This window comes from Equus przewalskii, chromosome 21, assembly GCF_037783145.1.
Source record: "Equus przewalskii isolate Varuska chromosome 21, EquPr2, whole genome shotgun sequence".
Taxonomy (NCBI): Eukaryota; Metazoa; Chordata; class Mammalia; order Perissodactyla; family Equidae; genus Equus; species Equus przewalskii.
In genome coordinates this window covers 3751228-3873123 of record NC_091851.1, presented here as the reverse complement: position 1 = coordinate 3873123, position 121896 = coordinate 3751228, and the positions used below count along the sequence as shown (strand labels likewise).

Below are 121896 nucleotides of genomic sequence, written 5' to 3'. Positions count from 1 at the left end.
TGCATGTTAAAAAAAAGAGGTTTTGTGGTTAGAAAAAATTAGAGATGGGGCATAAAGTCTCTAAGATGGCTACAAAATGTAGTCTGCTTAGCTCAACTTAACCCAGAGCTCCCAGTTATTTGACCGCAGATGCCCTTTCTCACACCGTTTGGGGTACTCTACTCATTGTTATATGGCTTTGGTTAACTTAAGGTGTGAGCACGGACTGACAAAGTTGAGTTAAATAACCCTTCTGAACACATTTAGCAACAGGTACATATTGAGGCCTTAAAAATGCATCTTTCCGTTATCTGCATTTCTGTATTACCTTTCAGTACCTACATTTCTGAGCTACACTCTAAAGCTCAATGAGGATAAGACTGCATATGAACAGACATGCTTTGTACATTTGCTCACCAACATCATGTCCATTTGCCTGTGAATCATACTTGGCGATAAGGATTGCAGATTGTTTTAGGTTGCAAGGAGTATTTGAGAGAAGATCTGAATACACAAAATCCTAGAAATTTGAAAAAGTAGCTTTGGATGGGTTCTAAGAGCAGACACTTGTAGATTCCATTTCCATTTTTACTTTCTAAGCCAGAGGTTCTCAAAGTGTTTGGCCTCAGGCTTCCTTTATACTCTTAAAAATTATTGAGCACCCCAAGGAGTTTTGTTTAGGTAACTGTATCTGTAAATATTTACCAGTGAGAAATCAAACCTGAAAAACTTTTAAAATACTAATTTACTAATTCACTTAAAATAAGAAACTCATAACATGTTAACATAAGTAACATATTTTTATGAAGTAACTATATTTTTCCAAACAGAAAAAAATTAGTGAGAAGACTGGCATTGTTTTACATTTTTTGAAACTCTTCAATGTCTGGCTTAATAGAAGACAGCTGGATTGCCACGTCTGCTTCTGATATTCAATCTGTTGAGATATTACATCACAAAGCCTCTGCAAAATTCCACTTACACTTGGAGACTGAGAGTGAAGAGGGCAAGTCACATCTTAATATTATTATTAAAATAGTTTTAACCTCATGGACCCCCAGAAAGGGTCTCTGGGACCCTAGGGGTCCCTGGACCACATTTTGAGAACTACCGCTCTAAGAATTCAATTTAATAATAAAAATATGCATTGAGAGTCTACTGGATGCCCACCACAAGACAAATAAAGACATGTCCCTGTCTCCAGGGAACTTACAGTGCCTCCTTCCACATCTCCTTATTTCCAACTAAATCTTCTTGATGTTTCAAGACTCCGTATCATTCTACTTTCTCCCTATTATCTCTGACGACCCCATTAGATGACTAGATCTCTCTTGTTTTTATGTCTGTAGCAATTATTGTGTGTGCAATTCACTTGGGATTTTAATCAAACACTGTGGTGTGAGATTTGTTTATTGTTGGTCAAACTGTGACTTACATTATTATTTCACATTTTGTGCTTGTATCTTGTCCTTGCTACTGATGATGGGCTCCCTGAGGGGAACAACTTATTTTGCTTATAGTACCCAACATACGTAGCAAAGACTGTGGACCTTAAATATATATTTAATAATTTGATTTTGCAACTTAATTAAGGAATGTGGCAGAGATAAGGCTATGTGTTCACCAATCATGTTTCCTCCTATTCTTGGGCACTCAGGAAGACAGTATTTCCAAATCTCCTCTGCAGGTTGGTTGGGATCATGTAACTGGGTTTTGTCAAAAGGATGTGAGTAGAAATAATGTAAGCCAACACCAAGCCTGGCCCTTCAAAACATCCAGGACAGCTCTCTCGCCCTGTCTTCCCTTTTGGTAGCAACTGTGGTTGTCATGTGTTGAGCTGGCAGAATTATAGGATGAAGGCAGCAGGAGCCCCAAGTCACCACATGGAGGACATCCCTGGGGAGTAGTCCAACTCCAAATATGGTAAGCTAATGAGATTTCAGGTATTACTTATTAGTGTAGCAAAGTCTAGCTTATTCTGACATAGTAAAGAGAAAGTTCACAAATGAAACAGAACATAATGTAAGAAGAGATATGTTAGTCAGGGAGTGCTATGGAGGAGGAGAGTGGCAAGAGACAGTTTAGGCTGATGTGCTGGAAGAGATTCATGGAGAAGAGAAGAGAGAACAAGTAGAATCTGAATTGGCAGAAAGGTGGTGGGAAGACTAGCAGTATACCAAGGTGGGAAAGAACAGGAAATATAAGGGAGAGAGAATGAAGACAGTCTTGATGATAGAAACTCAACAGTAGGTGGGAGCTGGAAAAACGAGGCTCTGCTAGATTACTCAGTTATCCAAACCTTTTAAGCAGAACATGCTAATAAAATTGTAAGGCTTTCTCAAGGCAAACAGCATGGAACCCAACAGATAATCATCCAATGGCTAAGACTTGCTGGGTACTTAACATGTTTGGGGCTATGCTCTGAATGTAACATCACTGAATCTTCACAGAAACACTGTGAAGTCTATAATCCTCATTTTACAGTTGAAGAAACTAAGGTTTAGAAAGGTTAAGCATCTGGCCCAATATATTAGTTAGGGTTCTTCAGACAAACAGAATCAACAGGGTGTGTGTGTATATATAAATACATATACAAGTATACATGTGTGGCAAGAGAGAGAGAGAGAGAGGGAGGGAGGGAGGGAGATTAACTTTAAGGAGTTTGCTCACACAGTTGTGGAAGCTTGGTAAATCCAAAGTCTGATGGGTTGGGCTGACAGGCTGAAGTAACCGTCTTGACACATCATTTCACTGTTCTATCAAGCCAGCTGCTTCAGGATGGTAGGGAAAATGGAAAGATTAGTGAATTTCATGAGCATGGGCCCACTGCTGTACTTCATTACCATGAAGTGAGTTCTTTGATCAGAAGCAATGCTGTTTGGAATACCATAATGGTAGATAAAGCATCCCCTAAGTCCATGGGTGGTAGTTATGGCAGAAGCATTGCGGGAAGGGAAGGTAAATTCATATCTAGCACTTGTCTGTTTCAGTAAGAGCAAAGTGCTGCCCCTTCCATTGTGGAAGTGGTCCAAGACTAATCAGAATTAAGGGTCTCAATGCCCCCAGCTCTGACAGTATTCCCACATGTCCTCATTTCAACTTTTAGGATTCATCTTTTTCTTCCTAATCAATGCCCTCACTTTAACAGTAGACATCCTATGAGGCTGTGAATTCAATTTGTTTTGTAACTCAACCACTCACAGGATGAGGTTCTGAGTCTGCTTTTCAGCACTCTCAGCCCTGTGGCTACAGGAGATAAGGGTTTCTTTCAGGGCAGACAGATTCTTTTAAGTCATTTATGCAGTGCTTGAGCTGGGAAATTGAGTCTGAGCTCATCCTTTTCTTTGCCCACTTTCTCCAGCAATCTTAGGAGCAACTAGCCAATCTCATTATATTTGTTAGTTTCACAAAAAAATGTTTGAAGTATCATATACATGATTACCCAGATCCTTGCTTTTTATAAGTGGTTGATTAGGAGTATCCAATGGTGATATTTTGCGTATCTTTATTGCTAGATCACACCACCTGTTGTCAGTGCCCTCTTTATCACTGGAAATAGTCACTAGTGTCTTTAAATCTAATCAGATTAGAGAGCCAATTCAAGAAGCCCCAGAAACAAATCAGAAAATGCATTCTTAAGATTCTGTTCCTCTCGAATCATTCTTGGTACCAAAATTTATATTAGTTAGGGTTCTCCAGAGAAATAGAAGCAATACGGGGTGTGTGTGTATTATTATATATATATATTTATTACAAGGAATTGGCTCACACAATTAGGGAGACTCTCAGGTCCAAATCAGCAGTTTGAGGTAGCTAACCCAGGAGAGCCAATGGTGTAGTTCCAGCGCACAGGCTGGCAAGGCAGATGGTGCAGATGAAGTCTGAAGGCAGTCTGCAGGAGAACTCCCTTTTGCTTAGGGAGGCTGGGCGTTTTGTTCTGTTCAGGCCCTCAACTGATTGGATAAGGCCCATGCACCTTATGGAGGACAATCTGCTTTACTCTACCCATTAGAATGTTAATCTCACAGGAACACATCCTTGCAAAAACACCCAGAATAAAATTTGACTAACTATTTGGGCATTCTGTGACCCTGTCAGGTTGACACATAAAATTAACTATTACAACTCTTATTTTAAATACACCAGGTTATCACAAGGAATTTTGTAAAGATAATGAGGGAAAGGAAGCACTTGATCATCCAGACAGCAATAATTTTTTCAAAGATTCATTTCTGTAATTATAAGGCTAATGGGGCTTTAAAATGAATGTACCAATGTTTACATTCTGATTTCTATATAGTCTACATATTTCACATTATTACATAATCTAGATGTCAGCTGAGGGGCTTCCCCTGCTCCCTTGAGGTCTGGACAAAAATGATTCAAAACCTCCTGGTTCCCAGCCTATATAAGTTCAAAGCCTGGTTCAACGTTCCTGCTAATTTCCAACGCATATAAATTCTCCTCCCCTCTTCTGTTTCTTGAGCTCTGCTATGTTGCCCAGCCCTGTCATTCTGGACCACAGTGACCCCAACATGAGGCGCATACTCTTTTTCAAATTCTACAACAAAAAACCCCACATGGAGCCAGAGTCTGGTAGACATTACTGGAAACACTGGGCTGGGGAAGTTATCTTGCAACACTTGGCTCACATCCTCCTGCCATCTTTGAGGTTCCCTCTCCTCTCTACCTTTCACCCTTCCCTTTTCTGAGTGCCAGAAATGCCAATTTTTGTGCCTCCTTTATGCAAAGCAATTTTAGCACCCAGGTGGCTTACCTGTTTACTCCTCAATTTCGTTACTGGTTTGTTTGGATTCTTTCCTTTGTAAGGGACGGGAACTTAGCCCAAACCAGCTTAGGACAAAAGGAGAATTTACTGGCTCATGGAATTAAAGCACAGGTTTACCAACCAAACTGCAGTAACACGGATTTAGCTGTACTCAAAGCCACTGGAACCAGAGACTTAAATCTGCTTCTCTCATTGCAGACTGGCAACAAGTCCCATTTTCTTTCAGCTTTCAACCATCTGGGAGGACCTACCCTACCTTCCTCATGATTCTAAGTTCAAAAATGTAGGGCAAGGACTCTCAAAGCTCAATTTGCCCAACTGTTCAATCACCTACCACATGTGTATTCCTATAAGAACATAGCACCTCTAGGGGAAACAAATACCTGCTGAGGGGCTATTTCCAAAAGAAATGAGAGACTTCACAATAGACATAATACTCTGGAATAGTTTTGGCTGTCTTTAAGTAAAACATGGGATAACCATTTCCTTAATTTCCACACCAGCAGTTTAAACAGTTTAAAGCAGTTTAAAGTGACATCCGACCACAGAAGAGGAAGCAATAAATGTTTGCAGGTAGCATGAAGAAATACTTTCATAGAGGCCTCCTGAGGTGAGCTTTTAGGATTGACTGTGATTTGCCAAGCCAAGAGGGGATTCCAGGGAGACACACTTTCAGGCTTGAGCAAATGGACATAAATATCTCTTCTTCCAGATCTGTCTTTTTATATGCTGGAAAAAAGTATTTGAAGCCATCAGAAAATAAAGGATAAAAGCATCCCGTTAGTACAAGGACAGAAAGACCATCACGTCTTCTTTACTGGGGCTGAAGCTGTATGAATAAGCAAGTGACTTAACCCCTCGACAACTTGGCTTTCTCATGTTACATGAGGATAATAATATATAAACTCTCAGAAGGCTCAAGTGATGATCAAATTGTTACTGCACAAAGCACTCATCTGCTTCCTGCAAGACACAAGGCCAATTGTCTAAGAGGCAAGATGGCGGCAGAAAAAGGGCATTTTATTACAGCTTGTTAGCAAGAGGCAAGATGGCCCACTAATGTCCAAAAGAACCATCTCAAAGGGGGCATGGAATCTTGAAGCAGTTATATAGGCCAGTGGGTTATAGAGGAGGGGTTAGGAAAGTTGAGCTAGGAGTTACAGCATATCTTTCAGTTTTCATTGATGATGGCTATCAGCAGACTCTCTGTTCTGTGGTCATCACATTTCTGGATGTAAACTCAAAGGAACGGAGCTATCATCTTAGAGCAGCTGGGAGGTATATGCACAAGCAGGGGTCATAAAATCTACAAAGCAGGTGGATCTCCTGGGGGGTGCAAATACAGCTAGCTTAGTCAGTCAGAGATCATTCAAAATCACAATATGGTCTCTTTTCTACAATATGGCTTCCCTTATGTTGTGTTGAGCCGGTTTCAAAATGAGATAATCCCTCAGCCAACGTTTTAGCACATTCTAAGCACTCAAATAAATGCTGGAGAGTGAGAGCAGCAATTATTTTATACTCATAAGTGTAGCTGGCAGGTTGACTTTATGCTAAATGCCGGCTAGACCCCATTTTATAACTATTTAAAGTGAGTTACTTATGGAAACCAGGCATCATTACTGTAAAATACCTGAAAATATTCCTTTGATAGTCCAAGTATGTACCGTGGCACAAAACCTGAAGAAACCAGGAAGTAGAAATGACTAGCCAGTTTATATGCTTTGATTCTACTCAGAATTGAGATGGCGGAGAAAGAGGTGATCCAACCGGCAAAAAAGACCTCCCCTGGAGCGGGCCGAACGCGGGCACCTCGCCCCCGGGTACCCCGAAGGCTGGGAAAGCGAGCTGCTGCGGAAGCCGCGGCCACGGCGCCGCCCGGGGTTCCCCGCGACTCACACGCGGTCCACCTCGGGCTCCAGGACTGGAACCACTGAAAGCGAGCGCGCCAAGCAAGGCCGGCCACAGGCCTCACCACCTAGTGGGCCAACGAACACGGAGTCCAACAACTACTCGGAGCACAACCCGGCTTCGCCCACCCGAGCCTCCTTCCCGGCTTCCCCGGCGGCGGCGCCGTGACGTCACTTCCTGTCGACGGCGCGCACGTGGGAGGAAGTGCCGGTGCCCTCGGCCGCCGCTCCTGCCTGTCTCTCTGGTTACGTTCCTTCGGGCCGCGCCGCCGCTATGGGAGTCCCGGCTTTCTTTCGCTGGCTCAGTCGCAAGTACCCGTCCATCATTGTCAACTGCGTGGAAGAGAAGGTGAGGAGGGGCCTGGAGGCCGCTACGCTAAACCCCGGAGCCCCGGCGCGTCGGGGCCACGGCCCTCGGGGACCGCCGCCTGACCCTGGGGCGCCGGGCCGGGCCCGCGCCGCTCTGTCGCCCTCGCGGGCAGCCGGGGCCCGACACGCGGTTGGGTGCCGGCAATCGGATTCGCGGCCCTGGAGAGGGGCCTGGGCAGGGCGAGGGCCGTGCGGGGTCTGAACTCCCTGGAGGGCTGCTCCTCCCCTGCCCGCTTTTTCCGGACGGGAAGGCCCCGCCCACGGCTTTGTTTCCCCCTGGCTCCGCGCACTTTGGGTTTCAGAGGAGGCTGAAAGCTGTTGGGCTGCGCACGGCTTCTCCGCACAGTTACCTGGTTAGCGATGCGCGCGTGCTGATGCCAGCCTCGGAAAGTAATCCCCGCGGCGAGCTTTTCGTTGTTTACTGTCCATGCCTGAAAGGTTGTCTCCTAGGGTGAAAGGCCTTTTGTTGCTGTTTTAGATCCTACGGTGAAAGCAGCACCTTAGAAACGTCTCAGACGGGATAGAAGTCTGATAAGTGCCCCCCTTCTCTAGGTGCCCCGACTGCTGGACATCATACTTGTTGAAATTGTCAGAATTCCTGGATGCGCTTAAACACTTTCTGTTGTTTGTTACTGTATACGTCGACTTCTGGCAGTTCTTGAGTTTTATGTTTATCGTTTCTGTGATTCCGTCCGAGTTCGGTTTTGTATACTCTTAATTAGAATTTCTGGATTGGGAAGGTTTAGCGGCACTTCGTGGTCCGCTCCCTCCCGTCCCCTTCATTTTTGAAGGAAGTGCCAGTGCGTCACTGTGAACGGATTTTTTTGGCTTAGGTTGGTGAGATCTTGAGTTTTGCTTAGTTCCTAAGGAGGAACTGAAAACCTGGTTTTGATGACAGTCTCAGTATTCCTTGTGTTTTTCCCAAAGAGAAACTGGTAAACTGAATGCTCATTTCCTTTCTTTTTAAAACTTTCATCAAACTTTACTTGGATCTCATCTCATTTCTACTCTCCAGAGATAACCACTTTTAACTGTTTTGGTTCTGTCTCTAATATCATGCTTATGCCTGATTTATTGGGTTTGGATGTATTGATTTGGATGTATTGAATTCTAGCTATGATAGAAGAGGATTTAGTCACTTATGTAGCGCTCCCCACCCCATTCCTGAGAGTAAATCATTGTATTTCTTCTCTTGGTAAGCTTTGTGAGTTTAAGTAACATGCCTTTTTTTTTTCCTTTTTTTTTTTTAAGATTGGCCGTGAGCTAACACCTGTTGCCAGTCTTCCCCCCCTTTTTTTTCTTCTCCCCAAATCCCCCCAGTACGTAGTTGTATATTTTAGTTGCAGGTCCTTCTAGTTGGGCTATGTGGGACGCCGCCTCGGCATGGCCTGATAAGCGGTGCTAGGTCGGTGCCCAGGATCCGAACTTGCGAAACCCTGGGCCACCGAAGTGGAGCGCGCAAACCCAACCACTGGGCCGCGCGCGGGTCGACTGACACCCCTTTTTGAGGTCTATATTTTCTGTTCCTGTCACACCTGGTTATTTAGACTTACTGGAAAGCTGCTTCCTTGGATTTTAAAAAATTCCTTTCTTCAATTGAGGGTACTATTTTCTGATGATCATCTTTCTTGGCTTAAATCCTTCCTTGATTTTTATACTCAATTGAATTCTTAAGAAATGCTGTGTGGGATATGAGTTTTCTGAGTCCGTTCTACCCTTGTATATATGAGTGATCATTAGCTAGGCATAGAGTTTGAGTTTTTTAAAGGATTAAAAAAAATCTTCTTTTCTGCTTTTTCTCCCCAAATCCCCCCATTACATAGTTGTAGATTTTAGTTGTGGGTCCTTCTAGTTGTGGCATGTGGGATGCCGCCTCAGCATGGTCTGATGAGCGGTGCCATGTCCTCGCCCAGGATCCAAACCAGCGAAGCCGTGGGCTGCCTGAGCGGCGCTTGGGAGCTCAACCACTCGGCGGTGAGGTTGGCCTTTAGAGTTTGAGTTTGAAAATTACTTTCCCTCAAAACTTTGAAAGGGTTGTTCTTTTGACTTACGTCATCCAGTATTGTTGATGAGAAGTTGAATCTTAACGTGATTTTTTTATTTAACCAACGCTTATGTAGTATTTAACCTGTACCAGGCACTGTTCTAGGCACTTTACAAATTAATTTATTAAATCCTCATAACCGCATGACTACTACTACTTACTGTTGTTATTATTACAGATGAGAAAACTGAAGCACAGAAGCGTTAAGTAATGTACTCAAGGTCACTTGGCTAATACGTCTCAGAGCCAGTGCCCAAACCGAGAAGGCCATGCTCTTAATTTCTGTGGTCTGCTTTCATTTTTTTGCAATCTGTTTTTCTTTCTGAATTTTTAAAAGATCTTTATCCTTGGTAGTGTAAGTGTTCAAGATTATGTACTTAATTATAGGTTTTTTAAAAATTTAAGTTTATTTTCATCAATACTTGGCTGACTCTTGATTCTGGAGACTGTGTTCTTCAATTCTTGGTAATGCTCTTTGATGTTTTTCTTGACCTCCTTTTTCACTGCCCTCTCTGAACTCTGCATACTGGTCCTCCTAGATGGATTTATTTTTCTTTTGTCTCTCCATTCTCCCCCTCCTCTTCTCCCCCTTTGCAGCTTTATTGGAGTGTAATTGTCCTACAACAAACTGCTCATGTTTAAAGTGTACAATTTAATACATTTGACATACTTGTACATCCATGAAACCATCACCAAGATGATGAACATCACCTCTAAAACATTCTTTCTGGCCCTTTGTTATTCCTCCTTACAGCCCCTCCCCGCTGCCCATCTTTAGTCAACCACTGATTTATTTCCAACTCTGTAGATAAGTTTTCATTTCCTACGATTTTATATGAATGGAACTATATAATATGTACTCTTTTTTTACTTTGGTCACTTTGATTCAAAATAGTTATTTTGAAATTCATCCATGTTCTTACATGTAGCAATAGTTCATTTCTTGTTATTTTTGAATAGTATTCTATGTTGTGCATATATCACATTTTGTTTATTCATTCACCTGATTAAGGAACATTTGGATTGTTTCCAGTTTTTGGTTATTAAACAAAAAAACTTCTGTGAACATTAGTGTACAAGTCTTTGTGTGGACATATGCTTTCATTTCTTTACAGAAAATATCCAGGAGTGAAATTGTTCACTTGTACGGTGGGTATGTGATTATTTAAAAAGGAAAACTCAGGTCAGCCCTGGTGGCCTAGTGGTTAAATTTGGCGCTCTCCACTCGAGCAACTCGGGTTTGGTTCCTGGGTGTGGACCTACACTACTTATCTGTCAGTGGCCACACTGTCATGGTGGCTCACATATAAAAAGAGGAAGATTGGCAAGATGTTAGCTCAGGGTGAATCTTCCTCAGCAAAGGAAAAAAAATAAAAAAGAAAAAGAAAAACTTGCTAGATTGTTTTCTAAAGTGGTTGTATGATTTACATTGCCACCAGCAGTGTATGAAAGTTCTAGTTGCTCCGTTTCCTTACCCAACACTTAGTGTGGTTAGGCTTTTTAGTTTTAGCCATTCTAGTGTGCTCATTGTCATTTTAATTTTCATTTCCCTAATGACAAATGACATTGAACATCTTTTCAGGTGTTTATTTGCCTTCTATATATCTTCTTGAGCAAGATGTCTCTTCATCTTTAGCTCATTTTTAAGTTGTTTATTTTATTGAATTGTAGAGTTTTCATACATATTGATATGTCTTTTGCAAATATTTTCTTTTACTTTGTAGCTTGCCTTTTTACTTGTTAGCAGTGCAAAGAACAAAAGTTTTTAATTTGAATGAAGTCTTTTTTTAATATGTTCTCATATTTATTCTCTTTTATTGCATTTAACAATATTTGTATTAACAGTCTTTGCCAAAGCCAAGATGGCTAAGAACTTCTCTTGTGTTTTCTTAGAGATGTTTTATAGTTTTCCTTCATCCTATGGTTTCTGTTTTTCGTTTTTTAATATGATCAATTACATTGATTTCAAAATGTTAAACTCACCTTGCATTCCTTGGATAAATCCCACTTGGTCATAGTATATTATTTTTGTATACTGTTGGATTCAATTTGCTAAAGTTTTCTTGAGAATTTTTACATTAATATTCAAAAAGGATATTTGTCTGTAGTATTCTTGAAATGTCTGTCTAGTTTTGGTATTAGAGAAACCGTGGCCTTAGATTGAGTTGCGAGGTGTATACCCTCTTCAGTTTTCTGGAAGTGTGTGTGTAGAATTGGTATTCTTTCTTTCTTAAATATTTGGTAGAATTCACCAGTGATGCTGTCTGGACCTGAAGTTTTGGGGTAAGGTTTTTGCCTACAAATTTAATTTTGTTAGTAGGCATAGAACTATGCAGATTATCTATTTCTTTTTGAATGAGCTTTTGTAGTTTGTATTTTTCACAGACTTTGTCCATTTCATCTAAGTAGTCAAATGTGTTGACATTAAGTTGTTCATAGTATTCCTTATTATCCTTTTACTATTGATAGAAAATGTAGTAATGTCACCTCTCTCATTCCTGATGCTGATTTTATTTTTTTGCTTTTGTTGTGTTAACAGGCTGGCTGGATTGATCCAAAAGAACTAGCTTTTGGTTTCATTGACTTTTCTCTATTGTTTTTCTGTTTTCTATTTCATCAGCTTCTGCCCTTAGTCTTAATTGTTTATTTCTTATGGTCACTTCGGGTTTAGCTTGAGATGCTTGTCCTTGTTTCTTAAGACGGAAGCTGAGGCCATTGCTTTGGTACATTGCATCTTCTCTGATATAGGTGTTGTGTACCATAAACTGCCTTCTAGGTACTGTTTCGGCTACATGTCACAAATAGTGGCGTGTTGTGTTTTCATTTTCATTCAGTAACAAATACTGTCTAATATCCTCTTTGACTTCTTCTTTGGCCCATTGGTTATTTAGGAGAATATTACTTAATGTTCACATATTTGGGGTACTTTCCAGACATTTCTTCTGTTATTGATTTCTAATTTAGTTCCCTTGTCAGAGAACATGCTTTGCTTATATAATTGGAATCTTTTGAAAGCTTATCTGGTTTGTTTTATGGCCCAGAATATGGTCTTGGTAACTGTTTCATTTTGACTTGAGAAAGATATAAGTTCTGCTGTTGCTGGGTGGAGCATTCTATAAATGTTATCATGTTTGTTGATAGGATACGGAAGACTTGAACAACACTTACTGGTTTTCTGTCTCCTTGTTGTATCAATTATTGGTAGGGGTGTGGAACTTTCCTACTATAATTTTTTGGATTTGTCTGTTTCTTCTTTTAGTTCTGTTATTTTTTGCTGCTTGCATTTTGAAGCTCTTTTATTGGGTGCGTGAAAGCTTAGGATTATTATGTCTTCTTGATGAATGTACTCCTTTATCGTTATAACATGATCTCCTTTTATCCTTGGTAATATTTTTTGCTCTGAAATCTACTTTGTCCAATATTAATATAGCCACATCTTTTGACTAGTATTAGCATAATCTTTTTCCATCCTTTTACTTATAGCCTGTTTGTGTCTTTATATTTAAAGTATTTTTTTTTTGTTTTTGTGGGTAACATACACTTGGATCTTGCTTTTTTATAGTTTGATCTCTGTCCTGTTTTTTATTGTGACAAAATATACATAACGTAAAAATTGCCATTTTAACCGTTTTAAGGTCTAGAATTTGGTGGCATTAAGTACATTCACAATATTGTGAAACCATCGTGACTCTTCATTTCTAGAACTTTTTCATCATCCCAAACAGAAACCGTACCCATTAAACAATAGTTCCTTGTTCTCCCTTCTCCCCTACTTTTTGTCTTATGAATTTGCCTCTTCTAGGTACCTAAGATGAGTGGAATCATGCAATATTTGTTATTTTGTCTCTGGCTTATTTCACTTAGCATGTTTTCTAGATTCATCCATGTTTACCATGTGTCAGGGTTTCATTTCTTTTTAAGGCTGAATGATATTCCATTGTATGTGTATATCACACTTTCTTTGGGCACTTGGGTTATTTTTCTCTTTTGGCTGTTGTGAATAGTGCTGCTATGAATGTTAGTGGACAAGTATTGTATGCCTGATCAATGTTTTGAGTGTATACCTGTGAGTGATCCCTGCTTTCATTTCTTTGGGTGTGTACCTGTGAGTCGAATTGCTAGATCATATGGTAAGTTCTGTGTTTGCCTTTTTGAGGAACTGCCAAACTGTTTTCCCAATCTCTGCCTTGTAATTGGGGCATTTAGAACATTTACATTTAATGTGGTTATTGAAATGATTAGATTTAAATCTGTTGTCTTACTATTTGTTTTCTGTCACATCTGTCTATTTCCTTTTTCCAATTCTTCTGCTTCTTTTGGTTTAAGTATTTTTTATGATTTCATTTTATCTATTTTTTTGGCTTTTTAACTACTCATTTCATTCAACCATCAGTTTCTTCACTTTTTGTCCTTGGCTCATACGGTCCTCCATTCATTAGCTTTCTGATTTGGGGAAAGTGACTTATACTCTCTTAAATTCTAAAGAACTGGTGCTTCTTGCATTACACCATACTGCTCCCTACCATCCCTATCCTCTGGTCATCTCTGTACGAGAGCTTCAGGAAGGCAGAATGTCACCTTGTCTCACCTCAACTGGAATGTGTGTGTTGCTCAGATTTTTCAGTGCTCTGCTCATGTTTGCAGATGACCATGAGAAAGCTGCAAATACTGATTTGGGGTTCCAAAAAAATTTTAGTGAGTAGGTAAATTCACAAATATGGAAGTCATGAATAATGAAGATCAGCTATGTATGTACCACATGGGGTGGTTTTGTGGATTAAATCAATTAGTACAAGTTAAGTGCTTCAAACAGGGCCTTGCACAGAAGCACTTGATGTTCAGAAATTTATTTGGTAAGTTAGTCTTCAGTAGTTTGTAAGTGGGGATATTTTTGTGCCTAACTCTTGGTAACATTGCACAGTGTAGGATTGTGCTGTTTTCATGTGGTGAAATCCAGCTTTCCTGCCCCACTTTTTTCCTCTCAGTCTTCTCTTTCATTGAGTCCTTTTTTTGGGGCAAACATACGGACATGGCTTTAAGGGCAGGGAAGATAGTAGTGAGCAAAAGTGATGTTGCTTCCTGAACCTACATTCTGTTTTCTTCACGGTGATACTTTTTTTGGAGTTGGCTACTACATTTTTTAGGCAGCTTTACTGAGCTATGATTCATGTACCGTACAATTCACCCACTTAAAGTCTTTAATTCAATGGTATTTTTGTATATTGACAGATATGTGCAACCATTGCCACAGTAAATTTTAGAACATTCTCATCACCTCAAAGAGAGACCTGTACCCTTCAGCTACCATCCCTCTATCTCCTGACCCCACTTGCCCCATCCCTAAGCAACCACTAAGCTCCTTTCTGTCTCTATAGATTTTCCTATTTTGACCTTCATATGAATGGAATCATATAGTATGTTGGGTTTTTTTTGCCTTGTTTCTTTCACTTAGCATTGTATTTTCAAGGTACATTTATGTTGTATCGTGTATTAATATCTCATTCTTTTTTATGACCAAATAATGTTTCATTGTATGGATGTTTGTATGAATATGGCACATTTTGTTTATCCATTTTTGTGTCAATGGACATTTGGGTTGTTTCCACATTTTAACTGTTATGAATAATGCTGCTACATTCATGTACAAGTTTCTGTGTAGGCTTTTTTTTTTTTTTTTTTTTTTTGCTGAGGAAGAGTTGCCCCAAGCTAACATCTGTTACCAATCTTCCTGTTTTTGCTTGAGGAAGATTTGGCCTGAGCTAACATCTGTGCCCATCTTCCTCTATTTTGTATGTGGGTCACTGCCACAGCATGGCTGCCAATGAGTGATATAGGTCCATGTGTGGGAACAGAACCCAGGCTGCTGAAGTGGAGTGTGCTGAACTTAACCACTAGACCACAGGGCCCGCCGCTTGAACATGTTGTCATTTTATTGGATATATACCTACGAGTGGAATTGCTGGGTTACATGGTAGCTCTGTGTTTAATTATTTGATGAACTGTCAGACTGTTTTCCAAAGTGGCTGCAACATTTTACATTCCCATCAGCAGTGTTTGAGGGTTCCAGTTTCTCCACATTCTCACTAACACTTAGTTATCTGACTTTAATTTTAGCCATCCTTGTGGGTATGAAGTGGTATCTCATTGTGGTTTTGATTTGCATTTCCCTTACGGCTAATGATATTGAGCATCTTTTCATGTGCTTATTGGCCATTTGTATATCTTCTTTGGAGAAATGTCTGTTTAGGTTCTTTGCCTATTTTTAAATTGATTGTCTTTTTATTACTGAATTGTAAGAATTTTTTTAATATATATGTTCTGAACGCAAGTTCCTTATTAGTATATGATTTAGTTCTGTATGATATATAGTATAAGTTCTTGATCTGTATATGATTTGCAGATATTTTTCCCCATTCTGGATTGTCTTTCCACTTTCTTGATAGTGTCCTTTGAAACATAAAAGTTCTTAATTCTGATGATGAAATCTAACTTTATTTAGTTGCTTGTGCTTTTGGTGTCATATCTGAAAGTCCATTGTCCAATACAAGGTCGTGAAGATTTATGCCTGTGTTTTCTTCTAAGTGTTTTACAGTTTTAGCTCTTAAATTTAAGTGTATGATCCATTTTGAGTAAACTTTTGAATATGGGGTAAGGTGAGGGTCTAACTCCATTATTTTGCTTGTGGCTATCCAATCGTCACAGCACCGTTTGTTGAAAACTGTTCTTTTCTCATTGAATGGTCTTGGCACCATTGTCAAAAATCAGTTGACCATAGTTGTGTAGGTTTATTTCAGGTCTTTCAGTTCTATTTCATTGATCCATGTGTTATCCTTGTACCAGTACCACACTATCTTGATTACTGTTGCATTGTAGTAAGTTTTGAAATTTGGAAGTATTAATCTTCTATTTATTCTTTTTTAGAATTATTTCCTCAGTTCTGGCTCCCTTACAATTCTGTGTGAACTTGGAATTAGCTTCAGAGTATAAGTTTTGCATTTCTTTGGTTAAATTTATTCCTGTTTTTAGATACTATTGTGAATAAAAGTGTTTTCTTAGTTTTACTTTTTGGTTTTTCAATGCAGATGTATAGAAATTAAATTGGTTTTTGTGTATTGATCTTGTATCCTGCAACCTTGCTGAACTCATATTACTTCTAATAATTTTTTAGTAGATTCCTAGGATTTTCTGTATACAGGATCACATCATGCAAATAGAGATAATTTTACCTTGTCCTTTCCAATATAGATGCCTTTTATTTCTTCTTCTTGCCGTATTGCCCTCCCTAGAACCTTCACTACAATTTAAAATAGAAATGGCAAGAGTAGAAATCTTTGTCTTGTTCCTGATCTTAAAGGGAAACCATCCAGTTAACATTAAATGTGATGTTAACTGGAGATTTCTTGCAGGTGCCCTTTATATTGATGAACTTCCTTTCTATTCCTAGTTTGTTGAGTTTTTCTTTTTTTTAGTCATGAAAGCTTGTTGGATTTTGTCAAATGCTTTTTTCTGCATCTGTTGAAGTGGTCCTGTTATTTTTGTTTTTCATTCTATTTGTATGGTGTATTACATTAATTGATATTTGGATGTTAAACCAACTTTGCATCCTTAGGATAAATCACACTTGGTCAGTTGTGTAATTCTTTTTATATATTGCTGGATTCAGTTTGCTAGTATTTTGTTGAGGACTTTTACATCCACGTTCATAAGAGATATTAGCGTGTAGTTTTGTTTTCTTGTGACATCTTTGTCTGATTTTGGTATCAGGGTAATATTGGCCCCATAAAATGTGTTGGAAAGTGTTTCTTCCTCTTCTGTTTTTTTTTTTTTCCCCCAAGAATTGATATTAATTCTTCCGTCACTGTTTGGTGGATTTCAGTGGTGAAACTGTTTAGGCCTGAGCTTATCTTTGTGGGTAGTTTTGTGATTATTGATTCAATCCGTTCACTTATAGCTTTAGGCACATTATCTTGAGTCATTTTTGTAGTTTGTGTATTTCTAGTAATTTGTCCATTTCATCCAAGTTATTTAATTTGTGTACTATTATTCATAGTATGTCTTTATAATCCCTTTTGTTTCTGTTATGTTGGCAGTATTGTCTTCTCTTATGTTTCTGATTCAAGTAGTTTGAATCTTCTCTCTTTTTTTGGTCAAACTGGCCAGAAGTTTGTCAATTTTGTTGATCTTTTTGAGGAACCAACTTTTGGTTTCATAGATTGTTTCTTTATTTTTTCTCTACTCCATGAATTTCTGCTCTATTACCTTCTTTCTGCTTGCTTTGGATTTAGTTTTCTCTTACTTTTCTAGTGTCTTATGGTGGAAGGTTAGGTTATTGATTTGAGATGTTTCTTAATATAGGCATTTACAGCTATAAATTTCCCTCTGAACACTGCTTTGGCTGTACACCATAAGTTTTGGTATGTTGTGTCTTCATTTTCATTTATCTCAAAGTATTTTCTGATTTCCATTTTGATTTCTTCTTCAACTCATTGGTTATTCATGAATGTGTTGTTTAATTTTCACGTTTTATGAATTTGCTGTTTCACATTTTATGAATTTATTTCCTGTTAGTGATTTGTAATTTTATTAAATGTGGTTGGAGAACATACTTTGTGTTATTTGTATGCTTTTAAGTTTATTGAGGTTTGTTTTACGGCCTCACGTTTGGTCTGTCCTGGACAATGTTCCATATGCACATGAGAATGTATGTTCTCTTGTTGGATGGCATGTTCTGTAGAAGTCTCTTAGATCTGGTTGGTTTATATGTTGTTCAAGTCATCTCTTTCCTTGTTGATCTTCTGTCTAATCGTTCTATCCGTTATTGAAAGTGGAGTATTGAACTCTCCAACTATTATTGTTGATTTATCTATTTATTTCATTTGTTACTTACTAAAATTTTCGTGTATTTTGATGCTCTGTTAGTAGTTGCATATGTTTTTAGTTGTTAAATCTTCTTGAAGGATTGACCTTTTTATCATTATAAAATGTTACTCTTTTATTTCTAGTAAAATTTTATGTTTTAAAGTCTATTTTTGTCTGTTATTAGTATAGCCACTCCAGCTTTCTTGTGGTTGTTGTTTGCATGATATCCTTCCCCATCCATTTGCTTTCACTGTGTTTGTATTTGTGAATCTCAAGTGTGTCTCCTGTAGACAACATATAGTTGGATCATGTTTTTTAAAATCCAGTCTAACAGTCTCTGCCTTTTGATTAAATTGTTTAATGTATTCACATTTAATGTTGTTGATATAGTTGGATTTATAGCTACCATTTTACTTTTTGTTTTCTATATATGTTTTCTAGTATAGCGTTTTAATTTTTAGTGATCTTTTTTTTTTGCTATATATTTTTAAGTTTTTTTTAAGTGGTTGCTCTAGGGTTTAGCATATACACATCTTAGCAGCTTTAGATTTATACTAGCTTAATATCAATAATATAGAACCTTTACTGCTATATAGCTTGATTCCCATTTTCCCCTTTTTATGGTAGTGGTGTTATATATATTATATCTGTTAGTTACAAACCCAGCATTGCATTGTTACAATTCTTACTTGAGCCTCTGTAGTCATTTCTTTAGCCCATTGCAATTTTGCTTCCATCTACCTCCTTTTGGGCTGTTACTAGGAAATATCTTACACTTATATTACATTGTGTGTTTTAAGCTGCAATACATTTTGTGATATTATTTTATACAATTGCTTTTTAAGTCAGTTAAGAAAAGAAAGGACAAAAAATATGTAAAATTATCTTTACTAGGGTCACTGGTTTTCAGCCTGAAGAACTTTCCTTAGTATTTCTTGTAAATCAGGTCTGCTAGCAACAGATTCTCTCAATTTTTGTCTGGCAGAGTCTTTATTTCATCTTCGTTTTTGAACAGTTGCTTTCCTGAATATAGAATTCTTGGTTAATAGTTCTTTCTTTCAGCACTTCATGTATATTATCCCACTGCCTTCTAGCCTCCATTATTTCTGTTGGATGCCAGCTGTCAATCTTATTGGGTTACCTTGTAAGTGACTCATCATTTTTCCTCTTGATTCTTTTAAAGATTTTTTCCTCGTCGTTTACTTTCAGCATTTTTACTTTGATGTGTCTGTTTGTGGGTCTCTCTCTGTTTATTTTACTTGGAGTTCTTAGAGCTTCCTGCATGTGTAAGTTACTGTTTTTGAATAAATTTAGAAAGTTTTAGGTTATTGCTTCCTTGAATATTTTTTCTCCCCTCTCCTTTCAGTACTCCAGTTATGTGTGCATTCATGCACTTAATTGTGTCCCATATTTCTCTCAGGCTCTGTTCATTTTTGTTCATTCTTTTTTCTCTCTGCTCTTCAGCTTGCATAAATTCTATTAATCTATCTAAATTTGCCAATTCAAATCTACTGTTAAGCCCCTCTAGTGAATTTTTGATTTCGCTTATTGTGCTTTTCAGCTCTAGAATTTCCATTTGGTTCTTCTTTATAATTTCTATCTTTGTTGATGTTCTCTGTTGGATACAAGTTGTCGTCATGACTTCTTTACTTCTTTAACATACTTCTATTTAGTTCTGTGAACATACTTATAGTAGCTACTTTAAACTCTCTTCTGGACACTCTCACAGGCAGTTTCTGTTGCCTGCTTTTTTCCCAGTGTATGGGTCATACTTTTCTGTTTTTCTACAGGCCTGATAGTTTTTTGCTGCAAACAGGACATTTTAGATAGTCTGTTGTATCAACTCTGGGTATTGGCTCCCCACCCCCAAACTTTTGCAGGACTTGTTACTGTTATTTGTTTATTTAGCAGCTGAATTATTTTAATGATGTGTATTTCTTCCTCACTGTGTTATACCTCTGATATTGCTCCTCAGGGAGCTGCAATTTGGGGCATGCCCAGAGCCACCCTAGGATGACAGTGGTACAGGTAGGGCTCTTGTGCACTCTTTCCCTCATCACACGTAGCAGTTAACCTCTGCTAAATCTGGCCCATTCTCTGTTGTTTTCAGCAGTGCCCTGGGTCATGAATTCCTATATAGACTAATCTAGTCAAATTGTGGCTCCTCCCAGGGATTCGTTTCTGAGGTTAGTGTTTGGTATTTGTTCCCACCCCAGGGAGGCTCTTCCTAGCTGTCCTATTCTCTGGTTCTCCTGAAGACTAGCTGGCCTATAGTCTAGGCTGTATCTTCATTAGATCCAAGATTCTCTTCCCAATTGCTTTTCACCACAACTTGCACTGTTCTTGAGAGTCTTTAGGTTTAAAATTTCCATGCTGTGTTGCATTGTCAGTGCTGAATTTTCATAGGTTTTTGTGACTAGAGTGCTGTTTGCTCCTAGGATTGTTTCCAAAGGCTTTATTTATTTATTTATTTTGAGGAAGATTAGCCCTGAGCTAACATCTGCTGCCAGTCTTCCTCGTTTTGCTGAGGAAGACTGGCCCTAAGCTAACATCTGTGCCCATCTTCCTCCACTTTATATGTGGGACGCCTACCACCGCGTGGCTTGCTATGCAGTGCCGTGTCCACACCCAGGATCTGAACCGGCGAACCCTGGGCCACCGAAGTGGAATGTGTGCACTTAACTGCTGCGCCACCAGGCTGGCCCCTCCAAAGGCTTTAAATGATGTTATTTTAAAAAATTTTGACTGGTTTCCCTGAGAAGCAGGTAAGCAGAGCTCCTCACGCTGTCGTGCTGGAAGTTGATCTCTCCAGAATGCTCTTATGTCTTAGAGAGTGAGGATCAATTTCATACATCTTACGTATTTTGTGTCCTCTATAGTACTGGGTGTAGTCCTTGGCTCACGTTATAGATGTTCAGCAAATTCGTGTGGAATCTAGTGAAATTATAATTAATCAGTCTAACATGCTGGTTAAGATACAAGCTCTGATTCAGACTGCTGGGTCCTTTGGCAGTACAGTGACTTTGGAAAAGCCACTTAACCCCTCTAAACATTTGTGTTCTCATTTATAAGTGGAATGCTCTGTGCCTCACAGGCTTGTTGTGAGGAGAGAGTGGAATAATCCATGAGCAGAATCCCTTAGAACAGTGCCTGTCACGTTTTAAGCGCTCCATAAGTGTTAGTGATAATTAGTAATGCTTGTTGACTAACGTGTAAAAATGAAGGCCTAATAGACATACAACTTGAAAAAGTACTAACCACTAAAAATATTAAAATTTTCTGTTTGGTAACTACGTTAGAACTTATAGCCTGAATTTTTCACCAAAATATTGCAATTTGAAACTTTCATTAGCCTTTTGATCATTTCTTCCCAAAATATCATCCACATTTTGCAGTTTTTCTCTTGAGTTCCAAGCTGCTTAAAGGGAAATGTAAAACCAAGTTCTCTAATTTGGTATCTGACTTCCAATAGTAAGAACTGGTGTTACAGTGGAACTTCAGGCATGATTCATGGTTTTTCTAATGCTGCTGTTAAATGCTGTGCAGGCTTAAACAAAAATGCATCTACTTAGCTGTTATTGTCGGTAGTGGTTTCTGCTTCACATTTGAGGAGCTAGAAAGCCTTATTAGATCGACTGGAACAGTAAGTTTGTGTGAAATTCATTTGGGGGGTTTATTTCAAAACCTGTGAAGTTGTATTTTTATACAGACTCACCATTTGTATATTTGTGCCATCTGTATTTCTTTAAATACCTTCTTTATTTTGATTCCGTAGCATCTTTGTGTACAAATAGGATAATTTCCCAACTGCCTATTTGGGATAAATATATCCCTTCCTTTTTCCATGAAGTAGAAGAGGAGTAGGATTCCTGCTAGGCAGAACTGCCTTGACTGCCAGCCTTCTGGGTAGGCGTGCTCCTTATTCGTCTGGGGAACTGCTAGTCAGCCAGAGCACTACACTGCTTTTCCTACTCAAGCGCCTATGTTCTCTGGGAATGCCTATCTCAAGTTGCCTGGTCCATGTGGGGCCTGAGGGGGTGAGAGGAGAGTGCAGGGGTTGACCCACCTAGCTGTTGCTGCTGCTGGTAGTGAAGGATCATCCGGAGGCTGTCCCTTGAGCCCCCTTTCTGGGCCTGGAGCCTCCTTGTGTTCTCCCACTTCTTGGCAGCCGAGCTCCTCTCTGCGTGTTTTAGGCTGTGCACTCCATCTTATCAGATCTACTAGTTTTCCACGTTTCAGGCATCCCTCGTGATTTCTCAGCCACAGAGGGTTCTTCTGGTTTTCCAGTACACTTATGCAGTTGTGGTTATTTGTTTGTTTTTAGTCTTTCTGTGGTCTTGGAATAAAAAGGGAAGGCTACAGTGTGCCCTCAGTTTATCCTCTGGAAAAACCAAGAGATACTGAAAAGTTATTTGAAATGAATTGGTTTTAGGGTTCAGAGTGGCTCTCCTTTTAGCTGCCCTTTGGTTGATTAAGGATCTCTAACCCAGCAGGAGACATGTTGGCATTGTATTCGGCAAGGCTCTTGAGGAGTGAGTTCATTTGCTGAGCTTCAAAATCTTTCTCTTGAAGAAAGAAACTCTGAGTTTACATAATTAATGTGTTGAATATATCTACAGTACTCCTGAGGGGAAAGTATATTCAGTTTCCTTATTGGGAATGCCTGGAGCTCTTTTCTCAAAATTAGGACCCACCCATGCCCCCTTTCTCATGCTATACTTTCTAGGTAGTAGAAGTAAAAATTCTCATGTAGCTATACTCAATATCCGTTGAAGAGCTACGATAAGCCTAGTGGTGTGCTCGGCAGTAGGGCAGAGGTTAGCAAGCCAGTGACCTCCTGTTCTTGTAAATAAACTGTTATTGGAACACAGCTGTACCTGTTCATGTCCATGCTGTTTATGGCTGCTTTCGTTCTCCAAAGGCAGATATGAGTCATTGCAACTGAGATCATATGGCCGACAAGTCTAAAATACTTACTATCTGGCTTCCGGGGGAGCATAAAGAGAGTGGGTCTGGATTCTCCTAAGTGTGGTGTCTACTTGACAGGAGAACGGCAAATGTGGACTTTGAAATGTAGAGGTTTGATGGAGAGGCAGAGAGCCTCCTGCCTTTATAGAGTTTGTTTTTGGTATGTTTGAGGGTCATCAGGTTATCTTCTTCAATAGACCCCCTCAAATTGACCTCCTGCTTTCCTTACCACTTATCCCGTTTACTGCCTCTGGTCAAGCCCCTCTTTCCTGATTCACAGCATGTATGTAGAGAACACTGTCTGATAGCTTCTTTCCTTAAATCCCTTTTGATATCCTTTTCTCCAAGTTATAAATACGAATTGAAGCTCAATCTCATTCCTTTCCCTGTGTCTCAAAGATAACCACTGTCCTGAAATTGGTGTTTATCATTCCTTTGCTTTTCTAACTCTGCTTTCACTGCATATGTCTTCATCCCTGAACGGTACCTAATACTGTTTTCTCTGTTTGATAACTTTCTGTAAGTGGTATACTGTATGTATTCTTCTGCAGCTTGCTTGTTTGGCTTAGCAGTATATTTGTGACTATCTAGCTCTATTCGTTTGCATCTCACTTTTGTTTGGTATTCTAGAATATGGACATACCGCAGCTTATTAATCCATTCTTTGAGCTCTTTTTTTCCTAATTAAGTTGAGCTTCTTTTACACCTTCATTGAGATAGAAATTGTATACCATAAAGTTCACCCACTTAAAGTGTGCAGTTCAGTGGGTTTTAGTACGTATACAGAGTTGTACAACAATCACCGTTATCTAAGTTTAGGACGTTTTCATCACTTCCCAAAGAAATGTACTCACTTGCAGTCACTTCCTGTCTCCCTCACCCTTTCCTCACGCTCGGATTGAAGCTAGTCTATTTCTGTCTCTATAGGTGTGTCTATTCTGGATCATATAAATGGGATCTTTTGTGGTCTTTTGTGACTGGCTTTCACTTAGAATGTTTCTGAAGTTCAGCCATGATGTCGCATGGATGTGATGGACTTTTAAATTGTTCACAAGTTTTTACTATTACAAATGATGCTTTGCATGTGTTGGGGAACCGTGATTTTTTAAGTGACTTTTACTATTAGTAAAAAACCTCTCTCATATTCTTATCATCTGCTGAAGCTCTGGAAGAAAAAGACAAAGGTAATGTTTCTCACAAAAGTATAATTGAGTGCCTCCAGGAGTGAGTAAGGCATAGTCCTTACCTTTTGAAGAACACACAGTGTATGTAGTTGGGTTAGAATGACAAGTTAATTATAAATCTATGCAAGTACTGCAAGTAAATAAACAAAATTCTGAGGAAATGCAGAAGGAAGAGCAGTTAATTTCTTAGGGGATGTGTACAAAGTGTTATAAAGTGAGTGACATTTGATCTGAGTCCAGACCCTGGAAAATTACTAAGATTTCAGGAAGTGAGTGTTGATCGGGGGAAGCAGTGTGCAAAGATAGTGAGAGATGAGAGTGTTTTCCAGGAACTTAGAAGAGATAGGGTGGGCCTGGACAGACAATATTTTGGCAGTACGGGAGACTAGTAAGGGTTCAGGCTCATTGGTCTGCACCTGTTATGGGAATCATTGGAAGAATCAGGCAAGATTAAGATGCAGCCACATTTTTATTTTAGAAAGAAAATTTTGGCAGCATGGCTGGTAGGCTGGAGACAGGAGAGTCTAGAGGTGGGGGCAGTCCATATGAAGGCTGTTCCAGTCTTTTAAGTGACTGATGATGCCCTGATGTTCTTGGCATTTTTCATGTTAAATTGACAGGACTTATTGGAATGGGTGGTAAGGGAAAAGAATTCTGAGATGACTGCCATGGTCTCTCACTTGGACAGCTGAATGATTTGGGAGTTTGATAACTATCCCTCACATAGAGAAGATTAACTTGTATTGGAAGCTGTCCACTGTCAACAGATGAAATGTCTGCTTCAGTTTGCTTTAAGGAGTAAAATAACTTACGTTGTTATTTAAAGATTACTTAAAGTGTTTTATTTCCAATTCAAAAATGAAATACAGGTTCATGCTGAGCCTCGGTTGCATCAATTTCAGACTTGAACAATCAAACTATTATTAATTATCACTTCCTCATAGCCAAAAGAATGCAATGGTGTAAAGATTCCTGTTGATGCCAGTAAACCTAATCCAAATGATGTGGAGTTTGATAATCTGTATTTGGATATGAATGGAATCATCCATCCCTGTACTCATCCTGAAGACAAGTACGTAACCCGTTTTTGTCACTGATATCACAAATTACAGAGGAATACTATATTATATTACATTGTTTGCTTGTCATTATAGACCAGCACCAAAAAATGAGGATGAAATGATGGTTGCAATTTTTGAATACATTGACAGACTTTTCAATATAGTGAGACCAAGACGACTTCTCTACATGGCAATAGATGGAGTGGTAAGTGCAAAAATAATTAAACTTAGAATCCTCCATTTTTGTTTTTCTGTGTTCCCAATGTCTAGAATGAAAGTCAGCTAAATAAAGAAAAATGTTGACTGGTGAATTTGAGAATGAAAACCTCATCCTTCAGTCATTCATTCAAACATTTTTTTTATGCCTGTTTTGTGCCAGATACTGTAAAATGCTGGATATGTTGGTGACTGCCTTTGCTTTTGAAGGGCTTACCAGTAAAGGGACAGAGACTTAGATAAACGAGTGAGCTTAGTTACTTATGGGCTTTGTGGGCACTAGATATCACATGCTGGGTGTGAAGGGAAGAAGTCAGTGCTACTGAGGGACTTAGGAGATAGACAGGAGGTGACTTTTGTCCTACTTCTTGAAGGATAAAGAATAGTTGGAGATTGGGGGGCAGTGGAGGGGGATGGATGGGACAGATATGGGGAGGGAGGACCTTCTGGATTTCTCAAATGTGGCAGGTAAACACACTCTCCATGCCTCTGATCACACTGACACATTTGGGCACCTGCAGGAGTTTTAGACTGGGAAGAGAAGTAGAGCGATGACATGAATAAGGCACTACCCACCACACTCGGGAGTTTGGATTTTATCCTACAGGCAGGCAGTGATTAGTCACCACAGTAATTTAAGAGGAGAATAACTTACTGACCTATGATGATAATATCAAGCAGCTTAGGTTATAAGTGACTAGCAAATTATCTATCAGGGTTCAAGGAACATTAAGGTAAATCATAACCCTAAGTTTATTTAGCCATATGCAAATAGATTCTCTTTCTTTTAGACTTAGTAATCCTAGTAGCTAATGGAAAGACTTTGAAAATCCAGAAAACTTGGGGTTCAAGAAGATTAACTTTTCTGTGAGGTTCTGTTTACTCAAAGAAAACTCTTGGTTATCTGATAACTTGTTAAGTTGTAGTTAAAGTGGAGTAAAGAATAAAGGGAACAGGAATAGTCTTATTTGGAGCATATTCCAGTTCACATTAGCTAAATTTCTTGAACAAAATTTTTAACTTTACCACAGCGTGCCCTTACAGCTGGATCAAGTATAAAATATGTGCATATTTGTGTGCGTATGCAAATGCTCGTCTCTATAACACTGTTTTTGTTAAAATATAAATGTAGATCATAGAACTTGGTACTTGGAAAAGATTAGGTGGTCTCATTTTACAGGAAAGGGGACTGTTTAAAAGAGAATATAAAATAACTTATTTTATGTAGACAGGATACTTTAGAGTCCTGTCCAACCCCAAAACTCAGTTCAGTAGTTTAAAACCTTATCTGTAGTCCAGTTCACTTCATTCACGCTTCTCCAGTGCTTTAAATTACATTTGGTTAGAGTGATTTAAAAGTGCTTTTGGTAAAAACCTTGTCCCCTTTCTACCTGCTGTGTAGAGACAGAGTGGTAATTATGAACCTTATTGTGGGAGGTACAAAATAGAAGTGCCTTAAGCTCCTGCAGATCAGGTCATTTTCTCTTGGTTTTGTAGGGCACTGTGGATCTCATTTGGAGACTGTCTTCCTCTTAGGCATGGACAAAAGGAAGCTCTTCCTGATCCGGTTCTGTAGTAATTGTGTGCTGGCAGAATCTTTGAGTAAAATGAGCTTTCTTCTTGGGTGCCTTGAAGCACCATAACCCAGTGGAACTGGCATTTGGTCGTAGGCCCTGAAGTATTAAATGCTGTGGCTTCACAGGATGTTTGTCCATTGACATGTCGCTCACTCATTTGACTGAGCTCAGCTTTTAGGTTCTTGGTCCAAATTTAAGTTCTCAGGATTTCCTGTCTGTCATGAAAGGATTATTAGACATATAACTTACTTTTCTATTTTAGTGTACTATTTTTATAAAAACAATTGATTAAAAATAATGTACAGATTTAGTTGCAGATATTTTGAATTCTATTATGTGAATATGAAATACATGTTTTTCAGGCACCACGTGCTAAAATGAACCAGCAGCGTTCGAGGAGATTCAGAGCATCAAAAGAAGGAATGGAAGCAGCAGTAGAGAAACAGCGAGTCAGAGAAGAAATACTGGCAAAAGGTAAAGAAAATGCATCTTGAAGTTGGACTTTTTACAAGATGTATGCAGAAGGGCGAGGGGCAGCAACTTTTTCCTACAAATAGATAAGTTTAATTTACTTAGGATCCCAGAACATCCGAGGAAAATTTATGTTTACTGTTGAGGAAAAGAAGTTAATGGACTCCTTCGCTCTCATTAAGAAGCTTTATTTCCAAACTCTGTAGTGAAAGGGAAGCTTGGGAATAAAAGGAGGGAATTCTCGTAGGGAGAGCAGGTTGTTAACCCCCCTCGGGGCAAGTGCAGCTCTTCCGCTAACTTTTATATAACTGTAAAATAGAAATATATTAAGAGTGCTTCCTACTTCCTTTTTCTAATGGGGGCTATTAGAAGGCTACCATTCTGTAAACATTTCCCTCAAATTGGTCTTGATAGCTTGCTTATTGCTTCCCCTTAGAACTCAGAGGTCTATATGAGGAGGCCCGGGATGATGTGATCTGTATTTCCAGGCTTTCACCAAGTCACACACACTGTCAGTATAGGTTGATGCAGCAGGCACCAAGGCAGTGAGGTACCCAGGGTTCTCTCAATTTGGGGGATGGGGGGGTGGGATATGGCCATTTTTGCAGTTCTGCAAAGTCTTGAAATTCCTGAGGGGTACGTGGGTAGGAGTTGACTAAGTCTGAGAGAGGAGGAAGGTCCAGGGGTCTTGATGCCCAGTGGGAGTGAGTCTTTCCCAAGACACTTGTGTGTGAGATGGGGTGTGGTTGTAGCAGAGTGAGTTGTTTCGTGTTTTGTTACATAAGACAATATGATAGACCAGGAAAGCCACATTTTATTGGCTCAGTATATTGTACTTGGCTGTTGAAAAAAGAATCATAGCATATCATAGTGTAGTCAGCTCAGGCCTGCAATTATGATACATTTTATGTTATTTTAATTTGCTGGAAGTGTGCAAGTATATGGTTACTTTAGCTACAGCTTGTAATTAATACTCTAAAACCTGTTTATATTTGTAACAGGTTGTCTTTGATTTTAAAGATGTCTTCTTTCTTGAAGATGTTATGAAATATCTTTGTGTCTTGAGAAAAAGCTAATTAGTGAGAGAGGAGAAAATAGGATTTTTGTATTCCTCTGATACAAAAGCTGATAATTTTATTTCTTGTCATATAAACCTGTGATAAACTCAGCATTTTAATTTTGTTTTTCTGAGGCACCTTTATTTTAAAAACTGTTATCAAATTAGAACCCGTAACTCGTGTGTGTATTCTGCTGCAGAGGGCATTAGGAAGAACGTCATAATTTCTATATTTTTATATAACAATATAGTATCTTTTGGGTACCATATATTATTTGACAGTCATGTTAAAGCTTAATTTAAACTTCAGGCGAGGAATCTTGTTTTCTTCCCAAAAAGGGGAACATTGTTCCTCAGGTGACAGCACTTGTCTCTCTGTTGTATTTGAACTTAGTGTTTTTGTTGTTTTGGTTTAATATCGAGTAATTTACCTCACCTTTTATGGGGAGACCAAAACATTGCCTCTTTTTCTCTAGGTGGCTTTCTTCCTCCTGAAGAAATAAAAGAAAGATTTGACAGCAACTGTATTACACCAGTAAGTGGTCTCAGACTTTGCTAGCTATTGCTAACTCTTAAATGATAGGTTAATTTATTTCCTTCTGTCATTTTAGGGAACTGAGTTCATGGACAATCTTGCTAAATGCCTTCGCTATTACATAGCTGATCGTTTAAATAATGACCCTGGGTGGAAAAATTTGACAGTAAGTTTCACATTTTGATACTTCAGAAAGATTAGGGTGATCATCTGAGGCTGTGCTGTGATATGACTGATAATATTTGTCCTTTTTTCCCCCCTATAAAATACTAGTTGACTCTCAGAGGAAAGGAGAAACTTCCAGGGTTATTAGAAATGGGGTGCCTTGCAGGGTCCAGTTTTAGACAGCTGAATTTTCTCTCACTGCCAATTTTTTGTCTTCTCACCATCACTGTGGAGCCATAAAATGGGACTCATGATTTAAAAAACTTATATTTATGTATCAAAGTAATTTTTAAATGAAAATTTCTATTTGAAATCAAAATACAGCAAGATTGAAGTCATAAGGCTACCTTTAAAGAATGGCTGTGTTCTCCTAAGTATTTAAGCAGAATTTGAACAAACTTTTATGTAATTTTAGGTTCATAAGCTCGTTTCCCTATTAGTTATGGTAAATTGTATTTAATGGGTATATTTTATTGATTACTGCCGGGGCTTGTGTGCTTCAGTCCTGTATCCTTGGGTAGCTGTGAGAATAGTAGAGATTCGTGACTGATCAGTTTTTCTAATGACTAAGTTTTACCCAAACATTTGATTTTTTTCTATTCCATGTAGTTAGTAAAGCAATGAAATAGTTTTGGTGTTTAACACACGCACACATCCCTTTTTAAGAAATATTTCCAATTAATAACTATCTTAATAGAATTATCCCAGTTTAAGATATTCAGTTCTGTTGATTTTTGTCCTAGAAAATTGGAGACGAGCTGAAAGCCTAAAAACTGTTTTTTATAGGTTATTTTATCTGATGCTAGTGCTCCTGGTGAAGGAGAACATAAAATTATGGATTACATTAGAAGACAAAGAGGTAAAAATCACTTATAAATATTTGATTATGTGTTTTATTAAAAAAAGATAAGCCATTATATAGAAAATATTTGGTAAAGCATGGTATTCTTGTGATATAAATATAATAAATGTATGTTTCCCCCCCCTTTAGCCCAGCCTAACCATGACCCAAACACTCACCATTGCTTATGTGGAGCAGACGGTAAGCAGCTTCTTTGGAATTTGAGTCTCTTGGATTAAACCATAGCAAGTCGGTGGGTTGGTGTGTGGCAATGGGTTATTCATGATTGCCTGGAAATTCTGAAGGGCCTTGCTGATTTTATGTTTGAGAGGAAACTAGTACTGAGTTGTTTAACCTGTGATTAATGTTCACCTTCTTTAATTATTTTACGTTTTTACCTTTTGATACGGCTGCACATACCTTTAAAATGGACAGGTGTTGACTCCTGAGTGGGAGTCTACATTCTAGGCCCACATATCTGGAGGACATCTTGTTGGCTGAGAACTACCAGGAAGTTTTAGGCGTTTTGGCTTTGCTGCTTCTGTTTGTGTGCTCCTTTGCACTTTTCTTTGTGTTGGTGTCTTGTGTTACAGTAATGTCTTAAGTCTTTGGTTATGGTAAGAATCTTCTGAAAGTGCTCACTGTTCAGTGTTTTGTCATTATTGATTGATAGCTGATCTCATTATGCTCGGCCTTGCTACACATGAACCCAACTTTACCATTATTAGAGAAGAATTCAAACCAAACAAACCCAAACCATGTGGTCTTTGTAATCAGTTTGGACATGAGGTCAAGGACTGTGAAGGTTTGCCAAGAGAAAAGAAGGGAAAGGTAAGAAATTTGAGATGATAGTTGCCTCATTTTTTAAAATTTTATTTTTTATTGTGATAAAATATACCATTTTAACTATTTTTAAGTGTATAATGTAATGGCATTAAATATATTCAGGTTGCCTCATTTTTAAAATGGATAAAGAGAAGACTATGGTTGATTAGATCTTTTCCTACTTGCTCTGTTGCCCCTCAGAAATATCTTTTAAAACTCTTTAAAGACTTTCAAGGGGCTGGCCCCGTGGCCGAGTGGTTAAGTTCGCGTGCTCTGCTGCAGGTTCGAATCCTGGGGGCGGACATGGCACTGCTCATCAAACCACGCTGAGGCAGCGTCCCACATACCACAACTAGAAGGACCCACAACGAAGAATATACAACTGTGTACCGGGGGGGCTTTGGGAGAAAAAGGAAAAAATAAAATCTTAAAAAAAAAAAAGACATTCAAAAGCATGCATGCACTCATTCTTTCTACTCTCTACTTTTTCTAACGTAGCTTATATCTACATGAGGCTTAAGTCTCATAGGTAATAGTGCCCATTGCACATGATTTGTTTGTAGAAGTTGTTTCAAATGGTTATTCTTAAAAGGAACTGCAAATCGAGTATATTAAACTCTTGATACCTTTAAGTTACTCTTAGTTTCTACATGTTTTGGGTTCACTTGATTATATCCAGTCTCTTTTAAAGAGGTTTCCATTTGTTTTAAGAATATGGTACCTCTTTAAAAGACATGTTGAGTGAAAAAAGCAGGTAAGGAATATACTGTATATTCACAGAGAATGGTCTAGAGGCATTCACATCAAACTGTTGGTTGGGTAGTGGTCAGGGGTTGGCAAACTTTGGCCCTCTAGATTTGGCCTATGAGCTAAGAATGGTTTTTACATTTTTAAAGGGTTGTAAAAACAAAATAAAACATGAAAGAATATGAAACTGAGACCATGTGTGTCCCACACAGGCTAAAATATTTACTGTCTGGCTCTTTGAAAAAAACATTTGCTGATCCCTGGTCTAGATGTGATTAGGATTATGGGTAATTTTTATTTTTAAAATGATTTGGTGAATTCTTTTTTTACTTAATACTTGTAATATTAAAATGGATCTTGCCTTAGAAAAAGCTGTAATGTTCATTTGGCTGGAAAAAGATTACAGGGATTGGAGTAGATTTGTGTAATCTTTGCTCCCTGTCTTGCAGCATGATGAACTTGCGGATAGTCTTCCTTGTGCAGAAGGAGAGTTTATCTTCCTTCGTCTCAATGTTCTTCGTGAGGTATGTTGCAGTAGTCATTGGAATTGGCACTGTAAAGCAGGATGCCTTTTCATAACTTTAATGGCAGTATTCCTTTTTGGTTGTAGTATTTGGAGAGAGAGCTCACCATGGCCAGCCTACCGTTCACATTTGATGTCGAGAGGAGCATTGATGACTGGGTCTTCATGTGCTTTTTTGTGGGCAATGACTTCCTTCCTCACCTGCCGTCATTAGAGATTAGGTATGTGTGTTTGTGTGGGTTTTCAAACTACTGTTTTAGCCTTCTTGCCTTTACAGTGCGTTCTGGTCCTAATGGATAATGTTTGTTTCCTGGTGGCAGGGAAGGTGCAATTGACCGTTTGGTTAACATATACAAAAATGTGGTTCACAAAACTGGGGTAAGTTCATTCTTGAATAATTTCAAAACAGAAGTATTTGCTTTTATAAGAAGATCATTTTACATGTATTTTATCACTTACAGGGTTACCTTACAGAAAGTGGTTATGTCAATCTGCAAAGAGTACAGATGATCATGTTAGCAGTTGGTGAAGTTGAGGATAGCATTTTTAAAAAGAGAAAGGATGATGAGGTAAAGTGCTTCTATTGCAGTAGCTAAATTGCTCCTGTCTCTAATAGGCTCTGATGATCCTGTGATTGTACTTTTAACCTCTTTGAGTGCGTTTTTCTATTATTATAGTGTATCAAACACCAATGTAATTGTGAGTGGTCAGTGCTTTGGTTATTTTCTAAAGGCTGCAATGATTGCTGTGTGGAGCTGTGTATTGCACACTGTGTGAGTTGCATTGTAATTTTTTTCTCTCTTCCTAATCTTAAGATATAAATCCAAACACCTGTCTAATCAACAGGATATGAAATGAGGGTCCCAAGACTAGAAGAATGCTGGCAGTGAACTAGTGTCTGCCACCTTGTATAGGAAATAGTTATGCTGTGGAAGTCAGGTGAAGACTAGAAACTCTGTACTCTGGTAGTAGAGAGTGTAGGGGGCTCTGGGTTAGATTGCATCAGCTTAGGCAGGGGGTTGCAGCTCTGAGCAAGAAATTTTAAACATAAAAGAAGGAAATAAAATAACAAAGCACTTGGAAATTGGTGACATATGATAGGGCGAGTGTTTAGGTGAGAGGTCCAGTCTGGCTTGGGCATTCAGTAGTTTGCTGGTAACATTCATGAGATATCAAGTACTGAGAGTAGAGCAGGTTGGGGTGGGGACAAGGTGGAAATTGAGTTTCATTTTGGAGATACTGAGTTTGAGGGGCCACAGGACACCTGAGAGGAGAAAAGTCCATGAAGCAGTTAGATGGATATGTGTAAAGCTCAGCCCGAAGTCTTTGGAAAGGAGATTTGAGAACCATTAGCAGAGGTACTTCAAGTCACGAGTGTGAAGTTGAAATCCCTGGAGCTTGTATGGAGCTCAAGTGCCTGCAGCAGAAACCTTAAGAAGCGTGGACGTTTAAGGAGAAAGAGGAGTCAGTTCTAGAGAGCTGGGAGGAAATCCCTAAAGAGGAGAACCTGGTGGTGCTGCCTGAGGTGTCAAAGCGAGATGGACAGACCTCTAGTCTGTGGCCAGGGATTCAGAGGCCCTGGAGAGGCAGTGGAGGGGAGGGGCAGTAGCCTGGAGGCAGAGTGGGTTGGAGGGTGATTGTGAGGGAGTGGCAAGGGAGGCAAGCAGTGGGTAAATGAGCAGATAGTAGCTCTTAGGAAGAGAGTGAAGGAAATCCTTTTAGAAACTGATTTTATAAAAAGTCATGTGGCTATTTTGAGCAAATAGCACGTAATAATATTGCTACGTTATCTCCTAACAGATTAAAACGTGTCATTGTATTCGACAGGATTTTGTATTTTCTTTAACTTTGTATACTGCAGCTTGCGATCTCTTTTTTTAGAACTTTGGGTACCATTTTATGTAACAGTATGAGTAGACTGTAAGCATTCTTTCCAAAGCCTTTTGTACTTGGTAATCTTCTGTGATGGCAAGAATTTTTCACATGTCAAATTTAAATAACGTAACTAACTTTGGGATATCAAATGTCTACCACGACAGCCATTTTTAAACTAAGCCTTCAATAATTACAGTGGCTCCACCTGACCTGCTGCCATTTATACTTAAGAAAAACTGTACTTATGGTGTACTACTTGGTATAGAAGCCTCACGTTAGAACAGCCCTTTTGTGTGGCTTTAGGTGACTCTGTACTGTTAAGTATTGGTGATATTTGGCATTAGAGTGGGATGTATGGGATTTGATAGATAGCAAAGTGCTTCAGATGTGAGTAATAAGGTTTCCAGCTGGCCTGGCAGAGAGGATATTTTAAAGCTTTTGATCTTTTTTGGTATCCCTGGCATCTTATGATGTTTGTCAGCATGATTGGATGTCAAGGAAATTTCTGAACCCTCAGAAATTCAATACAATAGTGTCTGAGTGTGTGTATTTTCCTGGGAAGTGTGTCTTTGGCTTTTGACAGATTTCCAAAGGAGTTCATAGCACAAAAAGATTAAAGATCAGTAAGGTGCACCCATGTGGACCTATTCTGCTTATGTGTGGCTACCACCCTTAGGAATAGGTATTTAGCTGACGGGCAGAGTATAAAGTAGAAAAGGAATATATCAATGTTTATTATTAAAATGGAGCACTTAGGTCAGAAATATGATGCTTTTTATTTTATGAGCTTTGATGTTTGCCTTTTATCTTGCAAATGTTGTTCATTTATTCAGCAAATGTTTAAGTGTTGCCAGATAGTATTCTGAGTGTTACTGATAAAACAACAAACAAAACAAAAAACCAGACAAAAATTCCTGACCTCATGGAGCTGACATTCTTCCAGGGGAGATGGACAATAAACGTAAAAACTAAGTAAAGTGTGTAACGTGTTGGAGAGTGATAAGTGCCCTGAAGAAAATTAAAGCAGGTGGGGAAATACCTGGGAAGGTGGAGATGAGGACGTTGCAGTTCTAGAAAAGATGACTAGAGAAGGCCTCAGCAACAGATAACTTTGAATAAAGACCTGAAGGATGTGAGGGAGTAACCATGCAGATGTTTTCAGGAAGAGCATTTCAGACAGAGAGAATAGCCAGTGCAAAGGGTCTAGGGCAGGAGCATATCCACGATGTTCACGAAACAGCAAAGAGCCAGTGTGGCAGGAGCAGAGGAAGCAAAGGAAAGGTCGTAGGAGAAGAGGTCAGAAAGAGATGGAGGGCCAGGTTGGGTAGAACCCGATAGGACATTATAAGGACTTTAGCTTTTCTTCTGCATCAGTGGAGGGTTTTGAGTATAAAAGTGATAAGATCTGACATATTATAAAAGGATGATTATAGCTGCCATGTTGAGACTAACTGTGTGGAGGCAAAGATAGAAGCAGTGAGCCCAATTAGGAGGCTGTTGTACAACAATCCGAGGGAGTCCAACATGGTGGCAGTGGAGACTGATAAGAGGTGGTTGGATTCTGAACATGTTTTGAAGGTAGTTCTGATGGGATTGGCTAATGAATTAAATGCTAGGTGTGAGAGAAAGAAAGCTATCAAGAATGACTCCAAAGCATTTCGTCTGAGCAGTTGAAAAATGGTCTGGGCTGCTGTGATGAGGAAGACTGGGAGGTGCAAAGCTAGAGCTGGGGATTCCATTTTGGACGTGTTAAGTTTGAGATACCCAAGTGGAGATGTTGAGTGGGGAGAGGTCCTGAATGGACAGTCATCAGATGTAGATGGTGTTTAAAGCCATGAGACTAGATGATTAGTCCCATGAGAGTAGAAAGTGGAGAGGTCCGAGTATTGATCCAAGAGGAATGCCAACATTAAGAGCTTGGGAAGTTGAGGAGTGAAGGCATTCAGCAAGAGTGAAAGAGGAGAACCAGGTGAGTGTAGTGTCTTGGAAGCCAAGTGAAGAGCATGATTCAAGAAGAAAAAGTCATAGTCAGTTAAAGACTGAAAACTGAGTAATGGATTTCACGGTCTCTGGGTCATTGGTGAGCTACATAAGTTTCATTGAAGATGGGGGCAAAAGCTTGATTAAAAAAATTGGTGGCTTTGATATTTTAAGGTTGTCAGTCACCATGTAGCCAACATTCAGCCCCTCCCCTGGCAGAAAGCACACATTTGAAATCTTGATACAAGGTATTATATTGCAGGTGGCAGTACTGACTTGGAAGGGTTAGAAGTGCAGCTGCTAGTAGAATGACAGTCAGTACAGTACCTGCTGGCCCCTGTTTTAGGCCGTAGCGGCAACCATGGCCACCCTAGCTGTCATTTCACTGCCTTGGTACAGAAACTTGGACATGGGAGGAGTGCTTTCTGGGGTAAAGGAGGCCTCTGAATGGCCCAAAGTAAATGGGGAGTTACTTATTTGTATCTTTGCCATATTGGCAGCCTATTTGCTCCAGGGTAAAACCAATGGTCTTTGTTATGACCCTTGCATTCTTTCCTGAAATGATATCAAAAACTATCTGAAAAAAATTGAGGAACAATTAAATTGTATTTAAACTCAGTTTAGAATGCTCTCTATCTAAAGTTCTGATAAGCAGCACTTTGAACATATAGTCCATTGCCGAGTTTAATTATGTACTTATACTTCTGGGGTCTTCCTTTAAAACTTTAATTGTCTGCCGAATCATTCCTGGTAATGTTTAACTCTTACATTTTTGTGTAATTATTTGACAGAATATGTGGATTTTATACTTTTAGGACAGTTTTAGAAGACGACAGAAAGAAAAAAGAAAGAGAATGAAGGTGAGTTTTAATTAATTTCATCAGGTTGGCAATAAGATAAATTGACAATTTGGGAGGTAGTTTATTCCTTATGCAGTAGGAGTTGGTTAGGTACGTAATGTCCACTCAGCAGCCTTCTTACCTGGAGAAAGAATGCTAGTGTCAATTTTGAAGTCCTTTCTAAGCTCTGGAGTCTGAGGGGAGACACTTGAGAGGCAGGAGGGGGTGGGTGGCACTTAGCTCTTTGAATTTTTTAGAATAATCGGTTATTGTTTTTGTAATAAAAATAGTCAACTCTGTATCCTCTTGAAAGTTACTACACTCTGTATCTTTGTCAGGTTACTCTTCCTGGAACACGACACTGGACCTTTGTTGTTTCTCTGCTAAGAAATCACCAATGATTCCCTAGTTCGCTCAGTCCAGTTCTGTTTTAGTCTGGGATGCAGGGCATGCTATGATCTGATGGAATTCTAGCCACACCTTTGCCCCTGCTGTCCTCTAAATGTACCAAGTGCCTCCTGTGTTGGAACGTTGCCTTCGTTTGGTACCTCTAAATGAGTTTCTGACTTCTCAACTCCCCTCCATCTTAGATTTTCCACAAGGCCTCCCTGTTGCTTCTGCTTGTCATCCATGTTGAGCAGCCTTTTCTTTTAACTCCAGTGCTTCTTGCTTGTGATATTTGTTTTCTTACTTAATTGCATAATAGTTATAGTCACTTAACTTCTTAGTTCTTATTTTCTTGTCTTCCTTACTAGTTTTAAATGAATGAAGTTTGGGGGCTGCCTTTTATTATTATATTTTATTAGAATTGAGCAATTTCAGGAATCCGTAAGGGAGAAAAGTAGAGTTATTTATAGTTGCAGGTAGGTTCAAGACCACTTAGATTGGGAAGGGCATGTTTGGTTTCTACCTTACATATTATTATTTTGTTTTAGTCAATATCTGTGTGAAAAATATCTTTTATCAGTCAACCATGACTGTCACCTACTATAGCTATAATCATAGCTTTAATTAATTGGAAACAAAAAGTTTAATTTTATCGAGGTAAAGGATAAATAGAAGTTATAGTTCCTGAGTATAAATCAAACTGGTGACTTATTTTTTTTACCTTAATAGTTATTTTTATTTGCCTAAAATTGTGTCTTGAATATGTTCCTAAATTTTAAGTGAACATAATGGAATAGCCTAATGAGACTTGAATAGTTTCTCTCTGTGTATCAGAAAAGTGTATCATATGTACTTTTAAAGTGGAGTTATTAAATATTACAGACTATTGTTTACAGGGTAAGTTGCCATCAAATCAAAGTGTAGACAACCCTGTAGTGTTACCAGAAATCCATTTCATCTTTAAAGAGCTTGCAGTGGGGACTCTCTTCCATTGCCTTCTTTTCTTCCTGTCATCTGACTGTGTTGTGATTTAATTTTAATTTCTACATTCGTTTCCATTTATGTTAGAGAGATCAACCAGCTTTCACCCCGGGTGGAATATTAACCCCTCATGCCTTGGGTTCAAGAAATTCACCAGGTTCTCAAGTAGCCAGTAATCCGAGACAAGCAGCCTATGAAATGCGGATGCAGAATAACTCTGTAAGTGACTTATTTTTATGTAGCATTGAAGAGTGGTGACTATTAGATGCCTCTTGAAGTTATGTGTAAATTTTATCACTTAGCCCGGAGTTGTTGTGTTTTATAGTTTTTCTCAATTTCTTTTGCCTTGAGATATTTTTAACTCTTAAGCCCATCTTTATTAATATGAAAATATCTAAATGATGTGAAAGAAAAGAAAATGCATGTAAATATGGATAGCTAAGTGGCTGAGTGTTTCTCTGCTGCAGGCAGGCCACAGTGCTTCCCGCTTCCTCCGAAGGTACTGGGTGTTGATGGTTCTGGAAGCGTGACGGGACATCCAGTGTCTCCGAGCTGGAGTGAGCACGAGGGTGGTTTTGCTGTCTTATTTCCCCTTTCCTTGCAGGGGTCAGTTATGGACATTTTGCTGAATAGTATTCCTCCAGTTTTTCAAACGCAGGTACTCTTCACTGCCTAAACTCTAACTCTGCAACTCAGGCATGGAATATGTCTGAAGATAGATTTTAAGGTAGCTCTCACTATCCAGATTCTGGTTGTTCCCTGTTTATGGACTCAGAAATGGAATGGATTTGCCTTGAGGTATCCCTCCTTGTTTGAATTTTGTAATCAAGACTGCAGAAGCAAATATCTTAGCCAGCAAGGCTGTACTCTGTTCAGTAGCTTCTTGTTGCAGTGGCAACAGACCCTGGGCTCAGAGCACATGGCAGGGCAGCCGCAGGGGTGGGGGAACAGACCATGAACTGATGTACACAGACAGCAGATAATCAAAGCTATTGCTGTTTCAGGCTAGTAGGCATGAGAGAGAGAGAGTTGTAGAGGGAGGAAAGATACTATGTAAGGTACAGTATCTTATATAAACTTTTGCTGTGATATATCCAAGGAAATTGTATCAGTTTGGATATTTAAATTTCCTCATTCTAATAGTTATCCTGTCGATGCTCAAATCCCTTATTACAGGACAACCCTATATGTGGAATTTTTGCCGTATCAGGAGACTGAGAATTAATATTCCTATAAATTCACACATAGAAGTTTTAGGACCTTAGATTTGGAATTTGAAAATCGATTTTGCATCTCCTGAGAGAAGTGGGCTGGGTTTCTGTTGTGTTTTTTGTTCTGTTTAATTTTTGTTGTCTTGTCTTATTCCTTACAACATTAACAGAGTGGGATATGGAGGGTCAGTGAAAAGGATTGCAGTGAGACACGTGTGTAGAACAGAAAAAGCTGATGTCCATCATTTAAGATTGTAGTGACTGTAGTCCCCACAAAGTGGAACTGAGAGTGACTAGTATTTGCAAACACCATGTTGATGATAAAGTGCTTTTTTCTTAATTTCACAGAGTTAGGTAGGTTTAATCTTTGCCAGCTATGATTGCTTTGAGAAGGATTCCAATATTCACACTCCACAGGACTAGACTACTATTGATTAATAATGTCTGCCATGGGAATAGGAGTGGGGAGATTGGTGATTAGGTTGCTTATTTGATCCTGTCTTAATCATAATTCCCCTTGACACACTTCTACTGGAATCTTTGCATAGACGGATTTTCATCTAGAATGTTTTGAATTTAAGGAAGTCATGAAGCCAAATGACCAGTTTATTTAAAGGGAGCCTTTAGAGTTATGGATTTTTGCTGTTTTATTTTTTCTGAGCTGTTTGGGCACGTTGGGCTCCAGTACTTGACTAGTATCTACTGACGGTCATTATTAATGTTTTATTAGATAGCTTCTGTTTCCTCTTAAATATGTTTTTAAATTTTGCATTCTGAAGCATAGTTTCATTATATTTGTGACCATTATCAGTTTAATAAAATTTGATTGCAAAAACAGCTTTTTAAAAAGAAATTTGAATAAATCGGTATCTGTCTGGTATGTTTAGGAAAGAATACTCCTGAGTACTTTTGTTGGTAGAGATGGAGCAGAAAAGAGAGCAGTGGAGATTTAGCATTAAAGAGCAAACAACTTCTTTCTTTTTTTTTTTTTGAAGATATATTATTTTTATCTAAAGATTGTTTATATCTTGTTTGTCAATTTGAGAAAGTTTGCTCTTTACAACTTCTCTGTACTTAGATGATTGATAGGAATATCACTTTCATAATTTAATCCAAATGGATTAGTGTTGGATTTAAAAAATAATAGGGATGACTTAACTTCATGAATAGTTAACCACCATGTGCCAGGCAGGCAGCTTTGATCTTTTACATATATTGTTTCATTTAATCCTTGCAGTAATCTGTAAAGAGTTAGAAAGAGCATTATCGTCCCCATTTGAAGTTGAAGCTGACAGAGGTTAAAAAAATTGCCCAAGACCATACACCCAGTAAAGGTTGGACTTGGTGTTTCAAACTCAGATCTGTCTGACTGAAAATACCCATCTCATTTTCCACGTACAGCAGTGGCCTTCTTGGATTGAGTTTTATTATTGTTTTTTTTTTTTGATAGGATTGGCTATATAGTATTATTAATAAAATTGATATTATACAGTTTTAAAAGGAAACTGTTATAAGCTCTATGTGAAATACAACTTTGCTTTGTTGTCACTTTTCTTGGCCCATGGTGTGAACTAAGGTTTTAGTTATACTATCATTAAATTATGCTACTGAGTTCTCAATTTAAAAATAATTCAATTTACTTGCAATATCAAATATACTGTGAATAACAGAAGAAAAAGTTTACCATGAAAACATTTTCTGCCACTTATCTTTTTGGTCATTTAACATGAAACTAAAGTTGCAAGAGATTTTAATTTTTTAGTTAAATATTAAAATACTTTAGGTTGCTACTGTGTTCCTTGAGTTAGGTACAAAGGGAAGATAATACTGATTTTAAAGTGGTAACCAGGTCTTTGAAATAATAATAAAACCTGCATTTTTCTAAGATGACTAGTAGACTTTATTTGTACAAAGAGATTTAAAACAGTATATATAAAATAATGTAACAGTTATCTGGTGGAGTCTCAAGCTGTTGCTTTCCAGAATGGTTGTACGAGGTTGTAAACTTACCGTTTAACTTCGTTCTTACCAGCATTGACTATTTTATGTATTATTAATCTGTATATATATAAAAATATTTTTTCCCTTACAATTTTGCTAGTTGGTTGGTGGAAAGTGATTACAAACTTATAACATGAGGGAACCACCAGAGGAAAAAATGTTCAAGTCCTATAATTTAAAAAAAAATCTATAAAATTAAATTTTTCTTATTTCTTCTGAAGCAGTTTTTACCTTAATAATGTTCAAATTCTTTTGAGTTGAAGCATAGGAAGCTTGATACTATATTATTCTTTTTTGGGGAGGTGGAGTAGGCCAAGATCAGTCTTTGTACTTTCTATATATATTTACCGTATCTATTTAATAGTTTTTAAAAATGTATTGCCATGAAGCATGGTGGTAATAGCAGTTGGATGTAACTTCTTATGTGAAATGAATAATTAAATCCTTCGTCTGTAATGTCAAAATTTTCTACAGAGTCCTTCAGTATCTCCTAATGCGAGTTTCACTTCTGATGGCTCCCCGTCTCCAATAGGAGGAATTAAGCGAAAAGCAGAAGACAGTGACAGTGAACCTGAGCCAGAGGATAACGTCAGGTGAAGCCATTTTTTGGTAGCACTTTGTTAGCAAATTGCTGAAATAGATGAGGTCTAATTAATGCTATTTAGCTTAGAGCAGCAGTGCCTTCACATGCTTGCCTGTGATCTTTTTATCCACAAGTAATTAATGTGGAGGGTTAGAATAGTCAGTAAATTCCAGTGAGATGTGTAAGCTATAGCTATTAAATCTAAGTATCTAGATTAGTATGCGTGCAGGTTTTCGTCCGCCAAGCCACTTTTCCCTCTGAGACCAGGCACTAGATTGGCTAGACATGAGGTGTTTAGCCCTGACTATGTGATCTGAATGTTACTGTTATGAGATTAAATTTTCAAGCTGCTTAACCCAGAAAGTTCAGTTACATTTGGATACTTAATATAGTTTGTTTTAATCATCTCAATTGAAAAAGTTCTTCCTTAAAATGAAATATGCAAAAGTCATTCACTTAAGAGGTAAATATATTTTTAAAAACCGCGAGTTTGCATATGCACACTTATATTTCATGACATAAGTTTCCTGTTAGCTGTATACTTAAAATTTATAATAGGAAACTTGGATTCTTTAATTTATCCAGAGGTTTAGGATCATTATATAATAAGATTAACAGCCTCTTGTATAATTAAATCCAGATTTGAACCCTGGGCTCCAAGTGCAAATGGCCAACAATCTCAATAATTGTAACTCATTAAGAATTTTGCAAAATGATATATTTCAAAGTTAAACAATAGTGGTTCACAGCTCATGCTTCTTTTATAGGACATGGATGATGCATTTGTATTTATGATTAGAAACTTCTCAAGTGTCATGTCTGATTCTGTTTTTTTCCCAATGTCCTTTGATGTCAGATTCTGAGATCTGTGGTGACTTGTGATTGAACATTTACCTAATCTGAGTTTTTATCCTCTGCTTCTACAACTCTGGATTTTTCTCTTAGAGTATATTTTTTCTTTTATTATGTAGCCATCATACTCAAGACCAGCTTAATAGTTAACTTGATTTTTTTAGTACTTTATTGTTTGATCTTGGTGCTGAGGGTAATAACGTAGAATTGCTTCTATCAGGAAATACTTGGAGTTGTTAGCATTTATTTCAGTAATAGTTTCTGTAAAATAGTGATAATCAACATTATGAGTAGAAGATATTTCTCCTGATTGATGTTCTGTAAATCTTTTGTGTGGGGGGAAAATTAAAATTGGTATGGTGTGTCCTAAAACATGACTGCGGTTACTTTGTAAGATTTGGCACATGGTGGAAAATAGCCTTTAATGGAGAGTCATCCTGATGTTCTTGATCTGTCTTGTTTTGTTTCTTTTTAGTATACTTTGGTATCTTTGTTTTCCTTCAATAAAATGTTTAAATCTTTCAGCGAATGAGAAATGAGTACTTAAAAAAACATATACTTTGAGTGAAAATATGGTTTTTCACGTTGTATTTTCAATGATTAATGAAAATTTAGTGAATTGATTGACCTCCTTCTAAGTTTTACCAGAACAAACGTGTGTGTGTGTGTGTGTGTGTGTCCTTCGCTCGAGCCAGCAATAACTCTCTGCTGAATGAGGGAAAAGGCCTGAGGATAGGGAGAGTAGGTATATACGTAATTTCTGCCTGGCTTCTAGGTTATTCTTTTATAAACCTTTTTTTGCCTTTTAAAAATTTACCTGTACAAGTCTTTTCTTAAAAAGTAATTTAATTGACTTTCTTTGTGTAGTTTACATATATTTTAACAAACGGAGGAACTTGAAACTATATAAAATATCTTCAGTATTTGAATCTTAAAATATAGTTTTAGAATTGTTCCAAAATCAAAAAACCTGTAAAACACTATGAAAATCTGAGCAGACAAGTGTTCTGTATCTACTTTAATAAATTATTATTTTTTCTAAATTTAGTTTTATAATGATCTTACTAGAATCAGTGTTTGTGTTTTTGATGTTTAACTATCTTTAAGTTGATAATAAATCCTGTGAAAGTGGGCTTTTTAGAAATAATTAAATGAAGCTGTGTTAGTATTACTGTTTAACTCATTTACATTTCACGTGGATGTTAAGTGTAAGTCCATTTGGCTGATAAATTGGTAGACATTTACTGAAAGTGTATTAATTCAACATGACCTGGCTTTGCCTGATTTTCAGGCTCTGGGAAGCTGGTTGGAAGCAGCGGTACTACAAGAACAAATTTGACGTTGATGCAGCTGATGAGAAATTCCGTCGTAAAGTTGTACAGTCTTACGTTGAAGGGCTCTGCTGGGTTCTTCGGTATTATTACCAGGTACGAAAAGAGTATTTTCCTCTAAATCTCCAGTTAATCATTTTAAGAAGATAGTTATTTCTATAATAATGTAATAATGTGTATTATTGAGTTATATTCTGAAATTAAACCCAGACTCGTATTTTTAAGCTTCCTATAAAGAAATTCATCACCTTAAATAATATTTGTTTGTAAAGCCTTTGAAGCTCCTTAGGTCTTAATATATAAACAAAGCTAATTTTTCTTGTGCTAAAGAATTTCAGCGTTAAATAGTGTGGTTGAGAGTACTTTGTCTTTAAAATGATTCAAGTTTAGTGTTTTCTTTAATTGGAATAAAAAATAACAGAGTAACTAATAGGCAGTTGTTAAATGACTGAACAAAGGACAAAGCCTGGAAAAGAACTAGTAAGAATTTGAAAGGAATTTGAATAATACTATTTCCTCCATATAATGTAGTGATGTTACATGAAGTGCATGCATTCTAATTGGAGTAATCTGTATCTGACTTAAAGCTTTTGATAATTGAGATGTCAGATTGGTGAGAGATTAGGTGGACATATAGGGGATTGTTGCACTGATAGTTAATATCTGGTTTCGTGCTTGGAGAGCGAAGCAAGTTAAGTTTGATGTGACCTGGGAATAGGTGAAGTTTGTCAGAAAGTAGAAAGTAATTTAATACACTAAGTACCAACTGTAAAATATTCTCATTTCACGTTTTACTCCTACTGTCAAGATTTTAATTCGCTAGGCACGGAGTCAAAACTCATAGCAGGAAGACTTCTCTTTTCTATGAGTATAACTTGCTATTTTCTTTTTGATGAGTTTACTTAAATATTTTTACAGCAAAGAGAAAGTTGTCGTATGAAAATATAATAGGGAATTATGAAAGGGAAGTTTTGGCTGTTTTGCTCTCAGTCACTGTTCAGGGATGTCCCTTACCACTGTGCGTTCAGTGAGTGTCTGCTGCGGTAGCTCTTCATTGTATTTGATGGTAGCAGCTCTAGAGTTGGAAAGAAATGTCACCAAACACATTCTAAGGATAACAGTCTTCACCAACTTGTGTTTGTGAATGTAAAGTTTGGTATTAACTGTTGATTATTAAAGATGCTTTGCAGTATTTTTAAGTCAAAGAGCCACTGATGTGAAGTAGCAGTTTGGATTTAATCAAAACAGCTTTTAGGACTCATGGAAAATAATGTGTGGACTGTATAGCAGAAGTCTCATGTTTGATCAATAAAATATTATAGGTTAATAGTTTAATTTTTTTTCTTTACTGTGTCCATCATTGACATGGATTTGTTTGTTTTTAATGATTCTAGGGCTGTGCTTCCTGGAAGTGGTACTATCCCTTTCATTATGCACCATTTGCTTCAGACTTTGAAGGTATTGCAGACATGCCTTCTGATTTTGAGAAGGGTACTAAACCGGTAAGCTTGATTATTTACAGCCGTAAAATTCATGGAATTTTGGCTTAGATAAAAATTGTGCGTCTTAAACTTTTTTTCTTTCTTGCAGTTTAAACCACTGGAACAGCTTATGGGAGTTTTTCCAGCTGCAAGTGGTAACTTTCTACCTCCATCATGGCGGAAGCTCATGAGTGATCCTGTGAGTGTCTTCGTGTTTTGAGTGTGTTGATAACTGGATTTTTGTCATACGTTTTACTAACACTAGTCACAGTTGCTTTTGCATTTTATAGTTAAAACAGGGAAATCCAGAAACAAAAGTATTTGGATTCTTCTGTATATTTTTCACTACTTTTCTTTTCCTGCTTTTCTTGGACATCAGTACCCTTCACAGTAAATACAATTGATTTGTGTTTGGGAGAAATTCTTATAACGGGTATTTTGTTCTCAGCGTACCTGTAAGTCGTTAGTTTTATTTGTTCCGGCCACGTGTGGTGGCTACCAGAGCTCAAAGACTGGATTACCTGAAATCACTGCTGCATGTGTTTTGTGTGCTAGCTAGAAAGAGTGAGACCCAGCTGTGAAGTAGGAGTTACTAGAGTCAATAAACTCTTCACTGTCTTGGGCCCACAGTTGTCAGTTATAAAATTCTTTTATAATAATGCCTTTTTCATTGTTTAAAATAAAATTGTTAATTTTGTTTTACTAGACCCAGGATCAGTGCCCTGATATCTTAATAACATTTTTTAAAAGGAATGAAACCTCATTTTCTCCTCAGACCTGATAAGTTGAATGAAAGTTCTATCAAATTCTTTATAACAGATATATGTGACTTTTGTCTTGAATCTTTACTTTTCTCCCTGATACAGGATTCTAGTATAATTGACTTCTACCCTGAAGATTTTGCCATTGATTTAAATGGGAAGAAATATGCCTGGCAAGGTAAAATTTAGGCATTATTCCTTTTTGTTAAAAAAGTGTTCTCCTTTTGGTAAACTGTAAGCAGACATGATTTATTGAATGAAAGAATTTCTGTAGAAGATAAAATTTTGAAGAGTGTAGGTGAAAATTTGATATTTTTTCATCCAACCTGGTATTAGCAATGATTAGGGTAATTTTAATAGTAGCATTCTGATAAACAGTAAATTGGGTTGAAATAGATTAATGATTATGTCTTTATCTCCTTCGTGATTAATTACTGGGACTTGGGGCTTGCTCCTTCCATCAGTAGCTCATTGATGTCTGGTGAGGTTGCTGAGAGATGTAGAAACATGATAGTGTCCGTGTGGAGATTCACTTATACTCCATGGAAACTTGAAAAGTATTAGAAATGTAATTTAAATACTTGGCGTTAATTATTACTTAAAGTTTATTTCTTATTTATTTATGTATTTCCTTATTCCTTCTGTTCACGGATTTTCTAAGAATGGCAATATAAAATTAGTACTAAATTTAAGGAACTGTTTGCCACTCAACAGATGTGTGATGATGACTGAATGTAAAACATAGAGAAGAGGTCTCTTGCACAGTGAACCAACAGTTACTTCACACCAGAGCCCATTTTAGCAAATCATTTTAACCTTTTCTTCCACCATATATTTTTCTAGGATAAAAGCACATTTGGTAAAATCATGTTTTCACTCTTTTCTCTTTATTCCCTCTGGTGCAGATGACCAGTAAAGTGACTCAGAATTTTGGAGCGAAGGGGGATAAATAATAATTTATAAATTGAAAATCATTTTATGAGATTTTAGGGTTTACTTTTGGTTTATGTAGTAACAGAAGTTTCATAGTACTTTAATGGAATGATAATAAGAATTGCAACCCATTGATTGGGGTTGTGTAAGTGTTGTGATCTGTAGTCTATTTTGTTATATGTGAATGGATTGGGGCCTTAGGTTGTTTTTGAATGTGTTTTGTGGAGGATGTTTTGATTAAAGTAGAAGGAGAAGAGGCATAGGAGAATGGGAGACAGTAAAGTAAAAATATAAATATATAAATAAATATATTTATGTAAGTGTTTGTTAAATAAATAAGTAAATATATAAGCACGCAGATGACTTGCTGACTATATCATTGTAGTATAAATCATCCAGAGGAAAAGTAAGTGCACAACAGTTAGAATTTCTCCACATCCTTGCCAAGGTTTATTATTTTCTGTTTTTTTGATGATAGCCTTCCTGATGGGTATGCAGTGGTGTCTCACTGTGTTTTTGCTTTCCGTTTCCCTAGTGATGTGATGTTGAGCATTTTTTCGTGTGCTTATTGGCTTTTTCTAGATCTTCTTTGGAGAAATATCCAAGTCCCTTGTCCATTTTTGAATTGGGTTTTTGTTGTATTGTAAGAATACTTTATATATTCTGGACACTATTCTCGTATCAGATATATGATTTGCATATATTTTCTCCCATTCTGTGGGTTGTCTTTTCACTTTGTTGATATTGTCCTTTGATGCACACAAGTTTTAAGTTTTGATGAAGTCCAGTTTTTGTTGGGCTGTTTTGTCGTTGTTGCCTGTGCTTTTGGTGTCATATCCAGGAAATAGTTGCCAAATCCAATGTTGTGAAGCTTTCTCCTTGTTTTCTTCTAAGAGTTTTATAGTTTTAGCTACGTTTAGGTCTTTGGTCCATTTTGAGTTCATTTTTGTTTATGGTGTAAAATAAGGGTCTAATTTCATTCTTTTTTATGTGGATGTCCCTTTTCTGAGCATCGTTTATTGAAAAGACTGCCCATTGAGTGGTCTTGGCACCCTTGTTGAAAATCGTTTGCCCATGTATGTGAGGGTTCGTTTCTGGACTCTGTTCCTTTGGTTGCTATATCTGTTTTTGTGCCAGTCAGTACCAGACTGTTTTAATTACTGTAGCTTTGTAGTAAGTTTTGAGATCAGGAGGTGGGAATCCTCCAACTTTATTTTTCTAAGATTGTTTTGGCTATTTGAGGCCTCTTGAGATTCCAAATTAATTTTGGGATGGGTTTAAACTCAGACCTTTCTTTTAATATTTTTGTATGTTATATAAATGTTTTTATTTATTAGACTCTGTAGCAAGACACCTTTCTTGAGGTAAAGTTTAGTACTATTAGGAGATATAGTTATTTCTCCATATGTCTTTAAAACTTATCAGAAGTAATAATAATACTTAAGTTCTTGCCTAAGTTAAGTACATCTTAAAATGATAGAGGATAAAATATATCTGGGTACTTTTTCAACATTTATTGAACACATGTTCTTGCAATGTTGTGTTTTCATAATGTTTGCTTAGTATATATAAAAGGAATATAGCATAGTCATTTCAAATACTATGTATTTTCTACATGAACAGAGAATTTAAGTAATTTGATCAAAGTCCACACAGTGGCAGAACTAAGATCTGAACCCAGAGAGTATGACTACTGTGTTTCCCTAAGTATTACCACTACTTGGGCTGCCTGTGTGTTGTTGAGAGGATTAAATGAGTTAATGCATGTAATGTAGTAAATCAGTGCTCAGAAGAAAACAGCTGTTATTGTCAGTTTTACTATCAAGCTCATGCTCAGGTCCAACCATTGTCACATCTGGGTGTAAGGCATTCCTTCCTACCCTGCCAATAAGGCTGACTTGTTGCTTAATAACCTTATTGCTGTCATTAGCACTGCAAGATGCTTACTGGTTGTAGTTAGCTTCTGGAGTTGATATTGAAGGAAAGTCTTTCTGATAATTTGTTTAGATTCTAAATCTAGAAGGTAGAAAACAAAAGCTAGATAATGTAGTTTTGCATGATATAGGTTTTGTTAAGTGTTTGACTAAATAAAACTTGAACAGCTCCGTAGGTTTTTTTCCATGTTTGGTGTTTACCGGTAATTGAAATAGCCTTATTCAGATGATGGATGTTAATATCTTTGAAATCACTGTTTGGCCTTTCAAAATTCACACTAGAAGCTAGTTTCTTTTTAACTTTGAAAAGTATATTTTCCCCTACTAGGTAATAAAATTGAACATGTTTCCTAACTTTTGAAAATATGGTAGCTAAATAATTTAATGACAACTTTGGAAACCTTTCATTTCTCATCGTTTTAAAGGGATCAATCACAAGTACAGCAGTTTTTGAGTGGCAATAGTTTCAAAAATTGTTTAGCTGCATTCAGCTTTCTCATTGGTATTTATCTTTAAATTTTTATTTAGCCAAAATGCTATTTATACTGTATACAGCAGAACATATATATGCTTCAATAACTTTGCATATTTTTGTAGTAATAGATAATTGTATTACTATTACCACTGTGCATCTTTGAAAATTATGCGTGTAGGTCCAAATTATGACCTTAATTCCATCACGCTCCAGAGGACAGTTTTCAGCCTAAAAATGAACAGCTGCTATTCTCCACGCCCTCCCCAAAGTTATTTAAACGAGTTTAAAATTTTTTTGTATGTAATTATTAGGTTTTAAAATGTAAACAGAATACTGTGCAATTTTAGAACTAGAAGAGACATTTCACATATTCTAGTTGAACAGACCTTCTGAGTATTTTGGTTGAATGGTCTCTTTTTACAAGAAAAGAAACCAAGTCTTAGAAAGATGAAAGGATGGGCTCAAGCCCTTGGGAGATTAACTGACTTGCCCGAAGGCATCCTACTATAAGGTGAGAACACAGACTAGTGTCCAGGTGGCCACTTGTTCATTTAATGTAAATATTTTATCATCACAGTGTTAAGATTCAGCAAACATGGTTTTCTATATGGATGGAAAATATATAGAATTTTTTCTTCTACCACCACGTGGAAAGTATTTATGTGTGATATTTGGCTAAATAGACTTCAGTTCCAAAATGTTTTCATATCAGCAGGGATATTCTACTAGAAATGTTTATTTGGATCAGTGATAGTTGGCATTTAGGTGATCCTAATAGCTGGACCACTTGTCATGCCTTTGTTTCCCCAGGTGTTGCTCTCCTGCCGTTCGTGGATGAGCGGAGGCTGCGAGCTGCCCTAGAAGAGGTGTACCCAGACCTCACTCCAGAAGAGAGTAAGAATCCTACTTCCACTTGGTCAACGTTGAGTCTGTGTAATAGAGACTTTACATTTCCTTATACAATTAGACCTTTTTTTTCATTTGTCAAATTTCCCATAAAGGGAGGCATAAATCATTGATTTTATTTCTTTATGACAAAAGTTAACTTTGCTTCTTAAAGTTTATTATGCATAAATTGAATAGTACTTAATTAAAATTTTTTAACTTACAAGTGTTTGTTAAATTTATTAAAAAGCAATACTTCAAGAATATCTTCTGACTTTGATTCTTATATAACATGCATACACAAAAGTGTTTTTGCATGTTGGGAGGGTGTTATTAATTTCCCCCATCTCCCTTCTTCCCTTCATACCCCCAAATAACAATAACTTCACCTGAAAGGTTAGGTTGAAACAAAAGCATTTGCCCTCATATTGCTAACTTGAAATGTTATTTTGCACAAAATGTGACATTTTGCCATTAATATTGACAGTTAAAAGTATCAGGAAATTGCAAAGCTGGTCTCTATTGGAAAATTTATTTAATGCCGGTATAATAAACCTATTGAAATAATTTCTCTGTCAGCCACCCATAGAATAATCTTTGTTACCAGATGATACGATTTATTTGTGTTTCCTTGGGGAATGTTTGTATGTTTCTTATAGTAAGAAATTAAGTTCTTTGTAAATAAGAAAACTTTGTCCCTTATCTTGCATTACTATATTCAGATATCTTTTAGTGATAATTTTTTCTGATAGTCATTGATCTTTGAAACTTTATTGTCAAAGCTTCCTTTCTTCCACGGAAACACATCATATATTTAGATCTATCACTTTGAAATTACTTTTTGTAAACTTTATAATGAAATTTTTAAAATTTAGATGCTGCATATTTTACTCTCATAAAAGTTGCTTTTATAGGTATAATTGTTAGATCTTTGTTCTTTTCTTACTTTCCCCCAGCCAGAAGAAACAGTCTTGGAGGTGACGTCTTATTTGTGGGGAAACATCACCCACTCCACGACTTCATTGTAGAGCTGTACCAGACAGGTTCCACAGAGGTATGGTCTCTTTTGCCATCATCAGGTGTTTTCAGATACTATAATTATTTGATTAGTTAATCAGGAGTGCATTTAAAATTTTTGGTAAAGTAGAAAAAAATTTTACCATATTCATCATTTTTAAGTGTATAAAATTCTATGGCATTAAGTCCATTCACAGTGTTATACAACCATCACCACTATCCATTTCCAGAACTTTTTCATCCTCCCAGACAGAAACTGTAGACCCATTAAACAGTATTAAACAATACTTCTCCATTCTTCCCTCCTCCTAGCCTCTAGTAATCTCTCTTCTACTTGGGGTCTCTGTGAATTTGCGTCTTCTTGGTACCTCATATAAGTGGAATGATGCAGTATTCGTCCTCTTGTGTCTGGGTTATTTCACTTAGCACAATGTTTTCAAGGTTCATCCATGTTGTAGCATGTGTCAGAATTTTGTTCCTTTTATGGCTGAATAATACTCCATTTTGTGTGCATACCACATTTTGTTTATCCATTCGTCTGTTGATGAGAACTTGGGTTGTTTCCACTTTCTGGCTATTAAGAATTATGTTACTATGAACATCAGTGTACAAGTGTATGTTTGAGTCCCTGCTTTCAATTCTTTTGGGTATAAAATCAGAAATGTGTTTTTCCACAGCCAGTGGGTGTACCCCCTGAACTATGTCATGGGATTCAAGGAAAGTTTTCTTTGGATGAAGAAGCCATTCTTCCAGATCAGTAAGCATTCATTTGTGTATAATTGGGTCGACTGGGAGGAAGTTTGGTTAGCATTTTTTTCCTTGTTGCCTGAATGTTTTATTTTCTAGTAATAGTGAGAAAACAAAATAACAACAACAGAAAACCTGATGGACTGAAAAAGACTTGGTGTCAAAGCCCACCACTTTAATATAGTAGCTCTGTCAGAGCTGTGACATATCTGACAGAGCCCTAGGGAGATCCACAAGGTCAAAACTACTTTCATAATAATACCAAGATGTTAACGATGTTATTTACTTTTGTTGCTCTCTCTATTTCTCGAGTGTACAGTGGAGTTTTCCAGAGGCTAAATGTAAGGTGGTATCTCAAGAGACTGAATCAGAAACAGATAAGAGAATCCATCTGTTAAGATAGACATTAAGCCAGATATTAAAGAAATTTTCTAAAATTGAAACAATAGCACTTCTCATTTATTTCTTTTGCTTTGTAAAATAGTTTTTCATAAAAAATGTTATGTTGACATGTAATCTATTAAGTTATTTTTAAATTAGTATTTTTTTAAAAGTATTTTTAAAATTTCTTGTTTTTTTGTTTTTTTTTTTAAGTTTTTATTTTTTTTTCTTCCTTTTTCTCCCCAAAGCCCCCCGGTACATAGTTGTATATTCTTCGTTGTGGGTCCTTCTAGTTGTGGCATGTGGGACGCTGCCTCAGCGTGGTTTGATGAGCAGTGCCATGTCCGCGCCCAGGATTCGAACCAATGAACCACTGGGCCGCCTGCAGCGGAGCGCGTGAACTTAACCACTCGGCCACGGGGCCAGCCCCTAAAATTTCTTAATTTTTAATTAAAATTAACCTTAATTTTTAACAGGTAAATATTGATTGACCTAACCAATGTAAACAAAAGCTCTTTGAGGTCCTCAATTTTTAAGAGTGTTAAGGGCGTCTGAGATCAGTTTGAGAACTGCTGCTCAAGGGTATATATCAAGGAATAGAATTGCTAATCAAAGAGTACGTGTATCTTCATCTTTTCTGGATAATATCGGGTGGTTTTCCAAAGTGATTACACTATTTTATAATTTCATTGGCAGTTTGTGAGAGATCTTGTTGCTCTATGTTCTTGCAAACCCTTGAAATTGTCATGACCTTAATTTTTCTCAGTCTAGTGGATACTTATTGGCACCTTGTGGTTTACAGTTGCATTTCTCTGATTCCTAATGAAATTGAATGCTATATGCTATATTTATTAACCATTTTGTTTTCTTCATTTACAAAGTGCCTGTTCTATTTTCGCATTTGGTGATCTGTTCACTCAACCCCCCGTTTTGGTTTGTTGGTATTCTTTACAAATTCTGATAGAAGCCTTTGCCTGTAATAGTTTTCTGTTGATGAGCTTACAAACCAGGAAGACAGGGTCCTTTTTTAAAGATATAAATGGTTGTATTTTGTTGGTGCATTTTAATGATTTCTCTTTCTTAAAGCAACATCTTACTTCCACTTACCAAAAAGGTTGCAATTTACAAATAGATAATTCTTCTTTTCTTTCTCTTTAGAATAGTGTGTTCTCCTGTTCCCATGTTACGGGATCTGGCACAGAACACTGCAATCAGGTAAGTTTTCCAAAATTCATGGCATTTACCCAAAACACAGCTCTGAACTTGCAAATAAGTTTAAGAAGACTTCTGATTCTCAAGGAAATGGCAGCTACTGTTCCACCAGTGCTTTGAGATTGGAGAGTCCCTGTATTGCAGACCTCAGAGCAGAGCCTCTTGACTTTAAATTATGTATATTGTTAAGGTTACGGATTTAACAAGCTTGCTTCTCAGCTTTCTGGTTTCCCCTGACAACCTCTAATTCTTCCCGGATTAGGAAAGTGGGAGGTAAAAAGTAGGCGTTTCTAGGGGTAGTTTGCTATATGGGAGCAAACAGACCTCTATACCTCAGAGGCCCACACAGCTTTTCTGTATTTGTAACAGATTGTTTTAATTATATTTACAGTTGTGGTGCTGCAGAGTTTGAAAAGAAAACTATTATATACTTTATTTTGGTTGAGATAGAATAAATTTGTGGAAATTTTTATGAACAATTATTATAAACTTAAAGGGCTAATTTCTGCTGTCTGGATAACTTAAGAGTTCATTTCTTCAATGTTAACAGCATTTTCTAGTGAGCAAAAATGCAAAATATAATATGACTTTAGAATAAAAATCAACAGACTTACCTACTCATTTGAGTAATTGTTGTATATGATTACTAATCTTGACGGCATTGTCATTTTCTTTAGTCTTTAGGCAAGACTAAGGCAAACACATGCTAGTAATTCAAGGATTCGTGACAGCCTGCTTGGGAAGCTATTCCTGAGCCCTCCTTTCCCACTCATCTCTTTCACTCTCAGGAAATAGTTTGGTTTTACTTAGGTTTCTCTTTGTGAAGTATAGGCATATTTATTTTCCTATCTTTAATGGATTTAGAGAGCAACTGCCATTCTAGAAAGGCTTTTATTTCAAGAAAAGTATCGTAAATTTGGAAAATCTTTCTAGATGAGTTGCTTTTGTTTACACACAATTTTTGTTTATTTTTAAGCATAATTTGTCCTGACTCCTTGTCTTTGGGCTCTTTTGTTAAGGGAGGAGTTCAGAAGTAATTGTAAGCTGCGCTCCTACACCCATCACAAACCGTCTGGCTCTCACAGGTCCAGTGTGGACACTGCGTATTAACCCTTGGGGTCTATGGCTTGCAGTGGTACTTTGGGCCACTTAATCCCGCTGATTCCCTCTTTGGATTATCACATGTTTGCTTGTGCCTCTCAATTTTTCTGCATGTTTTCAAGGGCCTTCCTGCCCAGCCCTCTGGAAATAGTTAGTTCTGCTTAACTTTCTAATTAGTGTAGAGAGACTTGCTCAAGGGAAAAGTTACAAAATTGACAAATCCTGGAGTTTTTGTTTGTATGATGTTGTTCTTGTTGGTTTTTTTCTGAGCCTTTAAGGGGCCTTTTGGTAGAATTTGACATCCACTGTGTTCACAAGATTATTAAATTTATAAAACAAGTCCCAGATGTAGGTACATATTTAGGTATATGTTGAAAATAATTTCATAATAAAATTACTATGAATTAATTTCCTAGAGATTTGTGAAAGACCACAGTTAACTTTTACTTTATGAGGTGTTTTCAGTGTTTTCTCTGAGGGGTAATGTTGAGGCCGAGATCCAGTCTACTGCAGGTTTTGTGTATTTATTTGTTTCAGGACTTGTACATTCCAGTGTTGTGTTTGCCTTATAAACGAAAATTTGAGAATGCAGCCTCCAGTGCCAATTGCCAGTTATTTCTCTCTATTTTGACTCCTGGCATTGTTTTCCCTCCTCTTTTTGCATCTAGTGTTCCGTTCCATATTTGAGAAGTTTCCTCAAGTTAAGTTTAGGTGGGTTCCTCTCATTACATTAGGTCTTATCTGTAGAGGTGAGAAAATATATTGTAGAGATTATTGAAGTGTCTTAAGTTCATAGAGGGACCCTTAGAGAATACTGTGACCTAGGAGATCTTTTTTTTTCTAGTTCTGGTTCCATAAATCATTCAACATATTTGTAGCTCAACTTTGAATTAGAACTGAGCTGTCTCCCTTAATTTTCCTCATCCTGCGCTTCACCATTGTGATTTGCTTAGACACAATATTTTTAGAATAATTTTTTGTTAACTTTAAATATATAAAACCTGCATATGATTTTAATATTACAGAAAAGTTATCTTCCTAGTGCAGGAAGCACAATTTTCTGTTCATCTGGAGTAGAACACACACACGCGCGCACACACGCACACACCCCTTTGTTCTACCCCAGACTCAGTATTCCAGACTGACTTCTTTGTCCTATGCCCTCACCAGTTCTCCTTGCCAACCTGTCCTTTCTGTCCCTGGGGCTCCGCTTTCCCCCATTGCCCAGACTTAGGAGTCCATTATATGCTTTGGCCTCTCACTCTACATTACTCCCTTTATCTACACCACTGTTGTGGAATGTTTTTTTCTTTCCAATTATTTTTCATATCTGGCTCTTCCCAGTGAGGCTGTTTTGTAGTTTCTTCTCCTGAATTACTATAGTGATCTCCCAGCTGATTTATTTGATTTCACCTTCCCACTGAATCTATTGGTTTATCTTTCTTAAACACTACCGCCCCTCACAAATCTTTGGATGCTTTGTAGTGCTGGTGGAATTACACTCCTTTGCTGTTTCAAGGAAGGTCTTTCATAATTTGGTAGAGCCATAGCTTTGAATGCCCACAGTTCCTCAAGCACACTTCCTCCTTGCTACCCAGGCTGGTCCCTTGAGTATCTCAGTGACCTCTGTGCCTTCCTCCCATTGTTTGGAATTTTCTTCCCTTGGTAGCCTGCCCTTCATTGCTTTTCTTTTCTTCTAAAAGGTAATCTATCATCTTTGTGTTTGTTATTTTCATCAATAGCATTGTTTTGTGTTTTTTTTTTTCTCATAGCACCTAGCATAGTTTTAAACCATGCAAAACCTCAGTTGTTCATAGTATTGGGATCAGGGTTTGCAAAAGTCTTCTAAGAGTCCAAATTTGTTTCTTCAGAGGAGTCTTTCTCAAACTTTCTGTATTCACCTTTGGATGAATCAGGCAAAGGATAGAATGTTTTATCTCTTCAAGGAGATTTTTTTGAAACGTGAATATGTATGAAGATAAACTTTTTAATGTAACCATTACTACAGTGTTTGTAAGGCTTATGGTTGGCAAGCAGATAACTCAGAATCAGAAGCGTGGAGGAAGTGGAGTACATGCAATCAGTAACAGACTTGCTGGTTGAAAACACTTGGGAGGGTTTAACTTTCACTGCCTGTAACACTTCACAGGATGCTGAACTGGCTAACCTCTTCTGATAGAATGTCAGAAAAGATATCTTAAGTCCTATAAACTCTTTAAGTGTTTTAAAATGTCAAGTATATGAATTGTGAAATTTTCCCTACAAGAACAGTTTGCATTGGTATGCTGATTGAGCATTAATTGTGGAATATATCTGGGAAAGGTAGAGTAAAAATGAAACTTGGTATTTGGAGTTTTCTTCTTTCTTTATGAAGTGTGCTAGCACTCTCAAACAATAATAGTACTTAAAATAGCATTTCTAAGGATTGTTCTTAAAGTGAATTGAATCAGAAAAAGGTGTCATACGTTTCTATTGAGACTTTGCTACAGTATTTTCTTACTAACAGTGTTTAAAGGGCTACTTGTGCTACAAATAAAAGCTCTGTTCAGTTTCTTTATTTTCAACCATGCTTAGGTTTTAAATTTTTATTTATTTTGTCCTTGGTGTGTTTATGAAGACAATTAGGTGATTAAAATAATAGAGAGGTCACCTACCAAGGAAGGGATCCATTCTGCTGCTCCTGGGTCAGAGCTGGTTTGCTGGGTAGAAGCCTATGCTGGGTGCGTCAGCGCTGTTCCACCTGGAAGAAGTAGTTCAAAATAATTCTCCTATTTGCAGAATTAGATAAAACTATAAGTCTAAACACAGTTCTCTTACCTCAGCTGGGCAGTCTGCTAAGTCCATAGGTGGTTCTAACTCATTTCCTCCCTGAAGGTGCTTCTGTCTTATCGCAGTGCTACTGCCTTTCCTCCCTGAAATACTCTCCACAATTAATCCCTTTTGTTTCTGGTGGTGGAAATTTGTCAGAGCAATCTGTATTTTTCCCCCTGTATTGTTTCCATTATATTTACTAATGTATTTTATTATAATAAAATTATTTCCATTATCTTTAATTCTCTACCTATAAGAATTTGAATTACATAAACCTGAAAGAACTTCCAAAGTTTGGATCCAAATAAAAAGTTACCCTTTGGGTCTTTGCCTAATGGGTTCCTGCCTGATGTGTTTCAGTTTTAGTGGGACTAAGTCGCAGCTGATGTTACCACACTGGAGAAGTACAGTTGAGTTGTGCATTAGCTTCTTTGTTCTTCAATTTCTAAAAACGTAATAGTTCTTAGTATATATTTTGGGAACAAATTAAAATATGAAAAGTCTCTCAACTGGTGAAAGGTTAACTCATTTTAGGAGAGGGTGAGTCTTCAAATTGTTCTCAAAAGATCCAAGGGACAACAATGCTTTAATCTTTGAGATCATCATGTCCCTTGTCCCTTCAACAGGGACTCCAGACTTGTTTTTAGAAACTCCTTTTCTGTCTCCTAATGGCTTGTACCGTGTTAAGTATATAGATAACTTTGTTGTCTGCGGTTCTGAAAGGAAGTAGGGGAGATCTTTGAGGTTGTCTTCCTGTTAGCTTGGAAATTTTTCCCTTTCAGAGCATGAGCATGAATAATGGAATTTTTAGGACACTTTTATTGAGAAATAATTGAATACAATAAACTTCACATATTTGATAAATAAATTGATTTGTTTTCCCAAACATTAGTTTCAGCTGTCTTGTTAAATCTCTTGTTGAAACCATTGTCCTTTAGGAGAGATTATCCCTGTGACCCTGGGATTCTCTCATCTCCCTGGAAGCTTGTTACCTTGGCTGTTCATTTTCTTCGTTTCAGCTCTTTCTGTGCATGACTTGCAGATCTTCATGTCAGAGCCCTTGCCTGAATATGATCTTCTTTCCATTTCTAGCCCTGCCATTACTTTTGCTTGCCCGACATGCCCACCTCAGGCACATGTTGAAGGCCCTTGCCTAGACCGTATTGGTGACCACCTTTTGGTTCTCTCTCCTTCTCTCTTACACACTGCTGCTGGGTGGTTCTTTTTGAATTGCGTCTTTGATTGCTTTTACTCCCTTACTCCCAACCCCCACCTTGAAGTGGCTTCACGTTGTGGTCAGAACAAACCATTGATGACAGTAACCCAGTTCTAGCAGCCTGTCTTACTACCCACTTCTGTTCACAAACTTTTTCACTCCAATCACCCCTTCTCAACTGGAGTCTCAGCTGAAAATTAAGCCTTGAGAACTTAAAGCATTTGTTGCAGCTAATGATCAGTTGTGTTCTGTGCCTTTAGAATGGTACTAGTTATGTATCTTCTTTGGGAGAATTGAGAATGCAGTCACTGAGGTCTATAGGGCTTGCTTCTCTCCACATTGAGAAGGCTGTTCCAGTTAAACTGAGCTACTGCTTGGTCCTGGGACCCTTTTCCATGTCTTTGTTCCATTTATTTTCTCTTCCATCCTGTAACCAGTCCTGTCCCATCTTAAACCAAAGCCTCTTAGATGATGTTTTCCTTGGTCCCAGGTGAAAGAACCCCACATGCACGTGCTTTTATCCCACCCTCTCAAAGACGTGTATGGAGGGCACGTGCTCACACCTGCTTTGACTTAACGTCTTTTCTGTTCCGCCTGTTGCTTTTTCCACTTTCTTCTTTATAAAACTGTTATTAAACATTTCCATTTTCCCTTATTAGACGGGGAGGCAGGCTTGATACCTGCTTGGTGTTTGTACCCCAACACCCACTGTGAGACCCTCTCTGCAGTTGGTACCCTAGGAATTTGGTAAACTGCTGCAGAGCCCTGCTGACGCGAAGATAACTGCTTTGAGACACTTTAGTTGCAAGTCTTACGTTATTAGCAATTTTCTCTCTTTCCTTTGTATTTACAAAGCCCTAATGAACCCAAATACTTAACTACCATTTTCTCTGTCACCCTCTTAAACCTTTATCACTGCCTGTCTGCCTTGCCCTGCCCTAAGCTACCTTGCCCAATACAGAAGATTTGAGATAAAGACAGTTGCCAATGATGAGTGAGTTGTAAGAGGAACAGATTGAGTAAATGAATGTTCAGCTATTCTTGAACTCATAGCATTTTTATTATAAACGAAGCTATTTTTTTGTAGTTAAAATATACTGTTAAATCCTACTACAACAAAAATTTCTCTATACCACATGGGCCCTAATCATTTAAAGTAGCAGTATTTGAAGAGAAAAAAGTCTAAAATGTCAACCAGTTTAATAAAACCTTTTTCAACTGATTGCAACTATAATCTGTAATTTTGGAAAATATAAAAAGCACAAAAAAGGAAAGGAGATGATTATACTGATAACCTTTTGATGAATATATGTCTAGTCTGTTGTATATGTATTTTTCCCATGTCATTAAGCATTCTATTACTAAATTTTTAAAAATATCAACTGAGGATTTCATTTTAGTAGTTTCTCTAACTAGTCCACTATTACTCATACACTTAGGTTTTACAGTTTTTCAGTGTTATGAATACTGATGTGAGCATCCTAAAGTATAAATCTGGTGCATATCCAGAGTACTGGAAGAGGCATTGCTGTGTCAGAAGGAAGACTTAGGTACTTACCAGCCTTTGGGACACAACCCCTTCCCCCCATCCCTCCACCAGAAAGGAAGTTTGATCCAACTTATATTCAAAGTCTGAGTGTCCAGCCTTTGTGTAGTTGTCAAACTGTGACTGTTTCATTACAAAAGAAAAACACATTAGTAGAGCAGGATACAGGGTTCCAACTGGAAAGTTTAGTGTTCTTGCCCCACAGATTATTTGTGTTCATTTTTGATTTTGCATATGTTTCTAATGGTGTTTGCTTCTTTTTTTTATTGCAACAAGAGCTAATCTTCCCTAAACTGCTAGAGGGAAAGTCTCTGCCACGGACTAAACAAAATGAAGGGTGTTTTAAAATTTTTTGTTGTTGTAAACCTCTGACCTGTCTCCAATATCATATTCGGATTTCTTGAGAGTTAGGGCAATGTCTCTTATTTTTCTGTGATCAACCACAGTTAGCTAGAACATGGCTTTCCCCAGAGAGAAATTACACGAGGGCTAAGTACTAGCAATTCATGGCAGTTTGATAAAGAAGATATTTAGCCATTTAGCAAAACTCATTGACTAAAATAATTTTTGGAGAAGACTTGAATTTTATTTATTCTGTTTAAACATGAAAAATACCTCAGTTTACATGATAGTTAATCTAAGGTAATATAATAAAATCATTGAATTGTGTACTTTTCTCTTCTAGTGTTAATTTTAAAGACCCACAGTTTGCGGAAGATTACATTTTTAAAGCTGTAATGCTTCCAGGAGCAAGGTAACAACAGTGCAATTATAAAATATAAACTATCTAGGTTGGTTTTGTATGCATGATGTTTATCTCTATAACTAAGTATTGTATTTTCGAATCAGAAAACCAGCACCAGTGTTGAAACCTAGTGACTGGGAAAAATCCAGCAACGGACGGCAGTGGAAGCCCCAGCTTGGCTTTAATCGGGACAGGCGGCCTGTCCACCTGGATCAGGCGGCGTTCAGGACTTTGGGGTGAGTGGTAGGTTTCTATTCTTTGTCTATTTTGCTTTTGCCAAATCATCCACAAAGCATTAAGTCAGTATTTATGCCACAAATATTTGAGACCATTAAATACAACCATTTTGCAGATATTTTAATGACTTTGATACTTTTCTGCTTTTATTTTTTTAAATTCACTTCTATTTCTTTGATTTATGTATTGCTTTATGTGTTGCTTGACAATTCCGTTGTGTTCTCTTAAAAGGTTTTACTATCTTTCTGACAGTTATTTCAAAAGAATGAAACATTCTCTTTACCCTGCAGAAAGTTTTCCCCAAATTAATGTATGACAGAATGTGTTTAAATTGTTAACCAATACATTGGTACACAAAGCCACCAGTCTTGTAGGTTTTTGCTTAACTAGTACTCAGTGATGTCTCATTGTTGCTTGAATTTGCATTTCTTTGCCTTATTAGTGAGATTGAGTCTCTCTTTATTTTCATTGAGGTCACATTGTTTTATAACATTGTGTAAATTTCAGATGTACATCATTATATTTCAGCTTCCATGTAGACTGCATTGTGTTCACCACCACAAGTCTAGTTTCTCTCCATCACCATACGTGTGTGCTCCTTTACCTCTTCCACCCCCCCACTGCCTTCCCCTCTGGTAACTACCAGTCTGTTTGAGATTGAGTTTCTTTTAATGTATCTACTAGTTGTTTGTGTTTCCTCTTCCTTGAATTTCTGATTTTAATCCTTTGCGCTTATTAGCTATGAATTGTCTTTTTCCTAGCTATAGAGAGAACTATATATAGAGAAAGGGGACTTTGAAACCATAACAGGTAAAGCTGAAATAAAAAGAGCAACAGGTTGGGGGAAATACTAATGAGTTACTGTTTATGAATTACTAATGATAACTCATAAATAGATAATTCCAATTCATAGGAAAACCTTAAGATTCAAAATGGATTTAGCAGTAGGTCACCATCAGCATGTGTTTTGCATGGTGAATAGGAAGGGACAGTGTGGCACAGCGGTCAAGAGCATGGGCTTTGGATCCTAAAGATCTAGATTTAAAATACCTTTTCTGCCACTTGACATTTTTGTGCAAGTTACTGAACCGCTCTATGCCTCCATTTCCTCCGTGTAAAATGGGAATGATGGTTACGTCTGCCTCCTGAAGTTGTGCGGATTAAGTGAGCTAATGTCTACCAAGTGCTGGTATAGTTCCTAAACACTGTGTAAATGTTAGCTGTTACTGTGGTGGTTTGTTTGGGAAGTCTTCATTCTTAATAGTAAAATAAATGCAAATTTAAAACATTCTTAAGATATCTTTTTGCGTTATTTCTGCTATTTTAGAAAGCAACATAGAAGGTCCTCTAAACAGAGTTCTGAATTCTGAAGATACTCTTACCTTTGATGTAAATTTCTATTTCGAATTTATCCTGAGAAGATAGTTTTAGAGGAGCATAAAGTTATATGCCCAAATATCTCTTGTGCATTGTTGTCTATAACACTAGTACTAAATGAGAGGACTGGTTTAGTAAAATATATGAGACATTGTCATGGTAAAGTATTCTGTAGATATACATATTATAATTATGAAGACTATGAAAGATAAAGGGAAATGTTTGATAGAGTCAATTGAAAGTACTAAGATACAGAGTTGCACTGTACACTGATAGCAACAGCATGAGTCATTGAGGATAAAACAAGTATAATACAAAGAAAGAAAAATAGACTCAAATTATTTTTTGCGTAAAATAATATTTAAATGATCGTCAAGTAAGAATCTTGGTTTGACAAATGAACATTTGCTGTCACTGTTACCATCAGGTATTGTTTTGAACTTTGTTAATTACAAATCTTTTAAATTTGCATTTTCTTGATAAGATCTAGTAGTGAGGAGATAACTACTAGTGTGTGTTTAACTTCTGTCAGCTGTGATATAATGGATATGTCTACATCTAATGTTTTTTTTGTTGGTGGGGGTCCTTTTACAGGCATGTTATGCCGAGAGGCTCAGGAACTGGGGTTTACAGCAGTGCCGCACCACCACCTGCGGCTTACCAGGGGAGCTTATACAGGCCGCTGCTGAGAGGCCACGCCCACATTCCAAAACTTATGTCAAGTAAGTTTTTACTAATTGATTATTTTACATGCTAAGTTAAATATTACAACAAAGGCTGGTTTCTAATTTTCATTGCTAAAAATTTATTGTATCAGTGCAGAGATCCTAGACTTAAAAGCATTTAATTTAGAAGAATTACAAGAGAATGCTTCATGCAAAGTCTTTGTTATTTTTATCTTGACTATATATAGCTAATTGAATAATGTGAATTGGATTTCTTATTTTCATTTATAAATTTGCTTCTGAGTGAACGTGGGCAGAAAGAGATATGTGGAATGAATTGCTCTTTATTCCATTAATACAAGTATTGGGACAATTAAGTCAGGTGCAATAGATATTGAATTGCATGACTTCATTATTTGATAAAGCCAGGCATTGCTTTAGGTAGGAATATGCCTTTACCCTTCTGCTTCTGTGAAAACCTTGGCCTTTACCTGACCCATTATACCTTTGTTATATGGACAGAAATGCTTCAGAAATGTCAACCATGAAATTAATCACATAGCATTGGGATTGCAGTGGAAAAGGGAGAAAATAGTTGAATGTTAGACTTCATACATTTTGCGTTAATTTTTTTCTTTTTTTTTTTGAGGAAGATTAGCCCTGAGCTAACTACTGCCAGTCCTCCTCTTTTTTGCTGAGGAAGACTGGCCCTGAGCTAACATCCGTGCCCATCTTCCTCTACTTTATATGTGGGATGCCTGCCACAGCATGGCTTGCCAAGCTGTGCCATATCCGCACCCGGGATCCGAACCAGCGAACCCCGGGCCGCCGAGAAGCGGAACATGCGAACTTAACCGCTGCGCCACCGGGCCAGCCCCTTTGCATTAATTTTAAATGGTATCCCCATTTAATGTTATTTTTCAGTTCCATGGCTGTTCCTGTTTATCAAGAAAGTCTAAGGCACGTGCCAAGTTCTCAAAACCACTTTCTTCATGAAGCCTTTGCTTCTCCATTCCTGGTTGTCTGGTAGCTACCCAACCAAACAATGGCAGCCACCCAACCAAACAATGGCAGCCTGGCAGGGTAGGGGGCAGTGTGGTAAGATGCTAACATTTGTTAATTCAAGTGCCATTCTGCTAGATGGGTAGTGGTATCTCACCAATGTTTTAAACGGCATCTTCTCGATGACTTAGTTGAGCATTTTTTCATGTTTATTGACCACTTGGATATCTTTTTTTTGTCATGTGCCTGTTTGAGTTTTTTGTCCATGTTTCTATTGGATTGTCTATCTTTTTCTTTTTGCTTTGTAGGAGTTCTTTTATATTGTGGTTATGAGATTTTTTTGTATTGGAAATATCTTTTTCCACTTAGTCATAGCCTTTTCACTTTACTTGGTGTCATGTGATGAACAGAGGTTTATGCCAACATTTGGGGAATGTGGTAAAGGGCATGTGGGAATTTATTCTCTTCTTGTAGCTTTTCTGTAACAAAAAATTGAGGACAAAAAGAAATATTCCTAGATATTTGATATGTGTTGACGTTTTTGCAAGTAATATTATCTTTTAAATGTCATTTTCCAATTGTTTGCTTGTATATAGCAATAGAGTTGATTTTTCACTATTGACTTTTTATCCAACAACTTTACTAAATTCATTTATTCTGGAAATTTGGATGTTGTTTTGGATTTTTTGCCTATACAATCGTGTCATCTGCAAGTGACAGTTTTGTTTATTCCTTTTTTAATCTTAATGCCTTTTGGTCTTTTTGTTTTATTAAACTGGCTAGGACCTCTAGTATAATTCATTAAAAGTGGTGATGGTGGACATCCTTGTTTCATTCCCAGTCTTAGGGGAAAACTTGTAATATTTCGCCGTTAAATATGGTGTTTGCTATAGTTTTTTTTTCTTTATAGATAGCCTTTTTTAGATTGAGAAAGTTTCTTTCTATTCCTTGTTTCTGGTGGGTATTGAATTATATCACATGCTTTTCCTTCATCTGTTGAGATGGTAACGTGTTTTTTTTTTTTAATCTGTTATGTGGTGAATTACATGGATTCATTTTCAACTGTTAAACTAACCTGGCGTTACTGAAATAAGCCTAATTGGGTGTGATATACTGTTCTTTTGTATGTATCACTACCTTCCACTTGTCAGTATATCGTGGGGTATGTTTTTCATCTGTGTATAAGAGAGGTTAACTTAGAACTTTCCTTTCTTCACGTATTCTGGCTTCATCAGACAAATTAGAAAGTGTTTCCTACATTTCTGTTCTCTGTAAGGGTTTACTGTAAGATTGTCGTCGTGTCTTAATCCTTAGAAGAATTCGGTGGTGAAGCCATTTGGGCCTAGCAATTTCTTCACGAGGTTTTTAATTATAGATTCAAATTCTTAAGTAGATATCTGTTCCAATTTTTTTTGTTACTTCTTGTGTTGGTTTGAGTAAGCTCTCTTTTTTTGTAGAAATGTGTCCATTTATTCTAAAATTTCAAGTTTATTTCCAGAAGTTGTTCATGATATGCTCTTAATATCTTTTTAATGACTCTAGGGTTTTAAAATTAATTCCTGGTATTGGTAATGTGTATTATCGCTTTTTTTTTTTCCTGTTTTTTTTTTGATTAGTGTTGCTAGGGCTTATTTAATTTTATTGGTTACATTTTTTGTTTTTTTTTCTTTTTTATTGAACTAACTTTTAGCTTTGTTGATTCCCTCCCCCCCATCATGTTTGTTTTCTGTTTAATTGATTTCTGCTTTTGTCTTAATTATTCCCTTGTAGTTTCTTTGGAATTAAATTGCTATTCTTTTTCTAATTTTTTGAGATGGAGACTTAGGTAATATATTTGTAGCCTTTCTTACCTAATATATGCATTTGAGTGCTGTAAAAATTTCCCTCTGTCATTTCAGCTTTATTTCATATAGTCATTTTGTTTTGTGTCATATATTCATTATCCTTCAGTTCATAATATTTTCTGATTTCTATTTTATTATATACTCATGGATTATTTAGAAGTATACTGCTAGATTTCTTTCTTAACTGTAGGCTAAATTTCTACAAATGGTATTGCTGGATGAAAATGTATGCTGAATTTCTAGACTTTTGGTTGCTATCACCACATTAACCTCCAGATAAGAGTATACCAGTACTTATACCAGATCAGAGTATACACTTCCTGTAGCAGCAGATGAGAATTTCTAATATCCCAATTCCCACCAATACCAGGTGCTACCATTTTTTAAAAGTTCTTGCTAATTTGATAAGCAAGGAATAATGTATCTTTGTTTTAAAATAGGACTTTTTAAATTGCTTTGATCATATTTTTACTAATCATTTTTTCTTTCATAAATTGCTTGTTCTTGCCCCTTCCTGATTTCTTAATTTGTGTGTGAGTCTTTCTCTTTATATGTGAGAACGTTTTAAGCTCTTTCAAGCTGTAGAGTGCACAGTTAGATCTCCTTTCTAGATTCACAACTCTGTTGGTTGTAGAAAAGACTTGGTGGTGGTTCTGCTTAGAGATGATGAAGGTCTGAACTGATCTATGACAGTGAATTCAAAGTGGAGGAGGTAGGAGAGGAAGAACTGAAGCGCTGGATAATTGAATATGCTTAGGGAGGGAGAGAACATTCAAGATGAGGTTCATGTGTGCACTGTGGGCACCTGGGTTATAATGAGGCCTTTGACAGAATTTGGAAACCCAGGAGGATGAAGGAATATGGAAGAATATGATGAGTCTGGTTTTTATGGAGGTTGAAGTGCCTGAAGACATTGAAGTCATCTACTGGTAGCTAGTAATATGGGTCTGATACTTGCTCAAGAGAGGGTTGGAGAGAGAAAATTGGGAATCATCTGCATATAAACCAGAAATGTAAAAGTTCAAGAAGGATTAGATAGGTGAATGAATTTTAATTGCCCTGGGTTATGAGAGAATCTAGAAAAGCTTGGGGTTGTGAGGTTGGACTTCCTAGAAGGCAACTATGTCATTTCACAAATGATTCCCTGATAGCTTTGTACAAGATGTGTTGGATAAATAATTGGCCTAATCTAGAATGGTCACTGCGGGATAGTAGATTGGTCACAGTTGTATGATAAGCCCAGACAAATACTGCTAACTATCAAGAAAAAAAATCCCACATTCTCTGGTGTTTTCCCCAATACTCTTTACCCATAGTTCAACATAAGATTTGGTTCTTGTTTTCTTTTAGTTTACTATTGTTAAGACTTTTCTGGGCTATTTATTTTGTGTTCTCTCGTGACCTTTAGATTTCATATTTATGCAGATAGAACTAATCCCTGCCTATCTGTCAATCAGTGTCTCCATCCGTCCATATCTATCTATATCCTGTTCTAATTTTTACCTGATCCTTTATATTTATATTTTCTTTTGAATCCTAAATCCTTTATTTTGAGATTTTATTCATTTGTTTATTTTTATTGAGGTAACATTGCTTTATAACATTATATAAATTTTGGGTGTATCCTTAGTATATTTTGACTTCTGTATAGACTACATAATGCTTACCACCAAAAGTCTAGTTTTCATCCATCACTATACAAATATACTCCTTTACCTTTTTCCCTCCCCTCACTCCTTTTTCCCCCTCTGTTAACTACCAATCTGTTCTCTGCATCTATGTGTTTATTTGTTGTTTTTAAATTTTCCACATATGAGTGAAATCACATGGTGTTCTCCATCTGACTTATTTAGCTTAGCATAATACCCTCAAGGTCCATCTCTGTCTTTGCAAATGGCAAAATTTCATCTTTTTTTATGGCTGAGCAGTATTTCATTGGAATACTAAATCTTGTAGGGTAGTATTACCCTTTTAGAAAGAGCAGTCATTTCAGATGTTTTAACCAAGACCTTGTTTTCCCCATGAATCCGTGTTTGTCAGGATGCTTAATACCAAAGTGCATGTGTTTAAGTATGTTTATTTTACCTTCTGGTCTTAATTAGATCTGTGGAATAATGTTAATTATAAACTTTGGAAATGTTGAAGGTAGTTTTTTTTATCCCTAATGCTGCCTTCTTGAAACGCTAAGCTTCTGAGCTTCCTGACTGAGGAGGTGGTTCTCCTCTGGTCCTCCTGAAATAAAATAGCATGAAGAGTCATCGCAACCAACAGCACAAGTGCACGCGAAACTTGGAGTAGCAGAGCGTAATGGAGGGTAGTTAAGAGAACAGAGCCCCTGGCTTTCACTCTGCCCCTTAATAGCCTGTGACCTCGGGCAGGTTTTTGTCAGTACTCCCATTTCCTCATTTCTAAAATGGTACAGAGTACCCATCTCACAGAATATCCACAATAAGTGAGTTTAAGTTATTAAGCACTTGAAACAGTGCCTAGCACATTAGTAAGTGCCGTGAAAGTATTAAATGATAAAAAGATCAGCTTTCCTTTTTGTAGAATTTTGAACTTAAAAATTTGGTCAGAAATGTTTGTTTTAGTAAAATTGAGATCTAAACTGTTTAATCTTTAAAAAAAATTTTAAGATTATACTTATTTTCTTCATGTGGTACAAAATTACACTCTAGAAGGGCCATTTGGTCAAACTGCCAACTCTCTGTCAATCGTCTCCTAGGTGTTTCTTACTGTTGGTCTTCGATGTGTCAGCTTTTGGCTGATGAGTCATTGTTTGGGTACTGATAACTTGTTGGAGTCAGTGCAGCCCTGAGTACTCAGTGTCAATAAAGCATTTCGTGTCTGCAGCCCTGAGAACCTCATAGGTCACTTCTCTTCATTTTAGTTGGTAAACTTGTCAATCAGCTGCATTTGAAAAGAGATTTTTGATTAGTGCAATCAGTAAACATGGACTCTTTTCTGTGATTGCTATGCTGATTAGGTAAATTGTCACTTGAGGAGCTGTTGGTGAAGCCTTGGTTTATGTGGCCTTAGAGCTCTAGGAAAGGGATGAGTTTTTAAAGACCCAAGGAAAATATTAACTGTCATTTTCCCTCCTCCCCTGTACCTTTCTGAAGTGCAATTCACTATCTCGGGATTTTTTTTCTCCCTCTCAAATGGATCTTCTGTTAGAGCCATACAAATGAATGATAAGTTTGTTTTACCTTCTACTTCATTACTTATCAGTCAGGAAATATTTCTGTTTTATGAATACTTAAGGGCTTATATATATTGTTCAGAGCCACATGAAGAGGTTTGTTTGAAAGTAGCCTTGAGGTTTTTTTTTATTGAGCCTTCTTATTTTTGTTTTTTGTATTGAAAGCAAGAGATGTTTTAATAATTGTGTGACAACTTTTATGTCTTAGAAAATTTGCTTAGGTTTTAACAAAAAACTCTAGATTTTGCATGTGCTGGCATTGATTTATGTGAAAAAAAATTGCTCTGGAGGTAAGAAATAGTAAAAGCAAAATAGAGAAGGAAGCACCTGATGTACTGAAAGTGATGGAATAGAACTTTTTCCTTTTTCTGGGTTCTTAATGGGTGTATTGGCAAGACTATGGAGAAGGGTTCCCCCTCCACAAAAAGCATTTATGCTTAATGAACTTTACGTTAATTCTGCTTAGAAATATTGATGTGCTTAATCTAACATGCAGTATATTTGAATCTAGTGAGTATGTATTCCTGATGGTGATGACTTTTCAAACTCCCCTTGTACTGTTTCTAGGAGAAAATATACAAGGTTTTTTTTCTGCCTTTATTTTTCATAAAATATTAGGATAAGCATTTCTGAAGACTTTTCTTTTTTTTTTTTTAAAGATTTTATTTTTCGTTTTTCTCCCCAAAGCTCCCCGGTACATAGTTGTATATATTTTTTTTAGCTGTGGGTCCTTCTAGTTGTGGTATGTGGGATGCTGCCTCAGCATTGCTTGATGAGCGGTGCCATGTCTGCACCCAGGATTCGAACTGGCAAAACCCAGGACTGCCGAAGTGGAGCGCATGAACTTAACCGCTCAGCCACGGGGCCGGCCCCTTGAAGACTTTTCTTATTGTAGATGTGTCTTTTTATTTTCTTCATTCAATTTTAAATTATTAGGGATCCTATTTGGAAGCCTCTGTAAGTACGATGGAGAGTATGTAGTCTGTGATGATAGCATATATAAAGAGATACTGTGGAACCAGATTCACGGAATTCAGTTTTAATGGTAAAAAGGGACGTGTTTCCAGGATAACCACAGTGATTCTGGGACATGTAAAGTACAGAACTAGACAGGGGTCCAAATGAAATTCACTGTATTTCTTTTGACTTTTGTTATATTAGCTAATTTTGTGTATGTGAGACACTAAAATAAAACACTTTGGGAACATTTTAACCAGTTCTCAGTAAACTAATTTTTATATAATATCTGAATAGACCAGTGGACTTCAAGTTTAACAAAATAATGATCAGAAAACGTGGCCCAAATGTTGATTTTACTTTCAGTAGAGTGCCTTCTCATAAATGTGATCATTGAAAATCTTTTATGTGTTGAGATAAGTATATCTTAAACATTTTTCCATAGAAACTAACCACACAGATGAACTGATTGCTGTTTTTGTAAGAGTTTCTGGGTTTACCTCTTCTGATTATGCTTTTCTGATAGTGAGTAGTGTGTAGTAGTGATTCAGAAGTTAGTCTCGGCCTACACTAGGGATCCTTCTTGCCCTCTTTTCTGTGGATTGTGCGGCACTTAGCTTCCTGAGTTTGCATTTAGGTTTTGAATATCTAATGACCACGGTGAAACCTCCTCAGCATTGTTCCTCAGTTTGACTACTACTAGTTAAGTTTAAGAGAGAAAAAAGGCACTTAGTTCAGATTGTCTAGAGGTGCCACCTTTCTTTAAATGCAAAATGAGATTCTGTGTGAAAGTAGTGGTAGTGAAGGCTTCCTTGTTCCTTTCCGAGAGAAGCATCTTGTGGGTCTGGCTGCTGGAAACCCCTGGTGCTAACCATGGACCCAGGGGCAGTGAGCTATCGCCACTCCTCACAGCTGCTCCCCTAGGGGGTAGCTTGTCCCTTTTGGAAACTTTCTTCAGTCTGCCGTTGTCAGCCGTGTTGAGGTGGGAGGAAGCCTGGAGCAGAAGTAGCCAGTTTGATGCTGGAATCATTGTAAGCAGCCAGATACTTTACTTGTTCCATATTTTCCTGCGTACAGGATTTTTAAAGCACAGTTCTACTTTTCTTTCTTTTAAGTCAAGCTGGATTGCATTTTTTTGGTTCCTAACCAGAGATAAGCTTTCATTTCTTCTTTCCTTTAAGAAAGTAATTTTGAAAAGCATGTTTCTAGTTTGTGTTTCCATTAAAATGTGAGCCTGAATACATTATGGTAAGCCTTGTTGTCCTTGGGTCTCCGGAGTCTGGAGGAGGTTACTGTCCTCACACAGTAAACTCATTAGACAACTCCTGGAACTAGCTGTTTTAATTAGGTCACATGCAGACCCTGCTGAAGGGTGGCCAAGGTGACTGTAAGACTGGAGACCGGAGTGATGGTTAGTTCATAGTGACCTGCTGAGCTACTGAGCGCCCTGGCTGACCTGTGTTGTAGGGTGTTCCTTTCATCCCGTTTATGTGGAGGAGCAGCAGCCTTTTTTTTCTTGTTAGATGTTGCTAGTTCAGCTTTGTATTAGGGGAAGAGTTTTGACTGGTGGAAAACAATAGAAAAGTGGTGGTTCCTTCATTTCCGTGTCTTCCTGGCCTGTGTTGGAGAGATTGTGTACTCTCCACTTTAAAAGGTTATAATAGCTGGGTAAGTCAGGATTCCTTTCCAGTTTGCATGTTTACGGGGGAAATTTCAGAATTTTTATTAAAGTTATTATTAGTTCAGTTTGTGTTCATGGAAAAACCCTAAATCCCTTCCTTTTGTACAGCATTTAAAATACAAATGTGAAAAGAATATATATCTTTACGTACACATGCACACATATATAGTGAGTGAGAGAAATGTGTAAGTTTAATGACCAAGGTTTCTAAAACTGTTTCGTTATCAAAGGAAAAATAATAAAAAACCCAAAAAATTTACTCACCCTGTTGGTTTCGTATCTTTTTACATTTTCAGTGTGTGTAATTATGCTAGTTTATTTGGTTTAAATTCTATCTCAGATTTGTTTTCAAGAATTTTTAATTATAAAATATGTAGGTAGCTTAATATGTGATTACTTTAAAAAATCTTCCGTTTAACCCTTCCCTATTTATTTTCCAGACATGAGGCCCCAGGATTCCTGGCGAGGGCCTCCTCCCCTTTTCCAGCAGCAGAGATTTGACAGGTAACATTAAAGCAAAGATGACTTAAATCTTTTCCACATCAGCATTTTGAGGTTTGGGCTTTCTCCATGGTTTGAAAACTACTTTCTTCCCTCTAAATGGTTTGTTTTGTCCCTGTCCTCTAGGAAAATAGATAGTTAACACATTGAAGTAAAAGACTCATGTTTATATACTTTTCTACTTTTCTTGGTTCTTGGCCTGTATTTTACTGAAGGTTTTGAGCTGAAAAATGCAACACAGAGAGCTTAAAATTGTATTAGGTTTTGGTCAGGCTAAACAAATTTCTTTTTGGAAGGGTTGTGCAGCTTAATGAGGCATAACTAATGGTGTTCCACTTTTATCACTGCTGTGCCGGCAGTGCAGCATTAGTACAGACCAACCATTGATTCTGGCTACAAACCTCTTGAAGTCCTAATCAGCTTCTTTGGTACAACTTTTTCAGGGCTGACAAGCCTATTGTAGGGCAGTGTCACTGTAGGTCAGTAGTTATTAGTTGCCACTGAAAACAGTTTCTTTAACTACTTAAGACTGAACTGAATTAAACGCAGAAGGGACTCAGAAGAGGATTATGGGATCTGCAGTCTAATAAGTACCACGGACTAGGAAGAATGTGACATGGTTTAATAACAAGGGATGTTTGACATGTGTTCTTTCATTGATGAGTTGTGTGCTGCTAAGTCAGGTGGTTTCTACATGACAAGACAGCTAGGCATGTTATGAATAATTATATTAACATCTGTAGAATAATTTTTTAAAGGGCAGCTTTAAAATCTATCATTTCATGCTGGTTTTGTCAGCATCAGTAAATGCTAAAACAAATTAAGCCCCATCATAGTAAGGCTTCCTTCTTTGCCTTCCCAGTTCACTCTGTTTTGTTCCCCTTTCTTCTACTGATTTAGCAGTCTGATCTCTTCACATCTAAAACGCATCGTGTTATTATGAACAGGGTTATAAATGCTGTTCCCCTTTTAAGAAAACTCTTTCTGTAGAGACTCCAAAACTTCATTATTTTCTTCAAGAACAATTGTTTATTAATAGTATCAACTACTTAGTGCAAACTACATTTTAAATTTAAGATGACTACTCATGCTTATGTTTTGTTTTCAGTATAAGTGCTCAGAGCACAGTGTATGTACTACGTCAACATCCTTAGAGTAGCATCATTTTCAGACAAATGAGTAAGGGGTAAATTTTTTCTAAATTACATATTATCATGAGAACTATCTCATTTTAAATAATTGTCTTTCTGCATTAGATTTGTTGAGTTTAAGACTTGGTTTCCCAACTTTGTTACTTTCTTCTTCCCCATATTATTAATAATCACTAATATTTATCATCTGCTTATGAAGTGTTAGCACTGTGCTAACGTGCTTTTAGAAATAGACTTCGTTTATTTCTCCTAGCAACCCTTTGAAGTTGATGATGATGTTTTTACAGATGAGGAAACTGAGGCATACAGATCCACTAGCTTACCTAAGGTCTCTCTTTCATGTCTTCACTACGAAACTTTTCACTCTAACAGAACTCATCAGAGTACTTTGAGCATAATATTACAGTAAAGCCATACGGACTTCAAAGGGAGGATTCCACTTCTGAGGCATTCTTTCTTCAGTCCCAGCAGCTTTCTTTCCCTGTACACAGTAAAAGTTAGCTACTAAGATCATCACCATTGTCCTGATATCCATCATTTTTTTGTTCTTCTGCCCTAGCCAAGTACCAGTATTGTCCTGACTGGCTTTGTGAACCCAACAGATTAAGGACAGGTTTTCGGGGGACATTTTTGGTTTAGTTTTGGTGAGAAACTTAAAATCATGCCTTAAAGCAAAAGTTAAATATGAGCATAATAGAATTCTCTCTTATGTCTTAAATTGTGGTCATTTAAGAAATATACCATTTATTCATAAAGAAAACAAAGTTTGAATTTTCTACCCTAAACTTCTCTGTTCGCCTATAGCAGATACAGTATATCATCATTTCTATAGCACCTGTCAGTCTGACCATTCTGACCTTAGAAGACATAGAGGAGAAAATATAAACTCAGTCACTTTGGCTTTGCTGAGATGTCACAGCTCGTAAGTAGTAGAATTCTTATCAGAACCAGGCTTTACTGATCCTTAGTTCATTCTTTTCCACAACACTACTTTGAGGGTTTGGTTGAGAACCCTGTTAGAAAAGAACATTTTGAATGTACCTTTTTTCCTAAACTACACTGTTTCTTGAATTATTTTCTACTTTGAGGTAGTATTTACAGTCCGTGTATTTATTTCGTTTAAAAATACAACAGGAACACACCCTCCTTGTCTCCCACACACAGACCGCCTGGTGTTAGTAGTGCTGATATTAAGCGGAGATGTCCAGCATTGGAGTTCTCTTCATTACTGCGTTCTGCCCCACTGTGTGTGTTCTTCTTGCCAGTGGACACGTCTTCTCTTTTCTGGCCAAATCCAAGGCAGCCATTTAGTTTTAACTTCTGAGTGTTAAGCTCAGTCGTGCCACTTCTTTAAAGACTCTGATTTGCCATATGTGTAAGTTAAAAATATCCAAATTGATAGAAGTAACTTGACATTACCAGCTGTTTTCCAAAACAGTTAATTCAGAAACGTCTTTGTTGCCGTCTGTGATGCTAATGCTTCAGTAAGTTGTCCCAGTCATTAGCTGCTAATTTTAAACAGTTAAAATGTGTCAACCTCGACCTTCCATTCCAGATGTAAAATGTATTTTCCAAAGAAAATTTCGGTTTGTAAGTATTTGCAAATTAATATAATTAGTATAGAAATAGGATAAACTTGTGGGAAATAAAAGACCTTTCTGCCTGTAAAAAGCAAAACAGGGTAGAACATGCCTTTCTTATTTTGTTTTTTCTGCTTAATTGTAATTATTTTTATAAAAATTATCTTTGTCAAAAACATCTTAAATAATCATTTCAAACAAAAAGGAGAACTTTGTGTTTTTAAACTGTAGCTGTGTTCCTATTTTTAAAACATAAAGTAATATAAAATTTATAATGCGTATTATCCATACCAGCAGATTTTCTGAAACTCAGTTGAGTGAGTTTTATCATTGTAAAACTGAAAAGAAAACTTGATTACAGTTAATACCGTATGTGAGTTGCGTTTTTGGCATGTGTTTTGCGTCAATGGCCCAGTTTTGATGAGCCTCCTTGGTCACAGCACAAACCCCAACCCCTCACTCCTGCAGAGACCAGAAGAGACCATTCCTGTCTCTGTGCACAGACCTGTTCTTGCCAAACAGATGAAGCACTCTTGCTAAAATGTATTTGTATTAGTAAGGAACGTGAAAAATAATTAAAAGCCCTGAATATATGCATATTGTTTCTAAGATACAGATTTATCTTTTATTTTATTTTGGTTCACTTACAGCAAATTATGTTATTAGAGCTTTGGTTTCACTGCTGTGAAGAACAGCATTGGCCTCTCTAGAGTTCTTCAGAGAGCTGTTCTTTGAGTCATCACGCAAAAATAATCTCTGGTGTTTAAAAAAAAAGAAAAAGGCAAGCTCCAAGTGAAGGGAGGAGAGTAGGGGGTCGAGAGGATGGATTCAGGCCTGAATAGCTGTAAGAATGCATTACTCAATGAGCACAACTTCAGGCTTTTTTCCCTAAGACGTAGGAAGTGAAATTTCTCTGCTGATACCGTTACAGCTGATACTAGCTAGTCAGTGCTTTAGCAAATTTAAAGTTTTGTTGTAATTCTTCCTAACATTTCTAATGGCCCCGAACCTTCTAACGTTAAAATATACTGGAGAATTTTGCTTCTGTTTCTTTGTAGTGACTGTTCTATAAAATGGAAGTTGAGGAAAATGCCTCAAGGAGAAAGTTGTGTCTTAAATGATATTGCCTTTAAAAGGTCTATCTTTGCTACATTAAGTTTATGTGACAATTTTAAATTGTTATGATTTAATACATCATACCTGTTGCTTTATATCTACAAAGTTAAAATAGGCACTTGAAGACAATTAAAACATTTCTTTTGACTAATAATCTGGGCCGGCAAACTGGGTTTTCATAGCTGTCGAATCTGTGTTCCCATGTAAACTGTGCACCAAATGCCAGTCAGCCCGTGCCAATTAGTGCTCACGTTGCTAGGTCACCGTGGTCAATTGAAAGCTGCAGCAATAGAACTTGAAAAGGTTTCCTCCCGATCAGACCTTCTGACATATTGAGCAGAATAATGGCTGGGAAAAAACAACCAAGTCCCCTACCCTAGATTCAAAATGCTCAGCAGTAAGAATTCATTTGCAACCTGCAATTAACTAGAAAGAATGAACTCCAAGAATGAGTCTGGACATTTTTTTAAAATAAAGCCTCATTCTCCGTCTTGTACATGTTTATTCTTTGGATAGCATCTTAAATGTACCACCTTGGTGATCTTGGGTTCAAATCTTTAAGTGACCAAAAAAGAAATTTCACAATTGAAATTGAACAAAATATATTTTAAGTCAGATCTTTCTGATTCAGTTGAGTTTTAATGCCCTTTTTAATAAATGCTGATACTTCATGAAACATGTTAGACTACACTAGGTATGAGGGACATAGAGGCCACTCTGATACTGTATATCCCATATGACAAATCTGGGCAAATTGGATTGTCCTAAAATTTGGAGATGATACCTGCCAGTTTTATTTTAGACTTTTGGCTATATAACAGGCTTGGCTTCTAATGCAAACATGATGCTTTTCCACAGAGGCGTTGGGGCTGAACCTCTGCTGCCATGGAACCGGATGCTCCAAACCCAAAATGCAGCCTTCCAGCCAAACCAGTACCAGATGCTAGCCGGACCTGGCGGGTATCCACCGAGACGTGATGATCGTGGAGGGAGACAGGTGATACAAAGTGGACTGTGGGATGAAAAGCATACTGCTTACTTCGTGCTTAGCCATGCCTCTTGGGACTGCTATTTTCTTAAAAACATTTCTGGATAAGATATTGATAGAATAGCTCAGCTGAACTTGGGTCCCTCATTAAAAATGTATATAGGGTGAGTGTCTGCCTCCCTAAATAGCTCCTGTCTTGAAGATGCTGAAGAATTTCCAACCCAAAAGCCTTTTTAATCATAGCAGTCAGTGATATTTAGCCCAAATATAGTTGGCCACCTAAATACATTTTTTATCCTTTAAGGGTAGTGCTCTTTGTCTTAGTAGAAACTAAATCTCATAATAATTTTCTAGAAACTGGAAGTAAGAATCTGTCTTTTCAGTTATCTTTTTTTGTGTGTGAGGAAGATTGGCCCTGAGCTAACATCTGTGCCATTCTTCTTCTATTTTGTATGTGGGATTCTGCCACAGCATGGCTTGGTGAGTGGTGTGTAGGTCTGTGCCTGGGATCTGAACCCAGGAACCCCTGGCCGCCGAAGCAGAGTGCGTGAACTTAAGCACAACACCACCAGGCCAGCCCCTCAGTTGTTATCTTAGAAGTCTCCTGTCTTGATTAATCTGATATCATTTCTCATGGACAGAAATCTCTCCTTCATAATTTTCCACGTTTGTCTACTAAATTTAATAGCTAATAGCTACATTGAATAAGTATGATGATTCCTAGACAGGCTTAGTAGATGTAAGCTTCATTTCCTGCTCTTTATAGCATCCAGTTTTAGCAATATTTAAGACAGAGGTCTATTTGCCTCAGTCTATTTGTCCCCCAGCCGTTTGACACCCTGGCCAGTATTTACATGCTCTTTAATCAAATCTTTGCCCAAGAGCAGGATGGGCATGCTACCGTTTATAGTGCATGTGGTATTTGTGGAATACGGCACCTGCGGTGATGTGCAGTGGTTTGTAAATTGCTTACCTGGTGTTGCCTACAGGCCTTCTGCAGTGCCTCGAATATTAATTTTCTAACTCAGCTTCTTGCCATTTGTCCCTATGTGTAAGACCTGTCTTTTGACAACTAAGAAAAATCTTTTTTTACCCTTTTTTTGGTGTATTCTTACAAGTTTCTGTTCACTTTACAAGAAAATAATCATCTTAATTGTCTTTTGAGAGAATTTTATTACAATTCATTAAAATCGGTTCATATAATTTTACTTTGAATGCTGTCAGCCCAAGACCTCTAAAAATCCTATCAGTATATTGATATGCTACTAGAGTCAAGATGATACTAGACAATCTAATAATGAGTATTTTTGAAATGAGGGCATATTTATAACTAGAAGAAACTTTGAAGAATGTGTAGTCCTATCACCTCATTTTCTAAGTCAGAAATGGAAACCCTAAAATGCCTGGAATTTTAGGGACTGGGTGCCCTGTACATCATTTTTCCTGCCTCCTTCAGAGATCTTCCCTTTAAAGGAACTGTCCGCTGTTAGACTGGTAACAGTAAATTCTAAATTTACTGTTGGTAAATTTATAATTCTCTTAGGACCTTTTAGAAATACATTTTTTTCCTTGGTCTCTTTTCCACTGAGGCACTTTTTATTAAATCACAATTTTTAAAGCACTATAAAGTTGTAGAAGTTTATTATTAAAAACAATATAATTGGGGCCAGCCCCGTGGCTGAGTGGTTAAGTTCACGCACTCCGCTTCGGTGGCCCAGGGTTTCGCTGGTTGGATCCTGGGCGCGGACATGGCACTGCTCATTAGGCCACGATGAGGTGGTATCCCACATGCCACAACTAGAAGGACCCACAACTAAAATATGCAACTATGTACTGGTGGGATTTGGGGAGAAAAGGCAGAAAAGAAAAAAAAAGAGACGATTGGCAACAGTTGTTAGCTCAGGTGCCAATCTTTAAAAAAAATATATAATTATGACTTCACGATATTTTTAGTGAAGTTTATATGACTAAACAAGGCCTTAGTCTACATTGTGGCCTTGATGGTCTGCACATATTCATATTCTAATGTAATGCTCTGAGTGACAACTTGGGGAATGGGGTCCATTTCAGAATCCTGGAGGCCTAGAAAGGGAGTTGTGATAGAAGAGGTGTCATGTATCTTAGGTAGTACAGAAAAGTTATTTGCAAGCTACCATGGTAGGTTATGAATATCACCAGTAATTGATTATGTACTGACTTAATGTGTTAATGCTCTACTGTTTATAGCTAAACAAAAAAAAAGTCACGAAAACAGTTCATTAGGTCTTAACTGACTTAGCATGCTCTCGGCTTGGTTAAGCAAAGTGACTTTCCTAGTGTAATATGTCTAAAAATGATGTGGGTACCTTACCAAAATGTATCTTGAATTACTGCTTGGAGTGGTAGGGAAGATTGAGAACCACTAGTGTTTTACACAAAACGCTGAACTACAGTTCATTTGTGTGCATTTTAAGGAATTTTCTTAAGTGCTTGTTAAGGCTTGTTCGGTTAGTTTTCAGTGACAGCGTGTGTGCTAGAGTTCAGCTTTGCAGCAAGCTTTGTATAAAGCTGTGGAGACCTTCCATGTGATGTATCTTTAAGACATTCAGCTTCTTCATGGTGTTTTTTCCATAGAGATGTAAAATTAATTTACTTGCAGAGGTGTTAATCCAGAATATAAACTCTTTCTTTTGCTTGTTTTCAGGGATATCCCAGAGAAGGAAGGAAATACCCTTTGCCACCACCTTCAGGAAGATACAGTTGGAATTAGGCTTTTGTAAAGCTTTCCGAAATCCTTTCATCATTCTACAATTTTATGCTATTTGTGGAAAGATTTCTTTCTCAAATAGTAGTTTTTAATAAAACTACAGTACTTTATGTATTTCTTTTAACTGTGTATATTTCTACTGATCTGATCTCACTGTTTTATGTTGCTTTCCAAAGATGTGTGTTGCATAATACAGTGGATCTGAATTTATTATTGCTTGTAAAACACATTTGATGGAATAGGGATACTGGTTTTTCATTATGGTTAAAAATCAAACCAGCTGTGGATTTCAAAACACAGTGAATTCTAGATCATCTAAGACCCATGCTGATTTTTAATGCACAAGAATTAGGTATGAACTCTAGAGCTGGAACCCTCAGCCAACTAGAGTATATATTGTTCAGTATTTCTTTGGAAACATTTCATTAATGTACTTGTCTTATGGAAATTTCTGGACTTTAGTAAAAAAAAAAAAAAAAACCCTCTGGTCTCTTGTGTTCTTATTCTTTTACAGTATTTCAGCTTTGAAAATCACAGCCAAGCATTATTTTTTTAATCAGTTTTGCAGAAAAAAATTTCTACAATTTGATGTCAAAAGAAAATCAATGAAGATGTCAATTTTAAGAGGATATGGTCGATAAGACAACCCAACCAACCCATGTATTAGTATGTCTGTCAACTACTGATTTGGCTAACAGTAAAATCTTTGTGAGAATAAATTATTTACATTTTACAAATTTCATGTAGACTTCTCCAGTTTTAAGGACTTGTTTTAAATCTTTCAGAAAAATTGAAAAGTTTAATTTGTAGTCTATGCTCCCTTAGCATATTTTATGCATTATTTCATAATAGATTTAATTTGTAGTCATTTTTTTTATTGCTACTACTCACACTATAATTCCTTAAATTTATGCTTGAAGTTCACACACAGCACTTCCAGGTGCATTTTCATTTCATCGCCACAACAAATTTGGATACACGTATCAAGAGTCTTGCTGCTTTGTTTCCATTGTTCCATTCTAGCCTAAGATTGTAAAATAAGGTTTCTCTTTGAACTTCTGATTTAGGATATTTTTGCTTTAATATTCAGCTAAGGCACACTTGTTAATCTTAGTTTTATGTGGGAAAAATCCCACCTTAACTTTGAATGGGAAGGTATTTTGAAGCTATTGAGTTCATTGCTGGTGATGGGTGAATAGAGTAGGGTCCTTTATTGTTGAGACAAAGCGTTTCTCTGCTGGAAATTAACACAGCCATTATATATTACCTGCACAATACAGTAAAGTACTGCTAATGCCTTCTGTTAAATTTTTCGAGTTTATCTTCCAAATATTAAAATGTATAGCCACGTAAATCAAGTATTGCATGTTCCAAAGGAGCCCATATAAATGTCCTGATGTGTATAGCTCCATAGGTACCCAAAACCCACACTTGTACAGAACCTATGTTTTCTCAGATCTTTGGTTTTGTTTTGTTTTAAGCCATCATGAGTGTGTCTGTAAAATAATTCAGTTTTCCCTTGGCCTTTTCACAATTAAATGTAACTTTGAAACATCAAATGTGAAAATGAATGTTGGAAGTGTTGTTTTGAAGACATCTGATGGAAGCGTGATGGCTGGATTCCCTCTAACAGGTGGTGGCCCTGAAGGACATCTGCCAGCTTGCTGGACGCTCACTTCTGGGCCTGCTCCATTCCTTCACCCCTGCTGCTTTCTCTCTCTATTCCTCCTCCATCTCTTTCCAAGTTTTCCCATGTTTGAACCTTGCAGAAAAATGCCGTGTTATTTCAACAAGTAAACGCTTTTTAGAACTTTAAAATCAAATGTCTAAAGCTATAAATATCCCCTCCATATTCGGATGTAAAAGTGAAGTCAACGGGCCAATTTTAAATAATTAACTGTACTCCATTATATTTAAGTAGGGCAGTTTTTCGGGGGCTCATAGTAAAGATGCTTAAAAATCTTAGAACCTGGAAACAGCCTGACTTTATTGTGGCGCTAAGGGCCCTTAATGAGCAGTTGTCTTCCCTGTAAAGATCAAATGAGGTATGCACGTTAAAGTACAAGGCCGTCTACAAACTACCGTCAGACTGCCGTTTAGCGCTACGAAGGCAAATGAAGGGTAATGACCCATAGGTTAACTTAGTGCGATGACGCGAGACGTCGGGGCGGGCCGGGTGGGGCTGGGGGTCCTGAGCTCTCCCTTTCCGCGGGGCGCGCTGGGCGTCGGCCGCACCTCGACCGCGTCCGGGGCCCCGGGGAGCGGCGACTCCGCAGCCGCGCGGGACAGTGGCGGCGCCCGGGAGCCGCGGGCCCGGCACAGCGGGGATGGACGGCCTGCTCATCAGGGTCGAGGTCCTGGGTCCGCGGGCCCAGTTGCCCTCGGGGCGTGGTCGGGAAGGGCTCGGCCCTCGGGGCTCCGGCTCCTTGCGGCGTTCGCTGCCCCGGCGTCGGGCCGCAGACCCCGCCGCTCGCCGGCCCGGGAGCGCCGAGCTGCCCGCAGCGAGCACGGTGCGCGCGGGGAAGCTCGCTCAGTGGCTCGTGTGTCGCGGCCGCCGCCGGGCCCAAACCGGAGCGTCGTTCGTCGGTTCCCCTGGATGCGGCGCTGCAGCTTCTCAAGGGCCCAGTTTCATCAACTGCCTGCACGAATGCTAACACCGGACCTGTAAGGAAATGGAAATATTCTTCCTTCCGAAACTGCTGTTTTAAGTTCTAAGTCTGAAAGTAACTGCGTCTAGCTGTGCTTAGAAATCCGAAAGTTGGACATTCTCCGAAGAGTCAACTGAGTCTCCATTCCCAGACGGCAGAGCGGCTGGGGAGCTCCGTCCCGCTGGTCGGACGCCTCTCCCTGCCCACCCCAGAGGGTCACGAAGCCCCCGCCAGGCTATTCCTGGCGATCGAGCGCTCTACTATTTCTAACCAGGAAGAAAGTCCACACACTAACAAAATAACAAACGGCCCATTCTCGACGGGTTTTTCCTTCACTCAGGGTAAAGTTGAACGCTGTGTTGCTTGTTTCCCGATACCGTATTTACCAAATGAGGGCCAAGAGAGAACATGCTTTAATTTTTGCGTGTGAAATAGGAATAGAGTTATTTACTACTGCAAAATAGTTTGCACACCTTAGAGTTAGGCAATATTAGTGGTTAATCTTTTATCAGAAGTCACCTAAAGAATTACTGAAATAAGAGGTTACATAGAATTAAAAAAAACTGAAATGAAAGGCATTTCATTCAATTGCAGGTAAACATTCTAAGGTAGAAACAAATGAAACCAAAAACCCTCTCCCAGAAGTTCCCATTACCTCTTAACTTAAAAATAATAAAATGAAAGTGATCTTGAAATCACAAAATTATCTCAATACTTACTGGAGACAGCGAGTTCCTGACCAGACATCGATGTGGTTCTCAGTCTGTGAGTCTTCTTTGGATCTTCTCCAGATCCTTATCAATTCTCACTAGCAGTAAAAGGCTATTTTTAAAATAAAATGTAGCCTAGTTCCCTGTCTCATTGAGTTTGGGCATGGCAAGTAGCTGTATTTAAAAAAAAAAAAAAAAAAAAACTGGGCTGAAATAATTAACATACAGGATTTTATCCAGGACATGTTAGTGTTATGGTTAAACAGTTGGGCAATATCATGCTTTGAACTACATCTGAAATTTATATTGCCACCACCTAATGCATTAGTTTACGCACAAATCCATATCTAAAAATCCAATTGATGGGTCTTTATGTGATTATGGTTCACAAATTTATTCTGAAAGTCTCTCTACATCATCAGTATTCAATGCAGCTAACAAAGCCAGTCTTTGGAAGGTGCTTGCATTTAGTGAACAGGATTGAGTCTCCGATTAGCTTTAAATTCAAAGTAAACAGCCGATAGCAGAATAGTTTGAACACAACATCTGTGTTGATAAAAGTCTGACTACTTGTTCTGACCATTAGGTTTTAGTTCTAAGCAAAGTATTAAATAGAAGACAATTGGGTTACACCCCCACCCTTCCATATACAAAACACCCTTCCCGTGTTGTTCAACACTGTACACTCTCTCACACACACAACACTTCCATTTACCTCCCAATGAAGATTACAGAAAAGTACCTGCAATCTCTTTTGTTCCTCTCTGCGACTTTGATTCTGGGTTTTGGTTTCTGTGCCTCAGTTAGAAAAGATAAGTTAGATTGTTGTAAAAGCCCCAAAACATTTAGGAAAATGTCACATCTGTGGCTAGCATTTCTGAAACGGAGTTTTGCTGTGGCCTCTGGTAAACTTTGAGGGGCTTTGTTCCACTCAGACCCTGCGCCAGTCCTCCTTCTTGGTTGTGAAGACACTTATCCTCCTCTTCAGTTAATGAGTTTCACCTAGTCTGGCAGTTTGTGTTTTGATAAAAGATCTACAAGCACTAATTGCAAAAGAAGAAAAAGCTCTTGTTTTACATTAATCAGAATGTGGAATTCTATAGTAAACACATTCTATTTTAATGTTTCAAGAATCTAACCTTATCCTAATTTCAAGATGTGCACACATAAACTCAGTACGTTTCTGTCTGTAGAATGTTAAGCCCTCTGCAGCAATTACTTCTAGCTTGGATCTTTTACTACTTATAGGAATGCTGAAAGGAAAAAGATATGCCTATACCAAATACTTTCAGAAAATACTGTATAAAAAAGGCTGTTTCTTCTTAATGATCTTTCTGATAGAGTTCACTTAGTCTAAGGGAATCTTTGTTCCAAAAATAAAGTATCAAGGAAAAAACTGTCCATGAAGATTTATTTTCTTTAAATATGTTACTCGAAGCCCTTAGTCCATAATCTATTGCTGTTTTTGTTAAGTATTGGGCTGAAAAAAAAAAAAAAAAAAAAGAATTGCAAACCATGTGGACTTTTGGAACATGTTTTCTAGAAGTAAAATTTCAGAATTCTGGTACTACTATCAGGGTATCAAACTGATATAAACATGCATTTTGAAATTTGGCACATCAGTAATAGTTATGCTAGCTTGGTTAACATTTTGAGTCAACTCCATTAATATGCAAGAATCCAAACTGAGAGAATTTTCTGTAGCTGCACTGTATCATGTTCATGCTATTTTTCTGCTCAAATTATTTCTTTTTATGTACAATTTTAAAAAAATTAGTTCTCATTTCCCAAAAACACATTCACAGCCCCTTGATAAATGCTGATCCCCTTGCTTTTCTAGTGTTTTTTCCCCTCTGTGAAAGGGACTGGAGTCGTTGGGTCTTTTTAACTATATAAAATACAGTTTAGAGAAAGTACAAATTTAACTCCTAAAACACCGTCCTAAGGATTCACTTTGCACATTCAGAAAAACACCCGAACAATGAAGCAAAATAAAATGTTTCAGCCTCAAATGGTAATTCTAAAACTTCAAATGTTGAAGAGATTTAGGGTCCCTGGTAACTATCGGTTTTTGTCATTTATAAACCACGCTTTATCCATATTATGTTTTTAATTTTCATTTTGTAAGCTCATGTTCTTCAGCTTTTAGTATTTTTACTTCAATACCAGTTATTTAAATCATGAGTAAATTGAGCTGTGTTGTCACATCATGCCAACTAGAGTAAAAACAAACCAAATCCAAACAAAACCTATACAACTTAGTGAAAAAGAAATGACCACTTGACTTTTACAAAAAAAAAGTACTTAAGGTTCTTTTAAGTTATATTTAAATATTCATTTGGAACATAGGAAATATAAATTGGCATATTAAAGAGTAAATACATTATTTGTACAAGAAAACACCAAGAAAATCGGTGTGCAACCCCTATTAAGTTCTAAATATAATGGGAAAATTATATTTTAGTTACTTCTTTACATCCTGATTACAATTCAGTAAATAATCTTATTCTTGTCCTTCTTCTTGACATGCTTTGAAATATAGATGAATTAATTGATGTCAATTTTAGCAATTTTGCTTGCTGACTCTAGTATTTTATCAAGCTACTTAAATTCAGACAGGCAAATACCTTAGAAAGAGTAAATAACATGTCTACAGAAGGATAGGGTGTATTTATTTCATCTGTTGATTTAGGGAGACCAGATACCGTATTTTTCAGTCTTTCTTATAATGAACTGCATCTTGGGGCGGGGGGGGGGGGGCGGCGGAATCCTCTTTTAGGGTAATATACAAACACACATTTGCCAAATAATGATCAAAACATTTAAAAATCAGTAAATTTAAAAAGCTATATGAATCCATATAAGCAGTATTTTTGATTATTTTTATTCCATTACTGTATTACCTAAATGGCAATAATTCCTCTGCAATAATGTTGCTATGTGCATGATCCACCTTGAGCTACACTTCAACTTACTTTCAATCAAACATTAATGAAATTGCACTTAAGGGGGGGCCCTTCGAAAATCAGTCTCCCAAGACAAGTTCCACTTCAAAAAAGATTCATTGTTAAAGCGGGTTGATTTTTAGAGGTACAAACACCAACAAAGTTTCCAACTTTCAAAACTCTGAGAGCTTTGGTTAGGAACGTGGTGGATGTGGACTCGGCCAGCTTTTCGCATAATTTAGGAACTTCTGGAAGGAGGAAATCACCACCTCCAAGCCTCCCGGCGTGACATTACACGATTCGATTCTGGGGCTGTCGCCGTCCCCCACCCCCCCGCAAAGAGGTTCAGAGCCTGCCCCTCTCCGTGACCCGTTGTTCGTTTTTGACGGGCCGTGTGCTCAGCAGTCCGCTTCGGCAAGTTTCCCCTATCCATTCCCGCAGTTTCTTGCAGACCCTTCGGGCCACAGGCAGGGCCCCGCCCCGGGGTGCCCGCGGTCACCACGTTCTGCCATAGAGCAGGTTGGCGCCCAGCACGCCGCCGCCGTAGTCCCCCGCGGCCGCGTCCAGGGCCGCCAGGCCGCCCGCCGGGCCGTGCAGCGCGGGCGGGCTGGGCGACAGCTCCTCGAGCTCGGGCGCGGGCGTCGCGGCGGGCGGCGGCGGGCCGGCCTGGCCGGGCGTCGGCGTGCCCGCGCCGTTCTGGCACGGCTTGCCGTCCTTGACCAGCACGGGCACCGCCACGCGGCGCGGGGACGGCGGCGGCGGCGGGCCCAGGCCGGCCTCCTGCTGCAGCTGCTGCGCCGCCTTGTCCTTGGCCTGCCGCTTCATCTTGTAGCGGTGGTTCTGGAACCAGATCTTGACCTGCGTCGGCGTCAGGTGGATCATGCTGGCCAGGTGCTCGCGCTCGGGCGCCGACAGGTACTTCTGCTGCTTGAAGCGCCGCTCCAGCTCGTAGACCTGCGCCTGCGAGAAGAGCACGCGGCGCTTCCTGCGCGGCGCCACCGCCGCCGCGTGCAGCGGTGCCAGCGACTTGGCGGCGTCCGCGATGCCCGTCAGAGACCCCATGCCGGCCACGCTCACTCCCGCCGACGGCCCCATGAACCTAGAGACTGGGGAGGGGCCCAAGGGGAAAGCCGGTGAGCGCCAGGCCTGCCTGGAGCCCGTTCCCGCCGCCGCTCCGCTCTCTTCGCGCCGCGACGCCGGCGGGACCCCGGCTAGGTCCCAGCACCCCCCGCGCGCCCTGGCTCCGTCCCAGGACCCCCCGCGCGCCCCCAGCCCCGTCCCAAGACCCCCCGCGCGCCCCCGGCGGGAGCACGGGAGCCCCTGCCCCGCGCGCGCCCCGGCCGTGGCGGGAAAAGCCCGCCCCGTCCGCCTTCCCTCAGTCCCGCGCTCCTGGCCCCGCTCACTTGAGTAGCGCGGGTCCGGGTTGGCGCCGTACCAGCCGGTGGCCGCGGCGGCCGCGCCGCCCCGCATGCCGTCCGTGTAGGCGGGCAGCTCGCCCATGCCGCCCAGGCCACCGTTGCAGTAGCCGCCCATGGCGCTGTGCGGGAACTGCGAGACGCCCGGCGGCATGTGGTAGGTGGCGGCCGCCGCCGCCGCCGCCGCCGCCGCCGCGGCCGCCGCGTTGTGCCCCGCCATGGCATGCGGAGGCTGCACGCCCGCTACCGCCGCCGCCTGCGAGGAGGGGCCGGGCGGCGGCGCGCGGTAGGCGGCCGCGGCCCCCAGGGGCGCCCCCAGGCTGGGCGGCGCGCCGTCCATGGCGCCGCCGAACTTCTTGTAGGTCTCCTCGATGGGGCTCAGGATGTCGGACACGGAGAAGGGCGTCGTGTGCTTGGGGCTCAACGACATGGCTCGGCGGGCGGCCAGGTAGGGAGCCCGGGGCGGGCGCGGCGGCCGCTCCTCGCCGCCCCCTCGGCCGCGGCGGCAGCTCCTGTGAGAGGAGGCGGCGGCGCGGCGAGCCCCCCGAGCTGCGGGATCTGGGGTTTATTTTAGGCCGGCGCCAGGTTTACGACAGACTCGGGGGGCGGAGCAACATCCGAAACGAGCAAACAATGGTCATTGACATCTTTTTCTCTCGCCCCCCGCCCCCATAATGGAGGCGAAAAAGGTAAAGGGGGCAGTTGGGTGTTTCTTGAAAAGATCACCCCCCTTTGCTTTCTCCATCCCTCGCGCCTCTATCCTGGCGGTTCCCCCAGCCCTCGAGCACCAGAAATGGGAACTCCGAGGCGGCGTCGGGGCTGGACGTGAAGGATTCCGCCTTTCTCCCCGTCCAGACCCCAGTTTTCCTTAAGTGACTTCGTAGCGAAGTCCGGTGTAATTGGGGGAGGCGGATGTGCTGCTAAGTTGAGGGGGTGGGGGCGGTGCGGGGCTCGCCTCGTCCTGTCCAGCTACCAGCCCCTCACTCGCTCCATCATCTAAAGTGTTAAAAAAAAAAAGGCTCTTGGGTCCCACCATAAGAGCGCATAAAGAGATGAGGTACAATGACCGTCCTCTGCCATTGTAAGGCTTCTAATTTATGCATCTTTAAACCCTTGAGCATCATTTTGTGGGTAACCAAACGGGCACTTCCAAATTAGCTCAAAGTATCCAAATCCAAAGAAGAGAGAAGATACACACACACAGGCACAAATACACGGAAGCTAACTTGTAAGTATTCTCTTTTTACTTTGTGGGGATGGAGGTTGGTTAAAGGAAAGAGGGTAGATTTTTACTTGTTAGAATGTTTCGTGTTTAATTTGCACCTGTAAAGTTCTTTACAGCTTTCTTTCCCTTTGTTTTTTTCTTTTCTGTCTCTAAAGAAAGTAAATATCCAACTTAGAGTTTATTCTCCTCTCACTACCATGATCAAAAAGAAGAAAAAGCAAAGAACCCCAAATCCAAATATTTCTAGCAGTTCGAAATACATCCTTTTGTTATCGTTGGAAAAATATAACCTTTTCAAAAACTAAGAAATGGATGCAGAAATCAGGTGAAAATGGTAGTTTCTCTTGAAAAATACAAAACCATAGATAAACTGAGTTTTAAAAAACTTTGTCATCCTTTGAGTTGCAAATGTACCTGCATAGCAAAGAACTTAGACGTTGTGAACTCTTCACCAAATGCTGAACACGACAAAGACAAAAGAAGTGTGCAAAGCATATTGACTAAATTTTGAAAACAATCTTGCAGTTTAAAAAATAGTAACGGGGAAACGAAAATACAATTTTTAAGTTTTCCTGGAGACTGGACGAGAGAAAGAAAAGCAAGGAAAGTGCTTTTCTCAAGCAAGATTTTATTGTTAAAAAAAAAAAAAAGAGGAAGAAGAGGAAAAGCATGTGTGAAAACGATTCCAGTCTAACCTGACAGTGCATGTCTTAAAGGCAAGAACAGTGTTACCTATTCCTTTGCCTGTTTGCTTTCAGCCTTTTGGTTGGAATATCTTTGGTGGTTTTTCTCTTTTTATCATTGTTTTTCTCTCGTAATCTTTATCATTTTTCTCTTTTAATCATTGTTTTGTTCATTTCAGTGAGTTTTGCAAAGAATCTGCCCTCTCTGGTGGGTGGGGAGAGACCAGTAGATATGGTCACCTAGGGGGAAGAAAGTGTCAACCAGGCAAGTGTGTAGAGTAGTATTTTAAAATACAAGAAGAACAAAAGGCAAGCTTACACAAATTGTTTGCAGATGTCAGTTATTGACTTAGCAAAATTAATATTGCTACGATTTTAACATGATGCTACTTTTACAGGTCTTTTCCTCAACTTGAAACACTTGGGCTAGGTCTTCATGCTTACCTGCACTGGAATTGCCTACTTAATTTTTTAAAAAATTAATGATACAGAAAGGAGCATCTGTCTGTGTATTTAGGTGGTTGCTGGAATCCTGAAAATTGCACTTTGGCTTTTAAGGTTTGGTTTGATTCAAATTGTATTGTTTACTTGTATTAGCTTAAATGAGAAGTAGGAAGTCTTTCATTTCAAACTTTCCTCAGAGACAACAGGGTAAGTAAAACTAGTTGTTATGACATCTGTGGATATAAGAGTCACGTGTGAACCATTATATTTTATTTTTCAAGTTCAAACATGGTTCAGAAATGAAACCCATTATCGTAATCTTCATGTTGATTAGTTATCCAAATTGAAAAACTGTTTATAATTACAGTTTTTTTTCTGGACCATTATTATTTTCTCTGTTTCCAGGGTATACATTTTCTCTCATGTAATTTTCTTTATAGAACTTTGGGATAGCATAGCAGTTCTTATCAAGTGGTTATACTACAGGTTGTTGCTTATTTTGTTTTTCAACTGTATTGAGTCCTTCGACAGGTGCATTTACATCTAGAAGGCTCCTCTGTCTTTAAATAAAAAAATACTTTATCATATCTGGAGGCTCTCTGCAAAGAGTCACTTTCTGGCTGCTTGGGCACTTGATACCCTAAATAGTACTCATTCACTGGAGGTGAGCAGTTCTGAAAAAAAAAATCCCTATCAGTTATTCATGTCTCATTCTAGAAATTACATACTTTCATGCTGTAACATTATTTGGATGTGTGCAGATTCTGAAAATAGATATAGTGGAGGATGTATATGTACATTAATATACAGACACAAATTGAAATAATCCAGTTGATATCCCATTAAAGCTTTTCATCAAATTCAGTTCACCAGATTATTGTCTGCCTAAATTATGTATGGAAATTTATACTCTGTAGATTCTTAAATACTGTTGACCAGATTGGATTTCACAGGAAGTGTATTTCTGAGGAATGTTTTCTTGTTGGGTTTTTTTTCCCCTTAAAAACAATGTTGGCCCTCAGCAAAAATATGCAAATACTATCAAAAGGGATACAGTGAAAAGAGATGTCCCTCCCACTCTTATCCTCCAGCCTCCCAGTTCCCTTTCTCAGAGACACTGTTACCTATTTCTTCTGGGGTAGTCTATACATCTTGAAACATACTACCATTTTACACACAAGGGGTAGCATGCTTCCTAGTTCAAGTTTTTGTAATTTTACACATCACACTTCTCATTGGAAATTTAATAAATGGGCTGCAGCAGATAAAGTAAGCTTTCCTAGACAAAAAGGTTCCGTAGGATCTCTTGGACTTCTGACAAAACTGTGGTATTGAAAATCTCTGATGTGTTAGTTAACCTTAGGGCCAAAAATATTTGGCAAAAAACTTCTGAAGTAGGAGCCTTCCCCAGATTTGGGATTTGCTGTTGTCAGACAGAGGCTCAGAGAAAAAGGCCTGAGAGACGTTGAGAAACCTCCTGACATATCGAGCCAGTACTTAAAGGGAAATGTTGTTTTTCTAGGGTGGCAAATAGATTTCTAATATGTCCCAAATTTCCTGCTAAAGACAAACTCTGTTTGAAAATATAACTTTCTGTTTGATGCCCAAGAAAATGAGTATCTTTTAGAAATGAGACAATTGCTACATTGTGCTTAGTTCAAAATAGTTGTGGAATAATTTGATTAATAGAATTCTCATTTTGCAGAAGTAACTTTAAAATATCATCTTTGCAATTGGGAGGAAATAAAGAAACGTATCAGGATGATAATATTTTGTAGCAAAATTAGAGGTTATAAAGAGGAAATAAAACTGCTGTGGAGATGAAACACAAAATTTTTAAAAATTATTTTTAAAATTTTTGCTAATTTAACCAATTTCTGAAATTTGTTTCCATTTCTTTTAAATTCTCCTAAAGACTTTGTTTTAAATGTTCATTTCAATTATTTTTAATCTCTTACAATAACTTTACACTTGTATTTATATGACTTTGTTATCTCTCTCTCCCTCTCCCAATGGAGGACAGTGGAGGGAAGGATTTTCACAGTATCTATGTGCCTGCCTGCCAAGCTTCCCTCTCTTAATCCTCAGTCCATCGATCCATGGTGCACTGAAACACAGCTAGGGACAAGGGCCGAGGAGAAATGGGGATCTTTCTCCTTGAGAGTCGAGGAAGAAGAGACTAGAGAACTTGTTACCACCCACCTCATTCCCACAGTCATCCTCTCATATTTTTTTCACAAAATGCAAACTCCTTGCAATTTAACTCCTAGTTAAAAATATCTTGTCAGCCTTTCCTGAGATTCAGATATTTTAGATTGAAAATAGCCTTCTGACCAATGAATATATTTTAAATTAGCATGATTGTGAGTATACTATGAGAATGAATGGAAGATGTTAAAGACATTATTGTTGTTGAAGTCATTATAATAATGAGGTCCAATTAAATGATTCCTAAAAAACAAGAACAAAGGCTAGCAGCCTCCCCTTCTAGGGTCAAGCTGTATTACTAATTTTTACGGTCGTGGTAGAGAATAACATTGGGCTACACCAGGGGTGTAAAAATATGAAAAATGACCAGTATGTCACAACGCTTTCACTCTAGGATTATGAGCTTGAGCTAGAAATTTAAATGTTTCTGTTTTTAAAATTATTTTTAGAGTAAGTGATAAAATACATGATATAGGAAACAATAGCAATATTAAAAAATACTTATTTCTGAATAACGTTTACTTGTATATCTTGCTTACACAGAAAGTTTAATGTTTTAGAATATAATAACATTTCCATTGAACAATATCTTTGACTTTTTTTACATGTTTTGGAATTTCATTAAGTGACTCTTTTATAGGAAAAAAGAATCCTTTGTATTTTAACTAAAACCGTATTTCTATTTATTTTGTGTGAGGAGCTAGTCATTCTAAAGGTTCTACCATATCTCTACACATTCCTGACTAGAGTGAATGCATATAGCTTTTAAAAAAATATATACTTTCATAACTTTTTTCTCACACAGTCTCAATTTTTCCAAATCTAAGAGGTTCAATGAATTTAACATAGTCTCTTTCTCTCCTACAAGTTCCGTCAAAGCTGCATCACCTTCCGTTTACAAGTTAATGTGTAAGTGTCAGGGAAGGCATCAGTCCTTACATCTGAGTCAGATAATTGGGTTATTTGTTGCCATCACTTACTTGAAGAAGGAAGTCCAATTATCAACGTTTTGATAGATTAATTATTTGTTGTATTTATTAGTAAAGTTTTCCTATATACATTTTAGGAGAAATAACTATGACAGTAATATAATTAAAGAATAACTTGCCCAACTTGCTCCTTTTTTGTTTTGTGTATTGCTAATATTGAGGAGATACTTGACAGATGTTTGTATGTATCTGTCTGCATTCTAGGCTGAGAATTGTGCTTGAGCAATAGGCTAGTGTTCACCTCATAAATCAACATCAATTCTGCTAGATTTTAAACAGTTTAATTATTGGTTCCATAATTTGCATTAAAAAACTTAATATGAAATAATTTCATTAACCTACTTTAAACAGACATTGAGTGCCATAAGGAGAACTGACTGATAAAAGTTGCCTCATAAGGTTTGTTTAAAAAAACAAAAACAAAAGCCTAATAAAATAAGTCCTAAACCACAACAAACCTGTCAGATGGACTTGAAAACGACTAATTATTGCCTCAAAACACCCAGTTTGTGAAGTAAACTATTAATGGGATCTGACTCTTCAGTAAACCTAAGTGTTTAAGTTCTTGGAAATGAAGTGCTAAATTTAACAGGTAGTTTGATCTTGTCACTGTATAGGGAATTACATAGGGCTAATCCTGAAAAGGTGATTCAAACTGGTTTTTTGCTTGTAGAAATAATGGAAATTTCACAGAAGTGCCACAGGCCATTGAAATTTGGCCAAAAATGCCGAATAAGAATTGCTTGAGAAAATCAATACCGGCTTGAATGAAAGCAACTTGTCATCGGTATACAGTATGTCTTTAAAAATATGTAATTATCTAATAGAAGAAGTATGTAACAATTGGAGATCATCTCTTCCAAAATAAAAAACACATATATATTCAAAATAAGTTAAAAAACAAATAAGAAACTAATTTAACCGTAAGAATAAATGGCAAACTGGGGCTGGCCCCGTGGCTGAGTGGTTAAGTTCACGCGCTCCGCTGCAGGCGGCCCAGTGTTTCGTTGGTTCGAGTCCTGGGCGCGGACATGGCACTGCTCATCAAGCCACGCTGAGGCGGCGTCCCACATGCCACAACTAGAAGAACCCACAACGAAGAATATACAACTATGTACCAGGGGGCTTTGGGGAGAAAAAGGAAAAAACAAAATCTTAAAAAAAAAAAAAAAAGAAAAAAAAAAAAAAGAATAAATGGCAAACTTCAATGGGTAAAGGATTTTTAAAAACTACACGGTAAAAAAGAAATTTAAAGTTGAATTTATAATTGTTTAAAGTTCAATAAATCTTGACCTTTGAAGGGTATGTCACAGTTGAACGTTGTGAATAAGTTGGTCTAGGCATTAGATAATGAAATACAGGGTAATTGTTGTAATTTGCTTTCTATGCTTACTATTATAAACATATAAAATACTCTGAAAGATCTGAATGAAAACTATTTCACATATGAAGTTTTATTTTTCTATGATTAGTATGTATGATGATTTCTTCTAGAGTTAATTCTCCTAAATGTAGTATTTCTTTAGAATAATCAGTGGTAGTGCATACATGATTGAGCTACCATTGTGGACGTAATTGATAACAGACTGCCTTGATACAGTTCTTAAACAATTTTCAGAGATTACAAGAGTGCTGGAAATGGTGGTTTAGGAATTTCTAAAGACACTGGAGGATCGAAAAGAAACCTGGGATTTCCAGTGCCCTCTGAAATCATTTTCACATAAAACTCGGGTTTAGTAGGTACAAGTGTTGTTTAACTGCTCATGAAAAAATATTTATGTAGCATCAAAAGATTATTTGGTCATGGATCTTAAATGAACACATTGCAGTATCTATTCTATACCTGTTCAAAAGGAGAAATGGAGAATGTTCTGTATATTAACATTGCATATGTGGTTGCATTTAACTACATAGGCAATAAAAGAATATAGGTAAGTGCTCATAAAAATCAAACACTTTTCATACCCAAGAAAGTCTAATCACGAATTGTCCTTGGCTTTCTATGAATAGATTACCACATTTCCATGTGTTCGAGCAGTAAGTTCTAACACTCTCATGTAGATATTTTGACATGGAGACTCAGGAGGAATTACACGATGCAAAAAGGAAAAGCTTAAATATACATTTATTCTTTCTCTCCCTTGATTCATAAAGGATATGTGGCAGTTTATTAATAAATATATTTGTGTACTTTAAACATTTAGTAAGAATCAGAACCTCATAAAAAGGGATCTTGTAAAGAGAGGACAACACCAGATCGACTCAATTAAGGTAATTGAGGGGTGGGGGCAAAATATTATGGTCCAGATAGGTAGCCTTCTAATATTCCAGGATTGAACTCCATACTCTTCAAAGAAGACTTTCTAAAAACCACAGCGTTGTTTGACAGTCTGGTGATTAGAAAGTTCTTATGTTGAGGCTAACTGTGTCACTGTAATTTGCAGGTATCAGTCCTAGTTCAGTCCTTTGATGCCAAACTGTAAATCTAGTCTCTTCCCAAAAGCTCTCTAAGTATGAAAAGATAAATTATTATCATATTATCTTATGTTTTCTCCTTTTCATACAAAAAATCCACCAGAACGAAAAAATCTGGAGTGAACATATATGATTGTATTAACCAAGAATTTATCAAGTGATTACTATATGCTTAAGAGTGTCCTGAGTGCTTTAGAAAATTGAAAAGGGAGCCCCTCTGATACCAGAGAGAGGAAACTTGGCATCCGTATCCTAATCCTGGAAGAGTACTTTAAAATTATATGTACATATGTTTGTATTTGTGTGTTATTTTGTTTATGTACATATGTTTTATATATGCATGTGAATGTATATGAATTATATGTATATTACACTATATATGTAGTATATATATGTGAAGTGCGTGGCAGGCTCTAAACAGTTGACTTACTGATGAGCTTTTAAGAACATACCCATTTGTAAGGTGGAAGAGATAAGGCTAAAATCCTAAAACCCACTAACATTTATTAATCTTTTACTAACGTGTTGGGTATGTTCATGAACTTTAGGTGTTTATCTCATTGAATAGCTACAATAGAAGAGAACTTAAAGTGTGATCTATATTGATGGTGAATTCAAGTGAAAAATATTCTGAAAAGGAGTGGAAAAGAGATCCCAAAGAAAATTGCTTATACTGTTTTCCTGCTTCTCTACAGGATCAGGATTTATGCAATATTTGAGTGCTTATTGTTAATGGTACTATGCTTACCTTGTCAGACTATTTTGATGGCTGTTTAGACAAAGTTTACAAACTCACTATTCAACTGGATATTTGTTTTGTATACGTTTTCTTTGTGAGGACAGCAGAAAGTTTGGAAGTTTCAAGTGACTGTAAGTAGAGCTAACAGAGCAGTGATAAAAGGTGTTTCTTTCCTATAGTTACTACAGTAATACAATAATTTCCTTAGAAAAAATAATATAATTTCTCAAGTTGTAGTGAGTTATAAATGATTTGTAGATTATAGGCATTAATTATTGATATCAGCCAAATATTATTAAAGTTATTAAAATGGTAAATAAATAGAAGCTTGTTGCAAGACAATTGAAAATAATATGGAAATCTATATAGCAATTCTTTCCAGTGGAAATACAATGTGAGTCACATATACAATTTAAAGTTTTCTGGTAGGTGCATGAAAGAAAGTAAAAAGAAATTAGTGAGATTAACTAAAAATTTATTTAACCCAATATACCCAAATATTGTCAGTTCAGTATATAACCAAAATAAAAATTGAGGTTTTTTTTCATACTAAGTCTTTGTAGTTTTTTTTTTTTTTTAAGATTTAATTTTTTTCCTTTTTCTCCCCAAAGCCCCCTGGTACATAGTTGTATATTCTTTGTTGTGGGTCCTTCTAGTTGTGGCATGTGGGACGCTGCCTCAGCGTGGTTTGATGAGCAGTGCCATGTCCGCGCCCAGGATTCGAGCCAACGAAACACTGGGCCACCTGCAGCGGAGCGCACGAACTTAACCACTCGGCCACGGGGCCAGCCCCTAAGTCTTTGTAGTTTTACACTTACTGCACATCTCAATTTGGACTAGCCACATTTCAAGTGCCTAGTAGTGGTGTGTTGCCCATGACTGTGCTCTTGAGCAGTGTGGCTCTGAAGCAGGGATCAGGAAACTATGGTCTCCAGTCAAATCTGACCCTCTGCCTGTTTTTGTATGGCCCAGGAGATAAGAATGGTTTTTATGTTTATAAATGGTTGAAAAATCAAATTAATAATATGAAAATATATGTCAAAATTACATGAAATTCAAATTTTAGTGTTCATAAGTAAAATTTTATTGACTAGCCACATTCCTTCCTCAGTGTCAGAGTTGAGTAGTTGCAACAGAGACCGTATGGCCCACAAGGCTAAAATATTCACTTGCCTACCCTTTTACAGAAAATGTTGGTCAACCTCTGCTAGAGTAAAAGTGAAAGTCTCCTTCACAAATACCCAATCCCACACCTGTCTCCAGAAGTAACCACTACTAAGGGTTTTCTGTGTGTTTTTTTAGAACTGTTTTTTTAATATATGTCCATATATATATATACACATAGATTTTATGGTTTTATTTCTTTATGTAGCTAGAACTTACATTCACACTTAAAAAATGGAATGGTATCATTACATGTGTACAGTATTCACCCGTTATTCATGCGGGTTATTTTGTATTTCCTTCATGGCAGAAAATGAACATTTTAGACCTTTGATTCCTTGTCTATAAATAGGAAGATTCTACCTATATAATGGAATTGGCATGGAAGTTAGTAATAATTTAGAGCTAATGAAAAATTACCTGGCACAGAGCAGATGTTCAATCTAGAGCAGCTATTCTGACTATGTCCAAGACCCCCAGTGGATGCCTGAAACCTTAGATAGTACTGAACCCTGTGTATACTGTTTTTCCTATACATAGATAACTATGATAAAGCTTAATTTATAAATCAGACATTGTGAGATTAATAACAATAGCTAATAATAAAACAATCATAGCAATACACTTCAATAAAAGTTATGTGGATGTGGTCTTTCTTTCAATCCAAACCTATTCCTGAATCTGTATAACCATCCCTCACTTGTGGTAAATGGCTTGGTGTCACTGGTTTCAGGGGATCCCTTGCTGAAGCCTTCCTATAGGCTCAATGCTTTCTGGTGCAACACGTTGCTGTCAACAAGAACATGTCTTCCGCTTACAAGTGTAATATCTTTTCCATCTTAACTGAGAACGTACCTTGCACTGTGGCCTTAACTTTTGCAGTTTGAGGTGTGACAGCTAAACCAGCACAAATTTCTTTTTCCTTCTTCACAGTATCATGGATAGAAGATTTGTTCTTACCATAGATCTTAGCAACCTCAGCATACAATTTTTTTTTCTTCATTTATTAAGTCGAGAACTTAATAACCTTTTCACTTAAAGGGAGCACTTTACAACTTCTCTTTGGCATATCTGAATTGCCAGCATCACTGCTCTTGCGATCTGGGGCCATTGTGCCCCAACCACTGCGCCACCAACCACTGTGCCACCGGGCCGGTTCCTGGCGTGCAATTTAAAACTTATGAATTGTTTGTTTCTGGAATTTTCCATTTAATATTTTTCAATCATGGTTACCATGGGTAACTGAAACCACGGAAAGCAAAATTGTGGATAAGTATTCTGTATTCTGGTTTCCTTTCTTATTTTATATCAATTTCCATATCAGTACTTATACATATGTTCCTTATCAATACACATAAGTGCTTTCACAGCGGTGCATGTAGACGTTCATCATTCTTTGTAATGATTACATTATAATCCATGATATGGTTTTACTATAGGTTATTTTATCCGTCTCCTGTTAGTTTAAGCTCTTTCCTCTCCTCCCTTCCCTCCCCTTCTCTCTCTTTCTCTCCTCTCTATTACAAACAGTTCTGCAGTGAACATATATGCAGATCTTTGTGTACTGGTACAAATATTTCTGCAGGATAGATTTCTAGAAGTAAAATTGGATCAGAAGGTAAGTTTATTACACATTTGGTAGAGGGAGCTAAATTACTCTCCTAAAAGACTATCAATTTGCATGTCAGCAGTGTGTGATGTACCCTTTTTCCTCACATCTCTCACCAACACTAGATAATCATTAAAAATTTTTTTTACCAGTCTAGTTGTTTTACATACATAATTTAGTATCTCTTTAATATTCTTCTATTTACTAAAGTACTATTGCTCATTTAAAAAACCAAGAAGAAAAGAAAATTTACCAAGAAATATATAAAGTGTAAGGGCTCCCCTGAAATGACATCCAGAAATAACCATTCTTATGTATTCAAGCTAGAAATTTTAACTTAGGATTCTAATATATTTGCACTTGTTATTCTTCTTTGAGAGGAAAATGGCATAGAAGAAAGCAATTATGCTTTAGAATTAGACTTCAGTTGAATCTTTCTCTGCCAAACTGTAAAATTTGGTGGCAAAGTTTACTTAACCTTTCCGAACTCGGTTTTCTCATCTGTAAAATGTGAAGGTTAAATTAAATAGGTTTACTAGATGAAATCGCCTGTCATAGCTGTTTCATAAAATGTTTGCTTTGTTTATTGTTTCTTTTGCTCTCACTGCTTTCTTTCTGAGAAAACAAAAGCTACACTGCTTTCCTACTGAAGGACACCTCTGTAACTAGCGCAGTATTTTGCATATAAAAGGCATATTTCCTAAAATATATGTTTTATTGCAGAGGTTGACAACCCACGATACGTCAAAGGAGATAGCTGAGAAGTGACGTAAGCATAGTAATGGATCTGGACTTGTGGAGAGAAAGATTTATTTCTTTGAGGACTGAGTCTTCTCACCAGCCCCTGACACCTCTCTTTCACTTAATCTCCTTTTGTTCCATGACATTCTACAGCCAAAATGTTGAATAATATTATCCTTCCTTTTGGGAAATCATGAATCTTCAGGCGTCAAGGAAGTATGTCTTTCTGTTTTCCTTTTGGAAGAAAATCAACTGTATAATCCTGGAATCAACCAAACTGAAAAGTTGCTTATGCAAATAATTTGCCTTTAGACAGTTCTGTGCCAAGGTAGAAACACCTTCAAGGTTATGTCTTGGAAAAATCCTAGATAAGGACTGCAATATTTAACATATTGTATGTTACTGGAGGACATCTCTGTAAATAGTACAGTAGTTTGCATATAAGTTTGTTCTAGTATTGTTTGGCTGCTAAACTAACAACTGCAGAATCTGTGTCTAGAGATGGAATGGATTTTAGCCCTTTTCCACATGTACATGAATATGTGCTCTATCCACTCAGTCTCTCATCCGGTAAGCATTTGTGCATTTCCCACCACATGCCAAGCTATAGATACAGAGAAAGAGGACAGGCTCTGTCCTCAGTGAAGCCCCCTCCCCCCACCCGCCGTAGGAGGAGGTAGGAGGGAAGGAGAGAGAGATAAGTAAGCCAGTATCTACTATTTGTTTTAAAAAGTGCTATCGTAATTATTCATGATGTGCTATGGAAGTACAAAGGAGGGACCCCTAACTCAACCTGAAGAGAGGAAGTGGGTTGTGGAAGATCAGGGAAGGTGACCTGGCTGAGGTGATATATGGGGTGAATTTTACAGATCAGGGAGTTAGAAGGTGGAAATGGTATTCCAGAAGAAGAGCATGTTCAAAGGCATAGAGGCAGTTCAAGTCAATGAACATTTAATGAATGTCTGCCATGTGCCAACCCCAAGAAAGCATGGAGTGTAGACGGAATGGCGAATGGCTATATATGACTGGAGCATAAAATACAAATTGGGAATTATTGGGAGGTAGAACTGGAAAGTTTGGCAGAAGCCAGATCTTGAAGAACCTTGTACACCATGCTAAATAACTTGGACTTAATCCATAGAGAGCCCCAATACTGGATTTATGTTTCAGAAAGTTGTACTGGCATCAGTCTAGAGAATGAATTCAGGAATACTAATGCTGGAGGCAGGGCATCCAATTAGGAGACTATTATAAAAATACATGCAAGAATGAGGGCTTAAATTAAAGCAGCAGCCATGGAAATGAGGACAGATATGAGAGAGATTCAAGAGGTGGAATAGATATGTCTAGAAACCTAGGAGTCATCATATACAAATCTCTCTCCCTTATCCCCTTTAGCAGTTTTAGTCCTATTAATAAATTAAAGAAATGTACAGCCCCACGTAAAAATTCATGCCACTAATTTGCATTTAAACTTGTATTAGTCACAACCATTTTTTTTTTAACTGTTCTTTATTTAAGTTCCTTTTGGTGGTTGTTAGGAAGATTGGCCCTGAGCTAACATCTGTGCCAATCTTCCTCTATTTTACGTGAGATGCTGCCACAGCATGGCTTGACGAGCAGTGCTGTGTCTGCGCCTGGGATCCAAATGTGTGAACCCCGGTTGCCAAAGCAGAGCACATGAACTTAACCACTACACAACCAGGCCAGCCCCTATTCACAACTATTTTTAGTTGCACAACTATTTTAAGTTACAGGAACCTAACTTGAAGTAGCTTATGTGAAGAGGGGCATTTATTTGAATGATACCGGGGTTGGTCTCATCTAGCATGCAGCTGGATGTCAGGGACAAATGAAACCAGAAACTCAAATGTTACCAGGACACTCATTTCCTGACATCTCTCTGAATGTTGGTGGTATTTTTCCTACTACAGATCAGTTTCCTCTATGTTGCAAGAAATGGCCAGCAGCAATTTCTGGGCTTTCCATTCTGTGATTCCCTCTTCAGAGAGTGACTTCTACTCTAATCCTAAAAAGGAATGATTGGCTCAGCATGGGACAAGTGCTCTCCCACTGTGGCCACTGTTCTATGATAGGCAGCCACCACTAGAACTATTGAGCTCCAGATATGTGTGTGTTTGAGAGGGTATGCTTAGAGAACAGCCTGCAACTGGAGGGAGGGGCAGGAGAGACAAAATTAAACATGGCCACCAAAACTTTGTTATCAAATCCAATAGATTTCATCCAGTACCTTTTCTTTGACTTCTGTGCTATAACTGATGGTAGTGACCATGTTTACTTTCTGGAAAACTTCTTCCTTAGCTTCTGTTACTGTTTTCCCTCTGACTTCATGTTCATTCTACATTCCAAAACTGATTCCCCTTCCTTTTCTTGCCCCTCACAGTTAATGATGTTCAAAACTCAGTCCATGATATTCTGATCAACAGATCTTAAACTTTTGCTAGGTAGATCTCAAGCTGGTTGCTGCCACCACATTCCTATGTCTTTACTTTTTCTGAGTATGCAACAGGCAAGGGAAGAGTGCAGTTGGCTGTGCCACTTCTCTTCCAGTTTCCACCAGACACTTTGCCACCAGCTCATATCTCTGTTGATCTCTTGGATTAAGAGGAGTAAAGAGCCAGTCTTTTCAGAAAGACTCGATTCCCCCACTGTACATTCAGAAAATCCATTATTCCTATGGTTTTAGTAATGTCTCTCTGTGAATGACTATTTCCTAACTATCCTACTTCCAGGATATGTCTTGTGATCTAGTCAGCCTGGTCTTATTATCCCATGGACACTCCAAGCATAGTCCTACCTCCTTGTCTTTGTTCCTGTCCTCCTCCCAACAATCCATGTACTATTCATGTATCAAAGCCCAGCTTAAATTCTCTCTTCCATAAAGACTTTCCCGGCCACTCCATCCCTTTTGGTCTCTTTCTCTCTACTGATGCCCTATTCCAGCTTATAGTTTCTATTACTTGATTAAATTTATCAATTAAATTTTTCATTTTTTGTTATTTTGTAATTTTTGAAGAGTGTTATGTGGAAAGAGCTGGATTCTTTTTAACTTAATGAGATATATTTGGCATATAACGTTCTACTTGTTTGAGGTGTACAACATAATGATTTGATATATGTGTATATTGTGAAATGATCACCATAAGTTTAGGTAACATCATCTCTCCACACATAGTTGCAAATTTATTTTTTCTTGTATGATGAGAACTTTCAAGATCTGATCTCTTAGCAACTTTTGAATATACAATACAGTATCATTAACTATAGTCACTATGCTGTAAATTATACTCCTAGGACTTATATATCTTATTACTGGAAGTTTGTACCTTTTGAGTACCTTCACCCATTTCCTCCACCCCCCTACTCCACCTCTAGCAACCACCAATCTAATCTCTTTATCTATGAATTTTTTATCCCATATATGAATGAAATCATACAGTATTTGTCTTTCTCTGTCTGACTTATTTCACTTAGCTAATGCCCTCAAGACCATCTATGTTGTCACAAATGGCAGGTTTTTCTTCTTTTTTCTGGCTGAATAGGATTCCATTGTATATGTGTATATATCATATTTTCTTTATCCATTCATCTGTTGATGGACACTTACGTTATTTCCACGTATTGGCTATTGTAAATAGTGCCACAATGAACATGGGGGTCCAGATGTCTTTTCAAAATAATGATTTCATTTCCTTTGGATAAATATCCAGAAGTGGAATTGCTGGATCACATGATAGTTTTATTTTCAATTTTTGAGGAACCTCCATATTGTTTTCTATAGTGGCTGCACCAATTCACATTACCACCAACAGTGCACAAGAGTTCCCTTTTCTCCACATCCTCCCCAACACTTATTTCTTGTTTTTGATGATAGGCAGTTTAACAGATGTGAGGTGATATGTCATTGTCTTCTTGATTTGCATTTCCCTGATGATTAGTAATGTTGAGCACCTTTTCATGTTCCTTTGACCATTTGTATGGATTCTGATACCAGCGTTGATACTAGTTAGGAATATAAAATTGGGCAAGTTACTTGACCTCTCTTTGAGGTGGTTTTCACACATGTAGAATGAAGGGCACTGACTTGATTCTAGAAAACAAAGGAAAATGTTACAGGTTTGATTCCATAGGAATTCAAAATTCCTGTGAAGCAAAATGCATGACAAGAAAAGTTAAAAGACATACAACTGGTGAAAATATGTGTAACATATATGCTACTATAAAAGTGCCTTCAAACAAATAACCCAGGAGAGAATTACAATTCACAAAAGAAATTACACAAATGACTAGTAGCCACCTGAAAAGGTGCTCATTCCCCACTAGTATTAGGGACTTTCAAATTAAAATAGCCACGAGAAGGCATTCCTCTCCCCAAGAAAGGTTTACATTCTATCTAGAGTTAGAGAATATAGGACCACAAAAGCACCTTTTTTATGAGAGTATAAAATGATATAGCTTTATACTCTGAAAATGTTAAATGTACATTTGATTTATCAAATTCATCTCCAGGACTGGATCCTGCAAATACACTTGGACAAGGATATAGATAGATGGATAGCTAGCTAGCTAGATATAGATCTATATACTGTCCTAATAGCAGCACAATTTGTAGTATTATAAATAATATAAATTCCCATCAATAGGAAAATGCTAGGGAATCACTGAAAAGAGTGAGAGAGGGCTGCATTCAGCTGCATTTGCAGCCATGAATAGCTATCAATAATTTTGCAAGTTGCAAAACCATACAATATGATCTCATTGAAAAAAAAAGAAAGTATCATGTATTTAAATATATACTTAAAACTTCATCAATCTGTTTATGTGCCTAGAAGATTATTTCGAAGGAGTCACACCAGAGTTACAAAGAGCTACCTCTAGGGAGTAGGAGTAAGAGGAAATGAAGGGAGGAATTTTCCCTTTTGAAACATGGCTACAATTGTTAAGATTATCTGTTTTTAATATGTTAATCTTATCTCTCTAATTAGTTAACTCTTTGGCTTTGGATAATGTCATCTCTTCCTCATAGCACTTACCATGGTGCTGATCATTTAAGCCCTTGACTCCATTCTCTTCTTGCTTGCGTGGTTCCTGATTAGTAGTCTGCTGTAAATTTTTTTTTTTTTTTTTTGGCTGAGGAAGATTAGCCCTGAGCTAATATCTGTTGCAATCTTCCTCTTTTTGCTTGAGGAAGATTGTCACTGAACTAATATCTGTGCCAATCTTCCTCTATTTTATGTGAGACACTGCCACAGCATTGCTTTTTTTTTTTTCTAAAGATTGGCACTTGAGCTAACAACTATTGCCAATCTATTTTTTTTTCTTTCTGCTTCTTCTCCTCAAATTCCCCCAGTACATAGTTGTATATTATTAATTGTGGGTCCTTCTAGTTGTGGCATGTGGGATGCCACCTCAACGTGGCCTGATGAGTGGTGCCATGTCCGTGCCCAGGATCCAAACCAGCGAAACCCTGGGCCGCCACAGCAGAGCGTGAAAACTTAACCACTCGGCCAGGGGGCTGGCCCCTACACACAGCATTGCTTGATGAGTGGTACTAGGTCTGTGCCTAGGATCTGAACCTGTGAGCCCCAGGTTGGTGAAGCAGAGTGCATAAACTTAAGAACTACATCACCTGGCTGGCCCCCAACCTTCCTCTTTTATTGCTCAAGGAAGATTAGCCCTGATCTAACATCTGTGGCAATCTTCCTCTATTTTATATGTGGATTACTGCCACAACATGGCTGATGAGTGGTGTAGGTCCGTGCCTGGGATCCGAACCCATGAACCTGGGCTGCAGAAGTGGAGTGCACCAAACTTAACCACTAGGCACCAGGGCTGGCCCCTAGTCTGTTGTAATTTTTATCCTTATTCCTCTATACTAAGGTTCTCCCCCACCCTCCTGTAGCTTCTTTCAAGATTTTCTTTTCATCTTTGTTTTTTTACAGTTTGAATATTATATGTCTAGGTGTGGATTTTTTTGGTATTTATTCTATTTAGTATTCTTTGAGCTTCCTGGATCTTTAGTTTGGTGTCTGTCATCAATTTTGAAATATTCTTGGTCATTATTACTTCAGATATTTCTTCTGCTCTGTTCTCTCTTTCTTTTCCCTCTGGTATTCCAATTGTGTGTTGTTATACCTTTTGAAATTGTCTCACAGTTTTGGATGCTCTTGTCTTTTTCATTCTTTTTGTCTCTTTGCATTTCAGTTTGGGAAGTTTTTATTGACATCTCTTCAAGCCCACTGAGTGGCTTTGATTTCTAGCATTTCCTTTTGATTCTTTCTTAGAGTTTCTATCTCTATGCTTACATTATCCATGTGGTCTCATTCATTGTCTTTTTTTTTTTTTTTGCCTTAGAGCTCTTAACATGTTAATCACAGTTATTTATATTTCCCTGTGTGATAAAAAATATATGTCATATCTGAGTTTGGCCTGACACTTGCTTTGTCTTTTCAAACTGTGCTTTTTCTTGCCTTTTAACATGGTTTGTGGGTTTTTTTTTTGAAAATCAAACATTATACATCAGGTAATAGTAACTGTGGTAAATAGGCTTTTAGTGTGAGGTTTTAATCTTAATCTGGCTAGGAGTTGGGCGGTGTTTAACATTTTCTGCAGCTGTAGATGCCAAAGGCTTCAAATTTCTCTAGCATCCAACTTTTGTATCTTCTGTTGTTTTAAGGCTTCACTAATGACTCTTTCTCAAATAGAGTCTGTGTCTTGCAGCTCTTTCAGCTATAATCCACTGATATTCTACTGGAACCCTGATGGTGTGGTGGTGAAGTGTAGGGGAAGCAAAGTGTTCTATAATCTTATGATTGAGTCTCAGTCTTTTAGTGGCTGTGTCCCTGGATGTGACCTTCACAAGTATCTCTTAGCGCCCCTGAACTTTTGGTGAGGCAGGAAAGCTACACAGGGTTGGAGTTGGAGAAATGCCCTTCCCCCAGGTCAAATAAGTCTCTGGACAGGAGAGGGAGGCTCTGGGTGTATTTCACAATGGTCACTTTTCCCCTCTCCCTGCCACAGCCTTGAGAGGATCTTTCTTAGTTTTTTACCCTAAGAACCTGATGAGGTTTCTGGAGGTAAACTCACAGAAGTGTGGACTCCCCTAAGGCTGCAGCCCCCAAGGGATTCTCAATCCTGTGCTACTCCATCCTCAGCCTCCAGCATTCATCAAATTTACCATTTAATTGTCCCTACCAATTTATGGCTCTAGCACTTCTCTTCCAGGTAAGCAGATCTCAGCCGTTACACTCTGGGTTTTTTCATCTTGCCAGATTTCAAGGTGACAGATAGTCTTGCATCCTCAATTCTCTAATGAGTCCAAGAAAAGACATTGATTTTCCATTTGTTTAGCTTCTTGCTTGTTGTCAAGAGGAGAGCGATGACTTCCAAGCTCTTCACATGTTGGAGGTGGAATGTGCTGAGCGCTTAGTAGCCATTAAATAAACTGTTTATTAGACAGTAAAATTTTGTGTATTTGTTTAAGAACTAATTTTTTGTTCTAGGAATTGCCAGCTTACAAAAAAAAAAAAATAACATTTAATGAAAAATTAAAGCTGTCTTCCAAAACTTAGAAAGTTATAATGTGAAAGAAAGATTTGATTTGTTATCAATGGCATCAAAAGATCTATTAGTGGAAATTTTATATTTGTAGGCAGAGCATAACTCAATACAAGAACCTTCTAGCAAAATTATTCAACAATGTTGGAAGTGTAGTTTATGAATTTCAGCATCCATTTCTAATTGTGAATTGATTTGGGAATACCACTGAATTTTTCCTACTCCCCTAGGTGACTTTGTGAAAGCAGAAGCTAAGTGAAAAATGCCCAGGTACTTACAGTAAAAGATAAACTATCTTGGATGAGAGGTGGTACTATATAACTTCCAGTGTGGAGATTCTTTGATTTTCACACAATGCATCCTTTAATCTCCCAAAGGAGGAAAACATCCGTTAATTTCTGTCTAAAGAGAGTTTAAATCCATTTACACACTAAAAATGGTGACGGCCTTTGAGGAAGCTGATGTACAGTGTCCTGAACCCCATTCTCGGTTTGCATGGTTTGGCATGGAGTCCCTTTGCAGCAAGAGATGGTGCGTGTGTTACCAGCCCACCAGCCCCTAGGCCCCTAGCCATGTGTCTAAATGAGGCCCCAGTGGGCAAACTTACATGTATGTATAGTGCTGGTATGTTATGATGTTGCTCACAAGTGTGCCTGTGAGGCAGAGGAGAGAGACTATGCCTTGTGCACAAGCTCCTGTGAAGTGACTTTCTGCTTATGTGGGTACTTATGTGTGGGGAAGAGATAGGTTCAAGATGTCTTAAAATTTATGGCCATTGCTGGGAAACTGCTGTTTCTAGCAAGCTTGCTAAAATATAAAGCTTGTCTGCAGTATGGTTACTTTGTATTGCTTTTCACTAAAAGCCTTATTGTTAATAATAAAAGAGGGAAAGACCTTGGTTGGTTGTTTTACATCTTTCTGTTTTATTTTGAAGAAACATTCATGTTCCCAAAGGTTAAAAAATAAATCCAGTCTTTTAAAAGTTGTTTTTAAGGGCTAAGAAATACCATTTTGAAATAATAATGTTTCTGAATTTTATGTAATTCACGTTTTCTAAACTCTCCACAGTTCATTGGTTTTTTCCTCTAATCAACCCAAGATATCATTATGAATATATTTTTATATATTCCAGGAAGTACTTATATTGACTTCAATATACTTATTGAAGAGCTGAACCCAGAAAATTTAGGTTTTTGCCCAAGTCACATTTGATTGTTAGTGGCAGAGTTGATAGGTTTTATGTAAAGTGATCCTTTCTTAGCACTCATAATTTTAAAATTTTTAAATTAAAGTGTAATTTACATACATCAAAATTCACCTTTTTTAGTGTTCAGTTCTGTGATCATGTAGCCATGATCAAAATGTAGACTATTTCCATTAAACAAAAAAATTCAACCTTGCCCTTTTAAAGTTTTATGTTTGACTTTTAGGTTTATGGTCCATTTTCAGTTGATTTTTGTGAGGAAGTTATTTTGTTATTTTGTGAGGATCTAGTTATTTTACTTTTTTTATTCTTCCCACTCTCCCTCCCTCTTCCTTTCCTCCTTCCTTCCTTTCTAAGGTGGATATCTAATTATTCAAGGACCATTTGTTGAATTGTTTTTTTGCTGTTGTTGAAAATCAATTCACTGTATATGTGCATATCTAAAATTTCTAAGTTCTTGCTTCTATTTCATTGATCTATATGTCTATAAACTCATAAATTTTAGATTTGTTATTGTGGTTAAGACCTAATACTTACTGCCATCATTATCTCACTATTTACTTAAGCTGGGACATGCCAAAAAAGTACAAAGCAAAGCTCTGTGTATATATGAAGAGAGACTTTAAAATGTCTTAGGTAACTGTAACTCATTGACATTTATATTTCAGGGGTAAAATACAGAGATTACATTTGGATCAACACCTTTGGTACTTATATCCTGAAACTAATTATGTTGCCAGTATAATGAAATGAAAATGTTAACATGTTTAAACCTGTCATATGAAAATATTTCAGATATCACAAACCATTTATGCCACCCTGGTTGTCTCTGGTCCCATAATTACTTTCTAGTTTCTAGAGAATCTGTTTCAATATTAAAAGTATTCAAGAATAAAACATTACTAAGAAAGTAGAGATAGATATTTCTTTCCCTGAACTCCTAGTAAAAGTCTCTGTTTTTGTCTAACTTCATCTTGTCTGGCCTGAGTTTGAGTTGCAGAGTGTGCATCAAGATTGCAGGAACCCCAGCTTCTCCCTTTCCTACATGCAAAGCAAGACTTCTTTGGTTATTTTGACAAGAACTGTATTCCACCAGGTTTTTTGTTTCTAAACTTTCTCACCAAGCCCATATTTAGCTGTAGGTAAATTTTGTCTCTATTGTTGGGGGTGGTGAGGGCTCAGGGAGTAAGAAATGGAACACCAGCCACTAAAAACTATGCTCCTTATACCTCCAGGGGCTGGGATTCTAAATTAATCACTCACTCCTGGGGATAACCATTGCTGTGAAAGGGAGAAGAACGAGAGGGCAAGTTTTTTACCTTGACCCAGAGAACCCTGATCTAGTCCATTCTCTTCCCCAGTGACTCTTAATCTCATAACAATAAGCATGGTCACTCATAGACCACAGCTGTCTCCCACTTTGTACAATGCACATGGCTGACTGCCAGATTCCAGAAAGTTGCGGCTGGGCCTATAGATAGGGACCTACTAAGGGTCACACACTAGTTTGCCTCCATTATACTGCGGTGTTTGCTGCTTGCCAAAGCCTGGCTCCCCCTCTTCCAATTGACAGCTTGCAGAGTGTGCCTCTGAAGGGACTCTGTCCCAAGATCCTTTGCCAGCTCCCAGAGAGCAAGGCATTGCCCTTTCCTTGATGTCATTTCCCTCGCTCCCTGATAAAGTGAGTTGTCCTCCTTACCATCCCCTCTGCCTAGGTCAGAGCACAACTCGTTAGGCCAACTTTAGGGATTTACAGATTTCATCAGCACTTTCTAACACCCCCCTCTCCCATCTCAACCCCATCCCAGTGTTACAACAGACTCTTTTATCTCCCTTTTCTTGGGGGAATTACAACAAGCTGGGTAGTGCTAAATGAAAATGCATTCTAAGCCTTCTGATTCAGCCACCTACCCTCATTGTGCTCCTGTTACCTTGTTTGTAGGGACTGCTATAATTGGAAGACATCTCCCTGTACCCTTAATGACCCAGCACTTGGAGTAGCTGCCAGCTGAGGCCAGAGGAGAAGCTGATTTTACGTGCAGGCTTCATCACTTTGTTTGCTTTCCAAATTTCAGTCTTCTAGGGAGGCATCTGTGCAAACGGTCCCAGGGCCTTTAGTCCTGCCTCCCTTGCCCTCTTTTCCAAAGCATGACTCCTAGAGTCAGCCATTTCAAAATTTGGTATGTAGTCGTCTAGATTCTTTTATGCATTTTTTAAACATTCGTGGGGTGATACTACACAGACTGTAGTCTTCTTTATTTACTCCTATGTTGATGGCATTTTGCATGTTCTCAGCTACATGAAATTCCATTGTATTGTTATAGCATGGTTTACTTCACCAGGCCCTTACTGACTGATGTTCATATTGCTCCAGTTTTCAGATATTGTGAACAACAGTCCCATGAACATCTGTGTACGTACTTCTTTGTGCAGCTAAACAATGATTTACCCAAGATGCATCTTTAGAAGTGGAATTGATGACATTTATATTTTGATATACACTACCCTTTAGAAAAGCAGCACCATTTATGCCCCTGCCTGCCACCTTTTCCCTACACTCTCCCCAGCATTGGATTTTATCATTCTTTTTCATCTATCTCAGACCATACCCATATCAGAGGAAACATTGTATTTATTGTTTCAGTTTACCTCTCTTTGAATATTAATAGGGTTTGGTATCATTTCATATACTTAATAGTCATATGGATTTTTTCTGTGAATTACCTGTTCACATCTTTTTTCTACTATCGTGTTCATCTTTCTGTATTGATTTGTAAGAGTTCTTTATATGGTAAAGAGATTAACTCTGTCTTGTGTATGTATTGCAGATATTTCCCTCAGTTTGTTGTTTGTCTTCTAATTTTGATTCTAGTGTCTTTTGCCAAATGGACTTTAAAATTTTTATCAGTCAAATGTGTTGGTATTTTCCTTTGTGGCTCCTGGTTTTTCACTCTTTCCCCACTCAAAGATTATAAAAATATTTAAATGTATTTATTGCTCCTAATGATTTTAAGTCTTCTAAGCATGGAGAATCTGCTTGGTTGAGGGAAGGAATATTGTAGGATGACTTCCTGTGCTGAATGAAGACGGGTAGTATGAAGTCACCTCTTTTTTTTTTTAAAGACTGGCACCTGAGCTAACATCTGTTGCCAATCTTTTTCTTCTTCTTTTTTTTTCTTCTTCTCCTCAAGCCCCCCAATACATAGTTCTATATCCTAGTTGTGAGTGCCTCTGGTTGTGCTATTTGGGATACTGCCTCAGCATGACCTGATGAGCGGTGCTGTGTCGGCACCCAGGATCCGAACCAGTGAAACGCTGGGCCACCAAAGTGGAGCGCGCGAACTTAACCACTTGGCCATGGGGCCTGCCCCTGAAGTCACTTCTTGACAGGTCTGGGGAAATAGAGTCTGATGAGCACCACAGAAGTTGAATAGAACCAGGAGCCCAGTTTGATGTTGCTTGTGTCTACAGAGTTGTTTATACAATCACCTCAAATGTTTCATAAGTAAATGAAATGTAGAACCTATGATTCTCTTGTTATTACATTGCACAAATCTTTTATTTCCAGTTTTGACCAAATACATACCAACTTTCTAAATTTTAGACCACTAACCAGTTGGCCTAGATTTTTCTGTATGAGTGGAAAGAAGCCTGGCTAAATGATGTTATTAATTACTGTCATAGTCACTCTGAGAAACAGAATGGACCCCTCTCAAAATTTGTTTCAGATGTTGAGACTGATGACATCACACACACACCAAGCGGGTATGAAAGGGTTAATTATGTACTTAATAGAGATCTCTGGAAGAGCAGGGCGGGCCTTCAAGGAGGTCTGAAATGGCTTGAGAGTAAGGAAAGGAGACTGGCGTATTTACTGTGGTTGCAGGTGGGGCTGGGGAGAGGTTTCCTTGTGTAGGCAGGGACTTGCCTGGTTTGAATCTTTATCTGGTGTCAAAGGAGGGAGCACCATCAGTCTGCCCAGATGGGGGGTAAACGGGGGAGTGTGGTTTAAAAGTTGATAGCAGTCAGACTCCTTTTTATAACCACTAATAACTGAATAGTTATATTTACATATCCTGAGACTCCTGGAAGTGCTGAAAGGTGGGAGCACCAGTATATGAAGAGTTCACTCCTGCAAAATGCTAGTTTACATGCAAAGGTGTTTATGTATTTATTAATAGTCAGAGAAAACCAACCAACCAAACACCTTTAAAAAAATTAAAATATTTGTGTCAGGAACTCCAGATAATCGTGCTGTGGGTGTTCACCACACCTAAACTGAGGCTCCTTGATAGCCTAGACATTTATGTTGAGATAGATTTTAAATGACTTCCTCAGCCACACAGACACACATGACCTTATACTCCTCTAACAATGAAGCCTCAGTCCTGAGTCTTTTTCCATTACTTGGTGATTAGGTTACTAATGTCCTGAGTCAGATGTCAGCAATGCATTTATTTCTAGAATGCTGAGTATTAAAGCTTGGGTAAACTGTGGCTATTTTCTTTTGTGAGAATTCTATTCATTGATATGTGATTTTCTCATTTCCTCCTGAAATCACTCCATCATTGTCAGTAATTTTGTTCTCTCCCTTTAGGCAGCAGTTACTGCCCTTGACTGCTTGCTTTTCAGATTTTCTTTCTCGGTAACCACTTTCAACAGTACAAACTGACATAGAGGAGCATTTATTTCTTAGATATTCCTGCTTTTGTTGAGAGTGTCAATGGCCATTTGATTTCAGTGGGTTCTTCAATTTAGATTACATATATCTTTGTGAACATATTTAGTTCTGAGATAAATTGGGCTTCATGTTCAGTACTAATTTTCAAGGCCTGAATGATTGGTTGGGAAATTTAAGAATCAAATATCACTCATTTTTCACCAATTACTGTTACTAATTTTTGCTTTCTCTGAAAGCTTTTCATAGACCAGGCTCGTAAGTTGTAAATTCTATTTGTAGTTCATTGTTTTTAAAGAGTTAGTATTGCTTTCTTTTGTTTTATACTACTATGGCTTTTCTAATCCTTTCACCCATGCTCTTCCTACATAGGTTTATTGTATATACAAATAGTTTGCTTTCTTTTTCAAGATATTACTCAAGTGCCTTTCACTGCACAAGTTGTTTTTATTCCATTTTTCTGCTTGTTGGAATTCCAAACCAGAGGTTTCTGAGATATCAACAGCAATTTTTACACTTAAATCAAGTTCATGGAATTGGGCGATTCTTTGCTAGACATATTTGGCAAATATAAAAACTGTTAATATAGAAACTTTGAAAATTAAAAATGGGAAAGTAACGGTTCTTAGTCCAGCTGTCCTGGAAAATGTTAAGCAAATTTTCACTTAAAATAGAAGCAATAATCTTCCAGTCAAAAGAATGATGTTGGCTCCCTGTACGTAAAACCAGAAACTTGATAGTAAAATACAAAGGGATTGTAGCATCAGCATTAACATGGATTAGATTTGTTTCTTAAGTCAAATGGCATTAAATCACTAAACTCTGAACTCAGAAAAATTTCAGCAAGTACTGTACAACCCTGACAGAACCTACACTATAACATGACCAAGGTAATCATTATAATCCATCAACATTACATTCAACATACCTACACATTAATCATTGAAGGATAACCGTATCTAGTTCCCTATGAAAGTAAATGTACTACTGATATGATGATGAAATAACACTATAAAGGTGTAATCAAGATGTTATTAGACATAGCCTTGAAGAAAAGGTGTCTAAAATGTTAAACTTTAATATAATATGATCCTCCAACATTACCATTTAATGTTCTAGTTTATAGTTAAATTCATAAGGTAGTATGGCAATATCAAATATTGTTTTTTAATTCACCATTAGAATGTTCCTATTATCTTTTTAATGTCTGAATAAATCATGGAGCCTTGTTCAGGGACTGCTATATTAGTAGATAATTACATGTTCCTCTTGGTCAGTGAATCAGATTCCAGCTTGTTATTGTCTGACACCTAAAGCATTTGGAGAGGCTGGAATTAGGAGTAGCATGATGTTTATGTATCTCTAGTATGTAGTATCCATACTAAAGATTCTAAAACTCCACTGGTGTGATAGTTACTTTTATGTGTCATCTTGGCTAGGCAATGGTGCCCAACTGTTTAGTCAAACACCAGTCAAGGTGTTGCTGAGAAGGTATTTTCTTAGATGTGATTAACATTTAAATCGGTAGACTTTGAGTGAAGCATTTTACTCCCCATAATGTGAGTGGCCCTCGTCCAATCAATTGAGGGCCTGAAGAGAAAAGGCTGAGGTCCTCAGAAGAAGAAAAATTCTGCCTCCAGACTGCTTTTGGACTCAAGACTGCAGCATCAATTCTTCTCTGGGTCTCCATCCTGTAGCCTACTCTGCAGATTTCAGGCTTGCCAGCCCCTACAGTCACATGAGCCAATTCCTGAGAATAAATCTCTCTCTCCCTATATATATCTTATTGGTTCTGTTTCTCTGGAGAATCCTGACTAATACAACTGGTAATTTAAAAATGAGTAATCTAAAATATAAAAGATCCCTAGAAGAAAGCATATGCAGTAAGCTCCTTGACATTGGTCTTGGTGGTGATTTTTTGGATCTGACTCCAAAAGCAAAGGCAACAAAATAAAAAATAAACAAGTGGAATTACATCAAGCTAAAAAGTTTCTGCACGGCAAAGAATATCATCAACAAAATGAAAAGGCAACCTGATGAATGGGAGAAAATATTTGCAAATCATACATCTGATGAGAGGTTAATATCCAAACTATATAAAGAACTCATACAACTCCACAGGAAAAAAAATCTGATTAAAAAATGGGCAGAGGATCTGAATAGATATTTTTCCAAAGAAGACATACAGATGGCTAAGAGGCACATGAAAAGATGCTTAACGTCACTAATCATCAAGGAAACACAAATCAAAACCACAATGAGATATCACCTCACACCTGTTAGAGTGCCTATTATACAAGAAAAAAGACTGTTATCAAAAAGAAATAAGTGCTGACAAGGATGTGGACAAAAGGGAAACCCTGTGCACTGTTGGTGGTAATGTAAATTGGTGCAGCTACTATGGAAAACAGTATGGAGATTCCTCAAAAAATTAAAAATAGAATTACCATATGATCCAGCAAATCCATTTCTGGACATTTATCCAAAGAAAATGAAAACACTAATTTGAAAAAAATACCTGCATTTAAATGTGGAATCTACAAAACAAAACAAACAAACAAACTCATAGATGCAGAGAACAGATTGGTGGTTGCCAGGAGGGAGGGGGATGGGCAGTGGGTGAAGGTGGTCAAAAGGCACAAACTTCCAGTTATAAACAAATAAGTCATGGGGATGTAATGTACAGCATGGTGACTATAGATAATAATACTGTATTGCATATCTAAAAGTTGCTGAAAGTAAATTGTAAAAGTCCTCACAACAAGAAAAAACTTTTAAGTATATATAGTGATGCAGAGTAACTAGACTTATTGTAGTGATCATTTTGCAATGTATACAAATATCAAATCATTATGCTGTGCACCCGAAACTAATATAATGTTCTATGTCAATTATATCTCAATTAAAGAAAGACTCCAACATGTAACAAAACCTTTATATTGGTTTTCCTCTAAACTCTGTTCAGACTTTTATTTTAATCTAAAGGATATTTGTGAACTTGTTTACTTTTAATTGTTTCATTCTGAACAATTGTTTCTGTCTTTTGGGACCTATTGAATATTGTGTTCACACTGAAGTTGAAAGATGGCTTTTGTGTGTGTGTGGTGATAAACTGTAGAGAAGAATTATGGTATTAATTTCCTGCCTGAAAAGATAGAATTGACTCAATTGTGGGCCTTCCCCATGCTTTAAACACCTTGTTTCAAATATCTCTTGACAAATTATGAAATTAATGTTCCTGTTGGGCTAGGGCTGAGATGCAGAGCAAATTACACTCCTTATGCCCTCTTTCCTTGAACTTCCACTTCAGCATTTCTTTTTAAAGGTAAAATCAGGTTGATCTAGAAGGGGAAAGAAGTCACAGAAAGGTTATGTGGTCTGAAGTTTGTGTTTGGAAGTGAGAAGAGGCAGTTGTATGCTCTTTGACAGCGTGAGTGGTTTAGTGTTACAGGTCAAGTGGGTTCAGAGAGCTCCAACTAATGTGGTATCTTGCTACTCTCATTCCCATCTGTCACTGCATAGTTACTAATTAGTAAAACAGCATAGGAACCCTTGAAATACATGGCTTCTGGTTATCTCTCCTTAAGTTTTTAGTCATTTATTTGTATATGCTATCGACATTTATTGAGCACCTGGTATGTGCCAGGACTTGTATTAACAGCTAGTATTATGGAATATGAGTAAAATTCAGCTTCTACCCCAGATAGATTATGCTTTACTTTATAAGACAATATGACAAATACTAGAACAAAGATTTGTAAGAATGAACCATGGAAAGACCATCCTTTCTCCACTTCTTTGCCTTCTTTGTCACAAAGCTGGGTTTGAGTCTTTTTCTGGATTCTACTCTGTGCCATTAGTCCATTTGTCTTTCCATGCACAATACCACACTGTCTTATTTACTGTATTATTTATAATAAGTTTTGGTATCTGATTAAGTCCTCCTATTCTTTTTCAAGATTGTCTTGGTTATTCTTGACCCTATAAATTTTCATATAAATTTTAGAATCACTTTGTCAGTTTTTACAAAAATATTTTTTGGATTTTGTTTGGAACAGATCAATTTGGAAGAACTGACTTATTTACGATGTTGAGTTTCCCAATCTGTAAACATGGCATATCTCTCCATTTGTTTAAGTCTCTCAATAATGTTTTATAGTTTACTGTGTAAAGATCTTACACATATTTTGTTAGATTTATTTCTAGAAAAATGATTTTTTTATTGAGTTATTGATAGGTTACAATCTTGTGAAATTTCAATTGTACATTAATGTTTGTCAGTCATGTTGTAGGTGCACCACTTCACCCTTTGTGCCCACCCCCCACCCCACCTTTCCCCTGGTATCCACTAAACTGTTCTTAGTCCATAATTTTAAATTCCTCATATGAGTGGAGTCACACACAGATTATCTTTCTCTCGCTGGCTTATTTCACTTAACATAATTCTCTCAAGGTCCATCCATGTTATTGCAAATGGAATGATTTTGTTCTGTTTTGCAGCTGAGTAGTATTCCATTGTGTATATGTACCACATCTTCTTTATCCATTCGTCTGTTGCTGGGCACTTAGGTTGCTTCCATGTCTTGGCTATTGTAAACAGTGCTGCAATAAACATTGGGGTGCATAGGACTTTTGGGATTGCTGACTTCAAGCTCTTTGGATAAATACCCAGTAGTGGGATGGCTGGATCGTATGGTAGTTCTATTTTTAATTTTTTTTAGGAATCTCCATACTGTTTTCCATAGTGGCTGCACCAGTTTGCATTCCCACCAGCAGTGTATGAGGGTTCCTTTTTCTCCGCAACCTCTCCACATTTGTTGCTATTAGTTTTAGATATTTTTGTCATTCTAACGGCTGTAAGGCGATATCTTAGTGTAGTTTTGATTTGCATTTCCCTGATGATCAGCGATGATGAACATCTTTTCATGTGCCTATTGGCCGTCAGTATATCTTCTTTGGAGAAATGTCTGTTCATGTCTCCAGCCCATTTTTTGATTGGGTTGTTTGATGTTTTGTGGTTGAGTTGCTAGAGTTCTTTATATATTAAGGATATTAAGCCTTTGTCAGATATATGACTTGCAAATATTTTTTCCCAGTTAGTGGGTTTTTTTTGTTTCAATCCTGTTTTCATTTGTCTTGAAGAAGCTCTTTAATCTGATGAAGTCCCATTTGTTTATTCTTTCTATTGTTTCCCTTCTCTGAGAAGGCATGGTGTCCGAAAAGATCCTTTTAATACTGATGTCAAGGAGTGTACTGCCTACGTTTTCTTCCAGAAGCCTTATGGTTTCAGGTCTCACCTTTAGGTCTTTAATCCATTTTGAGTTTATTTTGGTGAATGGTGAAAAAGAATGGTCAATTTTCATTCTTTTACATTTGGCTTTCCAGTTTTCCCCAGCACCATTTGTTGAAAAGACTTTCTTTTCTCCATTGTATGCCCTCAGCTCCTTTGTCAAAGATAAGCTGTCCATAGATGTGTGGTTTTATTTCTGGGCTTTCAATTCTGTTTCATTGATCTGTGCACCTGTTTTTGTACCAGTACCATGCTGTTTTGATTACTGTAGCTTTGTAGTATGTTTTGAAGTCAGGGATTGTGATGCCTCCCTTTTGTTCTTTTTTCTCAGGATTGCTTTAGCAATTTGGGGTCTTTTGTTGCCCCATATGAATTTTAGGATTCTTTGTTCTGATTCTGTAAAGAATGTCATTGGGATTCTGATTGGGATGGCGTTGAATCTGTAGATTGCTTTAGGTAGAACGGACATTTTAACTATGTTTATTCTTCCAATCCATGTACATGGAATGTCTTTCCATCTCCTTATGTCGTCATCCAATTCTCTCACAAAGGCCTTGTAATTTTCATTATATAGGTCCTTCACTTCCTAGTTAAATTTACCCCAAGGTATTTTATTCTTTTTGTTGCGATTGTGAATGGTATTGTGTTCTTGAGTTCTTTTTCTGTTGGTTCATTACTGGAGTATAGAAATGCTACTGATTTATGCAAATTGATTTTATACCCTGCAACTTTGCTGTAGTTGTTGATTACTTCTAACAGTTTTCCAATGGATTCTTTGGGGTTTTCTATATATAAGATCATGTCGTCTGCAAACAGCGAGAGTTTCACTTCTTCCCTCCCTATTTGGATTCCTTTTATTCCTTTTTCTTGCCTGATTGCTGTGGCCAGGACCTCCAGTACTATGTTAAATAAGAGTGGTGATAGAGGGCATCCTTGTCTCATTCCTGTTTTCAGGGGGATGGGGTTCAGTTTTTGCCCATTGAGTATGATGTTGGCTATGGGTTTGTCGTATATGGCCTTTATTATGTTGAGGTAGTTTCCTTCTATGCCCATTTTGTTCAGAGTTTTTATCATAAATGGCTGTTGGATCTTGTCAAATGCCTTCTCTGCATCTATTGAGATGATCAGGTGGTTTTTATTCCTCAGTTTGTTGATGTGGTGTATCACGTTGATTGATTTGCGGATGTTGAACCATCCCTGTGTCCCTGGTATGAATCCCACCTGATCCTGATGTATGATTCTTTTGATGAATTGCTGAATTCTGGTTGCCAAAATTTTGTTTAGAATTTTTGCATCTATGTTCATCAGTGATATTGGCTTGTAGTTCTCTTTTTTCGTGGTGTCCTTGTCAGGTTTTGGTATCAGTGTGATGTTGGCCTCATAGAATGTGTTAGGAAGTGTTCCATCTTCCCTAATTTTTTGGAATAGCTTGAAAAGGATAGGTATTAAATCCTCTCTGAAAGTTTGGTAGAATTCCCCAGGAAAGCCATCTGGTCCTGGGGTTTTATTCTTTGGGATGTTTTTGATTGCTGTTTCAATCTCTTTCCTTGTGATTGGTCTGTTCAAATTGTCTGCCTCTTCTTGAGTGAGCTTTGGGAGATTGTAGGAGTCCAGGAATTTATCCATTTCCTCTAGGTTATCCATTCTGTTGGCATATAGTTTTTTGTAGTATTCTCTTATAATCTGTTGTATTTCTGCAGAGTCTGTTGTTATTTCTCCTTGCTCATTTCTGATTTTGTTTATTTGAGCTTTCTCCCTTTTTTTCTTTGTAAGTCTGGCTAGTGGTTTCTCAATTTTACTTATCTTCTCAGAAAAACCAGCTCTTTGTCTCATTGATCCTTTCTACTGCCTTTTTCGTTTCAATAGTATTTATTTCTGCTCTGATTTTTATTATTTCTCTCCTTCTGCTGACTTTGGGCTTCATTTGTTCTTTTTTCTCTAGTTCAGTTAGGTGTGCTTTAAGGTTGCTTATTTGGGATTTTTCTTGTTTGTTAAGATGTGCCTGTATTGCAATGAATTTTTCTCTTAATACAGCTTTTGCTGTATCCCATATGAGTTGGTATGGCATGCTATCATTTTCATTTGTTTCCAGGTATTTTTTTATTTCTTCTTTAATTTCTTCAATGATCCATTGCTTGTTCAGTAGTGTGTTGTTTAGTCTCCACATCTTTGTGCCTTTCTCAGCTTTTTTCTTGTAATTAATTTCTAGCCTTATAGCACTATGATCTGAGAAGATGCTTGTTATTATTTCAATTTTTTTAAATTTGTAGAGGCTTGCCTTGTTTCCCAACATATGGTCTATCCATGAGAATGTTCCATGTGCACTTGAGAAGAATGTGTATTCAGCTCTTTCAGGGTGGAGTGATCTATATATGTCCATTAAGTCCAATTGTTTTAGTTTTTCATTCAGCTCCACTATTTCCTTGTTGATTTTCTGTCTGGATGATCTGTCCATTGATGTGAGTGGGGTGTTGAGGTCCCCTACGATTATTGTGTTGTTTTTAACATCTTCCTTTAGGTCTGTTAATAGTTGCTTTATGAATCTTGGTGCTCCTGTGCTGGGTGCATAGATATTTATAAGAGTTATTTCTTCTTGATGAAGTGTCCCTTTGATCATTATATATTGTCCCTCTGTGTCTCTCTTTACCTGTCTTATTTTGAAATCCACTTGGTCTGATATGAGAATTGCAACACCTGCC

At 37.8% G+C, this 121896-nt stretch overlaps 2 protein-coding genes across 2 annotated transcripts; one reads left to right on the top strand and one right to left on the bottom strand.

The window, feature by feature from the left end:
• Nucleotides 1–6857: 6857 nt before the first annotated feature.
• XRN2 (5'-3' exoribonuclease 2) lies at nucleotides 6858–82011 on the top strand. The gene is made up of 30 exons (XM_008538847.2): nucleotides 6858–7027; nucleotides 25047–25174; nucleotides 25257–25368; nucleotides 27319–27430; nucleotides 28961–29019; nucleotides 29096–29185; nucleotides 29971–30043; nucleotides 30176–30226; nucleotides 30699–30856; nucleotides 32047–32121; nucleotides 32208–32341; nucleotides 32441–32498; nucleotides 32582–32689; nucleotides 36791–36835; nucleotides 38270–38401; nucleotides 41869–41987; nucleotides 44121–44256; nucleotides 45555–45662; nucleotides 45751–45840; nucleotides 46508–46580; nucleotides 50555–50638; nucleotides 51586–51683; nucleotides 52324–52403; nucleotides 53933–53989; nucleotides 61346–61414; nucleotides 61510–61641; nucleotides 63614–63741; nucleotides 72811–72874; nucleotides 77577–77715; nucleotides 80390–82011. The coding sequence occupies exons 1-30, from the start codon at nucleotides 6953–6955 to the stop codon at nucleotides 80453–80455; spliced, it is 2853 nt and encodes a 950-aa protein (XP_008537069.1). The 5' UTR covers nucleotides 6858–6952; the 3' UTR covers nucleotides 80456–82011.
• A 4667-nt stretch (nucleotides 82012–86678) lies between these two features.
• NKX2-4 (NK2 homeobox 4) lies at nucleotides 86679–88689 on the bottom strand. Its single transcript, XM_070588381.1, has 2 exons — nucleotides 88159–88689; nucleotides 86679–87861 (listed from the first exon to the last, which is right to left on the bottom strand). The coding sequence occupies exons 1-2, from the start codon at nucleotides 88598–88600 to the stop codon at nucleotides 87251–87253; spliced, it is 1053 nt and encodes a 350-aa protein (XP_070444482.1). The 5' UTR covers nucleotides 88601–88689; the 3' UTR covers nucleotides 86679–87250.
• Nucleotides 88690–121896: the final 33207 nt, after the last annotated feature.

Coding starts and splice junctions, on each gene's coding strand:
- XRN2 (XM_008538847.2), top strand. CDS start 6,953: ATGGGAGTCCCGGCTTTCTTTCGCTGGCTCAGTCGCAAGTACCCGTCC. Junction 38,402..41,868: donor TGCGGATGCAGAATAACTCT/GTAAGTGACTTA, acceptor AATTTTCTACAG/AGTCCTTCAGTATCTCCTAA. Junction 45,841..46,507: donor GGAAGCTCATGAGTGATCCT/GTGAGTGTCTTC, acceptor TCCCTGATACAG/GATTCTAGTATAATTGACTT.
- NKX2-4 (XM_070588381.1), bottom strand. CDS start 88,600: ATGTCGTTGAGCCCCAAGCACACGACGCCCTTCTCCGTGTCCGACATC. Junction 87,862..88,158: donor CCCGGACCCGCGCTACTCAA/GTGAGCGGGGCC, acceptor GCCCCTCCCCAG/TCTCTAGGTTCATGGGGCCG.